We start from the raw sequence: 144,179 nt of genomic DNA on the forward strand, positions 1-144,179 counted from the left end.
CCCCAATGCTTGCATGGTAGAGTAATTATGATGCACGCGTATGTGGAGAAAGTGTTTGCGCAGCAATCGCCGACATAGTGTAACCGAGGCGGAATAAGGGAAACCAGCCGGCATTCGCCGAGGCAGATGGAAAACCGCCTTAAAAACCATCCACAGACTGGTCAGCACTAACCCGCCGGGTGGATTCGTGCCGGGGGCCGGCACGACTTCCCACCCCGAAAGCAGTGCGTTAGACCGCACGGCTAACCGGGCGGGCACTGCATTTCCCTCCTAGTAGATGCCGTCATGCCGAGGTAAAACAAACTGCTTGTAGGTGGACATTGCCGCACGAATATACGCATGTTAGCGTTGGTCCATTGTGCCTTCCAGAATGACGAAATCACCCGGCGAATGCCACAAATCATTCCCCAAACTGTAACAATCCCTCATGATTGCAGGATGCTTCACGTCATACACGCAGAAGACTGTCTCTCCGATTGAGCATAAACCGTGAATCATCTGAAAAGGCCACCTGGCGCCAATCAGTGGACGTCCAACTGCAGTATTGGAGTGCAAATTCCACGCGTCGTCGCATATAAACAGCCCTTAGCATGGGTGCATGAACCGGGCGCCTGCTGTAAACGCCGCTACGCAACAACGTTGATGAGACACTATTGGTAGCTGCTTGATTCGTACGGACAGTCAGCTGGTTAAGTTGTACGTCTACTCGCCCATACACATCTCCGCAGCCATCGTTCAACTCTGTCATCTATGGTCCAATGTGCATCCCATTTGCCTCGCCGCCTGTATTGGAAAGCGCCTTTTCGCCATGCACGATATACTTTAACCACGGTTGCAGGCGAACAGTTTACAAACTTAGATGTTTCGGAAAAACGTACACCCTCTGCCCGAAAGCCAATGAGCATGCTCTTTTGGACTTCTGATAAATCGCTCCATCTCCACACTAAAACAACTGCACCTTCCATCTGTCAATAGTTAGTGCATGGTGACACTGAAAATACACATTTGTCACAACAACGTGACTGCACCGAAAAGTTTGTCCGTTCCACGAAACCACTATCAGACAGCAATCGTTATTAGCAACGAATAGGTTTACAAAGTTATCAATATATGTTCAGTAAACTGAATATGTCGAATTCCCGGATTTGAGCAAGTGACGGAAACGATTTAACGAGTCGGTTATACGTTTGTGCCATACGACGAGGACTAAATTAATCATTAGTTTCTGAAAAGCACAATTTTCCACACACTGTGCAACGTAAGACTGTGCTTTTTTGTATACCTTAAACTCCGGGAAGGGTTCGTTTTCCTCCCTTAAGCAATAACGTGCACAGAATACTCGTCTTGGCAGTAGCTTTATTCGGAATTCCTTTCATACAATGAGGCTGATATCCCTAAACACAAGATGGGTTGGACAAGGAAAGCATGGAAGGGCGTTCCCAGGATAGCAGCGTCATTTGATGGTTACATTTATTTAACCACCACATAATAGCACGAATGAATAGAAAAACAAAAGAAACGTCTTTGCTTATACAACAAAATGGTTCAAATGGCTCTGAGCACTATGGGACTTAACTTCTTTGGTCATCAGTCCCCTAGAACTTAGAACTACTTAAACCTAACTAACCTAGGGACATCACACACATCCATGCCGAGGCAGGATTCGAACCTGCGACCGTAGCGGTCGCGCGGTTCCAAACTGTAGAGCCTAGAACCGCTCGCCCAATCCGGCCGGCTGCTTATATAACAGAAGCTGCTCAAAGAGTAATAGCAAAGATATATTTAATGTAGGAAAAGGTCACTTAAGCACTTCAAGAGATTTTCAGAAAAATAATTAAATTTTTTTAATCAAACATGACATTCACACACAAGAGGGCAAACGCAATCAGCATAAAATCTACTGAGAATTTTGTCATGTAACAAAACAGGAAAATAGATTAATGTTGCCCACACGTGAGGCAAGTGCAGACCCAGTTTAGATTCAAACCAGTAATTATGGATCAATGATTTGGAAATATTCGCGTAACGGAATAATCAAGAGAGTACCTTGTGCTGCAGCAAGTTTAGAAAAAACTTAGCTACCCAAAATTTATAACATGGGTACTACAAGAGCATTAGAAAGGGGATGTACCACTTTGAGTAAATCCTTAAATAAGGTTCCATAGATCACAACATTAAGTAATATAGCCACTACGTAAAAGTTATCAGCAGGCAGCGCGAACCGGTACGCTGAAGCAATCGTGGGCGCGCCTCAAAGACAGCCAAGGCGGTGCGTAACAGCAACAGGCCCCGCGGCCACCTGCCGCTGACAAAACGGCCGCGGAGCTAAGAAGAGTAAGAAGGGCTGTTAACTAACACCACGTAGGTTCAAATGGTTCAAATGGCTCTGAGCACTATGCGACCTAACTTCTGAGGTCATCAGTCCCCTAGAACTTAGAACTACTTAAAACTAACTAACCTAAGGGCATCACACACATCCATGCCTGAGGCAGGATTCGAACCTGCGACCGTAGCGGTCGCGCGGTTCCAGACTGTAGCGCCTAGAACCGCTCGGCCACCCGGCCAAACAAACAAGTTAAGCAAATATTAATGGGCAACTTCTCGAGAAATGGGCAGATAGGAGTCTTAATATGCCACCAAATTTCAAAAATTTATCTTTAACAAAATTTACAAAATATCACGTATGTGTAGTACCATTTCACTGAATAAAATTTCATACAAGAAACTTAATAAATGCCACAGAATAAGATCCAAACGACACATCAAGGAACCTTCCGTGAGCCAAACAGTTATGTGAGGAACATGACAAACTTACCTCTACTAGGAGGTGCTTATCAATTACATCATACAAGCAATGCTTCCCTCAGTGGTATTTAGACATGGAAATCTACAACAAAATTTTGATACACTTTTATTAAATACAGGGAATTTCTGATAAAACAAACAAAATATAAAATAGAAGATTAGATGTAAAACCCTTACACGCTTAAAATCACAATTTAACCTGCAAAATAATTGCCAAAAAATTTTACGGGGATACTACGTCACAAGAAAGCCGACGGTCATATCAATGAGGAAATCTAACGTTGTTAACCACTGAATTTAGTCTTTTGCATTGCGTATAGCCAACAGAAAGACAATACACTGAAGCTCTCGGTGGTACACAGAAATCTCCAAACTAGGCCCATTTACATTGACAGCCAAATATCCGACTGATCAGAAATATAAATAATCTGAAGCAACAGAGCCCTAGATCAGATAGTTACGCTCAAGCAAATATTTCAGTAAGCCACCAAGTTCAGGCAATATAGGTGGGCGTAGCGTAGTGTGAGAAATACTGACCATAAACGCACGATGTGGCAGATATTTGACGACCCTGGAAATATCCAATGCGTGTCCCAGCACCCAGTCCCGCACCACATGGAATATCAGAGCCGAGAAAACTCAGTGGGCACAAACAGAAGGACGCTGTACTCAGCCCAATGTCATAACTCCGACTTCACCAGCTACACCAAGTCTTGACACAAACGGGGCTAACAGCTGACTGACCAACGACGTCTGAAACTCTGCACGTCATGCCCTTTAGTCCGCTGTCACTCACTGGCTCGCTCTTACTGCCCCACCAACGCTTCTCAAGGCCTAGTTTAGGACGCGCTCTACCGAAATTAATCACCAACGAGCAACAATCGATTCGCGCTGCCAATAACAGCATCAGTGAATAATTCCCGAAATCAAGACAGACGAAATCCATTCCTAGCTCCCCGCGGCTTAAAGGCATAAAATTTTCGTTCTTTACTAATCCAAGGCTCTGGAGAAATGTATTTGTCTTCTTTGGTATTATCAGTATTCGTTACTGATTCAGTTACTTTATTAACTCTCCTATTATTATCAATTTCGAAGCGGAAAAATGTAAATGAAAAAAAGCTGCTGAATACATCTGGGAATCGAACATACATTCTCTGCTCCCCAGCCAAATAAATGCCTTGGTTGCTACGCCAGCGGCGCTTTCGTTGAATCGCCTGTACCTTTTCGGTGCTTAAGGGAAGTTTCAGTAGTTACTTTTTTCGATTTATGGGAAAGTATGCGTAAGTGGAACTCATATGTGCTGATGAAAAATGCTCGGTTTTCAATTATCTACCAATTTAGTCAATTTTGAATTGATTATTCGTCATGAAACTTAAGGGTGTTTTTTTCAGAAACGCAGGGGTACTGAGCCGAAATATCATTCTAGTTTGTACATAAGCGACTAGGGATGCACATATTTGAAAGAAAAAAACGGTATATACTGTATTAATATATATATATGAGATCGATATCGTTGAGACAAGTGTATCGATATCTTGGAATATTTATATTTTTCGCCCAAATTTCGGGAGTGAAAGACTTGTGATAATTGTTCTGCGCATAATGTACTCTACTTACCATAAACATTTTAGACATTACCATAAACATTTCAGACATCGAAATTCCATTTTTTCACTAAATACCAGTGCAGTATGTATGTGACTCGATTCAGACATTCAGGAGGAAGGGGAGTGCACATTCTGCCTCATAGCTGAGCAGTGGTGACTTCCACGATTCTCAAACAGTGCTGTCACCAAACGTGTTCATCTGCAATGGTAGAAACGACTCACGGAATTAACAAACTTTCATGAATACGCAGTACAGACAGATTCATGTTCAAAGCTGTTGCTCATAGGACATTTACTGTTAGATTGCAAATATTGGCAGTTGCTGGAATAGGCAAGAAACCTGCAGATATGCACTATAGTGCTTATGAGTGAAAAAAAGGCAGGCAATAAAAAAATGTCATTTTCGCACCCAACATTTGATATCGATTAACGGAAATATTGCTTATGAAGGTAAGTGATACGTGTATCGATATCTTATGAAAATGTATCGATATTACGACAGATCGATAATTTTTGGCTATTTTTACAAGTGACCTGCAAAATATGTCTGATGCCTCCCCCTTGTGAGTGCTAATCAGCGGTTCAGTGGACGCAGTATGGCTTCAACATCTTCTCTGATGTATTGAAAATAATTCTACTACCTTGCCTATTTTACTACACGTAGACTCTGAGAATGGAAAAAGCGCAGTATGTTGGTCACGAGGTGACTGCTGAATATCTGTGCGTTTTCATTTCCTACAGAGCACTAACTTATTGTATCAGTCATTATATCCATTCTTTGGAGGCAACTACGATAGATATTTAATCTTCAAATTCAGGAGGTCCCAGCTATAAACTGTTGAAGCTCTATGTATGTTAGTTTTTTGAAAATTACCCTCTTTTGGGTCGGTTGATGTACGGTGTGAGCGCTTAGCTATCGACGTGCAGCGTCTTTCTTGTTGTGTGTGGACCTTAGTAAATTGACATTTGTTTTGTAAATAATGGATTTCAGCGATCATTCAATGAACTGTGTATGAAGCCCGACCAACAGGCATTACTTGCATTGAGCAAACATAATAGCGCATTGAGAATGGCTAACTCCTAGCTGAAATCTAAATCTGCCAATAAAATTTAAAAAGGACGACTGACCGCGCTTTCAGCAGTCAGTAGTCAAATATGTTTGCCCTACTTCATGCATCACATAAACTACCACTTAACATTCAGAGATAGCGCCACACTGGACCAAAAGAGGATTACGAACAACTGAGCAGCTACACTAATAAAACATCTCCCGGTGAATGAAGCGACATCAGTTTTTCTAAATCACAATTTTCTGAATGAGAAATTACGATACCAGGTTACAAGGAAGAGAAAAAGCGTGAGAAACAGTCTACATCGTTACCACATACAAAGAAACAAACCAGTGATGTGCAATGCGACGTAAATGGTTAGTACACAACATTGACTGGTGTCACTCTCGGGAAAAGTATGGCAAAATTATTTCTGAACAAAGAGACATATTGTTCCTGCTGCTTTGTAGATAATATCCCGTCAAGCCATAAAACATGTAAAAGCATGACAACCTTTACAATACCATGTTTAAAAGTACTACTTTTTGCAACATATCATTCCCAGGCCATGCCTGCGTGTTAGTACTCTTCTTTAAAATGGTCACAAGAGCCCGTTCCGACTGTAGAGGGAAGAGAATTTTCGTTCGGCCTGTCGATTATGGACTCGTATTTCCCGAATTCTCCTGAACGGGTAGTGGCTGGAGGCTGCTAGGCTGATTTCAAAGCCGACCAGTTTTCCAACACTAGTTGAAGAGAACCTTCTGAAAAAACGGGAAACAAAACCTTGCAGAAGTGCTGTAAGTGAGAGCGGTAAATGGCCAATGACAATGCCTACATACTGCTCCTGATGCTGACTGGCTGGAAGACCTCAATGTTAAACAATTTCGTGGAGCGGTCTGGAGCTCGCGAAATGCTAGAGTCGGTTGGCAGCGTTCGTGGGTGTCGAAGTCATGTGACCTCTGTGGACAGATGGTGTTTTCCAAATGTATTTCAGAATTCGGGAGATTCTTCACCATAAATTCAGTTACTTCTTGCAGTATGGAAAATTGAGAGAGTTTCAAACTATGCTCCATTGCGCGGACGTGGATACTCGGTTTAAGTCATTCCGGTTTTGTAGCCGAGTGTTGCCGTTTAGCGAGTGTACAGATGCTCAGTAGGCAGGGGCCTCAGATTAAGTTTTATGAAGGCAAGCAGTTGTCCGCCTCGGTAGCTTCTGGGTCAGCACAGCAAATGGCTAACGGAGGGGCCTAGGTGCGATTCCCGACCGGATCGTAAATTTTCTCCGCTCGGGAACTGGATGTTGTGTTGTCCTAACCTTCTTACCGCAGTAATTGACAAGAAAATCGCCTGAATGACGTCACATGATAGGTCTAAGCATATGTAACTTCGTACCAGAGTACGGTTTGGTCATGATGAATGTTCTGAGATGTCGAAACACTCTGTCTCGTAAGCCAATTAAATAAAAAAGAATGCAATAGCTAGCTGGATGGTTTGGTGAAGAAGATGGACTCGGTGAGATTTAATAGGATACGATAAATTATATTTGTCACCCTTGAATTTAGGAGTAATGCGTTTGTGTGATTTATTGCCCGTGTTAGTGAATTTTTATTTTGTTATTTGAGATTATCGACAGAAATTTGTTAGGAGCCAGTTGGAGGCAGTTTATGAAATATATGCGGTGTGCACTTTGCTGCCCAATGGTAGGGTCTTTCTCAAAGTAGTCTGACTGCTACAGGGCTTGAGTTATCGGTGTTGGAGCAGTGAGAAGTTTAAGCCTGTTTCGCTGGTCGGGCCCGTCAGTAAATCGGGCCCGTCAGTAAACATTTCCGATTAAATCTGTGGAGCAGAAGTACGTCGCGTAACTTGTCTCAGGTGCCGCACATCGTCAAGACGTGTTGTAAGTAGACTGTTTATGTTTTCTTATCGGCAACGTTACGTAGCGCTCGGTATGAAAATCACTGGCTGTGCTGTGTGCAGTCTGTGGCTAGTTTGCATTGTTGTCTGCCATTGTAGTGTTGGGCAGCGGCAGCTGGATGTGAACAGCGCGTAGCGTTGCGCAGTTGGAGGTGAGCCGCCAGCAGTGGTGGATGTGGGGAGAGAGATGGCGGAGATTTGAAATTTGTAAGACTGGATGCCATATATATTATGATTATTAAGGTAAATACATTGTTTGTTCTCTATTAAAATCTTTCATTTGCTAACTATGCCTATCAGTAGTTAGTGCCTTCAGTAGTTTGAATCTTTTATTTAGCTGGCAGTAGTGGCGCTCGCTGTATTGCAGTAGTTCGAATAACGAAGATTTTTGGTGAGGTAAGTGATTTGTAAAAGGTACAGGTTAATGTTAGTCAGGGCCATTCCTTTGTAGGGATTTCTGAAAGTCAGATTGCGTTGCGCTAAAAAAATATTGTGTGTCAGTTTAAGCACAGTCATGTACAATTTTTCTAAGGGGATGTTTCGTAGTGTGACCTCTGTCAGTGGCAGCGAGGGTGATTTAGCGTGACGTCATGGAATCTCCAAGGTAGGGACCAGATGATCGTTCATGTGAATAATTAAAAGAAAATGTGTATTTCATAGGGTCTTGGCCTAAAACATAAAAACAACCAAATGTGATGTGTCCGTTGTTCTTACGACTCCTTTTTCTTACAAATGGGTAGCGTATCGAATTCAGATTTATACCAAATGCTAAGATCTACGGTCCGTTGGCGGTGATAGTAAATAATAGATAAAATGCGAAATGAAGATATTACAAAGGAGCTTGAAAATCTGGAGTATGAAAGAACTGGATGCCAATAAAAAGGAATGGAATTAACATCAGCAAAGATTGCATCCAGAGAGTGGTCAAGTAAAGATTTTTGAACCAAAAGGGAGAAGGGATCCTTGCAGACTGAGAAAAAGATGGAAATCGTAACAGGCCACAACTGACCGAGTACAATAGTGTGGAGGAAGATGTTTAGAAAATGGTATCAAGCTTACTGTGCCTGCTGCCAAGCGAACGTTTTTACGCGTATAACAAGTTCAAAAAAATGGTTCAAATGGCTCTGAGCACTATGGGACTTAACATCTGAGGTCATCAGTCCCCTAGAACTTAGAACTGCTTAAACCTAACTAACCTAAGGGCATCACACCCAGCCATGCCCGAGGCAGGATTCGAACCTGCGACCGTAGCAGTCGCGCGTATAACAAGTATCTGAAAGCGTTTACAGTACGTGCTTAGAATTTGAGCCTATTGGTCTGTAGTGAAATGCTGTAGTTAAACGTACTGTGTTAAAATTACTGAGGCGTTAATTGTCTAGGACACTTTATGGTACTCACTCTGTTGATAAAGAGTTATTTTCTCTCGTTTTAGGATTAATACAATCCCAGTTAACGTATATAACGTGTGCTCGATAGCAGGTATTTGGCTGTAAGCGTAATGCTGTGTGGCTGTGTAGGGGAGGGGAGGGGGAGCGGAACAGAAAGGACAGTGCACCCAATCGCCGACAACTAAGGAGCAGCAGATAAGGGACAGGGTACAAGTTCATAATTACCGCTTGGTCTTGTTGTTGCATGGCAACTTACTGTAAAATGTCCAGTCACAGTCTTTCACAATAATTAATGGCAATGAAGATACTCGCAATTATTTCTACTATGTTCAACAGCTTCTAATTCTCGAAAACGATAAAATATACTTCTGTTGTTGCGAACGAAAGACTGCGTTTTACTGTCAGAAGACTTAGAAAATGCTATAAATACATTAAAGAGCTTCACTAGGGTTCTCCGTGCTCATCTGAAAGATGTGGCACCCGTACCAGGTAGGACTGACAGAGGATATCGAGTAAGTCCAAAGAAGGACAACATGTTTATTATTATCACTAAATAGGGGAGAGAGATTTACGGATATGATAAGCGAGTTCGAGTGACAATAATTAAAACAAAGGCATTCCACAGAGGGCAGACATATTCACGAAAATAAGAGCCCAACTTTCTCCTCCAAAACCCGGAACATTTTGTTGACTCCCACTTGCATAGGGAACAATAACCATCATCGTAAAATACGAGAAATCAGAGCTCGCACGGAAAGATTTAGGTGTTCATTCCTCCCACTTGATATAATGCGGGGAACGTTCGAGATACAGACTGAAAGTGTTTCTATGAATCCTCTGACAAACACTTCAGTGTGATTTTCTGTGTAACTGCGTACATGTAGATGTGGACGTTGGGCTCTGATCTAACCGACACTGATTATATCGTTGTTTCTTCTTTTCATTTTATATTTTCTCTGTGACTGTTGATTGGTTTATTCACCTACCAGATTCGAAATATTAGCAGTGTTATTGTATCCACCGTGTACATGTTACATCAATTATGATGTATAAACCCTCTTCTTCTTCCTGGCCTTCTTCCATTTCTTCAAGGGGTCGGCATGTTGATACGAAATGGCAACGTCAGTGGTAGAACGTGGCCGGATGCCCTTCCTACAGTCACCTTTCCATCCCCCCCCCCCCTCCGACCCCCCTCCGTCCCGAGGACGGAATTCGTGTATCCCAAATGTCTGTGTCAAGTGTTATTCAATGTGTAACACGAAGACGATTTCGGAGTGTTTGCAAACCGTGTAACTGAGGCGGTATATGTGTACCAGCCGGGTAATCAACTAGTCTGATAAAGGAAACATACTAAATAAAAAAAAGTGGATTCTCTCGGCGGCCTAACTGTCACAATTAAAGCATTACTTTCATGTTAAAGAATGCCTGAAAATAAATATCTATAAAATAATGTACAGTCACCACATCTAAGAGAAAATAGTACAGACTGACAGTGACATCACACGACTAATGGATGAGTTTTGGTATTTCGAGAAAATGAAGAAAATCACAGGATGGACAGGAAAAGAAGATAACAGAAAGGCCGAAGTGCTTTTCTAAACGGAGCAAGTTTCCAAAATTTAGATTCCGATATATCTGTAATAGAAAATTTACAATCAGTGACTAATATAATCAGTTTTGAACTATGGCAATGAAACATGAACCTTAAGCGCAAAAACTATTAAAAAAACTGAGAGTTACACTGCGAACAACGGAGAGATGCATGTTGGTCATTACTAGGAGAGCCATAGAACCAAACGAATTGATTAGGCAAAACTGGAGTGGAATGTGCAATTCTTAATGTAATGAGAACGAAGTGATCGGGACGCAACATTTATCCAGTCCTTATATCTGAAAGACCAAAGACGCTCTTTGCTGGATTCCAAGATATAAGAGACTACCGAGACCGCCTGAGGGAATGTGTGTAGCTGATAAGAAATGTTCAGGAGCGACGCGAATGCGTAGAGCTGAAGTCCGTACTGCATGGGTAAGCTAGTGGAAACCAAAGTGACGGATTAGGAAAGGTATAAGACACGGATATAGTCTTTCGCCCCCACCGTTCAATCTATATATCTACAGATACATATACTCCGCAAGCCACAGTGTAGTGTGTGGCAGAGGGTATTATGTGTTCGATGGTTACCTTCCCCTTTTCTTGTTCCAATCACAAATGAATCACAGGATGAAGGATTGCTCATAAGCAATGACGGAAATAAAGAAAATTTCAGGAATATGATTAAAATTCGGGAAAAAGAATGTTATTTATAAGATTCGCTGATAACATTGTTATTCTCAGTGAAAGTTAAGAAGAGTTTCAGAACTTCTAAAACGGAATGATCAGTTTATTGATTACAGAATACGGATTGAGAGTAATCTATGTGAAGGCGAAAGTAACAAGAAATAGCAGAATTGAGATCAGCAGTTCACATAACATTAAAATTGGGGACCACGAAGAAGACAAATTGAAAGAATTCTAATGATCTTGTGGTGTTGCAGTTCCTCTTGTTATGTCCGAGCTTGCAACGAAATGCGAAGAGGAATTCCGCCTTACGCAAGACACCTTTTTTCCGTTTTGTTTCACCCAGACATGTTACAGCACATTTTGTGCTATCTTCAGAGGGTTCTTTTTCATTTTTTAACTGTAAAATTGTTGTTACATATTAACATTTAGCGAAACTTTTGGTACATAACGTTTACAATTGTGAATGAATAATTGTTGTAAAATATTATACAACATTTGTTCATCGCTCATAGTTGAGATATTTATTAGCGACCTGATGCACTATGTGTTGTTTCTAAAATTATGTCAAAGTTCTGTTTATAGCTAACTGGCAAAAAGAATGGATGTATGCATTAGTTTACATACCTTAAATGATACTATTGGACATTTATATTGGTATCTATTCTTCTACACAATGTACAACTTCTCATCTGCAAAAGAGCAAAGGTAATTTTCTGTTTATTATGCATTTACAAACGGAAATGAATGTATATCATGTTTTTCGTATGTAACTTATTGTTTTGATATTGTGGTGCTTTCTCATATGTTGTTGGCAAAGTGAATAGGCAGATTTCATGACCTATGGTCACTTGACATTGCACTTTCCCGATTTTTTAAACTATAGGTAGAGTTTTCGCCGCCAAATTACGTGTTATTGTGGCTGTGTGGTGTTCATTTGTTTTGTAGCACGTTTGGCTGAGTGAGGTGCGCGAGTTTGAAGTGTATTTGGCATGTGTGGTGTTTGGTTTGTTTGAGTGTGCATGTGTGTGGGTATGAGTGTGTGTGAGTGAGTGTGTGTGTTGACGACTGGAGCAGAAAGAGAGAAAGAAAGAGAGAGAGAGAGAGGGAGGGGGGGGGGAGAGGGAGAGAGAGAGAGTAAGGGAGAGAGAATTTTTTTTTCCTGAATTGTTTTGGTGTGGGTGTTATTTGTATAGTTCATGTATTATGGCGACGAGAGTTTTATTGCACAGTGATGTCTATTCATTGAGTACATTCTTTCTGATTTTTGGATGTAATAGATTTCTTCTATAGTTAATTTTTGTTATAAGCTGCTACTAATTTTAAGAATGTGTAAGACGGTTTCAATGTTTGTTGGGTGGTGATTGTGTGCTATCAGGTGGTCTGCAAATGTTGAGTGTGAGCTATTGCTTGTTAGTGCTCTGAGGTGTTCTGTGTACCTCGTTCTGAAATTCCTGCATGTTTGGCCCTCATATACAGACTGATAGCAGTTGCAAGTAAGTTGGTTTATGTCTGATTGGCTGTATTTGTCAGTGTTGGTGGTATTTCTTCCAAGTCTGCTTTATATTGTGTTGTTGGTTCTGGATGCTATGTTGAGTCCTTGTTTCTTTAGTATATTACCCACCCTGTGTGTAACTTTGTTGTTGTAAGTCATTATGTGCCATTTGTTGCTTACTGTTTGCTGATTTGTTGTGTGTTGTGTTGTGTTCGTTTGTGTGTGTGTTTCATGGTTATGTGTATTTTGTTTTTGTATTTTGTGGTTTATTTCTTCTACTCTCTTTGCTTAATATGAATTGTCCTCTGCAGTTTGTTTTATTGGGTTCAGTTGTTGTGTGTAATCGTGTTTGTTCATGAGTATTTTGTTCAGTCTGTATAGTAAATATCTAAAGTTGGGCTTCTTTGTGAGTTATGGGGTGATTGGATTGGTTATGAATAATGGTATTGGTGATTGTGGGTTTTCTGAAGATTGTGAATTAATGTTTGTTGTTTCTTTTGTGTATGGTGAGATCTAAGTTTTTCTTCTGTTTGTGTTTTAAAGTTGAACTCTACTTGTGGGTGGGTGGAGTTCATGTTGTCATTTAGTTCTTTTATGCGAGGCTGTGTTTCATGTATTAAGCAAATTATGTCATATACATATCTGTATCAATATATTATTTTGTACCGTTTTGGTATTACTATGTTGTCAAAGATTTGTTTTTCTATCTGATTGAGGAAAATGTCAGTTGGGAGGCTACTGATTGGGGATCCCATAGGTAGTACATCTTGTTGAGAGTAAAATCTGTTGTCGAATGTGAAGCAATTTTGGTCTGTGGTGAGCCTGAGGATGGCTGATATTTCTTGTCTGTTTGTTGTGGGTCTGTTTCCTTGTAGCTTAAGGTTTCTTTTTACGATGTTGATGGTTTCTTCCAGAAGTTTCGTTTGATGGTTTCTTCTTTTGGGATGTGTGTGTGCATGGAAACTGTGTCAAGTGAAATCAATGTTGCTGTGTTTGGTATGTTTTCCTTTCTTATTTTCATTAAGTCCCTTGAATTCTTTAGACTTCTGTTTTCAGTGTATTTGTATAGCGTCTGTATCAGTGTGTGTGTGTGTGTGTGTGTGTGTGTGTGTGTGTGTGTGTGTGTGTGTGTGTGGCTAAGTATTATGTTGGTGATTTGTAAAATTTATCAATGGACATATGGGAATTATGGGTTTTTGAACATTAATCAATAATCTTATGGTGGGGACCTTGGGATTTTTCTGTATCATTCTTTTAATCTGTGCTTCTGTGAAAATTGTTTCTATGTTTTTCAGGGTTTTCTATAATTAACTTTGGTATTGGCTTGTTGGATCACTTCTTAACTCTGTGATGTTGTGCTTTGGATGAATTCTAATCTATTGTCAATGTATTCCTGTTTGTTTATGACTACCATTGAATTACCATTGTCAGATTTTGTGATGATGGCAGTTTCATGTGTTAATATGTTCTGTAGTTTTCTGTATGTTTTTTCTTCAGCAGTCCTTGTGTTTTCTTTTATAGTTATTTTGTTCTCTTTGTTTATGTTTGTTATTTCCTCAGCAACTAGTTCTCTTGTTAGATTTGCATTTAATTCGGTTGTGTTTAGTTTTGCTTGTTGCTTTGTGATGTGTTCAGTTTCTGTTATGACGTGTTGAAACCTATCCTAAAACTTTTCACACTGCAGCCGGCCGTGGTGGCCGAGCGGTTCTAGGTGCTACAGTCTGGAACTACGCGACCGCTACGGTTGCAGGTTCGAATCCTGCTTCGGCATGGATGCGTGTGATGTCCTTAGGTTAGTTAAGTTTAAGTAGTTCTAAGTTCTAGGGGACTAATGACCTTAGAAGTTAAGTCCCATAGTGCTCAGAGCCATTTCAACCTTTTTTTTCACACTGGAATTAAACAATGAAAGAAATACACTCTTAAAATTTTGGCTGCTAAGGCGCAATGCCCCCCACCCCCCCAATGAACCATGGACCTTGCCGTTGATGGGGAGGCTTGCGTGATTCAGCGATACAGACGGCCGAACCGTAGGTGCAACCACAACGGAGAGGTATCTGTTGAGAGGCCAGACAAACGTGTGGTCCCTGAAGAGGGGCAGCAGCTTTTTCAGTAGTTGCAGGGGCAACAGTATTGATGATTGACTGATCTGGCCTTGTAACACTAACCAAAATGACTTTGCTGTGCTGGTACTGCGAACGGCTGAAAGCAAAGGGAGACTACAGCCCTAATTTTTCCCGAGGGCATGCAGCTTTACTGTGTGGTTAAATGATGATGGCGTCCTCTTGGGTAAAATATTCCGGAGATAAAATAGTCCCCCATTCGGATCTCCGGGCGGGGACAACTCAGGAGGACGTCGTTATCAGGAGAAAGAAAACTGGAGTTCTACGGATCGGAGCGTGGAATGTCTGATCCCTTAATCGGGCAGGTAGGTTAGAAAATTTAAAAAGGGAAATGGATAGGTTAAAGTTAGATATAGTGGGAATTAGTGAAGTTCGGTGGCAAGAGGAACAAGACTTTTGGTCAGGTGAATACAGGGTTATAAATACAAAATCAAATAGAGGTAATGCAGGAGTAGGTTTAATAGTGAATAAAAAAAACAGGAGTGCGGGTAAGCTACTACAGTGAACGCATTATTGTGGCTAAGATAGACACGAAGCCCATGCCAGCTACAGTAGTACAAGTTTATATGCCAACTAGCTCTGCACAGGATGAAGAAATTAATGTAATGTATGATGAGATAAAAGAAATTATTCAGGTAGTGAAGGGAGACGAAAATTTCATATTCATGGGTGACTGGAATTCGTGAGTAGGAAAGAGGAAGCCGTCTGGCAGAATTTTGCACAGAGCACAACTTAATCATAGCTAACACTTGATTCAAGAATCATAAAAGAAGGTTGTATACATGGAAGAATCCTGGAGATACTAGTAGGTATCAGATAGATTATATAATGGTAAGACAGAGATCTAGGAACCAGGTTTTAAATTGTAAGACATTTCCAGAGGCAGATGTGGACTCTGACCACAATCTATTGGTTATGGACTGTAGATTAAAACTGAAGAAACTGCAAAAAGGTGGTAATTTAAGGAGATGGGACCTGGATAAACTTACTAATCCAGAGGTTGTACAGAGTTTCAGGGAGAGCATAAAGGAACAATTGACGGAAATGGGGTTGGAAAAAATACAGTAGAAGAAGAATGGGTAGCTCTGAGGGATGAAGTAGTGAAGGCAGCAGAGGATCAAGTAGGTAAAAAGACGAGGGCTAGTAGAACTCCTTGGGTAACAGAAGAAATATTGAATTTAATTGATGAAAGGGGAAAATATAAAAATGCAATAAATGAAACAGGGAAAAAGGAATACAAACATCTCAAAAATGAGATCGACAGAAAGTGCAAAATGACTAAGCAGGGGTGGCTAGAGGACAATGTAAGGATGTAGCGGCTTATCTCACTAGAGGCAAGATAGATACTGCCTACAGGAAAATTAAAGAGAGCCACTTGTATGAATATCAAGAGCTCAGATGGAAACCCAGTTCTAAGCAAAGAAGGGAAAGCAGAAAGGTGGAAGGAGTATATAGAGGGTCTATACAAGGGCGATGTACTTGAGGACAATATTATGGAAATGAAAGAGAATGTAGATGAAGATGAAATGGGAGATACGATACTGCACGAAGAGTTTGACAGAGTACTGAAAGACCTGAGTCGAAACAAGGCCCCGAGAGTAGAATAAATTCCATTAGAACTACTGGCGGCCTTGGGAGAGCCAGTCCTGGCAAAACTTTACCATCTGGTGAGCAAGATGTATGAGACAGGCGAAATACCCTCAGACTTCAAGAAGACTATAATAATTCCAATCCCAAAGAAAGCAGGTGCTGACAGGTGTGATAATTACCGATCTATCAGTTTAATAAGTCACGGATGCAAAATACTAACGCGAATTCTTTACAGACGAATGAAAAAACTGGTAGAAGCCGACCTCGGTTAAGATCAGTTTGGATTCCGTAGAAATATTGGAATACGTGAGGCAATACTGACTCTACGACTTATCTTAGAAGCTAGATTAAGGAAAGGCAAACCTACGTTTCTAGCATTTGTAGACTTAGAGAGAGCTTTTGACAATGTTGACCGGAATACTCTCTTTCAAATTCTAAAGATGGCAGGGGTAACATACAGGGTGCGAAAGGCTATTTACAATTTGTACAGAAACCAGATGGCAGTTATGAGTCGAGGGGCATGAAAGGGAGGCAGTGGTTGGGAAGGGAATGAGACAGGGTTGTAGCCTCTCCCCGATGTTATTCAATCTGTATCTTGAGCAAGCAGTAAAGGAAACAAAAGAAAAATCTGGTGTAGGCATTAACATCCGTGGAGAAGAAATAAAAACTTTGAGGTTCGCCGATAACATTGTGATTGTCAGAGGCAGCAACGGCCTTGGAAGAGCTGTTGAACGGAATGGACAACGTCTTGAAAGGAGGATATAAGATGAACATCAACAAATGCAAAACGAGGATAATGGAATGTAGTCCAATAAAGTCTGCTGATGCTGAGGGAATTAGATTAGGAAATGAGACACTTAGAGTAGTAAGGGAGTTTTGCTATTTGGGGAGCAAAATAACTGATGATTATCGAAGTAGAGAAGATATAAAATGTAGACTGAAAATGGCAAGGAAAGCGTTTCTCAACTAGAGAAATTTGTTAACATGGAGTATAGATTTAAGTGTCAGGAAGTCGTTTCTGAAGGTATTTGTATGGAGTGTAGCCATGTATGGAAGTGAAACATGGACGATAAATAGTTTGGACAAGAACAGAATAGAAGCTTTCGAAATGTGGTGCTACAGAAGAATGCTGAAGATTAGCTGGGTAGATCACATAACTAATGAGGAGGTATTGAATAGAATTGGGGAGAAGAGGAGTATGTGGCACAACTTTGTTGGTGCGATATGTTCTGAGGCACCAGGGGATCACAAATTTAGCATTGGAGAGCAGTGTGGAGGGTAAAAATCGTAGAGGGAGACCAAGAAATGAATACACTAAGCAGATTCAGAAGGATGTAGGTTGCAGTAAGTACTGGGAGATGATGAACTTTGCACAGGATAGAGCAGCATGGAGAGCTGCATCAAACCAGTCTCAGGACTGAAGACCACAACAACAACAGCAACAATCGCAATGCAAGTATTAAAACTGTGTTAAAATTACTTAGTTTTACCGTACGACGACCCAGTTATGACAGAGGTTTGTACAGCCCATCCTGTCTAGTGCGCGAATCGGTGAATAAGCAGACACAGCGGGTAGAAGCCAAAGTAGTGCTGACAGCTAACCTGTTACAAATGTAATTATTACACAAGTGACTGCCAGAGGAAACAGAATCAAGGCAGTGTATGATATTTCATTACAGACTACTTTCTTTAGTAGGGACTAATGAAAAATTTATAACAATTCCTGCGACACAGTTCTTATGATAATATTTTAATAATGCACATTTTACTAACTAGTAATACAGTTCCTGTAGCAATCACAAAAACACGAAGCGACAGTTGGCTGTGTGAGCTAACATCCCAAAAATGTTCGGGCACATATGCGGTTCCTCTTCGTAGGAATGCCTTCGCTCAAAATAGTTTAGGGTTTGAAGCGCACTTGTCGCACTACACGCTCTAAATTAGACACTTGTGACCCTTTGGTTAAATTGTGTTAAATTGTGGGTCATGGTAAGTTTGTGAAATACAAAGTTAATGTAACATATAATAACAGTATTAATAATATTGGGAACTAAATCAACGACCCATAAATGATGTAAGCCACACAGCTGCGATTTGGTTAGAATAATGTTTTTTCACAAAGCAAACTAAAAGTTAGAGTTCACACCAGGCGCGCGGCTTCTTGCCACTCAGGGACTCAGTCCCGCGATACCACACAACGTGAAATTTTCTAAGTAGTTTCTCTTCCTAGCTACCTAAAGACCGACCGTCCGCTTCCGAGTCTGCACCAGCACTGTACCCTTTGGTGTCTCCAGCCGAACTATCCGTTTTCGCGTCTCTATCCGAACTGGGTGTTAAAATTACGAACAACTTCAGTTGGAAAGACCACGTAGATAATATTGTGGGGAAGGCGAGCCAAAGGTTGCGTTTCATTGGCAGGACACTTAGAAGATGCAACAAGTCTACTAAAGAGACAGCTTACACTACACTCGTTCGTCCTCTGTTAGAATATTGCTGCGCGGTGTGGGATCCTTACCAGGTGGGATTGACGGAGGACATCGAAAGGGTGCAAAAAAGGGTAGCTAGTTTTGTATTATCACGTAATAGGGGAGAGAGTGTGGCAGATATGACACGCGAGCTGGGATGGAAGTCATTAAAGCAAAGACTTTTTCGTCGCGGCGAGATCTATTTACGAAGTTTCAGTTACCAACTTTCTCTTCCGAATGCGAAAATATTTTGTTGAGCCCAACCTACATAGGTAAGAAAGATCATCAAAATAAAATAAGAGAAATCAGAGCTCGAACAGAAAGGTTTAGACGTTCGTTTTTCCCGCGCGCTGTTCGGGAGTGGAATGGTAGAGAGATAGAACGATTGTGGTTCGATGAACCCTCTGCCAAGCACTTAAATGTGAATTGCGGAGTAGACATGTAGATGTAGATGAACTGCCCCTTCGGTGTCTCGATCAGAACTGGCTCCGGCCAGTCCCCGACCCCGTTTCCCGCGCGCTAAACATCTTCACTCAACTGACTACCGCAGATCCCTTTCCAGAAACCGTCCATCTGAATGGCTACAGCTTAATCTACATTACTTTACATTTTAACATATTTAAATAATCAAAGCTTGACCACTTTCACGTTCTAAATAAAGTAATAAAGTAATAAACGTTAAATTCTTTTACATAAAACCAATACAATTTCCTTCTTAACTTCGAATGTCACGGCCATGTTTAGAACAAAAGTAACTATTATGCACTAAACTCTACAACAAATATTGTATTACCCAATGGTTCAATAAGGTGTCATGCTGTCATCGTTCAATGTGTTTTGTGTGGAAGAAATGATGAACTCATGCTTAACTGAAAATACTGATAATTTAAATTTACTATATATTTTAAACACATGAAGTTACAGAGTTCATATTTACAACGTTTGTCATTTTAATGATGCGCTTCTATATGAAATGTCGTTCTTTAAGATTGACTACAGCGTTCAGATTTTACAATTCAAAAAAATGGCTCTGAGCACTATGGGACTCAACATCTTAGGTCATAAGTCCCCTAGAACTTAGAACTACTTAAACCTAACTAACCTAAGGACATCACACACACCCATGCCCGAGGCAGGATTCGAACCTGCGACCGTAGCAGTCCCGCGGTTCCGGACTGCAGCGCCAGAACCGCTAGACCACCGCGGCCGGCTTTTACAATTCAGGTCTTTGTTACAAAACTTGTGGATTTCGCTTTAACAGTGAATCCAAAACTATTATAGATGTGATCAATATTCAAGTTTTGTTGGGATCACCATGACACTTTATGAAGGATGGTAGATGAAAATTACTGTGGTTCAAATGGCTCTGAGCACTATGGGACTTAACATCTGTGGTCATCAGTCCCCTAGAACTTAGAACTACTTAAACCTAACCAACCTATGGATATCACACACATCCATGCCCGAGGCAGGATTCGAACCTGTGACCGTAGCAGTCGCGCGGTTCCCGACTGAGCGCCTAGAACCGCTAGACCACCGCGGCCGGCAAAATTACTGTGGCTTGATTCCCTGGATTACTACAGAATTAAACAGTTTTCATAAATGTTTTCCTCTATGGCCGATCTTAGGTCCGTCATATTTAACACTGCTACGTCTCCTTGGTCACAAAAGGCTTCTACTCGGTATCGCTATGTCATAGGTTCTCCTCTGTCTCACTCGCAAGCTACAGCACTTAGGCCTCAATAGGCAATCGACGCCTGTGAGTTTTCCCGTCTCGTGGTGAATCTGCGCTCTTTGTGGCACACGGTCTTGGACGACAGGTTTCGTTTCGCAATTCCTGTAGGCTGCCTGTTTCAGCTATGTTCTTAAATGAGAGAGAAATGCTCGTTAACTCACAGATGACAGAAACAAAGATTTTCCTTAAACAAGACACACATGATAAAAGAAAAATTAATGTATACAGGCATTTCACAATAATTACTAATTTTATTTAGAAAGAATTAGTGTGGAGAAAGAATGAATCAAGGACGTTTTTCTGCATATTGTGCTCTGTATCAAGCATATTTCGTAAATTCGTAAAACGTGATCACGTCGGTACGTTGGGCCTTCAAGGTCTGTCCATTCGGAGTTTAATTTTAGTTTGATGATGCAAATTGAAAATGCACAAATGGTTGGAGTTTGATAATACTGTCCCAGGGAAAAACTTGAAATTATATTGTGATTCTTCAGTTTCTCCCGGCGTATTTGTTGCTCGAACAGTCCACGGGTATATTACCGGTTCATAGTGTCCGGCGGGCACAATATTTCGGCGATCAGACATGTCGCCTGACGAACTGAGCTCCTGAGGGCGGGCGGCCGATTTAAATCCCCTCCCTCCGCGGGCCGCTCTCTCCACCGTCCACGCCCGCGCGCCGGCTGTCGCGAAGACGTGGGCATCGGAATCTGTCGTGGCGTCCATGTGCTTGCTACGTCCGTCCTGGTCGCCAGTTCGTACCTCTTGCTGAGAGTCTTCTTAATTACATTCAATGCCGGGTCCCAAGCCTTACTGAGATTGTAGCCGCATTCTCGGTCGAGAAGATCTTCCCTGGTGCGAATTTCGATAGCCTCCCTTATAACGCTGTCCCAATATTTAGAGGTCTGAGCCAGGATCTTGGTACGCTTATAATCCATCTCGTGTTTCTCGGACAAACAGTGCTCTGCTACCGCCGACTTATTTGGATATTTCAGTCGAGTGTGCCTTTGATGTTCTCGGCAACGATCTTCGATGGTGCGTACTGTCTGTCCGATATAAGTCTTCCCACACTCACAGGGAATTCGGTATATGCCGGCCTTCCTCAAACCGAGGTCATCTTTCACACTTCCCAGTAATGCCCGTGTTTTATTGGGTGGGCAAAATACGGTTTTAATTCGGTGTTTCTTTAACGTACGGCCGATTTTCCCCGATAGTGCGCCATTGTACGGAATAAAGGCAGTGGCTACCTCTTTTTCCGTGACTTCACCCATCTCCACACGTTACGCTGCGGTGGTGGGACGGAGAGCGCGTCTAATCTGCCATTCCGAGTACCCGTTTTTTCGGAACACGGTTTTGAGGTGTTCCAATTTCTGGGGCATACTCTCTGCGTCTGAGATGCTGCGCGCCCTGTGTACTAGTGGTTTTAGTACTCCATTCCTCTGAGAAGGGTGGTGGCAGCTGTCTGCATGCAGGTACAGTTCAGTGTGCGTTTTCTTCCTGTACACACCGTGGCTCAGGTTACCATCAGCTCTTCTCTTGAACATGTCGTCCAGGAACGGTAATCTTCCTTCTGCTTCGGTCTCCATAGTGAATTTGATGTTTGGACGTATGGAGTTTAGGTGTGTAAGGAAATCCAGGAGCTTATCTCTACCATGGCGCCAGATGACGAACGTGTCATCGACATAACAGAAGAAACAAGTAGGTTTCCAATTGGATGACGCCAAGGCTTCCTCCTCGAAGTACTCCATGTACAGATTCACGACCACCGGCGAGAGTGGGCTACCCATTGCGACTGCCTCCGTTTGCTCAAAGTATTCCCCATTAAACAGAATATACGTTGAGGTCAAGACATGCCTAAAGAGACCGGTGGTCTTCTCGTCAAATTTCTGCCCAATAAGCTCGACTGAATCCCATAGAGGCACCCTGGTGAATAGTGAAACCACGTCGAAGCACACTAGGATATCAGTGTCTTTCAGCCTGAAGTTGTTGAGACGTTTCACGAAATCCACGGAATTACGGATATGGTGAGGGCATTTACCTACACCGGGGCTAAGTAATTCAGCCAGATATTTTTCCAGCAAGTAAGCAGGTGCCCTAATGTTGCTGACAATCGGGCGCATAGGTACCCCCTACTGTCCGACAATTTTTTGAAAAAATGCTCCACATTGTCGAAATATGCCTTTATCGAGGGGCGGAATATGAATTATATTTACTGTCTTATCGTCGTCCTTCTTAAGACAGAGTTGTTACGTCCAGGCCAAGGGTCCAAGAGAAACAATGAATAATTTTCTGCAACTGGTAAGAGGACGTTTCGGATGTAATATGGAAAATTATTCTCTCCCATCTTTCCAGAGCTTGCTACGTCGATTACTAAACAGTCCTTCGTTTTAATTTTTGGCCCTAATTTGCCTTGAGATTTTTGAACGCAGATATAAAGCCTGGATTATGTATTTGTACCGAGACTAACTTCTCTACCGTAACTATCAGCAACTCAGATACGGTAATAAGCTTTCCATACATCCCAGTCACTGACACAACCTGACACACCGGTTGTCGAAATGTAGTCCAGTGGTTGGATGACTGAGGAAGAGACTTTAGACGGCAGTGAAAACGAAGAACGGTTTTGTCTTTGACGGCCGGCCGGAGTGGCCGTGCGGTTCTAGGGGCTACAGTCTGGAACCGAGCGGCCGCTACGGTCGCAGGTTCGAATCCTGCCTCGTGCATGGATGTGTGTGATGTCCTTAGGTTAGTTAGGTTTCATTAGTTATAAGTTCTAGGCGACTGATGACCTCAGAAGTTAAGTCCCATAATGCTCAGAGCAATTTGTCTTTGACGATCATATTGATGTTTTTGTAGTGTCTAAATGGAGAGAGTGATATTAATGATTCCGTTGTTGAAATGCTTTTTTATTTCTTTAGCTTTGTTGCTTTCTATGTCCTTCTTGAGAGGTGTAGGCTATGTGTCGGATCGACATCTTTCCCTACTCTCAACAAGACAAATATGACGCTACTCTCTTAACACAGATCTTCAGCTACTATCGTGTAGCCGGCCGAGGTGGCCGAGTGGTTCTAGGCGCTTCATTCCGGAACCGCGCGACTGCTACGGTCGCAGGTTCGAATCCTGCCTCGGGCATGGATGTGTGTGATGTCCCTAGGTTAGTTGGCTTTAAGTAGTTCTAAGTTCTAGGGGACTGATGACCTCCGATGTTAAGTCCCATAGTGCTCAGAGCCATTTGAACCATTTGAACTACTACAGTGTAAAACCGCCTCTAGATGTAATAATAACCTCACTATGGCGAGGAAGAGAATCTGCAACTTTCTTCTTATATGTCATATCCAGCTGAAGCCACTCGTTGATGATTAGATCTCCTAAAGTTAGAAATTGGCAGGAATGCTGATCGCTGTTACATCTGGTGTTCCATATAGCGCTGGACATTTTCTACGTTGTGCGTCAAATCAGGAATGTATGTATGCAGCCCTGTAAATGCGGCTATAGACCTCTTGGAAGACAGGAGTGCTCATATTATACGAGATGTGGCTATAAAATACCGGATCTATTGGTGTAAAATACTTCAAAAACATGTATATTTAGTTATTGTCACCCTCAATATCCTCACAACGCTCCATGGAATTTTCCATTGTTGGGAACAATGCTGGAAGTCTTCCTCTGTGAGTTCCTTGATGACAGGTGCCGCTGTTTCTTTCACTATTTCAACGAGCTGAAATATTTTCCCTTAAATGCACAATTGACCTTGAAGAAGAAATACAAGTCACATAGTGAAGGATAAGGTGAATAATGTGGATGGTGTAACAGTGGGATGTTGTACTTTGCTAGAAACCTCTTAACAGAAAATGTGGTTTAAACCGGTGCGTTGTCTTGATGCGGAATCAATGACTTGTTCTTGCTCAAGGTAATAATGATAGTTAATAGTTCTGGAACCCAGTGAAGACACAATTCCATGAATATCGAAAAAAAGTAATCATAAAAAAAATGGTTGAAATGGCTCTGAGCACTATGGGACTTAACATCTGTGGTCATCAGTCCTCTAGTACTTAGAACTACTTAAACCTAACTAACCTAAGGACATCACACACATCCATGCCCGAGGCAGGATTCGAACCTGCGACCGTAGCGGTCACGCGGTTCCAGACTGAAGCGCCTAGAACCGCACGGCCACACCGGCCGACCAATCATCATCTTTTTGTATCTTGATTTGCTTATTCGAGCTGTTTTCGGTCCCTTCTAAAGCAAGGATTGGCCCTTAGTTTCCGGATCATGAGTGAAAAGAACCAAGGTCCGTCACACGTTCTCACTCTTCGAAGAAATTAGGATCATTTTCAACGGTATTTAAAGTGTCAGTACAAGAATTTTCACAAGCTTCTTTTTGTTCGATCGTGAGATTTTTCGGCAGTACTTACACACACTTTTCTCATGTTAAATTCGTTACGCAAAATTGGCCGAACCCATTCTCTGTCACTTGCTACTGCTTCAGCGCTCCGCCGCATACTGAACCCACGGACAGGTTAAATCAGATTACCTACTTTTTTGATACCTTCATTCGTTTTTGATGCTGAAAGGTGTCAGGGCATGAGTCATCTTCGCAGTTTTCCCGGCCAACCAGCAAACGCTTGAACCATTCTAAAACTCACCATATACTTCTTTTAGTAAAATATAGGTTTCAGTAGCAGTTTTTCCAGGTTTCGTATGAAAATCTAAACAATTCTTTGCTCTATTATCAGACTTTTCATTTTTTTTCAGTAAAACAAAATAACACCTCTTACACAAAGTAAGGCCAAGGGAACGCTGATTTATCTACAGGTCCAGAGATCGTGCATGCGAAGGCTTCACGCTTCTCAGCTATTGGTCGTTCATCTTTGGCGCATGCGTACTTAATCAGCGACGGCAACAGTCCAGCTGTTTTGTAGCCACACCTCGTGCTCATCATGAAGATGTACAAGAAATGGCAGCACTTGCTCAGCGAGAATGTCCAGGTAAAAATTCAGGTTCGTGTTGACGCTAGTCTTGAGTGAGTGGACGAAAGTGCTGTCTGAATTAACCCTCTGTACGTTGCGGGTTAAGCACCTCATTGGGCAGTCGGTGCATTCGACCTCTTCAGTCCTTCGATTCGAGATTTGTTGTACCACTAATGGTTCAAATGGATCTGAGCACTATGCGACCTAACTATTGAGGTCATCAGTCGCCTAGAACTTAGAACTAATTAAACCTAACTAACCTAAGGGCATCACACACATCCATGCCCGAGGCAGGATTCGAACCTGCGACCGTAGCTGTCGCTCGGCTCCAGACTGTAGCGCCTAGAACCGCACGGCCACTCCGGTCAGCGTTGTACCACACTGCACTTCTCCAGTCAGTTACTGTCTACGTTCTGTGTTGCTTCGCCCACTGAAGACTGGCAGTTTTAGGTGGCATTGTGAGCTAAGATATTTTCTCTACGTTCCTGACTGCAAATGTGTATTGCCTGCAGTTCCCTTAACAACGTTCGCTGGGAGATTGGTCGAGATGGTCTTGCGTTCATTGATGGCAGCAGTTGATGTCGGCTTTACAACTGACTGTCACTGCCAACCTGATACTCATGCCCATTCTGTGTCGGTTAGGACGTTTTCTCGAATACTATTCTTAGCCCTTGTTACATTGCTGACACTGGCACACGATCCTTTGACTACAGTTTGGACAGTTGGACAGTTCACGTTGATAGACCAACAAACCTGAAACCTACATTCACGGTGTGGTCATGGGCACGTCCAAACAGACAGCTCCTTCCTGGTATTTTGTCACATCTCGACATGCACCCATCTTACTACCGTGATTTCACACAACTGGCTGCCACATATGAGGGTGGTTTGGCACGTCTGGTAAATTTCCATGAAAGAATGTAAGATATATGTTGCATCTCCATGGTTGGTAATGTTGATTATTCCAAGGATCTTAAACAATCAACAGTTCATTGTTGACAGTCATTTGAATTGGTCAGTGTGTCGACTGGCATTGAATCTGGAGGAAGCGGAATTTCGTGGAGTTATTAAACATTGATTTGAAAGGCTGAACTCCCCACAAATCTTAACAAAACGGTCTCTACAGAATCACTGAAGACCATGCACTTCTGAATTAATAAATTAAAAAATGGTCGAACAACTACCGAAGACGAAGCGCACTATAGCCATCCGGTTGACGTCACCACAAAGAAAACCAATGCGTGAGACTGATGAGACAGTAAGCATCTCAAATGAGCGAGTGCATAACATCCTGCACGGATAATTGACTATGAAAAAGCCACGATTGCCGCGATTGCTCACAGTCAACTGAAGATACATGCTGCTCGACATTTCAAAACACTGTCATCTCTGGCAATGTGTAATCGCAATCTGCAAGACTTCTTGCGCCGATTTGTAACTGTTGATGAAACCTAGATCCATCATTACACACCAGAGTCAATACACTACTCAAAAAAATGAAACTGTCTGATGAAAGGGCACTGAAGAAGGCAAAGACCATTTTGTAAGTTCATATGGTGATGATCACTGTTTTTTGGCATACTCAAGGAACAGTCCTCATAGATTACTTGGAAAGAAGCCGAATCACAACTAGACCCTATTAAGCTTCATTGTTGGATCGGTTCAAACTTGCGTTCGCTGAAAAAAGACGAAGGTTGGCACGCAAAAAAGTGCTCTTACGCCAGGATAACGCGCTACCCCACACATAAGCGATAACAATGGCGAAAGTGCAGGAATTGGGGTTTGAATGGGTTCCTCATCCAACCTATTCACCAGGCTAAACCCCAAATGACTTCTTCGTGTACCCTCACTTGAAACTTTGGCTTGTGGTAAGAAATTTTCACCAGATGAGTAAGTGATAGGCGTAATAAATAAAAATGAATGTCGTGTGACTAGGGCCTCCCGTCGGGTAGACCGTTCGCCGGGTGCTTGCGTTTGGATTTGACGCCACTTCGGCGACTTGCTTGTCGATGGGGATGAAATGATGATGATTAGGACAACACAACACCCAGTCCCTGAGCGGAGAAAATTTTCGACCCAGCCGGGAATCGAACCCGGGGCCTTAGGATTGATATTCTGTGGCGCTGACCACTCAGCTACTGGGGGCGGACATAGACGTAGTCAACGAGTATTTTGCAGAAATTGACTAAACCTGTTTCTGCGATCGATGAAAAATCTGTAGGATGGCTGGACCAAGTCTATATCACTCAGATGGGACTATGTTGAAACGTACGGGGAGCTGTTTACTGGACAAATATTTTTTCACGCTTTTTTTACGAGACTTATCAAACCACTTTACTGTTATAATTTATGTCACCGGTGGAGAGTCACGTAACTTCTTGGTTCCAGTTCAACACCATCTACAGCGCTCGACAACGACCAGTATGCCCTGTTAAAGGGACGACTTAGATAGTTTCTGAGAAAATGATACAATGGCGCAGGCGGGCACACGGGGACGATATCGCGAGCGTTCCAGCGGCGTAGTGGGAGCGGAGCGGAGTGGGAGGTGTGTCCAGGAAGCGACCATTCAAGGGCGGCGCCGCAGCGAGGCGCGCCGATTTGCATGGCATTAGCATATCGCGCCGCCATCTGGGGAAATTACTTTATGGCGAATAATAATCGGCGAGTCGGTAAAGGGGGCCGGCATTATCGGAACAGTTTTACTGCCGTCAGTAATAAACAGGGCAATTACGGCTAACGAAGGCGGGCGCCGCGGCGCGGGAGCGACCCACCGCACGGCGCCGCACAGTGCTGGGGGGAGGGAAAGTGGGGGGAGGGAGGAGGCGAGGCGAGGCGAGGCCAGGCCGAGCCACGTGGGGGGAGCACAGCCGCAGCAGGGGCTCGGCGCGGTGCCTGCGAGTGGAGGAGCAGCTCTCTCTGGCTGTGCGAAAACTGCACCCAGGAAAGTTTGGATCCAGTATTCCAGGAAACTACCTACTCGGAGTGAGCCACCTTTACCCCGAAGACCCGTATCCCTTCTAAACTTCCTCAGTAAAATCCTGGAACACTAAATCCTCACGTCATTGCAATCCTTCCTCAACGACAGGCAAATCACCATCCCTGAGCAATTTGGCTTTCGTGTCGGTCATGGCACAGCAGCCCAGGCCACGTGGGTGATTGAGCAAATCTGCAATGCCAAGGCAGAACAACACAGAACGTGAACTGTTTTCTTGGATATCGCATGACGGCATAATACACAAACATAATGAGATCGAGTGACCACTCCATAACCAAAGTTCTTGCATTTTTCTTAGGCAGTATGAAATGTTTTGTTAGCTTAGACAACTGAAAAAGTAACATTAAACCAATGAAAGTAGGGGTACCCCAGGGTTCTGTTCTGGGCCCCATCTATATAGTATTTATACTAATGGCTAGGACTGATGATATTTTTAAACGTATCAGGAATCCGATGTACCTATATTTAAAAAAATATCATTGCCACCATCGATATATCGACAAAACTTATCGCTATATCGAAGAAAAAAGAATGGACATATTGGCCAATAAAAATATCGGGTGCACATTGTAAATATACTGACGGTTTTAGATCTGTATATTTAAATATTGATTCATTATTAGACTTTCTGGACACCAACAAGCTAACAGCCTCTTGTCCCCTTTACAGTAAGAATTAAAAGAAAAGCACTCAATTTGAAAATTTGTAAGTTAATAATAGTACTTGCGTAGATGAAAAGCTTGTATTACAATACTTTTTTGGTCCACTGTTGTGTTGCTTATTAACAGCTCTTAACATGGTACAGTCTAATGCAGTGTTTAATTCCAGTTAACCTCTCATACCTCATTTTCTTAATTTGTCATTGGCTATGGGTCTAAATAAACCTTTTTGTACGCTGATGTAGGAAAACTGCGAGGTGATGCTAAACGTTGCGGTTTTTGTTGGTAGCGCCGAGCGCCGCTTACGTCAGCTTTCCCCTCACACGCCTCCAGCTGCCGCAAAGACCAATCTCGTCATAAGGATTTTTGTTCATCATTTTCAGTAACTGTGTTTGAAAATGCCGATGTGAGGAATTAGCACACTAGTTGCGTTAAAAAATTTTTTTAAATGCAACTGGTGTGCTATTTCCTAACACGTTATTCCATTCACACCGCCACTCCCAAGTCCAATCGGACTTCTTATTTTGCGTCACCTGTACTTCCTTCACACAAAGAGAAATACTGGACGTGATGAAAGCTCAAAAGGTACGAACACTCCTTCACATAGGGAAGGTAAATTATGTTCTACTACAATTTCAAAAGAACTGTGTCAAAAATTACCAAAAATTGCGAAAAAATAAACATAAAATACAAATATCGCTGTCTGATATTGCCATTTTTATATCGACATAGCGATGTAACGGGAGAGGAAATACATACATTTATCCATATTTCCTGTGTGAGGTATCGATATATCGATATCTTAACAACAGCCATACTAATGACACTCCCAAACAAGACAACACTCATCTCGCACCTTTCGCAGATGATACTGCTATCTATTCCAGTCATCAAAATTACAATTACACCGTCATGCGCCTACAGCAGCACCTTGAGCAAATTACTCTGTGGTGCAACTTCTGGAAAATTAAAATTAATCCCGAGAAATGCAACGCTATCATATTCACTAATAGGAGGAGACCTCGTAATCGTCAGTCCTCTCTAGAAGAGCGGCACCTCCCCTGGTGTTAATCGGTAAAATATTTGGACCACTAAATTGACCACAAACTACTTTGGAACTTACACATTTCCGATGCATTCATCAGCGTTTTCCATGGCTTCATTAGTTGTACCCATCACTCAGCGGCAAAGGTCCATAACCAAAGCCAAACTGTTAATTTAGAAGATCATAGTACTTCGCACTGTCTTGTATGGTTGTGAAGTCTGGGATATGGCTTTTGATACTCACCTGGGCGGACTACAAGCGCTTCAGACCAAAGCACTTAGACTCATTACAGATGCACCCTGGTTTGTTTCGAACACACACGTACACCAAGGCAAAAACATGCCATCCATCACATCTGTCCTACAAAAACACGCACAACCACTCTACAACAAAACAGACACTTACCATTTCATCTGAAATCATTATCAAATACAGACCACAATCTTGTTAACTACAATCATAATAGGAATATTACCACTCACTAACTTCGAAAATAACACACTACACATAACAGCAATACCCTTAATAGAGTACTAAGCATAATATTCAAAAACACACCAAAAAACAAAACTCTCATTCTCAAGCCATACCTTATACAGAAAACAGTAGGTAAAGTCCACCAGATCTTGAAAACGACATGGACAAATGTCCATACATGTTAAGGCCGCAGCCAACTCCTCCTCGAGGTTCCAATAGACATGCTTTATATACCCGCAGCGAGGTGCTGTGTCGCTTCGACGCCGCCATGAAAATGACCAGCAACGTAAACATCTGCAGTCGGAAGAAGAGCACCACCGGTGACTGACATAACATTTGCAATATCCCCTCTCATGTACACATAATGCACTGATTCTATTTGTTTCAATGTTCAAATCATGCTTTCTCTGCCTTTAGGATCTCTGTCCTAATATGAAAATTTAATTTATGCATTGTCATCTCCAACGTTTTTTGTTTGCCATTATGTAAATTATTTCATTATGCATGCTATCTCCTATTACAGCACTTCTTATTTAATACACACATTTATAACGATCATTGTCCTACATTTGGCAATGATGAGAAAGGTATGCGGAATAATAAATATAAAAAAGACTGTTTACATATTTTGAAGTTACATATAGAGGATACGTCCATGTAGCGCCAGGAGGAGGAGGAGGAAGGCTATGTCTGTCTTAAGTAACCTACATACTTCCCCAATCCTGGCCTTTTACGAGGGGCATTGAATAAATGATGCAACAATTTTTTTCTGAAAGCATGTTGGTTTTATTCAAGATTGCACTACGCCATATTATTCCCCATTCTTTTGGCTACAAAACCCAATTTTTCACCATAGTCTCCGTTCAAAGCGACGGCCTTACGCCATCTTGCTGGGAGGACCTATATGCCCTCGTGGTACCATTCTAATTGTCGACGTCGCAGACAACGTGCCTCACTAACCCCGCCATCACCCATGAGCTTCTTCCTGCTAAGTGCATCCTTCATTATTCCAAACAGACGAAAGCCAGAGGGTGCAAGACGCGGGCTGTAGCCGGCCGAAGTGTCCGTGCGGTTCTAGGCGCTGCAGTCTGGAACCGCGAGACCACTACTGTCGCAGGTTCGAATCCTGCCTCGGGCATGGATGTGTGTGATGTCCTTACGTTAGTTAGGTTTAACTAGTTCTAAGTTCTAGGGGACTGATGACCTCAGAAGTTGAGTCCCATAGTGCTCAGAGCCATTTGAACCACGGCCTGTACGGTTGTTGAGGAACAGCAGTCCAAAGAAATTTTGTGAGCTCCTCTCGGGTGCTCAGATGTGCGTGAGGCCTTGGTTGTCATTGACATGGTCTTTATTATCATCTGATAGGCGGCGAGGAAACCAGCGCGCACACACTTTTGAGTAACACAAATGGTGGACGAGTGTGTCGGCACTAGCAACACAGACGGCCAGTTCTGCAGCGAAGTCTTTCATTGCGATCCATCAGTCGCCTAGAATGAGAGTGTCCGCACGTTCCAACACAGCTGTGTGCGGTCGGCCGGCACGTGGGCCATCGGACAGGTTCGCGCAACCTTGTTGCGTTGATGGCAGACCCTTGCCCAACGACTCACCTTGCTTTGGTTACCTCCCCGGACTACGTAGGCACTCTTGAAGCGCCTATGAATATCTGCGATGCTCTAGTTTTCCACCAAAGGAAATACAATCACAGCTCTGTGCTTGAAACGCACATCCGTTACAGACGCCATTTTGAAGGCGCCGCCACCAATCGGAACTTCATGATACTGTGTGGGCTGAAGCGGGAATGTTGCGTCATGTCCCATAACAAATTCCACATTTTTCCAAGCAAAATAGGCCGAGAAAAGATGTGTTGCATTACTTATCGAATACCCGTCGTAGTTACTATGTCAACGCATCTTACGTGCATTACGTGGACCATATGTTGATCCACTGATGCGGACCGTATTTAATTGCACATTTATTGTAAAGTATCCTTTGTCGAGTTGAAGAGAAACAGTTTTTAAATTTTGATTTTTAATTTGGTTCTCATACGGGAGCACTGTAGTTTTTTAAGACTTCATCGTAAGTAAAGCATTTTCACTGCGTCTGACCGGAAATAAAATAAATTATGATCACTTCATGCTACAAAAATTTTGGCATTACGATTCTTGTTTGAGCATCTCCGGTCCTCTTCAGCAGTACACCACGTGGGAGCCTCCCGCCCATCTATCTGCCGCGCCAATTACAGAGTTCGGACATGGGGATTAGTGGACTTACCCTCGATGTTTTCTGGGCGCAAATTTCACCTGTCGCATTTTATAGGACACAGTCCAATCTCCTTAAAGTGAGCACCTCTTCTCCCAAACTTCCGCTAAGACCTAGCAGTACGGGCGGTTCTTTCGCTTGTGTGATGTCCATTTCTGTTTGTTTTCCTTCTTCGGATGTTCCTTCTGGTATCGATCTGAGATTCTGATAAAAGTAGGGGTAAGCTATAGGGAGAGACGGGTCATATACAATATGTACAACAACCAAGAGGGAATAATAAGAGTGGACGATCAAGAACGAAGTGATCGTATTAAGAAGGGTGTAAGACAAGGCTGTAGCCTTTCGCCCCTACTCTTCAATCTGTACATCGAGGAAGCAATAATAGAAATAAAAGAAAAGTTCGGGAGTGGAATTAAAATACAAGGTGAAAGGATATCAATGATACGATTCGCTGATGACATTGCTATCCTGAGTGAAAGTGAAGAAGAATTAAATGATCTGCTGAACGGAATGAACAGTCTAATGAGTACACAGTATGGTTTGAGAGTAAATCGGTGAAATACGAAGGTAATGAGAAGTAGTAGAAATGAGAACAGCGAGAAACTTAACATCAGGATTGATGGTCACAAAGTCAATGAAGTTAAGGAATTCTGCTACCTAGGCAGTAAAATAACCAATGACGGAGGGAGCAAAGAGGACATCAAAAGCAGACTCGCTATGGCAAAAAAGGCATTTCTGGCCAAGAGAAGTCTACTAATATCAAATACCGGCCTTAATTTGAGGAAGAAATTTCTGAGGATGTACGTCTAGAGTACAGCATTGTATGGTAGTGAAACATGGACTGTGGGAAAACCGGAACAGAAGAGAATCGAAGCATTTGAGATGTGGTGCTATAGACGAATGTTGAAAATTAGGTGGACTGATATGGTAAGGAATGAGGAGGTTCTACGCAGAATCGGAGAGGAAAGGAATATGTGGAAAACACTGATAAGGAGAAGGGACAGGATGATAGGACATCTGCTAAGACATGAGGGAATGACTTCCATGGTACTAGAGGGAGTTGTAGAGGGTAAAAACTGTAGAGGAAGACAGAGATTGGAATACGTCAAGCAAATAATTGAGGACGCAGGTTGCAAGTGCTACGTTGAGATGAAGAGGTTAGCACAGGAAAGGAATTCGTGGCGGGCCGCATTAAACCAGTCAGTAGACTGATGACCACAAAAAAAAAAAAAATATTGATCTGAGACACAAGAAAAAATACATCAGTTTACATACTTCGAAATTTTGATGGAAGAGGATAAAATGCACCTAATAAAGGATTTAGAAGAGAAGATGAACGGAGTAGATAGTGTCTAGAAAGCCGTAAGATAATAATGGAGAAAAGTAAAACAAGGGTAACGGAATATACTCGATTTCATTTAGGTGATACCGAGGGAATTTCAATAAGAACACCTTAAAGTGAACACCTCTTCTCCCAAACTTCGGCAAAGACATAGCATTGCGGGCTGTTCTTTCACTTGTGCAATGTCCATTTCTGTTTGCTTTTCTTCTTCGGCTGTTTATTCTGGTATCGATCTGAGACACGCGGAAAAAATACATTAGTTTGCGTTCTTAGAAATTTCGATGGTAGGAGATAAAATTCGCCAAGTAAAGGACATAGAGGAGCAGTTCAACGGAGTAGATAGTGTCTTGAAAAGCTGTAAGATAAGAATGAAGGAAAGTAAAACAAGGGTAACGTAATGTAGTCGAATTAATTTATGTGATACTGAGAGAATTTCAGTACGAAATGAGACAGTAAAAATAGTAAAGGAGTTTTGCTATTTGGGCTGTAAAATAACTAATGATGGCCGTAGTAGAAAGATTATGAAATGCGGACTGACAGTAGCAAGAAAAGCGTTTCTGAAAAAGAGATATCTGTTTATATCGAACGTAAATTTAAATGTCAGGATTTTCTGAAAGTATGTGTCTGGATTGCAGCCTTGCACGGGACTGAAAGCTGGACGATAAGCGGCTCAAACAAGAAGAGAAAAGAAACGTTTGAAGCGTCGCGATACAATGCTGAAGATAGACTGAACAATTAAACAGATACTGAACATTATTAGGGCGGGAGAATTATGGAACAAACAGGTTAAAACAAGGGATCGATTGATAGGAAGCATCCTGTGGCAGGGGTTCCGTAATATACGGAAGTGTGGAACGGAAGAAGTGTTTATCGAGAACAAGGCTAGACAACAGCAAGATGATTCAGATGTATGGAGGTTGCAGCAGGTAAATAGAAATGAAGAGACTTGCAGTGGATAGATTAGCGCAGATAACCCTTCGGACTGAAGACCACAAAAATGTGATACCAAGAACTCGTTATTCTGCCTGCAGGAGTGGTCAGTTAGAGGCGTTGTGGCGCTACACCCTGGGCCGTAGGCTGGTCACGTTGATCTGTGACGTCCTACATTTCTAGTAGAAGTCATCGATCGCTCGCTTCTCCCATCCCTACTACCAAGCCCACATTCTCTGGCAACTCTCTGATCTATTGCTCTCTCTACAAAAGCGTCCCAATCACCCATGATTATTAGGTTATTATCTCTCTTCACTTAGTGAATTACCCTTTCAGTATCCTCGTATGCTTCCTCTATCTCTTCATCTTCCGCCTGTGATGTCGGCGTGTTTACCTGAGCTATTGCTGCCGTCAATATTCTGTCGTTTCTGGCGACAACAACCTTATAACTGAACTGCTCGCAGTACCTCCCCTCTGCCCTATCTTTCAATGCATAACGAATCATACTATTGTTACCTTGTTGGGGACAGCTGAAAATGTGTGCCCCGACCGGGACTCGAACGCAGGATCGCCTGCTTACGTGGCACACGCTCTATCAAAAGCAATTCTTTTTATAGTTGAAGAGTTTCTATAAACATATTTTTCCAACAACAATATGTGGGTTAACATTTTCAGTTGAAGGCTAAAGCAATTACAATTATAAACACATGCAAATAAAGTACTGGTTACCAAATACATAGTTAAAGGGCTGCCCGGCCATTGACCTTCGTCTGTGCGAATGCGCACAGATTGCCCGAACTCATACGGGAATCGTCACCTTAGTGTGCGCGAGTAATGAGTGGATGGGCAAATATCTATTAGGAACATTACGTACGTATATTGTGGACAGTTGGGAATTGGGTCTCACAGGAAGCGTGCAAGGGATAAGTCCCTGCAGTCGCGCTATTCATCTGTGTCCTCGGTGGCTCAGATGGATAGAGCGTGTGCCATGTAAGCAGGCGATCCTGCGTTCGAGTGCCGGTCAGGGCACACATTTTCAGCTATCCCCAACAAAGTATATCAACAACACCTGTCGGCAGCTGAGGGTTTCAATTATTTATCAATTAATTACCTCTTAAATCTTTTTAAAAGAAACGAACGTTATTAAAATTCTACGTCTTTATTCTTATTGTCTACGTATTTGTAACGCTCTGCCGCTAGATGGCTGCGCTTTGTTGCGTATAACATGGCGGTGTGTAACAGCATGCTGTATCGAGATTAGAATTCGAAGAGTTCATTCACACATGGAGCACCCTCTTCTGTAGCATGACATTATCAGACTACCCACGACGGCTTCGACATGTGCGACAGTCCGACGCCTTGGGTTTTCAAATGGTTCAAATGGCTCTGAGCACTATGGGACTCAACTGCTGAGGTCATTAGTCCCCTAGAACTTAGAACTAGTTAAACCTAACTAACCTAAGGACATCACAAACATCCATGCACGAGGCAGGATTCGAACCTGTGACCGTAGCGGTCTTGCGGTTCCAGACTGCAGCGCCTTTAAGCGCACGGCCACTTCAGCCGGCTTTGGGTTTTCTTAAATTCATTATTGGCTTTTGGGAATCACCTATTCTCAGACTCTAAATAACCAAAATTATATGTGACATCCATTTAAACTGAAGTAAACGATCTAAGCTAATTAACTTATTAATATACTTACTCCTTAGCGCTTCAGCCCATGTAGGGCGTTGACCTCTCTCATGATCACAATCCAGTCCTGACGATTTTCTGCTCGTTTCCTCCACCTCCTGACTCCAATCTTTCTCAAATCGTTTTCCATATCCTCCAGCCACCGTTTTCGGGATCTCCCTTTGCTCCTTTTGCCACCTGGATTTCCTGTGTAAACCTTTTTGACATTCGCTCTGCATGGCCCAGCGATATCAACCTGTTACACTTAATTTCAGTCACCAAGTCAGGATTTCTATACAATTCTTCCAATTCCTCGTTTCTCCTTATCCACCATTGCTCCGCCTCATACATGGCTCCTAAAATCTTTCTTAATATTTTCCTCTCCCGTCTTCACAAGAGCTCTTTTTCTGCTACAGTCATTGTCCATGTTTCTGAGCCATTCATTACCACCGGTCTTATGACTGTTCGTTCGATAGACAGTCACCTTCGATTCTCTGCTCAGGCTACGCGACTAAAGGATCTTGATCAGGGCCCAGTAAGCTCTATTTCCTGCAGCAATCCTAGATTTTATTTCTGCTCTTATTCTGCTATCCTTCGTAACCAGCACTGCCAGGTATTGGAACTTCTCACATCTCTCATAATTGCCTCTGTTCAACTTAATAAATTTCTCTTTAACAACAGCATTTTTCCTGGAAGCAAAGAGATACTATGTTTTCGTGTTGTTTACTCTAAGCCCCAACTGTTCTGCCTCCTTTTCCAATCTGCCAAATTCTTCTTCCATTTCTTTCAAACTTCTAGACAGTATACATACGTCATCGGCATAAGCTAAATTTTGGTGCATACAGTTAAACAATATTACGAGGTGCATTCAATTTCTAAGGCCTCCGATTTTTTTTCTCCGGAATGGAAATAAATAGAAACATGCGCATTGTTTTAAAATGAGGCCGCGTTCATTGTCAATACGTCCCAGAGATGGCAGCACCGTACGGCAGATGGAATTTTACCGCCAGCGGCGAGAATGAGAACTGTTTTAAATACTTAAAATGGCGACGTTTTCCTTACTTGAACAGCGTGCAATCATTCGTTTTCTGAATTTGCGTGGTGTGAAACCAATTGAAATTTATCGACAGTTGAAGGAGACATGTGTTGATGGAGTTATGAATGTGTCGAAAGTGCGTTCGTGGGTGCGACAGTTTAATGAAGGCAGAACATCGTGTGACAACAAACTGAAACAACCTCGGGCTCGCACAAGCCGGTCTGACGACATGATCGAGAAAGTGGAGAGAATGGTTTTGGGGGATCGCCGAATGACTGTTGAACAGATCGCCTCCAGAGTTGGCATTTCTGTGGGTTCTGTGCACACAATCCTGCGTGACGACCTGAAAATGCGAAAGTGTCATTCAGGTGGGTGCCACGAATGCTGAGGGACGACCACACGGCTGCCCGTGTGGCATGTTGCCAAGCAATGTTGACGCGCAACGACAGCATGAATGGGACTTTCTTTCCGTCGGTTGTGACAATAAATGAGACGTGGATGCCATTTTTCAGTCCAGAAACAAAGCGCCAGTCAGCTCAATGGAAGCACACAGATTCACCGCCACCAAAAATATTTCGGGTAACCGCCAGTGCTGAAAAAATGATGGTGTCCATGTTCTGGGACAGCGAGGGCGTAATCCTTACCCATTGCGTTCCAAAGGGCACTACGGTAACAGGTGCATCCTACGAAAATGTTTTGATGAACAAATTCCTCCCTGCACTGCAACAAAAACGTCCGGGAAGGGCTGCGCATGTGCTGTTTCACCAAGACAACGCACCCGCACATCGAGCTAACGTTACGCAACAGTTTCTTCGTGATAACAACTTTGAAGTGATTCCTCATGCTCCCTAGTCACCTGACCTGGCTCCTAGAGACTTTTGGCTTTTTCCAACAATGAAAGACACCCTCCGTGGCCGCAGATTCACCAGCCGTGCTGCTATTGCCTCAGCGATTTTCCAGTGGTCAAAACAGACTCCTAAAGAAGCCTTCGCCGCTGCCATGGAATCATGGCGTTAGCGTTGTGAAAAATTTGTACGTCTGCAGGGCGATTACGTCGAGAAGCAACGCCAATTTCATCGATTTCGGGTTAGTAGTTAATTAGAAAAAAATTCGGAGGCCTTAGAACTTGAATGCACCTCGTAATATACTACAATGCACAAAAAACTGTGTTTCTCTGTTATTATTTGTCCTTTATAATAAAATCGTATAGCAGTTTATACACTTTTTAGTTTTTGTTGCTAAAAGGGTTTGAATGTTTGTATGCAAGGCATTTCCAGAGATCATCAGATGCTGTAATAGTTTCGTGGTTTCTTGAAACCTGCTGTGGTAGCCTAAGAAAATAAGATTATCATCTTCCTCAGTGCCGCATTTATTTGAAGGAGACGTGACCACGCTGAGGCGGTAAAGGTTTTGCCGTGATTGAAGCGAAGTCATGCCATTGTTACTATATTTTTATGTTGCATCTGTAGTTCTGGTACCGAGGAGAGCTTGGGTGATTAGGCAACACGGCTCCATAGTGTCTCCCTTTAATTTCTTGAGACTGTTGGAGATCTCCATTCCATCGGGCCCTGATTATAATCCTTTTGTTGTGTAGAGTGTCGTCAGGTGTCATTTTATCATATTTCACTGGAACAATGCATACAGCTTCCTTGGACACAATATCTACTTTTTCAAGTCCTTTTGTTCGGCTGTGCGTCTTATTTTGGTGATAAAGCCGGCGCAGTGCACACGGCCTACCGCGCAGTGGGGCCTACTGGTTCTCCTCAGCCCAAGTAATGTAGATTTATGACTGGTTACTGCGGTGCTTCGGTTTTATACTTGACATGGCCTAACTTTGGCATGCAATAGTTTTGTGTCACTGGTTTCTAAAGAAGGCCAAATTATTTTGGCTGAAACCTGGGTAAAGATTGGTTTCTATTTGCAACTGAGGCTGAAGTGTTACATGTTCAATTATCACAGTTGCTGACAGGGCTGCACAATGTCAAAAATTCGTTGCGATTTTCTGACCCCCAGACCCACCCTGTATGTGTTCACATTTAGACATCCGGCGACATGTCGATTCATCACTGAGGACGACAGGATCCAGAAAACCTTCATCGTCATGCACAAACATTTCATTTGAAAAGTTGGCATATTGCCCGTAGTCTGTAGGAGTTAGAGCATGTAACAGCTGCAACAGATAAGGACATCGTTGTAAGCGTATCATTAAAAGTCTCCAAAAACACGTCACTGGAATTGCTAATTGACGTATTGCCTTACCCACTGATTTCTTTGGGCAATGCGTGAAAGACTCTCTCAGTCGTTCATCACGTTCTTGATTCACTATTAATGGTCCTGCACTCTTCCCTTTGCAAATACAGCCAGTGTCTTCAGACTGATGATACTATCTACAGTGTTATTAACACTTGGAGGATTACAATAGAACTTAATACGGAACGCACGTTGTAGTCTAACAACACATTTACTCTTTGCACCAAGAGCTAACAGTTCACTAATTGTCATCTTTGCTAAAAAAAAAAAAAAATGTTCAAATGTGTGTGAAATCTTACGGGACTTAACTACTAAGGTCATCAGTCCCTAAGCTTACACACTACTTAACCTAAATTATCCTAAGGACAAACACACACACCCATGCCCGAGGGAGGACTCGAACCTCCGCCGCGACCAGCCGCACAGTCCATGACTGCAGCGCCTTAGACCGCATTTTTTTTTTTTTTTTACCAGTTGAGAGAAATCCTTTATTGTTAGAAAATTCTTCAAAATTCATAACATAAAATAATTTTCAAGGAGGAAAAGCTTTCCTAAGAAAGGGCACGATCTCCACCAACTTCATTTACTTCCATTTCTGCTGAAGCTTCACTTGGAATAAGGCGAAATACCTGCTTATCCCATCCACAGGTGTAAAATGATGTGTCCCTTTGATGCCATGCGATACCACGAACAAAGTCCTTGTGACGGTCGTCAGAATAGATTTCTGTTGCTGTGTCGCTCTTAAAGTCGAATACTTTTACTTCTGTACTTTCAGCACAGGCTGCCAACAGATCATGGCAACTGGAAAACCTAAGTTTATAGACAGGTCTGCTAAATACAGTCAATGTATCCAGAGGTTGCTTCGGGTGCCGAACATCGACAGTAAAAATATCACCAGTTGTGGAACCAACAACAACAAACTCAAATTTTAGTGGCCGCCAGTCTACTGAAGTGAACCCTATATCGCTGAACAAAACTGAAGATGGTTGGGACTTCCTCGTGTCCCACAATAGTGCTGTACCATCAAGAGAAGTTGATGCCAGAAGGCATCTGTCCATACGACTAATTGTCACTGACGTCACATGATGTGCGTGAGCAGGTCTGTATGTATGTTCTGGAGGTAGTGTCTCTATATCCCATACCTTTATACTGCAATCAAAACTTCCTGAAACAACCTTCTTCTTATCGTTAAATGTTGAAAGGGAGCTAACACTATCATCATGCTCGCAAGCAGACCCGAGGCATGTATCCTCTGATTCAATCAAGGCGAGTACTTGGCTCTGTGCACTATGGGACTTAACATCTATGGTCATCAGTCCCCTAGAACTTAGAACTACTTAAACCTAACTAACCTAAGGACATCACACAACACCCAGTCATCACGAGGCAGAGAAAATCCCTGACCTCGCCGGGAATCGAACCCGGGAACCCGGGGGCGAGTACTTGAATAACACCCGAGTCTTCATCAACAACAATTTTATACTTATGCGGGAACTTCCCATCGCACACACTCGTCTCACGATCAACGCCTGTTAGACATTTATACACATCTGGCGTTAGTTCTGCATCCTCAGAATACCACAACGAGCCACACCAAAACCGCCCCGTTAATTCTGAACATCCAAGTAACGTAGATCCATCTTCAGCAATTTCGACGATATCTAAATATTTTGCAGTACCTGTAACAGGTTCTTGCTGCAAGTGGCGACAAGCTTCCGCATTCCGATTAGGCTCTACTTCGTACAGCCCTGCGTCTGTCTCTATTCCCAAAAACGCCCCTCGGCTAATCCCGCGCGGCATCAACTTTGCTATCAGCGCTTTCTAACGGAAGACGTAGGAAGCACTGCATGCACACTAATACACGAACAAAAATGTCTGAGTTGCTTCTTCATTTGATGTACCAGGAGGTTAGAGTTCAGCTACAGAGGTCCAATGAGGGCTGTAATTATCGTGTGGCAGCGAAACTTGGTAAATATGCTAATGAGTTAATGTGGAGTCGATTTTACGCTGGAAAAAAAAATTGTTACGATTTTGGCCACCAGTTGCAAATCTAGCGCTGGGAACGCGGGAAAGACATGTAGAAATATTTTAGAACAGGACGTAGGCAGGAAAGGTCAAACAAGTGAGAAATATATTATGTTTCCAGAATGAGATTCTGGAAACATCCCCCAGGCTGTGGCTAAGCCATGTCTCCGCAATATACTTTCTTTCAGGAGTGCTAGTTCTGCAAGGTTTCGCAGGAGAGCTTCTGTAAAGTTTGGAAGGTAGGAGACGAGGTACTGGCAGAAGTAAAGCTGTGAGTACTGGGCGTGAGTCGTGCTTCGGTAGCTCAGATGGTAGAGCACTTGCCCGCGAAAGGCAAAGGTCCCGAGTTCGAGTCTCGGTCGGGCACACAGTTTTAATCTGCCAGGAAGTTTCAGGTATTATGTTGATTTCATTGTTAACTGCACTCACACAATTTGTTCTGTATGGGCACTGGAGACGTCAACGACATACTGTATATGACGTGATGAACAGTTGCTCGCAGCAGTTCTGGTGGAATGTGGGCAATGTGTTTCTGTATAGTGTCTTTCAAATCAAGTAGAGCCTGAAAGTGTCGCTGGTAAGTGTGTTCTCTTAAATATCCCTAGAAAAAAGGTCACGTGGATTCATATCAGGTTATCTTGCAAATAATGCATATGTAAAACCTCTGCAGACAAGACGTTCGTGGAAGGTGGCATTAAGCAGCTCTTCCACTGAGCGAGTGACATGAGGTTCTGCCCATCTTGCATGAAAACAGTGGTTTTCGCACGGATGTGCTCTTCCAATGCAGGGAGCACAGGCTGTTCAAGGAGTCCCGATAACGTACAGACGTCACGGTATGCCGTTAAGGCCCTCTGGGTGTAATATCTTCATTGGCGGACGGACCGAAAATAAATATGCTTGTAATTCCACACAACACAGTACCACACGGCAATGGCTCTTCCTACACAACACGCGGTTCAACAGTACCTAAAATTCGACAGCTCTGCGCATTCACTATAGCTTAGGGGAAAATTTGCGTCGTCAATCCATAGAATATGGCCCGGCCACATGTCGTCGCTTTGATACGTGCGAGAAAACGAAGAACAAATTCAGAACGTTTCTGCGTATTATGAGGTTTCAATTGCAGCATCGTCTGGATCTTGTACGAACTGCAGTGTAAAGTAGACAGCAAAACTTACCACACTGTTGAACATGGGATGGACAATTCTCGCGATACTAAACAAGCACTAGCAATACCAGAGCCCACACCAACCTGACTCGTGTTTTCGAATTTCATTATCATCTTCTTTAAATCATTTAACAACGAGTCTCTCCTCAGACCTTTCAGTCAGCGGTACACTCTCAATATAGCACTGTTCACATAAAACAGTTTCATTAACGACACACGGTCTCTGTTCTTGATACCCATACTGTTCACTCACGTTATGGCTTGCCAGATGATAGCATGCTGTCATAGAGACATGTATAGCGCCAGGCTTGTACCTGGTGGCCAAAATTGGTATTAATTTTTTTTCCAGCGTAAAACGACTCCACATTAAAGCATTACTATTTCTACCAATTTTCGCTCCCATACGATAATTACAGCCCACATCGGCTGCACTTTAATTATGACCACCCTAGTTTATTTATAATTGTAAGTTGAATGTAATAAATGCAACAAAGCCTTAAAACCGCGATATTAATTTACAAACACCTGGTATTATGATGGCTTCATCCTTATAAAACTGGAAGGGCAAGAGGGTGGGGGTTGGGGGGGGGAGGAGGCGCATGGGTAAGAGGGCGGGGGTGGATGGCATTTTGCACAGCAGCTGTAAAAATATTATTCATCTATAACTAAAATGCCTTTTTCGTGGTGCAGTGTTGGTTTTTACTAACGCAGACGCTTTTTGATTTTGAGGAGACAGGAGTCTTTAACTGCTGTCGTGGAATAGTATACAGTTTAAGGTTTCACAAGTATTTATCTTATATTTAAAAGAGCTATCGTGCTGATGGTTTACGAAAAAGAAATAGCCCTCAGAGCTAATTTTACATTTCCTGGCGGCTTCCGTGGTTTGTCACCAGGTGGTCACAGGCCGCAATCGCAGCAGGACTTCACTAACGTAGATTTCCGGCACATGCACTGCGAAATCGTTTTGCAGGCCAATACAGTCATTTCCAATTGGCCTCTGCCAAAAATTCAGAACACTTCATCTAAAAATTCATAAAACCATTTGGCACTTAGAGAACAAAATAATCAGATAATCCAGCAGTATTGTACCCAGTATATAAACAGAAAGACTGCGAGTGCTATGCTTACTAACGATAAAACTGGCATCAAAGACGGAATCATTTCTTTTACATAAAACAACATTTCAATAGCGAATTAAATAAAACACATCTACGGTTTTTAAACGGCATAAGCATATAATTATGCTGTTTCCTGTTGCCTGGTCGACAAGACTGAAGACAAGTGATAACAACAACGTTAACGTCGAGGTAACTAGAGAACTAGCAAAAAAGACTTTCACAATAAACAATAAAAGACACCTCATAAGAGAGTTGTCACACACATAATACAAAAGAAAAGAACACTCTTCCCAGTGATAAAGTTGACATGGGAAACATCTAACTGTTAACATTTTTAGAAAAAGAACAGTAGACCAATATGCCTGCAGGTGATCACAAAACTACTGTCACACAAACTCCACACCTCTCCATTTCCTCTGGTCCTATCAGCATAATCCTTACGTAGCCATGTGCACCAGCCTTCTGCAATTCCCCACCCTTATACGATCACTCACCCACTATCCTAACGTAATGTAAATCTCCTTTAAAAATGTACCATATATATATATATATATATATATATATATATATATATATATATATATAGGGAGAAAATACAAAATAGCAAAGAAAGAGTTGACGCTCCTGCTCACAAACGAAATAACTGACGACAGTCAAGCAGGTAATTCTCTTTCAAAACTACAACAGCTGTCGTAATGGTCACCAGTGAAGTGTTTAAACCATACAGTGCATGCAAAATAGAATCATAAACTAGCGGAAAACGGCCTCCCTCTCACGTAAAACGAAAAACTATCTGCGATACTAAAAATCAGCTTTACAGAACAAAAAATTTGTTCTTTTATAAAATTTTCGAAACTTTTGCATATGACGACCAAATTTAATAGTTCTAATAGTAAAATTAAAAGCATCTCGTTGACAGTTAAAAACATAACTGGAAAGTCCTTCATGGACCGAGTGGTTTATTTAATAAAGATAATGACAAATTCATAAATGACATCATCCGCAACATATTTAGAAATGAATTACACACATTTAGACTAGATACAAACAGTTGTGAAAGACAAACAGCTCTGAGAGTTGTAAGACGAAAGAGGGGCAGTAGAGGGGCAATAAGTACCAGTCTGAATGGCAATGACGGGGAAGGCGCAAATCAGCGAAAAAGGCGTATAGAAAGAGTTGTGGGGAAAGTGAGGGACGGCTCTAATATTGTCTTGTAACATGCAAGTGTGCCTGAACATAAATTAAACAAATAACGGGGAACCACTAAGTGATTAGTGAAGTGAAGCGTGTGCTGTTAGAAACGACCTCCATAACATACAGTACCTCTGTAGGATTATGTATATGAAACCTGCACGGATACCGTGCCACACTCTAAGTAGATGGCTTCTCGTACGATAACGCCACAACGTAATCTTGTGGTAATACGTTCAGAGAATGTAAATGCAGCTGTAGGAACACGAATTCTTCTCATTCGATGCTGGTAAAAAGGAGAAAGCAGAAAAGTAATGAGGTAGCAGAGAACAGAACATCAACAGAATGCGATGTATGATTTTAAAAGCTGATTACCACTTTATTTATTACATTAATTAGCTGGTTTACGCATTATATTCCTAATTATATATTTTTTGTTAAATTACGATCTGTAAGGTACAGCCCTTAGATATACATTTTTATGTTATTATGGGGATTACTCAGTTAAACAAATAATAACATTATGTGGTGTATATTCAATTAAATAAATGTATTTTATGACCTGCTTGAGGCACTCGAGAGGACAGGTTTTCGAAAGCAGTAAATAAAAAGCTAAAATTCACATACCAGACATTTCTGAGGATCAGTTCTGTACACTCCACAAATGAGAACACCCTAGTTTGACACTATCGGTAAAACTGAATTAATTTTCTTTGCTGATGATTATGCTATTGCAGATAAGGCGATCGAAAGTGCACAACCGTAACAAAGTAAATGAAATTTCAATAAAATCATTGGTTGGCTTTCAGGATATCGACTAACACTTAACACAAGAGATTCAGTACTATAGAGGGCAAGATACAATTACAATGGCAGTGAAAGATGGTTATGCAATGTGTAAAATTGAATGTGGGAGGCTTTGAAATTTGTATTTCGGTAAGATCTTGAACTCTACAGTGCAAATGTCAAACGGTCTAAGTACCAGATCTCATGTTCGACAGGAGAAACAAAAAACCACGTATCTCTTTTGTGCATAACTTAATTGTGTCCAAAAAATTGAGACAGTATTTTGATTTCACAAAATTATGCTACTTACATCATCACAGCATCAATTTACAAAAAATACTGAGACAAATGCGTAAATAAATGTTTTTGTAAAAATGTACTACGCGCTATGCCAGAGAACTGACTGGATCCAAGTGCCAAGAAAAACAAAAAAAAATGTTTTGATTTCAAGTGCCATTAACATCGATGAAGATGAAAGTTGTTGCTGTTGCAGTCTTCAGCCCTGAGACTGGTTTGATGCAGCTCTCCATGCTACTCTATCCTGTGCAAGCTTCTTCATCTCCCAGTACCTACTGCAGCCTACATCCTTCTGCTTAGTGTATTCATCTCTTGGGCTCCCTCTATGATTTTTAACCTCTACGCTGCCCTCCAGTACTAAATTAGTGATCCCTCGATGCCTCAGATCATGTCCTACCAACCGATCCCTTCTTCTAGTCAAGTTGTGCCACAAAATCCACTTCTCCCCAATTCTATTCAATACCTCCTCATTAGTTATGTGATCTACCCATCTAATCTTCAGCATTCTTCTGTAGCGCCACATTTCGAAAGCTTCTATTCTCTTCTTGTCCAAACTATTTATGGTCCTCGTTTCACTTCCATACATGGCTACACTCCATACAAATACTTTCAGAAACGACTTCCTGACACTTACATCAATACTCGATGTTAACAAATTTCTCTTCTTCAGAAACGCTTTCCTTGCCATCGCCAGTCTACATTTTATATCTTCTCTACTTCGACCATCATCAGTTATTTTGCTCCACAAATAGCAAAACTCCTTTACTACTTTAAGTGTCTCATTTTCTAATCTAATTCCCTCAGTATCACCCGACTTAATTCGACTACATTCCATTATCCTCGCTTTGTTTTTGTTGATGATCATCTTATACCCTCCCTTCAAGACACTGTCCATTCCGTTCAACTGCTCTTCCAAGTCCTTTGCTGTCTCTGACAGAATTACAATGTCATCGGCGAACCTCAAAGTTTTTATTTCTTCTCCATGGATTTTAATACCTACTCCGAACTTTTCTTTTGTTTCCTTTACTGCTTGCTCAATATACAGATTGAATAGCACAGGGGAGAGGCTACAACCCTAGCCTTTCGCTCTCTGTATTTTACCCCTGCCACCTTTAGAATTTGAAAGAGAGTATTCCAGTCAACATTGTCAAAAACTTTCTCTAAGTCTACAAATGCTAGACACGTAGGTTTGCCTTTTCTTAATCTTTCTTCTAAGATAAGTCGTAGGGCCAGTATTGCCTCACGTGTTCCAACATTTCTACGGAATCCAAACTGATCTTCCCCGAGGTCGGCTTCTACCAGTTTTACCATTCGTCTGTAAAGATTTCGCGTTAGTATTGTGCAGCTGTGACTTATTAAACTGATAGTTCGGTAATTTTCACATCTGTCAACACCTGCTTTCTTTGGGATTGGAATTATTATATTCTTCTTGAAGTCTCAGGGTATTTCGCCTGTCTCATATATCTTGCTCACCAGATGGTAGAGTTTTGTCAGGACTGGTTCTCCCAAGGCTGTCAGTAGTTCTAATGGAATGATGTCTACTCCCGGGGTCTTGTTTCGACTTAGGTCATTCAGTGCTCTGTCAAACTCTTCACACTGTATCATACCTCCAATTTCGTCTTCATCTACATCCTCTTCCATTTCCATAATATTGTCCTCAAGAACATCGACCCTGTATAGACCCTCTATATGCTCCTTCCACCTTTCTACTTTCCCTTCTTTGCTTAGAACTGGGTTTCCATCTGAGCACTTGATATTCATACAAGTGGTTCTCTTTTCTCCAAAGGTCTCTTTAATTTTCCTGTAGGCAATATCTATCTTACCCCTAGTGAGATAAGCCTCTACATCCTTACATTTGTCCTCTAGCCATCCCTGCTTGGCCATTTTGCACTTCCCGCCGATGAAAGTATCAGGTTACAATAGGACATTAAAGCAATCCGTAAAAATGAATGAGCCTCTCAGAACTAAGACTTTACATTTTTTGTAATTTTTTCCTCACGTTTTTGTCTCAAAACATTTGATAATTCCGACTTACTCCTTCTTGTATCAGTTATCTCTTGGCGCCTTATCTGTCTCCACAGGCAGCAGAAGGTTATGCTGTTGTATAACTTAGACTAATTACATTTGATTTGTCAGTATGATTTCAGACGCCTGAGAGTGCGGTTATGTGTGTGTGAGTTGCGTTTGCGTAAGTTTGTGTGTGTGCGCGCGCGAGCGTGTGCATGTGTGTGTGTGTGTGTGTGTGTGTGTGTGTGTGTGTGTGTGTGCGTGCCTGTGTGTGTGTGTGTGTGTGTGTGTGTGTCTGTCGCCTATTATTGACGAAGGCCTTACTGGCCGAAAGCTTTGTTTGTGACAGTGGTTTTTTGTGCCTATCTACGACTCAGCGTCTCCGCTAAATGGTGAGTAGCAACTTTCCTTTTCATAACATTGTTACGTTTGACTGAAACATGATACAACGTAGTGTAATGTTACCGACATATCCTGTACTAACCAAGTTTTTAATGCAATTTTCAGAAGTGTAATCGGAGTCGAAACCGACTTCGTGTTATTAATACGGTGATGCTACTGATTGGCGCAATTGCTGTGGCCATAAATACATGTTGCATGATCAATAAAAAAGAAAAGAACCTGCGTCATTTACAGAATTTGATTTTCAAAGCCCGACACAGTTAAAGAAATACTGCTCTTCTACGCTAATACTGGTGTTGAGATATTTACATTTCTTTCTATGGTGACGCATCACTTTGTTATCAGTGGACAAGCAGTTGGAGATTGTGTTGATCCAAAGAAAATTTGTTCTCTTCGTTAAGATTTATTCCATCTTCTCTCCTTATTTTCTAATCATATATAAGAAATAACATTTAATCATTTACCCTAGAGGGAGGAGGAATTATAACATTAAAATTGCAAATGATAATAAGTCCGTTTGTTCCGTCAGCACCTCCTCCCCGCTAAGTTTTAGCTGAATGATCTAAAGCAAGCGTGTCGCAAAGTATTGACACCGTACGCACTAGATTTTGGAAGTAGCAACTGCCGATCGGCTATTACGATAGCAAACATGTTGCCTTAAAATAGCTGACACCTGAGCTAAACTGAAATTCCGCCTATGAAAGACGGCAGCCGCCGATAACACTCCACATTCTGGCCTCGTTGAACATCCTCCAGCGGGTCCACGGCCAATTCGTAGATTTAGCGAGTTCAGAGTGAAAGAGTCCGCGAATACTTTTTTTTGATGGATGGGCGCATTAGGATATCAGATAAGAGACACCTTGCTTTACGATTGTGATGAGAAGACAGACACTTGATTTCTGATACGGTATGGTAAAACCGTCGAGAAGAATTAGAAGAAATTATTCGCAGGATTCAAGGGTAATTACTTTCTGATCTTTCCTGCGCATGGGACCACAGTCATACAGAAATCGACAGTTAATTGTTCATTTATTTTACACAGTTATGATTTCGGCCTTGTAGCCGTTCTCAAGTGCACACTGAAATGTTAAAATATGTCTGACCTGTCTCTGACATGTCATCGTCGGAAAAACATATTTCTGGTCTTGTAGATCAGTTGTATTACAGGATACGAGTACATATCGAAGATACATAATATGGGTGGCATAACGCTCAATTAAAAACCATTAACATATCCTATGGCGTATTTAATAGCTAATATATACCTGTGACCGGCATTATTCACATGATGATGTCAGTTGACGAGTAGAAGTTAGTGATGAATATACACTCCTGGAAATTGAAATAAGAACACCGTGAATTCATTGTCCCAGGAAGGGGAAACTTTATTGACACATTCCTGGGGTCAGATACATCACATGATCACACTGACAGAACCACAGGCACATAGACACAAGCAACAGAGCATGCACAATGTCGGCACTAGTACAGTGTATATCCACCTTTCACAGCAATGCAGGCTGCTATTCTCCCATGGAGACGATCGTAGAGATGCTGGATGTAGTCCTGTGGAACGGCTTGCCATGCCATTTCCACCTGGCGCCTCAGCTGGACCAGCGTTCGTGCTGGACGTGCAGACGGCGTGAGACGACGCTTCATCCAGTCCCAAACATGCTCAATGGGGGACAGATCCGGAGATCTTGCTGGCCAGGGTAGTTGACTTACACCTTCTAGAGCACGTTGGGTGGCGCGGGATACATGCGGACGTGCATTGTCCTGTTGGAACAGCAAGTTCCCTTGCCGGTCTAGGAGTGGTAGAACGATGGGTTCAATGACGGTTTGGATGTACCGTGCACTATTCAGTGTCCCCTCGACGATCACCAGTGGTGTACGGCCAGTGTAGGAGATCGCTCCCCACACCATGATGCCGGGTGTTGGCCCTGTGTGCCTCGGTCGTATGCAGTCCTGATTGTGGCGCTCACCTGCACGGCGCCAAACACGCATACGACCATCATTGGCACCAAGGCAGAAGCGACTCTCATCGCTGAAGACGACACGTCTCCATTCGTCCCTCCATTCACGCCTGTCGCGACACCACTGGAGGCGGGCTGCACGATGTTGGGACGTGAGCGGAAGACGGCCTAACGGTGTGCGGGACCGTAGCCCAGCTTCATGGAGACGGTTGCGAATGGTCCTCGCCGATACCCCAGGAGCAACAGTGTCCCTAATTTGCTGGGAAGTGGCGGTGCGGTCCCCTACGGCACTGCGTAGGATCCTACGGTCTTGGTGTGTATCCGTGCGTCGCTGCGGTCCGGTCCCAGGTCGACGGGCACGTGCACCTTCCGCCGACCACTGGCGACAACGTCGATGTACTGTGGAGACCTCACGCCCCACGAGTTGAGCAATTCGGCGGTACGTCCACCCGGCCTCCCGCATGCCCACTATACGCCCTCGCTCAAAGTCCGTCATCTGCACATACGGTTCACGTCCACGCTGTCGCGGCATGCTACCAGTGTTAAAGACTGCGATGGAGCTCCGTATGCCACGGCAAACTGGCTGACACTGACGGCGGCGGTGCACAAATGCTGCGCAGCTAGCGCCATTCGACGGCCAACACCGCGGTTCCTGGTGTGTCCGCTGTGCCGTGCGTGTGATCATTGCTTGTACAGCCCTCTCGCAGTGTCCGGAGCAAGTATGGTGGGTCTGACACACCGGTGTCAATGTGTTCTTTTTTCCATTTCCAGGAGTGTAGGTCACAGGAATATATTATCTGTTAACTACGCCATACTGTATGTTAATGGTTTCTCATTGTGCACGGAGTCAGCTATATTATATGTCTTCCATATGTAGTCGTATCCTGTAATACGGCACATGGTCTATAAGACCGGAAATGTGCTTTTTTGACAATGACATGTCACAGACAGATCAGACATATTTTAACATTCAACATGCACCTGATAATGGCTACAAGACCGAAATCATGATGGTGTAAAATAAATGAACACTTGGCAGTCGAATGGCAGAGATTTCTTTAAAAAAATAATTACTTTCTACTGAGATACTAACATTAGTCGGGAATTCATCGCATTTGGTTTAAGTCCCAGGTTTTGTGCCTTTCTAAACATTCAAGACAGATTGTCTTTATTCAGGACAATGACACTATCGATATTCAGGTTTTACTTGTAAGTAAGGTCATCGATATACAAATGGGTTCACAGGAAGAAACACGGACGACTTGACATTTACATATGATGAGAAAAGGAACGAGCCGTGCAGGACGACTTTTCATATCTATATCAAGTAGCTTTCAAAACCACTTCAGTGCACTATCCAGTAGTTATTCTTCGTATCAAACTATTTGTCTTCCGATGATCCTTTTTGTGCTCTATTTTTAAGAATAATATTCCCGCTTTTGACCGTAGACATTTTTACTAATCACCATGGTTGCAGTTTCGTCCTTAAAACACTTTCATTATGAAAATGACGCGCATAGACACATGTAAGAAAATTTAAGCTTCCTCTCGTATAGGGAAAATGTTGTACGTTGGAAGACTTTGCAGAGTCTAGCAATCCCTGTAACAGAAGTTTAATATAGTATCTTATTAAATTTCGAAATGTTACATTTCGCGTTATGTGTGCTGCAATCTTTTTCTGAAATTATAAAAATTACTCTGAAAAAGTAAGGTATTTCTTAAAGTGGGGAACTGTACCAAGATACAAGATGGTAATGTGCCTAGGAAAAAAATATTCTATTCAAATTTGAAAGTACTCGAGTCGAGAAAATTTTGTCAGTACTGTATTTAACAGTCTATATGTTACATTATTACTCTATTATACACCATTAATCAGTTAGTGAAATCAAATTAAGAAGAAGTATTGTCGAAAACTAGTTACAGGTTTAAAACATTTTGAAATAGAAGCTATTGGCTACTAACACTAATTTTCAAGATAGGGTGAATAGTTCAGACATTAAAGAAATTCAGTTGTTTAGCAAATGTGGCGTTTTCCAAGGCAGAAGACCTTCTTTCGTTTCAAGGTACAAGATGGTGTACGACAGAAGAAGTATAGCCTAAACGTCGACACGGTATTGAAACTGTACAGCATTTTCGTAACTGAAGAATTAACAACATCCTTCAAAGACCTTTAATATATTATATAGCACTTAAATATGTAGAACTTTATAAACGCTGTCCAAAACACAGCCTCGTCCCTCACGACAATAAAAATAGTATAATGTGCCGGAAAATGTTTATGGTGGTGTCTAGTGCGCATTTCTTCATGAGATTCTGAAATCGTCCACCGACCACTACATATCATGGGTTCTTAGGTACACTAACTTCTAGGTAAAACACTCTCCTACATAAACATTTCATGTCCTAATCAACATAGTTCGTCTCAAACAACGTTACTGCAACATATACGCAACAACGGCATCTGTTGTAATTACTGTGGCATAATTTCTGTGAAACCTAAACTGTTTTCTGTAAGTAGAATTACTAGCAGCTGAGCTGCTTTGCTACTGATTGTTGCGATGTTTTTGCAACGTTTTAATTGGTTACGAATATTGCGGTTTCCATAGCTGCCTGGGATTGTCTCATTGGGTTTTTACACCAACCGGACCCACAAATGTGCAAGCAAATATAGAACTGAGTACTAAGATTTTTAACTAAAAAGCTTGAAGATGTACCTTTCATAACAGCTTTCTAGCACAGTTAAGGAGTTTTTTGAACGTGATGCATTGAACATGACAATAATCTGGTACCATTCGGACCTGAATCCTTAGAAAAGGGCTCTAAAGGGCAACAAGGTCGGTGACTCTCCACCCAGCTGTATAAACCTCTCTGTCACGGCGCTGGGAGCAGGTATTTTGTCATGATGGAGAGTCAAGCTGGTGGCATACACTTCGGCATATTTAAGCTGCGATACAGTGTATGCTTTCGTATGCCACTCTTTTCAGTGATGTCTTTCAGTGTTCTGTTATCAAACTGTTGATGTTTACTCGTATTTGCCCACAGAAAACGAATTTCTAAGCTAGGCAGATACCTCTATAAAATTGATATCATTATAAGCAGATTTGCACTCTCCCGGCTACTGTGAAGTGTTTAGCGAAGATTGTACTGTTCAGCTGTTCCATTAGCTGCCTACTCCCTTCTTTAATTAAATGTGTGACAAAGGATGATCAGTACGGTTCTGAAAGAGCACAAATAGATTCATAAATATTATGCGAGGTACATGGGAAAAGAAAAAATGTATCTCATTACTCGTCGTGGAATGTATGTATCCTACGCTTTAAAGGAAACTTTTTTCAATATGGAGGAGGAATTTATTGGCAGCTGACCCATGAAGGTATCAGAATAATTATTCAATTTGTACTAAACAAATCCACGAGGAGAAACACAAGTCTACTGTGAACCATCTGTCTCTTCTATTGGCTCATCTTGTTAAGGATGCCAAACTAACGTTAAATAATCATCGGACGCACAAGACCGTTCGCAAATGACTTCCTTAGTGAATGTACCATCCCTCATTAGGATTCATTCAATTTGTAATCTCTTGTCTGCGTCTCAATAACTTGTGTGGTCATCCACCTTAAATTTCTCCAAAAAGGCAGCAATTCATATGTGACTGCTGGTTTCTGAGATTCATCAGCGATAGTTTGTTCAAACAATGTCGGAATTTGTCCCCTTTTTACACAATGACATTAATTTTTTTGTGTTGAGCCTCAGCTGCCAGTCTTTGCCTCTGTCGTTCTTATTGTGTAACCTAGTAACTTTCTAATGGTGCGGTTTTCCCGTACGCGCCTCGAGAAAATGAGAGAAAATGCCTTCATCAACCACAAAATACAGATTTATGCACATGAGCACCAACATGACACCACACTAATATATCATCCGTTTTGCTGTTAACACATCTGGAAATTGAAGAAAATTAAAGAGTATCTTATCCCGACTATAACATTATATAGCTAATCATGAAATACAGGCGTATATGCATTGACCCCATATGACTTCATAACAATGTAAAGACTGAGATAAAAAATACCAATAAAAACATATTAACACTCTGATATGTTGTAAATTTCTGTTCATTTTTCTGTTATTCTATGTAAAAGTACTTCTTGTAAGTAAAATTATATAAAAACATTTGGCCACACTGAAACGAACTCTGTACATCTTTTGCTGTTAACAGAAGATATGGAATTTCATTTCTTCCCGTCATTCCGCGGCGTCTTTTTCTGGCTGGCTGTTGCAGAGTAAGCACTCACGAATCTATGTTCCTTATCTTTAGATAAAATATAAAATTTTTTGGAGATATTCCATGATAAAAACCGTAAGTTTGTGCGAATATATATATCTTTTCTTTTCAGATAATTTTTCGAGGATAGAACGACTGAACATATTGCGTTGTCTCTCGTTACCTATTCAATATTACGAATGAGATCGAGATGCTGATCATTTTTTTCATTCCTTACACATATTTTTTACGTAAGAATCAAGTTAGATTGGTCGAACAATGACGTCGGCAGTCGCTTTAGTGGCTTGATAGTAACAGGTGGTAGCCCGGTATTTACGTGAATATGTTATTTACATCTTTGACAGTAACCATTAATGTCAGGTACCTATGCTTTTTGCTCAATTTCTCTCGCCTGTCAGGGAATTGCATAGTAATCGGTATTTTTTATTCGCCATGACGTAGTAGGAAAAGTTTTTATAATAGTAATGTTCTAGGTGTTTCTCTTGTACTATAAATTCCAGAGGGAAACCTTTCACGACAACATTGGATTCATTATGAATGAGGTGTTAGTGATATTGGAGGAGATCTGGAATGGAAGCGTTCATGCTTTGTTCAAAGAACCATTTTGTAATTCAGCTGATAAGAAAAGCCGTACGGGTATCTGAAGTTGATTCATCCCAAATCGGAGTTCAGTGCCTCGCATTTTTCCGACAACACACTCAATAAAGGAACGCGGAAGAAGTCAATAAAAACGATATCTATCAAAGCTGTATTAATCAAACAATTAGATGTTTCCGTGACCGCTACTATGGGAGTTTATAGTACAGATTATACGTGAACAACACTACGGGAGCAGCTAATTATATACAAGAGCGAGAGATTTTCGTGTCTACTGAGATACTCTGAAATCCATTACATCAGTTCACTGACTGACTGACAGCGATGCTACTCATCTCTCATGCCAACTGGAAACCAAACAATGGAAAATCCAGGATGGAATGTGACAATATTATGAAAAGAATAGTTGCTGCTCACCATATAGTGGAGATCCTGAGTTGCAGATAGGCACAACAAAAAGCCAGTCACAAAATAAGCTTTCGGCAGACAAGGCCTATGTCAAAAATAGATGACACACAACGCGCACACACACACTCACTCTCTCTCTCTCTCTCTCTCTCTCTCTCTCTCTCACACACACACACACACACACACACACACACATGCAAACGCAACTCAGACACACATGACCACAGTCTCTGGCAGCTAAAGCCAACAGAAAATTTGTATCCTGTCGATGTTTGAAGCTGGATAACTTCCCACGTTCAGTAGCCTTAAATCCTCAATGTCGCCGAGATCAACGTTCGACAGCCGTTTTGACGTAACTTTTCAGTTATTATGATGGATGAATAATAAAACGATTACGTGTAAGCTGACTGGTTTAGTTCTCTCAGTGTTTCCATGGATAACAGAGACTGCATTTCCAAAATATATTCACTAAACGCTTTACTTTTGATAATCTGTTATTTGGAGACCTTGCATGCTGAAAGGTAACACTTGCTAATATCTTCCACTAAGAATACTGCTAATTGTGGCGAATTAAATATAATAAAAAATTATATTTGAACTATAATACTGTGTGTGTGTGTGTGTGTGTGTGTGTGTGTGTGTGTGTGTGTGTGTGTGTGTGTTTGAGTGGGTGAGAGGTAGATAGATAGGTAGAGAGAGAGAGAGTGAGGGGGGGTGGGAGAACAAAAGAAAGAACAAGAAAATTCACCTTTATTTCAGCTGACACCACAGCTGTTCAGGTTTGAACATGAACTTCAAGTACGCATGAAAAAGGCCGTTAACGCTCACAATTGCAGAGGCACTTGCACTTGTTGCATACACTGATGAAAACTAAACTAAATTCCATCCGAACAGGCCATGAAGGCCCAATGGTACCGACCGGCCGCCGTGTCATCCTCAGACCACAGGCGTCACTGGATTCGGATATGGAGTGGCATGTGATCAGCTCACTGCTCTCCCGGCCCTGTGTCAGTTTACGAGACTGGAACCGCTACTTCTCCATTAAGTGGTCCTTCAGAATGAGATTTTCACTCTGCAGCGGAGTGTGCGCTGATATGAAACTTCCTGGCAGATCAAAACTGTGTGCCGGACCGAGACTCTAACTCCGGACCTTTTCCTTGCGCGGGCTAGTACTCTGAGCTACCCAAGCACGACTCACACTCCGTCCCGTAGAGCATTTGCCAGCGAAAGGCAAAGGTCCCGAGTTCGAGTCACAGCTTTGATCTGCCAGGAAGTTTCAAGTAGCTCTTCTGTTTCCCTTACAAGGACTGAGTACAATCCGTTTGCCAACAGCGCTCGGCACACCAGATGGTCACCCACCCAGGTGCTAGCCCAGCCCGACAGCGCTTAACTTCGGTGATCTGACGGGAGCCGGATACACTGATGAGCCAATACGTTATGACCTCTGCCCACCGCGAGGCTGAATGCCTCCTGGTGCTGTTGCGGGCAGTTGAAGCAATAAGGAAAGAATGTAAGGGGAAGAGAGACGAATGAGGAGCTATTGCAGCGACGATACGGCCAGAAAATGCGGAAATCCACTGATATAACCGGGTTTGACAAAGGGGGCATTGTTATGGCCCTGGGGCTGGAAACGACAGTCTCTGAACTGAAACGGAGAGGCTGGTAGACTATTGGCGTGTTACAGTCGTGAGCACCTATGGAAAGTGCTTGAAGGATGGTGAAATAACGAGTAGACCATATGGTATTGGATTACCATGCGTCATCACGAAACGTAGAGGTCGGAGATTCCCGACTTCGTTATCCAGAACAGGCAGCGATATGTTGCAGATCAGTCGACAAAACACAACGCTGGTGCAGACACAAGTGTTTCGGAGCACACCGTTCAAAGGCCATTGTTGAGCATGGAGCTCCACATGACACGACTCTTACTTGTTCCTAATGACATCGTTAGTCTTGATTACAGTAGGCACAGCATCACTGAGTTTTCACCGTGGATCGGCAGAAATGGTCCTCCCGTCGAATGAATCGCATTTCTTGTTACACTAGGTCGATGGTTGGGTCCTTACACGCCATCATCCAGTCGAATGGCTGCACGAAATATGGACCGCACCCGTATGCCGCTGGTGGAGGCAGAATTATGTTATGGGGTACACTGAGTCGGGTGGTAATCGAAGGCACCATAACAGCATTGAATTACGATTGTTGGAACTTAAATAGAGGCAACTATTTATACACAACTGCTACAAAAGAGTTACATGTTTGCACCTGTTTCTGTCCTTCAAAGTAGTCACCAGTGTTGTGTAGAACCCGTTGGCAGCGATGTGGAAGCCGTAGTATACCGTTAGCAGAGCCTGTTCTGTTGATGGTGTGAACGAGGTGGTCTTAAGTTATGGTGATTCTCGTGTACGACTGTGATGGTGTTATCCTAACGCATTACGTTCCTCCACGGCAGACCGTCAATGCACAGTGTTACTGTTCGTTTTTGGAGCATCACCTGCAACCAGCTTTGCGAAAGAAGCGGCGACACTTGCATGTCTTGTGTCTCGAGTCTTCATCCGTGACTGAATTGTAAAAGATTTTCCATGGGGTTTGCTACATCCACGATCTGGCGAGAGCCATCAAACCATGCGAAATATTGTTAATTTTGTACGACAATTCCATTAACACATGGTATTTTCAAGGAGAAAAATTGTTCCTTGACGTATCCTAACATACCGTTGGCCATGCGGCCAACGGTAAAGCTGAACTGTTGGCGTCAAGACTACAAAAGTGAAATTGTCTTGATAAGACGGTAAATGTGACTGCGTTCCGTAGCATCCATATGCCATTCCTTCCATTTTTCTAAAGTGAAAAGAACTTGGTATTTTGTAGTGATGTACAGGGACTAATGGCAACTATGGGCATTAACTATAAAAGTGATCAGTGGAGGTTGTTCAAGGACTCCCAGAAATTAAGTCTCAAGTGTGTGCTGCTGCAGAATGGCAACGTGTTACCATCGATACTGATTGGCTATGCACCTTACATCAAAGAAAGATATGATAACATGAAACAACAGTTATTGCGATTGCACTATGGCAAGTTTAAGTGGCAGATTTCCTGTGATGTGAAAGTTGCAGACATATTACTGGGGCTGCAACACGGCTACACCAAATTCTGTTCTTCCTGTGCCTCTGGGATAGCAGCGTCAAAGCACTTCATTATAAAAAGAAAGATTGGTCTAAGCGTCAGTTAGGTGAACCAGGATCTCACAATGTTATGCACAAACCACTTCTCGAATCCAAGACCATAATTCTCCCTGGTCTTCATATAAAGCTAGGCCTAATGAAAGGCTCCGTTAAGGCCATGGACAAAACTGGGGAAGCATTTCTCTATTTCCACGTCCTTGAGAGGCGAAAATAAAAGAGGAGAGTTTCGTGGGCCGCCAGATACGTAAAAAGTAAAGAGATGAGCATTTAAACACTATCCTGAGAGGTGATGAAAAGTTAGCTTCGGATGCCACTGTTCAAGTATCAACAAACTTTCTAGGAAATAAGAGAACAGAAAACCATAGGGATCTCTTGGGAAATCTTCTGCACTGCTACAGCAGACTGGAGTGCAACATGTCCTTAAAGTTACATTTCCTAGGTTCCCACCTGAACTTCATTCTGGCAACCGTGGTGCTGTAATCGACGAGCCTGGAGAAGCCTACCACCTGCAAATTTAGGACTTGGAAATGAGATACCAGGGAAAGTGGACTGCGTCAGTGTGAGCTGATTACTGCAGGATGCTAATCAGGGAACCACCAGCAGAAAACTACAAACGCCACGCAAAGCGTTTGGGCCTTCAATGAACTTCGTCCGAGGGATAAAGCCTGCCGGCCAGTGTGACCGAGCGGTTCTAGGCACTGCAGTCTGGAACCGCGCGACCGCTACGGTCGCAGAATCGAATCCTGCCTCTGGCATGGATGTGTGTGATGTCCTTAGGTTAGTTAGGTTTAGGTGGTTCTAAGTTCTAGGGGACTGATGACCTCAGAAGTTAAGTCCCATAGTGCTCAGAGCCATTTTAACCATTTTTGATAAAGCCAAGGCAAATAAATGCATAAGATTATTTAGGCAATAATGTAAAATTATAATAACTTCAAAACGAGAGCTAATTTTACGTTTTCATTAACATTTTCGTTATCAGCACTCCCGAAAATATAAAGCTTAGCTGTTTTCATGCCAATTACAGAAATATGTAAAATTTTGTTTGCTAGTTGTATTGGTGGGCCCATCTGCATCTACATCGACTCGACACTATGTAAAATTACATTTAAGTGCTTGGCAGAGGGTTCATCGAACCGTCTTCACAATATTTGTCTATTATTCCAATTTCGTACAGCACGCTGAAAAAACGAACACCTATATATTTCCGTGTCAGCTCTGATTTCCGATATTTTATTATGATGGTCCTTTCTCCATGAGTAGGTCGGGGTCAACAACATTTTTTAGCATTCGGAGGAGAAAGTTGGTGATTGTAATTTCGTGAGAAGATTCCGCAGCCACGAAAAACGCCTTTGTTTTAATGATGTCCATCCCAAATCCTGTGTCATTTCAGCGACACTGTCTCCACTATTTCGCGATATTACAAAACGTGCTGCCCTTCTTTAAACTTTTTCGATGTACTCCGTCAATCCTATCTGGTAAGGATCCTACACCGCGCAGCAGTATTCTAAAAGAGGATGGACAAGCGTAGTGTAGGCGGTCTCCTTAGTAGATCTGTTACATTTTCTAACTGTTCTGCCAGTAAACTGCTATCTTTGGTTAGCCTTCCCCACAACATTTTCTATGTGTTATTTCCAATTTAAGTCGTTAGTAATTGTAATTCCCACGTCTTTATTTGAATTTACGGCCTTTTCACTTGAATGATTTATCGTGTAACCGACGTTTAACGGATTCCTTTAAGCAATCATGTGGATGACCTCACTTTTCATTATTTACGGTCGATTGCCAATTTTTTCACCATACAGATATCTTTTCTAAATCGTTTTGCAATTTGTTTTGATGTTCTGATGATTTTACTAGTCGATGAACGACAGCGTCATCTGCAAACAACCTAAGACGGCTGCTCAGATTGTCTACCAAATCGTTTATATAGATAAGGAATAGCAAAGGGCCTATAACACTACCTTGGAGAACGCCGGAAATCACTTCATTTGTACTCAAAGACTTTCCGTCAGTTACTACGAACTGTGATCTCCCTGACAGGAAATCACGAATCCAGTCACATAACTGAGACGATATTCCACAAGCACTCAATTTCACTTCAAGCCGTTTGTGTGGTACAGTGTCAAAATCCTTTCGAAATCTGTAAATATGGAATCAATTACAAAATCCTTTGACAATAGCACTCAACACTTCCTGTGAGGAAAGAGCTAGTTTTCTTTCACATGAACAATGTTTTCTAAATTCGTGTTGTTGCCGCGTGGGATTAGCCGAGCGGTCTAAGGCGCTGCAGTCATGGACTGTGCGGCTGATCCCGGCGGAGGTTCGAGTCCTCCCTCGGGCATGGGTGTATGTGTGTGTCCTTAGGATAATTTAGGTTATGTAGTGTGTAAGCTTAGGGACTGATGACCTTAGCAGTTAAGTCCCATAAGATTTCACACACATTTGAACATATTTTTCTAAATCCGTGTTGACTGCGTGTCAACAGACCGTTCTCTTCGAGGTAATGGGTAATGTTCGAATACAACGTATATTTCCTAGATCCTGCTGCATGTCGACGTTAATGATATGGGCCTGTAATTTAGTGGATTACTCCTACTGCCTTTCTTGAAATCGATGTGACCTGTTCAACTGTCCAGTCTTTCGGTACGGATGTTTCGTAGAGCGAACGGTTGTATATGATATGACGTTGATGAAATTGACCAAAAATGTCAGTTTTCGTTTTTTCTTATATTTTCTTAGTACAACTCGTGGACAATAAGTATCAATGTTGGATTCGCATCCAAAGTGCCTGAAAATTAATTAAAAGTGTGACGCGGCCTCCCTGCAACGCCCACGTTTTCAAGCAGCACTTCAATACTAACTCAGTGCTAACTCAGTGAACAACGATTTTATGTATTACTTTCAAACAGACGTGTGCGGGATACGTCTAGAAGGCCTTGATACATACTCTTCGGTTTTATAGATAATCGTTGGCCGATTCTGCACTTCTCAAAAAGTGTGTTTATGGCAAATCCCAAAATCCAAATGAGTCTGTAAATTCACTCATATAGATTTACAGCGCATCTCTGCAGCTGAAAAGTCAGTTGAAGGGTATAGGAAAGAAGACAGACAACAAGAAACCAGAAGAGAAGCCTTGAAGGAAAAGACGACTCAGAGCAAAAATGTGGTGTCTTCTGAAGAAGTGACATAAGGAAAAAAGTTAGGTTGAACTTTAAATGTTTTTCCAGAAAAGTTTGTATTTTAAAAGTTATGTAACTTTTCCTCAGATTCTATGAATGCTAGAATTATGAAATTTTGTACACATATTTCTGTGAACCAAGTAAACGTTTCAAGAGCAAATTTTGAAATTCTGATTGCAAGTTGAGATATGGGGCAACGTGATTGGAATTTTGCATGAATTTAAAATTGTACTTGGGAATTATAATTAAAAATTTATGAAAATTCTCCTATTTAACCTATTCCAAAAATCTCATGAGAGAAGCTTGCAAAATATAAAGAGATGAAACTTAGAAATTTTTCCAGAAATCTCTTGAATATTTTCTGAGAAAAAAAACATACATTATTTTTTGAAAATAAAACTTCAAATTTCATTTAAAAAAGTTGAATATATGTAATCAAAGGATTTTATATGTAAATGTGTTACTTTCTTTTAAAGCGTGGTACAAAATATCATTGCCATATCTCCAAAACTGTGGATTGGTGCATTTTCGAAATAGTGTATGTTTTTCATCACTTTCCCCCATAAGTATGGAGCTATTGTACTCTGAAAGGAACCTAGCTGGTATACTGCTCTGGACCAGAAGACTTGCTTTTGTTAAGTGATTTAACTTGCTTCACGACTCCGAGGAAATCTACTTCTACGTTACTCATGTTGGCAGCTATTCTTGATTCGCATTCTGGAATAGTTACTTCGTCTTCTTTGGTGAAGGAATTCCGGAAGGCTGTGTTTAGCAACTCTGCTTTGACAGCACTGTCGTCGATAGTACGAGTATTTTTCTATTGTTATCGCGAAGAAAAGAATTGATTGTGTCTTGCCACTAGGATACCTCACAGGCCGGCCGGGACGTCCGAGCGGTTCTAGGCGCTACAGTCTGGAACTGCGCCACCGCTACGGTCGCAGGTTCGAATCCTGCCTCGGGCATGGATGTGTGTGCTGTCCATAGGTTAGTTAGGTTTAAGTAGTTCTAAGTTCTAGGGGGCTGATGACGTCAGAAGTTAAGTCCTTTTGTGCTCAGAGCCATTGGAACCATTGGATACCTCACATACAACCAGAATCTCTTTGGATTTTCTGCCAGGTATCAAGGCAATATTTTCATAGCGGATGAGGGAAGATAAGTCATGACTCACAGTTTGTGATCACAGATGCGTAAGATGTCTCGTGGAGCGAGATCGTGTGACAGTGTTGTGGTGCCGGCTCGTCACGGCCACGTGCTTGCTGCTTTGGGAGAGCTGGAAGCCACGTGTCGGAACCGAGTGTCGCCCACTTCCTTCTTTCCCATTATCTTCGACAACACAAATACGACGCTGTACTGTTCACTCTTCCAGTAACCGACATCTAAACACGATACACTTCAGAAACTTGACGCAGAATTTGTTGAATCGGCTTCCTTTAGACAGACTAGCACCAGTCATACCAATTATTTTAAAAACATTCGTGATATTTGTTATGGATACCAAAGTAGTTGTTAAGTTTAATAGATCCTTAATTGGTTCCAAACCAACGTTGCCGTTAGCTTAGTATCTTCTATACCCCGTTAATTGGACATGCTATATATCTATGCATTTGAATCGCTTTGTTAGTTGTGGGTGGAGCGCAGTACTGAAAGTCTTAAGGGAATCGAAACCATACAACTAAACCGTGCATCGGTCGTTTTCTGTTGACATGTAATATATATCTATCAACCTACGTGGTTTCATATTCCACACTGTCTTCAGAGAGTTAAGTACAATGTGCTGCTATAAGGTATTAACGGTAGACAGAATTCGTAGTACTAAAACACCGAATCCTGCAAGACGCGACGAATCGTAATTGAAATGTCTCAACTGGAACTACAATTTTATCCCCAAGTGTCAGTTGCCAGGCGAAAAATCTTGTTTATTCCTAACTTTACATGTTACATTTATAATACGGTAGAAATCCCGCAATTACAGAGCAGTCTGTAATGAGAAATGTAAGGATCAAAATTTTCTAGTTGCTTCGGATTTATTGTTAGCTAGAGAGTGAAAGGAAACTTTGGAAAGTCAAATTCTCGTAGAAAAAGCTACGAACAATCATAACCCCTCCCACACACAAGCTTACGTGTAATTTTGCGCGTGAGAATTAAACTACACAAAAGAACGGATACGGATTAGACTCAGAAAATGAGAAACACATTGACGTTTGGATGCCGCTTGGGAAATATCCCCTTCGGTTGACAGAATATAAAAGTCAGCATAATAAATCTGTTAGCGCCAAGGACATGAAATCAGCCAGTGAGGTCGGGCAAAGATTAGCAAAGCATATTATTCATCTCTTTTTATTAAGTCATCAGTCTTTCTACAGATCTGATCTCTTCCAATCTTGCTCTAATCTTATGATATCTACATATCTGTAGCACCGAACACACCTGGTTATCTGTTTTACATATTCTAATCTACGTCTGCCTACAATTTTCCCCCTCTTATGTTCCTTTCAGTGCCAAGTCGAGCTGTTTGTCGCTACTTTAACGGTTGCGTCGCTAACCTGTTTCTTCTTCTGAAACTTTACAACTCCAGGGTCCGGGAAAAAGACCTTCCCTATTTAAAAAGGTAGCTACAATTTAGCAAATAAATGTACAGAGAATATATTTTATTTGTGAGCAACCAATAACACGCCATTTTACATTACGTGGTTTTAAAAACTATGTGCGGTAAATGGGGTCTTCCAGTGCAGACACATTGACGAAGCCTTTCCCGGAAGCTGCCTATAATTCTTTGTGTCATTTCTGGTGGCATGGTAATCACTTCCTGCGTGACCGCCACCTAAGTGTTTCCAGGTTTGTGGGGCAACGTTTGTACATTTGACCCATTAAACGTCGACAAAGAAAAAACTCACAAGATGACAAATGGGGTGACCTTGGGGGACCAGGTGATATCACCTCGCAAGGAGAGAAGACGTCCAAGACACAATTCTCTGAAAATTTCTAGAGAACGTCGCGACATGTGAACTGTGGCTCCGTCTTGTTGGAAGCAGACTTCTCACTCTTCGTGGTCCACTAGAAACTGGTTGAACTTTACGTCGGAGGAATATCTTTATCATGTAACAGATTCCATTTGAACTAACCGTTACCGTTACGCCATCTTATTCGAAAGAGTAAGGACTGCACACACCAAACTGTTACACGATGGCTGTGCAGTAGCAGAAATTTCGTTTGTTTATAGCACCCGACAAGTTGAGATGGGGCTCATCACAAGAAATCAAGTCAGGACCAGGGAGAATGTTCTGAAGAATTTCCTCTCACTCAAGTCTGCGAGCTTCAAACTCTCTCACACTTAATTTTTGGTTAACCATATTTTGTATGGGTGCATGTGAAGATCTCTGCATAGCATTCTTCTTGCACTCCTATTAGGCAATCCGAGAACAGCCGCATATTTAAATACCGAATATTTGGGAGGTAGCTGAACAGACGCTTTCACATGTGCCACATCTTTCGGAGTTGTCACAGACTGAGGTCTGACAGTAGATTCTACTTTCAGCGCAGAATCTGATGCTGTGAAGTTGGTTACCCAAACTCGAGTAGTTTTACTATCAGGAACAGAATCATGTAGACTAAATTCGAATCTAACGCGAAATGCTCCCTGAGTAGTAATAACAGAATGTATTACGAATACACTCCTCTACAACAAACGCACGACGCCATATAGAAAAGCCATTGTGTCTGTTGATAACGGCACGTACACCGATATCGATTGATACCCCCTCTGCATTAGTATCCCCATCATAAGTCACAAAGCGGCCTCTCCAAATACGGGAAATTTTTCTTTCGGACCCTGTATATCTATGCTACGCAGTTCACATTACGGTGTGGGGCAGATGGTACACCTGGTACCATTATTTTCTTCCCACTTTTCCTCTTCCATTGCGAATGATGTTTTGGAAGAATGACTAGCGGTAAATCTCCGTATGAATTCTCTTTTATTTTCTCGCCGTAATCTGGCTTATGTGGGAGAAATTAATATATTTTCCCACTCTTCTTCGGACGTAAACTCTCGGAATTTCAACAGCAAACTTCTCCGTGATGCACAACGTCTCTCTTGTAGCGTCTGCCTCTGGAGTTTGTTGAGCATCTGAGTTACGCACTACAGCTCACTATACGATCTCTTGCCGAAATTCACCCTTCTTCGTTGGAACTTTCATCAATTCCCAGGCAGATGAACGATACTCAAGAATCGACTGGCAAGCGTTTTGTAAGCTACTTCTTTCGTCGATGAATCACATTTCCTTAAGATTCGGCGAATGAATCTCAGTCTTATATTTGCTTTTCCTGAAATTAGTTTGATGTGTCCCACCGTAGATCACTCCGTATGGTTACACCTAGGTATTTTATAATGATTACTGTTTCCATTGTTCCGTCGGCAGCAATGTAATCGAACAGTAGCGGATCTCTTCGTCAATTTATGTGCTACACTATACTTTTGTTCACGTTCGCGGTCAACTGCCAGTCGGTGTACTTATCGCCGATCTATCGATCCTTTCTACAGATCTTCATTAATTTCGCTACAATCTTCCCGCGTTGCAATTTTTCCAGCAGGTGACGGGATCTACCTGGAATTACCTTACGGAGAATCCATTTTCCACTATGCCAGGGGTCGTCGTGAATTGACATTGTGGAGCGACACCTCAGGCTGCATACGTACCGTTCGTATTACTGATTGGTAACCTGTAAGTCAGTCTGCTATGATCCGCCAAGACACTAACTAAAGTAAGGGCCTGATGAGTTGCCAGCTGGTCCCCTACTACTGATCGTTAAAAGTTGGCACCATTCGGGACACTTCGTGTCGACTGCTCTGTTTCAGATTGCTGCCGCCATCAGCGACCGCAAAGTTATGACTATGTAATTGCGCGACGAGATTATGTTGTGTTGGCCGTATGACCGTATGATTAACTGATTAATAACAGTAATTGTAGCCTACTTGCATTTAAATGCGTTATGCAGAATGGGACACCATCACATACTGTATGTTTACTAAATATTTTCAATGTCGTTTTGCCTCTACTCACTGCATTGCATTTTCATATTCTTTGCTACAAATATGAAACACATTTGAAGATGGTCCTTTCTATAATGCGCAGTCACGATTCCAAGTTACTTCTTTGTCAAAATTTATGCCATAGTCGTTGATCTCTAGAAGTAGCGCACGTCCGTGAGTTGTCAGTACTCGCACGCAATAAATCATTCCCCCTCTCATATCCTCTAACCCTACAGTGGCTGCGCTACTACCCCTCTGCTCCTGGCAAGCCACTAACTTTGCTTAGGTAACGGAGGAATTCCCCAATGCCAATAGACATTACGCACATGTTAAACTATTTCTGTGTCTGTGAGTACTTTTGTTTGTTACTGAGCAAGGAAACTGCACTGTTTAGAAGCTCTTAACGGTAGCTAACTTTTTTGGATTCGGCTGTTAGCTGCCAGACGCGCATTGTCATAAGATGCGGTTGCCAACTGGGGTCCGCACGAGTACTGAAACGTCCCCTTAGAAAAATTTATAAATGACAGTGCTGGAACACCTCTTATGTTATTTGATTTTCGAACAGCTGAGCAAACCTCAACGTACTCAAACAGTTTTCTCTTTACTCATTCTGATCATCACTAAACTGACACACAATATTTTTAGAGCAATGCAATCTGACCTTCAATAATTCCTACAAAAGAATGGCCCTGACTAATAATAACCTTTACTTCTCATGAATCAATTACGTCACAAAAATCTTCCTTACTTGAACTGCTGTAATACAGCGAGCGCAAATACTGCCAGCTAAATAAAAGATTCTAACTACTGAAGGCACTAACTGCTGATAAGCATAGTTAGCAAATGGAAGATTTTGATAGAGAACAAACAATATATTTACCTTAATGATGTTCAAAAGTCACCATATATATATCTATCAATTCATGACATCCATCTTTACAAATTTCCTTTTTCTGGCGGACACACGTCCAGGTCGTCCGGTTATAGCAACCTCTCAAAACTCTGGCATCTCTCTCTCCACATCCACCACTGCTGGCGGCTCACCTCCAACTACAAGATGCTACGCCCTGTTCACATCCAACTGCTCAACACTACAATAGAGAACATTCCACCAATGCCAACCAGCCACAGACTGCACACAGCACAGTCAGTGATTTTCATACAGAGCGCTACGTGGCGTTGACAGCCTACAGTATTTCACTCGTATGTGGCCCACAGGCCACAGTGTGAAGGCCTCTGCATTAGATCGTTAATGCCTGAGAGGCGTTCAGTAAGTAATTCAATACATTGTTTTGGCTACAAAACCCTCTCCGTTCAATGCGAGGGCCTTACATCACCTTATCAGGAGGGCACGTATGCCCACATGTTAGCACTTCACTGCTCGACGTCGGAGCCAGCGCCCTGGTGCATCAGTAATCTCCCATCACCCACGTACTGTTTCCCGCGGAGTGCATCCTTTATTGGGCCAAACATATGAAATTCAGAAGATGAGAGACCTGTGCTGTACACCACTGAGTACCGCAGCTGGTGGACGAGTATTTCAGCACCACCAACAGAGTCGTCCGGTTGAGTCGCGAGGTGTTTGATCGTGATCCGTCGATCACCTCGAATGACAGTATCAGCAAGTTACAACATTGCAGGAGTCACAGATGTGTGCGGCGGGCCGGCACGCGGTAGGTGGGACAGGTTAGCGCGACGTTGTGACGTTGATGACAGACGCCTCGCCCAATGACTCGCCGTACTTCTGTTCACTGCTAGGTCTCGGTAGACATCCTGCAAGCGCCTATGAATATCCATGGTGCTCTCGTTTCCCAGCAAAAGAAAGTCAATGACAACTCTCTGCTTGGAAAGCACCTCCGTTACAGAGGCCATTTCGAAGGCCATTTATAGCGCCGCCACCTATCGGAACCTCATCCAACTGTTGAAGATGAAGCTGGGATCATCTATGGTGTCCCACAACAAATTCTGCATTTTTTCAACTGAAATTGGTGGAAAAAAAGTGTTACATTACTAATTGAACGCTCCTAGTTTTCTGTAAACAGTAACAGTCCTATAAAGCTTCTTTGATGCACCATTGAAATTACTCTTACATTCGTCTCATTGAGAACGAGGAGTCGAGTTCTATATGCAAGCAATTTCTGAATCAAACCACATCCTCTGTTATGCCAGCGTTGCCTGGATCTCTGTACCCACCCGCTTTTACAAGGCCCTACAAATCCTCGCACACCATGCACTCTGCCTTGCCTTCTGTATCCACCTTCCTTCCCCCACACGACTCTTGTGATCTCATCCCCTTCCCCCACCTTCTGATTTTTCTCCAACATCTCTGCATCCTTTACACAGTCCGTAGACTTGATCCCCCCCCCCCCCCTTCTATCCCCTGGTTCCCTCCTTTTCTCCACCCCCTGCCCATTGCTGTGCCTGCATCACTGTATCCCTCCCTCTCTCCACCCCCTGCCTATTGCTGTACCTGCATCACTGTATCCCTCCCTCTCTCCACCTCCACACCCTCCATCTCCTTCATCAGGGCAATTTCCAGCACCTTCCCCTGCCAGATGTTGAACTTTGCCATGACATCTACCTTCCAACTGTATCCTGGGCTTATTCCCTCCCCTGCCTATGGCCCCTCTTTTCCTCTCCTCTCCTCCTCCCAGAACGGATTTTCCTACTCCCCCCCCCCACCGAGTCTCTGCAGCTCGTCCTCAACTGTGTCCCTCCCACGTCCTTCCCTCCCCAGCCCTCTTCGACGTGCCCCCGCCTATCTCCCCCCCCCTCTTCGCCCCTACCCCCCCCTAATTCTTTCTTCCTTTCTTCCTCATCTCCATGCCCCTGGCAGATCCTGTGTTTGCTCATCATCATCAGTGTGCAACATCAATGTTGTGTTTGGTGCTGTTCCCCTGTGCGTCCAGAGCTGTGATTTTAATTGTGTGCTGGACTTGTACATAGTCTTTTACTGTCAGTGATCGTTACGTGCTACGCCGTCCATCGCTACTTTTATGCTCCAGCCATACTTCGTCTTGTGTTATTTTAACTGTCCCCGTGTGAGGCTTTTTGTGCGCAATACATTTTTTAAGGTTTTTCTCTCCATTTTACAGTCGCCCCTTTTTTGTCTGTTCTCTTCCCTTATGTTCCCCCTTTTTATACTTATGTATGCCATGTTTTCTGGATTGTAATTTTAAATGTCTTCTATTGTATAATTAATGTCTTTCGGCTGAAGAGCGGCGCATATGCTGCTGCCAGCCCGCCCCAGATGGGGAATAGAAGTACAATAAAGAAAAAAAATCAAGCCACAAATCTGCCCCAACGCTTGGTAAACTGCTGTTTGGTTTACTAAGAAATAGTGCTGAACTGTATCCAATCGTTAGACGAAATCAGTGAAAACGGTATCAACCCGGGCGCCGTTGTCTACGGTGCTCTGATCGACAGATTTCTTTCCTCACTTGTTGTTTTTAATATCTTATCATTCGGTAATTTGCCCCTCCGCTTCACTTGCACAGGAACATAATAACATATATATGAACATGTCGTATTCCATCTTTTCAGTCTATGATGTTTTCCCTGGTTAATTCACGACTGTAGAGATGCGAAGAAAGAGTTATCGTTTCCTGGAAAGGAAAGGAAATAGTCCGATTCGACGAAGCCAAACAACCCTGAGATCCTCATAGCAATGATATGTCATGTTTCATTTGAACAGCTAAACTTGATTCATTTTAATAATTACCTTTCTGAGCACTATGAGACTTAATTTCTGAGGTCATCAGTCCCATAGAACTTAGAACTACTTAAAACTAACTAACCTAACGACATCACACACATCCAAGCCCGAGGCAGGATTCGAACCTGCGAGCGTAGCAGTCGCGCGGTTCCGTACTGAAGCACCTAGAACCGCTCGGCTACCGCGGCCGGCACTCACGCCGAGATCATGCACATTGTCAGTAGGAATCACTAGTTTGCAGGTGACTTTTAGTTCTTGTAGCTGCACTGCAGTAATCACCTTCTTTAAACAAGCTTCGTGATATAGGAAGCCATCAGGAATGACGTAAGGTCATGGCTGGTAGTGACTGTGGGAACTCTGGCGCGGATTGGTAGGTCAGGGACGTCTTTCGTCCTCATCTGTTACTTTTTATGCGACAGTAACGTCAGCTACGTCCCAGTACCGTTATCCAGGATATCAAGTAAAAGTACGACAGTTGGAAGCCAGTTTGCCTCAGGAGAGAACGCAACACCTTTTCTGGACCCTTTCCAAAGGAATCAGAGCAAGCACCCATGCTATAGGGGGTGGAACGTTATGCACACTGTGTCCTAGTTCCGTTAGGACTGCTTGTGCGAAATTTCAAACTGCAATGTTGTCTCGTGGCGAGTTGAGGCGTTACGATCCTTGAAATTTCAAAAATAGTCGTGCAGAAGGTCAAAATGCTGGCATCGCTGCAGCAGGCATTCATGGCCGCGGATGTAACAGTGCGTGTCTGACACTCGTCGGAAAATGGCATTGGAGCACTGAGATCTCCAGCCGACTTCTGGTTGTCCCCCAAATTGAAGTTGGCAGTGACAGATACCGTTACGACGCAGTTGAGGACATACAAGAAAATTATGGCAATGGCTCTGAGCACTATGGGACTCAACAGCTTAGGTCATAAGTCCCCCCTAGAACTTAGAACTACTTAAACCTAACTAACCGAAGGACATCACACACACCCATGCCCGAGGCAGGATTCGAACCTGCGACCGTAGCAGTCCCGCGGTTCCGGACTGCAGCGCCAGAACCGCTAGACCACCGCGGCCGGCCAAGAAAATTATACTGCAGTACAAAATTCACGATTAAAAAAGACTACAGTGATTATTTCAAAACACTCTTCAGACGATCTCAACCGTGTTTTGATTCAGGGAGTGACTATTTTCAATAAATAGATATAAATTGTTTGTCTAAATAACTATTCCTCTGAGGAAAGAACGTATTGAGTTTATTGTGCTCACGTCAGCTATGACTTTAGGCAGAGAACAAATGAGTGCATGTGATCTTACCATGGAAGCATGATAAATAATAAGTGGCTTCGGGATGAGATATGATTGAAGAGAAACTGAGTAAATTACGATTATTACTCAAGAAAACCAAAACGACAGGTCAGCAGTGAAATGACAGGTGTCCTCCGTGGTACCAGACCTCATTAAATTTAGAACAAAATCAACCCCACATAATTTCGAATGTCCATAGTAATACTAAATAAGTGGAATAGTTACATGTTTAAATGTTCAAATGTCTGTGAATTTCTACGGGACCAAACTCCCTAGACTTACACACTACTTAAATTAACTTCTGCTAAAACCAACACACACAACCATGCCCTACGGAGGACTCGAACCTCCGGCGAGAGGAGCCGCGCAGTCAGTGACATGGCGCCTCTAACAGCGCGGCCACGCCGCTGTTCATATCCCTGTAAAAACAAAGCTACAACGCAGGCAGTCATGCTGATTTACGTCCCTCTGACGCCTGAGGAACATTTACTTCAAACATTTTGTAATTTGCATCTGGACAAACAGCTATTTAGGGTGGTCAAGATAAATGCGACAACCTGTATATAAAAGAAAGGCGAAAGGAGAGGTACATCCGACTACAAGGGTAGAAGTATTCTGAATAATCCTTACATAATCTACAGCAAAATAATAAATGAAAGATTAGACGTATCGCGGATGTAATTTTAAAGGAAGAACAAGCAGATTTCCGAATAGGAATGTCATGCATGTTCTCGCACTGAAAGCTATCACGTAAAAGAGATGGGAATTTAATCAAGGAGTAAAACGAGGGTTTAGCTTTTAACCAACAGAGTCTATAAAGATGACAAAATCAGAGAATGAAAAAGAGATTTTTTTTTGGGCGGGGGAATGTTCCGTGGAGCCAATTCGGTAGTTTCTGCTGCAAGAATGGAATCTAAAAATGAGGCAACCAATAGCGACATTACAACAATACACATTATTCAGTTCATGCCACAAACTAGATTTGAGCCGAAAACGACTTCACATCATTAAAGCCTTGAAACAAATACTAAAATAGCAACGGAATTAACACTAGACAATGCAGTGGCACGAAAAGAAAGTGAAATCCTTCGCATTTTTAATGAAATCGAACGCAACATAGAAACTGAAAATATCTTTTAAAAATTGGAAATGGCCCTTGACAACAGGAAACTAATGAATTTACAGCCATGTTTTGAAAATACCAATAAACTGCATGAGAAGATCAGGCTTGCACCTTTACTAGTTGCACAACTTAAGCTTCTTACAATTAAAGAAATCAATCGAAGAGAAATTCTCAGGCCACTCAGGCAATATTATGTTGTTAAGTATCATTTGCACAACATGAAGAAATAGAGAAAGACAAAAATCCGAAAGATTGTGTTTCAAAATGATAATCAGGAGTTTAAACTTGTTACCGATTTTGTGAGCGTTTGCTGTCGTGTTACCTGTTGGCTGTCGTTTCGGTATCTCCGGCTGCCACTTGTTTAATGCTTTTTTTGACGTTTCGAGTGGCTGGCAGTGTTAAAGATTCGCTCCTCCAAGGGAGCAGTTTCCAAAATGGTGTTTCACTCTGCAGGGGAGTGTACACTAATATGAAACTTCCTGGCAGATTCAAAAACTCTACGCTGGACCAGGTCTTTAACTTGAGACGTTTGCTTACTGTTCCACAGGAGACAAACTCCAGGTATGTTTGGTATTGTCCCCAAAAAACGTATTGTGTCAGAGTTCAATTTAACAACGTGTTACCAGATCGCCACATTTGCGAGAATAACACCTCCGTTCACACGTACGTCGCTGATTTAGATAAACTAGGAACAGTAAAACAGGATTCTGTCAAACATGGTACTACTTACACTCCATTCGAGCGAGAACACTGAAACTGAGGTCACATATCGAAATAACGAGTGCATCACATCGGCGTGGCCGATCCTACACGCACCGTTTGCAAATGAGAGTAGCTGAATGGTGGCGCAAAAAATGGAAAATCAAAATCTGCTCTTTTCTCATACAGACGATAGATGAATGGCAACTCGACAAAACCCTAAAACATAAAACGTAGAAATAACGCCGGTGACGCTTTAGATCCATTAACTGTCTCCAAAACTTTTGTCCACAAATACAAAGAGCAAAATACTTTATTGGAAACTGATCTCGATCAACAGGAACTGCAAGATGAATGCGAAATTGTTTCATGGTGATTATTGGCTTCTGTCTCGGGTTCTTTGGCCGACGATCATCTAATGATTTTACTTTACAGAGAAGCTGCAGAAATACAAAAACACGCGAACAGCTTCAACAAGAAAGAGGAAAGCCTTAAGGAAAACGGATCCTGGCTTCCCGTACTGCAGCGAACGACCGTCGCAGGTACCAAGAGGAGAACCGCACCGAAAATGACCGCGGAGAAGCCCTCGGACGTTGGCGCGCCGGGTACGTTAGTATGCGGCCGCGAGCTCGGCTCCAGTTCACCACCGGCAATGGAGGGTGAAACTTTGACAATGCCAGCCACTCGTGCTGGCGAAACGTTAGTAAAATCATTAGATGAGCGTCGGCCGAAGAACCCGAGACAGAAGCCAATAATCAGTTTGTCAACAAGTGGCCACGAACGCCTTAACAATTTTGTTTCATGGTACAAAGAATCCACATACTACAAGTTATTACTAAAAAAATCGTTTTTCTCTGATTGGTTTGATACAGCCCACCACGAATTCCTATCCTGCACCAATTTCTTCATTTCGGAATAGCACTTGATACCCTACGTCCTCAATTATTTGCTGAATGTACTCTTTCCCTACAGTTCTTAGCAACTGCAGTTCCCTATAGTGCCAAGTTGGTTATTCCCTGATGTCTTAATACGTGTCTTATTAAGCAGTCTCTTCTTCTCGTCAATGTTTTCCATATTTTCCTTTCTTCGTTGATTTTGCGGCATAACTCCTCATTCCTTATCTTATCAATCCACCTGATTTTCAGCATTCGTCTGTAGCACTACATCTCAACGCTTCGATTCTCTTCTATTCTGGCTTCCCATTGTCCATGATTCGCTAGCATGAAATGTTGTGCTCCAAACGTACGAGGTGCAACCAGAAAGTAATTTTCTCTATTTTTTTAAACAAAGGCGACATAGTTACATGAAAAACTTTATTGGCAACAGGTACAGGAATGTTTGAGCTATTTTTCGATATAGTCACCAAAAAAACTGAAACACTTGTCTTATCGTGGGATCAGCTTTTGAGTTCCTGTGTCGTAGTAGTCTGCTGCCTATGAATGGAAACAGCGTGTGACAGTCGCCTTCAGCTCTTCGTCGTTGTCAAAACGCTGGATGGAAGACAGGAATTTCTTGAGGAGCAAGAAAAAATGGAGATCGCTGGGAGTAAGGTCAGGACTATATGCTGCATGATCAAACAGTTCCCAAACGAAGTTCTGTGCACCGATCCACTTTTATGGAGCAGCAACGCGTCTGATGTAAGCATTCCGCGTCTCTTATTCTGAATAGCACGTCGGTTTCCGCATTGTTTCACAGGGACTGTCAGCGTTCACTGTTTCACCTCTGGGGAGGTAGTCAATAAGGCAATGCCTTTCCTGTCCCAGAACACCGTGCACATCACTTTATACACCGACACATTCTGTTTTAATTTCGTCTTGACCGGAGATCCACTGTGATACTAGTGCATTGACCGCTGCTTGGTTACTGGAGTCAAGCGAGAAACCCACGTCTCACAGCCCGTGACGATCCTATCGAGAAAATGGTCACTGTCATCATGATACCGCCACAGAAATGGCAGTGCTGCTCCAAAGCGTTTCGTTTCCTACTCAGGTGTCAGGTTTTTCAGCACCCACGTGGCACACAATTTCTTGAACGGCACGTGCTGAGTGACAATTTCATGCAATAAAGACCATTATATCTGCGATAAATGGCTGCTGAACTCCGTAATAATGAAGCGACGGTTCTCCAAGTTGCGTTGCCCCCTCAGCTCAACCAGGTGATCATTGATGAGGGATTGTCGCCCATAGCGCTCATCGTGGACATTATGACGACGTTCAGAAAAAAGCCTACATCTGCGATGCACTCTGTTTGCTCATGATCTTCTGCAAGTTGACCTGCACTATGTTTAGTGCATTAAGGAACCTTATCATTGACCGAACCTGGCAGACGGCCGTAAAACGAAAAAGAGATGCCATTTCGGTGCACTACTGCCCCGCTGCTGGCACCTTGCGGGACATATCCGGCCGCCGTTTGATTGTCACGCCATAAATCTGTTGCACATGTGCAATTTTCCCGGTTAAATACGTCTATTTTAAAGGTAACAAGACCAGGGAACTTCTTTTCTGGATGCCCCTCGAACATTCTCAGAGATTTCTTCCTTAAATTAAACACATGTATGATACCTGTAGAGGTTTCTTGCTCGGGAATACACTCTTTACCTGTGCTATTCTGCTTTTTATGTCCTCCTTCCTTCGTCCGTCATGTGTCATTTTGCTTCCAAGAAAGAATTGCTTAACTTCGTCTACTTCGTGACCACCTACTTTGATGTTAAGTTTCTCGCTATATATATTTCTACTACTTCTCTTTACTTTTGTCTTTTTCCGGTATTCCCTCGATCCATATAACAGGTGTTGTTTTCCTTCTACATCTTCACTAACAGTAGCAATGTCATCAACGTATTTTATCATTGATATCCTTTCACCCCAAATTTCAATATCAATCTTGAACTTTTTTATTTCCATTATTACTTCCTCGTTGAGTTGATTTATCAGTATGGGCAAAAGCCTGCTTTTCCGTCTTTCACCATTTTTAATCGAAGCACTTCATTCTTGGTCTTTCATTCTATTGTTCCCTCCTGGTTCTTGGTCATATTTGGTATTGCCCGTCTTTCTCTGTAGCTTAATCCTCTTTTTCACAGAATTTCGAACATCTTACACCATTGCACACTGTCGAACGCTTTTCTAGATCTGCAAATCCTATGAATGTGTTTTGATTTTCCTTCAATCTTGAGTCCACTATCAAACATCAGAACGACCTTTCTGGAACCTTTACATTTCTTAAAGCCAAATTGAGCGTCATCCACCAAATCCTCAATTTTCTTTTCCATTCTTCTGTACACTATTCTTGTCAGCAACTTGGCCGCATGAGATGTACAATAGTTTACGCACCTACCTGTCCTGGCTATCTTCGGAATTATTCGGATGATATTTTTCTAAAAGTCTGATGGTACGGGGCCAGTCTCATTCATTCTACACAAACTGAACAGTCGTTCAGTTGCCGTTGGTCACAATGAGTGTTGTCTATACATTCTGCTTTATTTAGTTTCGTATCTTCCAGACCTCTTTTAAATTTTGACTCTAATATTGGATCCTCTATGTATTCCTTATCGACTCCAGTGTCTTCTTCTGTCAAGTCATTAGAGTCCTACCCCTCATAAAAGCCTTCAATATACTCTTTCCAACCTTGGAGTCTTCCCACTCGTGAACCCTTTCCTCTGCGTTTGACAGTAGAATTGCCATTGCACTCTTAATGTTATCAGTGTTGCTGTTAATTTAACCGTAGGTTGTTTTGAATTTTCTAGATGCTGAGTCTGTCCTTCCGATTATCGTTTCTTTTACTATTCCTTCACATTTTTCTTGCAGCCTTTTCGCCTTGGCTGCCCTGTCATCCCTATTTATTTCGTTCCTAAGTGATTTATACTGCTCTATTCTTGTCTTCCCCTGAGCAATTTTGTACTCCTCTTTCCGCTGATCAGCTGAAGTATTTCTTCTCTTACCCGTGGTTTGTTTGGAGTTACCTTCCTTGTAGCTATGCCTAAATGCCCATCGTATATGACTGCCCTTTTCAGAAATGTCCACTCCTCTTCAACCGATTTGTCTACATTGGTAATCTTTATCACACTATCCACATCCTTGGAGAACTTCTAATGCGTTCCGTTATTCCGCAGTACTTCAGTACCCTACTTCCTTCCACGTTGATTCTTCCGGACGGTTCCCTTAAATTTCAGTTTGCTCTTCATCATTAGTAAATTCTGATCTGATTCTCTATCTACACCTGGATACGCCTTACAATCCAGTATCTGATTTCGCAATCTCTGTCTGATCATAATATAATTCAGCTGGAAACTTTCCGTGTCTCCGGGTCTTTTCCAAGTATACCTCCTCCTCGTGATTTTTGAACAGAGTGCTGGCTAATACCATATGAAATTTATTTCAGAACTCAATTAGTCCATCTCCTCTCTCATTCTTACTACTTAGCACATATTGTTAGAATTTCATCTCCCTTTACATACTGAATTATCAGTTCAGTATGCTCACAGTCTTTCTCTGTCTCTTCGTGTTCTGCTTGCGACGTCGTATTGTATACCTGCTTAATCGTCGTCGAAGTTGGTTTTCTCTGGAGTCTGATGAGAACAATACTATCACTGAACTTTACACAGTAGCTCACTCTCTGACCTACTTTCCTGTTCATAATGAATTCTGTTGCCTTTATACCATTTTCTGCTGTTGTAGATGTGACCCTATATTCGTTTGAGCAGAAACTCTTATCTGCTTTCAATTTCACTTAACCGACCGCACAATGTATAGACTGAGCCTTCGCAGGAGAAACTGAACGACCGGTAAAATATTCCTACCGTAGTTTACGGAGACATGGTGCCAATGGTGAAAAACTGTGCCGTGTATTAGTGGTATGTGATGTGTGGTGCAACAATCAATAAAAGTTACTTGCCTTGCCATAATGGCGGGTAAAGTACGTTTTGAAGCCACTTTATACAACGCACAGGGTCCAGCAAAACGGCATTGAGCGCAGTTCAGCAGCAGGTTACGATTCCATAAACTTGTCGTTACTTTCGAGTAGATTGACTTTATTTTTTATGTTTTTATCTAACAGATCGTATTTTTAGCTTTATTCTGCTCCTCCTATGTAAGCCCACAGACGTCTGCAGATATGCAGGTATTGCAAAAGTTTTTTCGACAGTTTTTAAGAAACATCCTCATAGCAGTAGACTGTACGGCATATTGGTATAAAGCCTGAAAGCATTTTAAATTCACTGCCATTTTATGTAGACGACAAACCAGCTACACAAAATACTGCTGGATCCTGTACGATTCGGACAGCGGTGCTACAGACAAACAATATTCATGGAAATTAAACACTAATAACTTCTTCTAACAAAAAAATTACCACAAAAATTAATAAAACAATGAAAAAGCTTTGTTTCACCACTGCGTATAAAATTGTAACCTATGAAAAACTTTGTCGAACAGTTAGCTGTAGAATCCTCTGCAATCAGTTGTTCAAATCAAAAGAAGCCCAGGATCTGATTAGATACAGCAATGCAGGTGAGTACAATGTAGGACATATCATAAAACTTTTTAAAGCCATTCACTTCCAATCAGGATAAAAGTCATCAAAATTCTGTGACATGATTTTTTGGAAAAACTGAAGGTGGATAATTTCAAAGAACTTGTGGATAAACTGATTCGCTCGTAACAACAGCTACAGTGCAATGTGAGCTTTGATCATGGGAGCGACGAATAAAGTGAGTGCTTTTATCAAGACGTTTGTTGAATTAAAGGTAAAAAGGCATTTGATTGTGGAGTGTTGAGTGGAACGTGAAAATTGACGATTCTCCAATACAGTATCAGAATCCGAAAAGAGACTCCCTAAATAAATTTCCTTTTTCATTTTTACTTGAAACAAACGTACGATAAAAGTAGTATCTCAAAAATGAGAGCCTATGTGTGAACTTAAGCTACACTGAGTAATTATATTCTACACACCCAAAACACACAAATTTTCAATTTTTTTCTGACTTTATTGGTTAAAAAATTTCAAGATCATTCATAAAAAACGGATACCCCCATAACATCTTCATACACATAGCAGGTGCTTATACAGGTATCATGACTCAGTTTTAATAAAAGGCTTAAACACTGCAAATATAGTTGTATGATGGACTACCTACCTTCATAGTTAGTAGCCTAATTTGTAAGGAGAATATTGATACATACGAATCTCATATCGCCACAAAAATTGTGTCCAGAGCAGCTACAGTACATACAATACTATATAACTAGTCCAAATATTGAAGTTTCCCTGTGGAACTACGTGAATGAGACAGTCCTTTACATACAGTCACATGTAGGATAGCACATGGAGCAGTTCTTGAAGTTATTAACGCAGGTAAGATAGCTGATACAGATCTATTGTAAGAGCTGGTCGTACAATACTGCGATCTGCTCATGGTGTAGTCCTTGTATAAGGACAAGCGTCGTTACCCTGTTGTTCTGGGTTTATCTCCTCACCACCAGTTCTGCAGTCATTGCGATACGCCAACTGCCGATTTTACCTGCCGATATGATGCCCCCGCCCCCTCCCCCACCACGTGCCTTATGACAATGATTTTACCTGCCGATATGATGCTCCCACGTCTCTAATGGCAAGAATCTGGCTTTTCCCAAAGTCCTAAAGATAGCGGTAGCCTGCATGTGTACTACCGGGCATGCTGTGTTGCTGTCTCCACCTGAAAAGTTCCCGTAATGTTAGTCACAACCAACAGCCATCACGGATTTCTGTGTACTAAAAACACTAAACATGAGCTGGCATAAGGATGAAGATTTAATAAATAATCTCACAGGCTCAGAAATACAGGAGTATCTGTTTTACAACATTTGGTCAAAGTGTTCATGTTGTACCAGTTTCCATTTCCGGCAGTGTATTTCACAAATAATTTATTATCATTCAAAGAGAGCACCGTATTTGGTACATGCGATTCCTGCTTTTCCTCCTACGACCTACAGAAACAGGGCTCTTGCGACGTTAGTCCTGTAAACAGCACGTACAAAGAAACTGGTTTCAGTTCTTTGGTAATATTCCCAATATTGTAAAGTTTAACTGGCTCCAATCAGCGACCTTGTCTCAAATGAGCTGGTGCCAACAACATACGCTGATACAGCATGTTGGGCCACCTTCGGGGAGAATTACAACAGCGATTTTGCGCGGTATGGATTCGGAAAATCCTTGGTAGGCTTCCGGATGTGCGAGGTGCAGATGTCTTCGCCCAGGTCATGCAATTCTCGTGGATTTCGGGCCGTCGGTTTGTGGACGCGTAGCTGGCGCTCGATGGCATTGGCAGATGTGTTCCTTCTGTTTCAAATCAGGCGAATTTGGTAATCATGACCTCAACATGAGTTCACTGTTAGTATCCTCAATTCATTGTAGCACGATTATAGTCTTGTGACACTGACAATTACGCTGTTTCCTTCGGGGAAGTCATCAAGCATGAGGCGATGCAGGTGATGCGCAATAACGTTCACATCGCCCACAGCTGTCATCGTGCCTTTGGATACTGTGACAGACCGCATGCGTATCCATGTGAATGTATCCTATAGCATAATAATGCCCCAAACGGCCTGAGTTCATGGCGCGACGCTTGTTTCGAGCAACCGATCGACTGGGTTACGGCGTATCAGGAAAGGAACATCAAACTGATGTAACAATAAAGTTGATTCGTCCGACCACATTTTCACTGATCTACGGTTCACTGAAACCGGAAGTGACGATGTCATTGGGTCAGCAAGGGAATACGTAACGACCGTCTGCTGCGGATCCCCAGGTTCAACAATGTGCGCCGACTGTAGCACCTCGTTCAAACCCACTTGATAAGCTGCCATTGTAGCAGCAGTAACCGATCTAATAAATGTGCTAGTCACTTGTTGTATTATATAGGCGTTGCCGACCGCAGCGCCGTATTCTGCCTGTTTACATATATCTGTATTTGAATATGCATGCCTATAACAGTTTCTTTGGCGCTCCACTGTAATAATAAATCAATACTTAAATACACAGCTATATACAGCTCTAAAACTGGCAGTATAGTTACAGTGTGCAGCCGGTATTTTTATAGGCCGGTACTTCGAAATGTTTTTCGTCGATGTATAGATACTTCTTTCCGATTTATATAGGGCTGATAATTATATTTTTTAAAAATATCGATATATCGGGTTCTCGATATTTTTTAAATTGTCAATGGTCCTAATGTAAACATCGAACGCATTGTAGCCTACTCGTGGTTTCCCCCCCGCCCCCTTCAACCACTTCCCACTAGTTACTGCCCGCCATCCATGTGGAGCACGTGTTGGTCTCACCGCGGACTTCTAGTACTGAGCCACACACAAATGATTTCATCAAAGTGTACGGGCCTGAAGATGGCGTTGACGCAACGTCGAAACCAGTAGCCAAATAAATATCAAATCTTAAGTACAGCTGGAGGAGTTTCATTTTTAGTAAAAATTATACCATCTGTGTCCCACCTTCATCCAGTTTAAATATGGATGAACGAAGAGTTCCCAGGCCGGCCGAAGTGGCCGAGCGGTTAAAGGCGCTACAGTCTGGAACCGCACGACCGCTACGGTCGTAGGTTCGAATCCTGCCTCGGGCATGGATGTGTGTGATGTCCTTAGGTTAGTTAGGTTTAAGTAGTTCTAAGTTCTAGGGGACTTATGACCACAGTAGTTGAGTCCCATAGTGCTCAGAGCCATTTGAACCATTTTTTTGAAGAGTTCCCATAGAGGCTCACGACAGCTGTACGCGATCGCCGACCAGCTTCGCCGTTTACGATATGCTTGTCCCCAGGCACCGGGGTCCTTAATCAGAGTAGCTTATGTTAGTGGATGTCTCCGTTAGCGGCCCGTATCGTCAGTAGAACAATTCTTCCTTTCGTCTCTGCTCTGATTACATTCCTTTTTACCACATCGCATGCCAACACTATCAGGCGGTATTCAGTTTCGCGCTGGACAGTGGTCTTAATCAGACTGGAATTCATGTGATCCTGTTTTGCGCAGCGGTCGTTGGAGAAAATAACAGCAATCGATCACTAAATCCGTCATCTTATTACAGCAGATCCATATTTCAACGATTACATACTCATCTCCAGCGCATATAATAACAGGTGATATTGGTCCAAAGAGTCACAAGTAAATAACATTTGATTAGAGGTTACAGAAGACCTGTCAGCTGACTTCTGTGATCTGTACACCAATATTGTTTAATAAGTGACTCTTTGGACTAATGTCACTTGTTATTACATGCACTAAAGATGACTATATAATCGCCGGCTGGGGTGGCCGAGCGGTTCTAGGCGCTACAGTCTGGAACTGCGCGACTTTTTATCACATAGTGTATGTTCAGGCATACGTTTCTCGCGTTGTTTGCATACTCTTTTCCAACCTCACAAGTAGGCTGAAATAACTGTTAGTGTTCGGTTACCCAGCTGAGTCACGGAAAACAGAAACTAACGTAATATATCAGCGAGTATGCGTTCAGACTGGCATGCAGTGGAACGAATACCGTAAAATTGTTGTAGAAAGTAAAAATACCAGCCTGCAGTTTATTAGAATTATTCTAAGGAAATTTAGTTTACTGACGAAGGCGGCAGCTTAGAAACATTGCGCTCGACAGCTTCTTGAATATTGCTCGTCACTGTGGATACTAGTAATGTAGGATTACCTGAAGAGGTGAAGAAGAGCCAAAGATGTGTTGAGTGTTTCGTCATGTTTTCATACACTAAGCGCTTGAGTGTCACAGAGATGCGTGTTCACATTCAGTGGCAAACGTTACCACAGAAGCGTTGTGCATCACGCAGAAGTTTACTGTTAAAATTCCAAAACCATATGTTCCAAGAAGAGTCATGCAACATACACCTCGCTCTAATATATGTTTCGCAAAATGATTATGACGGGAAAAACCAAAGAATTTTTGTCTAATAGAGAGGCTTACCGATTATTCCCGCGCACCATTCGCGAATGGCACAGGAAATGGTGGAAATGATAGAGTGATACCCTACACAAAAGGCCGTAAGGTGGCTTGTGGGAAACTGATGTAGCTGCAGACGTCCATGTACATATCAGCACGTCTGAAAGAATTTCACGGATATCACTGAATGTCATCCCCACCGATCCCTTTTTTTGTGAATTTAATTCAGTGGAAGCGAAAGTGATCCTCAGACATGAGGACTAGTGACATACGGACTCCTGAGACAATCTACATGAAACATATTAAACGTCTCTTTTATGTGATGCCCAGATGAACGACGAGTCATGTTGCAGAAATTATCTGTATTACAAAATGCCAGTTTTTGGTGACTTTGTAGCTGTATTTATCTAATAATTTTACCACTTTTTTGTATTGTAGCTTAATACGGAATTTGATCGATGGTGTTAATTCATATACGAAGAAACAAAATAAACATGAACCGCATTCGATGAGTTTCCACTCCGCAAGTACACAGAGGTACCGATCACAGTACAAATAAAATTATTTCACGGGTTTGGGGTCAAAGGAAAATGTCATTTGCCCACACAAACGAGATGGCACAGCGAACAAAATAACAATGTCTCAAAGAAACGGGTGTCATTCAAGGTAATTATTAACAAGACAGTAAGTGCAGGAAACAACATGTTGTCGCAGCGCGTCGTACCTCATGTATATAAATAAAAATGTAAATGTTCGTATTTTCAAAATCGCGTATCTTCACCTATTCCTTTGAAATTCGAATATGCACATTTTTTTACATACCTGCTAGAGTGCCATATGATATACACATGGCGCTTCCGTAGTGCATAAAAATACGGGCGTTTTTGAATGCAACGCTGAGTAAAAATTTCAGAGGAATCGGTGAGGAATATTCAGATATTTAAGACTTTGTGCAAACATACATTTTCATCTAGATAAACAAAACTGTAAATATGCATTTGTTCAGAATGTTAAATCTCCGACCGGCGAGCGGTAGCCGTGCCGTTTGAGGCCCTTCGCCACGGGTCGTGCTGCTCCCCTCGTCGGAGGTTCGAGTCCTCCCTCGGGCATGGGCGTGTGTGTTGTCCTTAGCGTAAGCTTGTTTAAGTTAGATTGAGTAGTGTATAAGCGTACCGACCGATGACCTCGGCAGTTTGGTTCCACAGGAACTTACCACAAATTTCCAAAAAATAAATATCCGAAAGTTCTTCACGATTGCTATGAAATTTCGACTTAATGTTGAATTCGAATACACGCGTTTTTTTAATACGTATTTTTAATATAATACGTAATAAGCATGTAAAGATGTAGTAAATAAAGGGAAAATTATAAAAATTATCAAAAATTTCGATAAGTTCTGGACCGACTTACTTCAGATTTTTACACAATACTGTGATGGAAATTCATAAGGTCATATGATATAATTTTATTATATATATCCACAGGGTGAATCACTAACTATTGCCACCTAGAATAGCTCCAAAAGTACGATAGTAGCTGAAAAGTTTGTGGAACAAATGTTGCATTGGACAGAGGGGGACATAATACAACGTTGGGTTTTTGTTACTAGGTGGGGTCGCGTCAGGGATATCAAGGTGAACTTTCTTTTTTAATTAGGATGCTATAGTTTGGTACTTATTTTCTGATAGCGGCTATCGAGACGAATCCAATGACGTGCAACAGTAAGATCTTTGAAGGTCAACGAAGGTCAAAAAGGTGGCAGAAGGTGTTCGAAGTGATGACCATTGGTATCAATGCAGTGCTGCAATCTTCTTATCATGGATTGAGAGCTATTCCTTATCACTTCGGCACTTATCGAAGCACATGCTCTGACAATTCTCTTTAGTATATCATGCAAATAGTAAATGTTTGCCGAATACGGCCTATCCATGTAAAGTGCCATTGGCATGTAAACACCATTCGACGGTTTCACAATACAACACTAATAGAAGTGGTACGACTAGTGTCGTCCTATTAAGCGAATGTGAATTATGTATCCCTTCGAAGAACAAGTCGATATGTTCCTCATTTACGGAGAAAGTCAACGAAATTTAGTGAGAGCTAGAGACTTAAACGCTGAAAGATATCCTCAACGTACTCACCCTACATGAGAGGACTGGAGAAAACAAGTGATGTAAGTAAGTGAAGGAAGTGAAAGGTAAGGAGATTCCAATCCAAATGGGGATACTTTGATAAGAATACGTGATAAGTGGCTGGTAATACTGTAACAAACTTTAGAAAAGTACTACCTCTTTAGGTGGGAGGTATTGTTCTAGTCGTTCATACATTTTAAGGGTACCTGTGCTGTGAATGTAGAGCTTAATTCATCTTTAGATTGGTATTTAATAATAGGTTGTAACAGGCGTGATTGGGTGATATTTGCCTTAATGTGCAACGTCCTTTTGTTAGTATTATAAATCATAAGTAGTAAGTTTGTAACACTTACTGAATAAAGTAATATTTCGTGGAAGAAAATTTCTTATTTATTATCGAATGTTTTCCGGTATTAGCAGTGGCCGTCTTCCCACCTCCAGAGATAGTAATTCAATGTCGCGAGAGAAAAACTTTTCTCAATAACGGTATGTAAAACAGAAGGGATTAGCCACATCTGCTTGACAACTAATTTTATCGTTGTCGGATGTGTCCTACATTGACGTAAGCCATGTGCCTACGTTGTATGCAGCAATTTAACGCCTATCTCTGACGTTTCGAACGATGTCATGTGAGATCATTCAGAAAAAGGGTGTGCTGCTGTTTATGAATGTCACGAAAAGAGACGAGACCCAGTAGCTAAGAGATTTTTATTTATTGTTACGTAAAGCGCGTTTAGGAAAATTTGCATGCAAGTGATTTACATACGTAATAGCTCTTAATAGCGGTTAAGAGGATCTTTCCTTGGCCGACATTCGATGACGCACAGCTACGGTTACGGCGGATGGAGGACAGAGGAGCACTCGTTTAAATCTTGCGTTTTCTTCTCGTTGCCATTTACCGGAACAGATCTTCTCTGCCGCATTACTTACTATACCTGGAACGAATACTGCACGACATGAATAAATGTATGCAGAACGAGGGAAAGTTGCTTTTCGGGACTATTGTTTATCTTCTAAGCGTTTATCGAAGATAGATACGTAAATAGCCAGTAAAATACTTGTTATTAAGATGATGTTGCCCTAAGCACTATTATTAAAATTTATTGCACGATACTGAAATTACATTGAATTATGTTCATACTGGTATTCTTGCACCGCACCTTTCTGTGTGTTCCACTAAAGCGGATGAAACTTGGCTATAATATTATATTTATTTTCTTGTATCTTTTAACCACAATAGCACATTGATATTCTCTAGAACGATCCTGATTTCTCTTCAACTATTATGTAATGCAGCTTGCGAGTTTTCCTGTGAAAATACGTCGTGTTTTTCAGTCCTAATTGTACTACTTCTCTGTAGCTTGCAGGGTCCCACATCTCTTTAGAATCGTACAACGCGGCCTATCACGCCAAGAAGGCCAACTCAACGGTTTTAAACCGATAACGAATACAGCTTCGGGTAGTAACAGAGTTATCGGTAATGTGATCGTCTTTTACGCTAGCAGATGTGTGACTAAGCAGCTGTTTAATCACTGATAGCGTTTCTTGACGTAGCAGAATTAATAAAATATCTTTATTAATAACCGATCGTTTATTGGTATTACGAGGGGCGTGAGACCTTATTGTCGCCTGTTCAAGTATCACTACTGGTTTCTTTTTTGTTTCCAACAAACCAGCGATGATGCTAGCGAACAGCTACAATTGTGTAAAATTAATTTGCGCATTTACCATCACTCAGCCCAAATTGAACGCATCTGGACGAACAGTTTTAAGCTAAATCCAAGAACGACTTAGAGTGTTCTGGCAGAAATTTTAATAATGTGAGGACAATCATTACCCTTCTCTAAAATCACCTCCGTAGAGTAATATCTCTTATTTTTTGGAGAGTTAAGGAAATCTGAGGATATGGTTCGTTAAAAATCAGCTGGAAGTTCTCCGAAAATTACTGATGTAAGTAAAACGTAATTTATTTTGATTATTATATAACCTTTTATAGCGAGAGTCAACAGATTATACACTGAAGAGACAAAGAAACTGGCACACCAGCCTATTATCGTGTATGGCTCCCGCAAGCTCACAGAAGAGCGATAACTCGATGAGGGATGAACTCGACTAGTGTCAGAAGTAGTGCTGCAGGAATTGACACCATGAATCATGTAGGGCCTTCGATAAATCCGTAAGAGTACGAGTGTAGTGGAGATCTGTTCAGAACCGCAAGTCACAAGGCATCCCAGATATGCTCAATAATTTTCATCTCTGGAGAAGTTCAAATGGCTCTGAGCACTATGGGACTTAACATCTTAGGTCATCAGTCCCCTAGAACTTAGAACTACTTAAACCTAAGGACAGCACACAACACCCAGTCATCACGAGGCAGAGAAAATCCCTGACCCCGACGGGAATCGAACTCGGACAGCGGAAGTGTTTAAACTCAGAAGAGGAGTATTCCTGGAGACACTATGTAGCAATTCTGAACGTGTGGGGCGTCGCATTGCCCTGCTGGAATTTCCCAAGTCCGTCGGAATACACAATGGACATGAATGGATGTAGGTGACCAGACGGGATGCTTACGTATGTGTCATCTGTCAGAGTCGTATCTAGATGTATGAGAGGTCCCATATAACTGCAACTGCACATGCTCCACGCCATTACAGAGCCTCCAGCGGCTTGAACAGCCACCTGCTGGCATGCAGGGTGCATGAATTCATGAGGCTGTCTCCATACGCGTACTCGTCCATCCGCTCGATGCAAAGCGTAACGAGACCCGTCAGACCAGTTAACATGTTTTCAGACATCAACAGTCCAATGTCGGTGTTGGCGGGCACAGACCAGGCGTAAAGCTTTGCGTCGTGCAGTCAGCAAGGGTACACGAGTGGGTCTTCGGCTCCGAAAGCCCATATCGATGAAATTTTGTTGAATGGTACGGACGCTGACACTTGTTGATGGCCCAACGTTCAAATCTGCAGCCATCTGCGGAAGGGTTGCACTTCTGTCACTTTGAACGATTCTCTTCAGTCGTCGTTGGTCCTGTTCTTGTAGAATCTTTTTCCGGCCGCAGCGATGTCAGAGATTTGATGTTGGACTGGATTCACGATATACTAGTGAAATGGTCGTGGGAGAAAATCCCCACTTCATCGCTACCTCGAAGATGCTGTGTGTCATCTCTCGTGAAGCAGCAGTAACCGATCTAACAACTGTGGCAGACACTTGTTGTCTTACATAGGTGTTCCGACAGCAGCGCCGTATTCTGGCTGTTTACACATCTCTGTATTTGAATACGCATTCCTACACCAGTTTCTTTTGCTCTTCAGTGTGTTTCATAAATTTTGTCAAAGAAACTTGGGCATTTTTGAGATTGTACTAAAAGGGTGCGCAGTTTAGGATAGTGGCTTTACTAATTTCGGGTAGGGTTATACCATAAGGAAAATTCAAGACTGTAGAGCTATAGGAATATTGTTTTATTACAAAAAAGTGATGTTGAGATAATATAAGTTTGATTATATTAATAGTAACCTTGCAACTACACTGAGGCTATCATCTGCAGTTTTCACAGTTGTAGTTCCCCAGCCATGTTTCTCTGTCGCAGCAGTGCCTTCTTCTTATTTTTTCTCTGTCCAATACTTCCTTCTCTTCCCAGACCTTCTGAAATCTTTACAGGGGCCCAGTTTTTGTATGGTCGAAATCAGGCGCTGTAGCAGTATTCGAGATCAGGCATCAGTGCTACTTGCCAAACGAGACTGTACCATCGAATCATGTAATGAATTATTGCTATTAAATGTGATATATCACTATTAAATAATAATAATATATCAAACTACTTTCCACGCAGCTTCTTACATAGTATGTACAAAGCATTACGTTGAAATGCAAGATATATTAAATAATGAACTACAAGCACGGTGCGCGAGTGGTGTGCTTTTTGATTAACAGGATACTAAAACGGCGGAAGCACTATCCAGAGGCCAAATATCCATCTATCCCGGATTGGGGTACTATCCTAAAATAGGACACCTTACAACATCGCAGCACTTACAACAAATGAAGTAAAATAAATAACTTAGGCTGACTTTGTATTAAAATAAATTAATAAATGACAACACAATACTCAAACTAATCTTTGCCATTTGGCTGAAATTCTTATGGTCACTTAAAATTCGTACAAATGATTTTAATTGGTGTAGAAGTCTTAAATCTCAACTTCATCTATTGCACCAGCTTTCATTGCAACTTACTGACCATTCAGTTTAATTAAAATTAGTTTTACGTGTGACTCAGCAAATATTCAGCTCTCAAGTTTCATTAAAAAAAACACAAAACTTACCGTTTTAATACATCCCCATTACAGTGGACTTTACTTCTGAAATCCTGTACTCTTCCCACTGTTCTTACTGTCTTTGCCTCGTTTGTTCTATAGGAAAAGTATTAAAGAAATAGTATTTAGCTGAAGAGACCACTTTTTGCCCTCAAAATAAAAATAATGGTTCTCTACCACTTTAGGTGCTGTCTGTCTGAACTAAGTCTTACCAATATTTTAGATAAATTACAAATACAAATGTTCAGTAGCTACTCACACAAAACGTAGGGCAGAACATGTTCTGCTGTTCGCCAGTACCCTTACGTAATTCTAAAATATGCGGTTCCTACCAATAGACACGTCCGGTCAGAAAAGCAGACACTAAACATCTCTCAATTCGTTTAATTTGGTCCCTTTCCAATAACTATTAGCATCGTTGAATGACCTTTTATTAGTATATTTCATGATTAGTAAGTATTATAATCATTCGTTTCTTCTTGGATATTCTCTGGGACGCATTTGCTCAATTGATTTCTGAGTTTCCCACCAGATGCTTCAACCAGCCTTTTAATTGCTGTTGGTGGACGCCTCGGCTTATTAAGACGTCTTCTTTTGCTTTGGATGTCGCATAATTAACAAACATGTAACACAATAAAACATAAATAGGTACAAACGTACAAAACCAATTCAACACATTACCACTTTTCATACCTGTACTATAGATGACGCGAACAAAAATATTGGGTTGGTGGGGGTGGGGGTTCCTTTGAGCACAATAATAACAGGAGCTAGCTGGTTCCAGAAGCCATCATATAGTGTACGGTTAAGGGTGTCCTGTAGTATCATTTACCACCTTTCAAATTACTCTCAAAGACGGCACGCCCACTTATCAAACCGAATTTCTCAAATTTTATATCGTGGTCGTTTTTGAGAAGTGTGCGGCAAACAATATATTGATTCGTCTTAAAAGTAGGTTCTAGGTCTTTTAATACTACTTATTTATGCAATGCACTTCACCTTTTCAGTAGCGTCAGACACTGAAGATTGTTAACATTTCTGTGACTAAGCAGATCCGTGACAAATTGTGAAACCATTATTTTGATACTTCCAACCTCCTCAGATTATCTAAGCTGATAAAGGTCCCTGATAAACAATACTCAAGAGGTAGTAGAACAAGTATTGTGTAATCCATATCGCTAGCCGGTGTGGTCGAGCGATTCTAGGAGCGTCAGTCTGGAACCGCGCGACCGCTACGGACGCAGGTTCGAATCCTGCCTCGGGCATGGATGTGTGTGATGTCCTTAGGTTAGTTAGGTTTAAGTAGTTCTAAGTTCTAGGGGACTGATGACCTCAGAAGTTAAGTCCCATACTGCTCAGTGCCCTTTGAACCATTTTGTAATCCACATCCCTCGTCGTCGAACTATGCTGCTTGAGTACTTTTTCGTTGAAGTGCAGTCCGATATACAATACACTACATCTAGATAAAAGAACTCGTTCCTCCTAACAGAGTCTCGAATGGATGTCCATAGACTTTAGGTGTTATGATTGATTCTAGCGATTGTTCAACAACGGTATGATCAAACCCTCCTATAATAGGAATTATTTTATGATCAACATCACATCGTAATAGTGGCATAGAGGAATTGGCGGTTTGTGCTCCTACATTGTCCTTCAAGAAATAACTGTAGATCTTTTTGTTAACTGTTTACACTCCAAAGAAAGTATGCAGCATATTATTCGCACACCTATCAGAAGGTACGATATGGTGGAAGAAGATAGGTACAACAAATAGTGTCTCACTAATTTTTTCGCTCTCTCTTTTTGCCAATGGCTGATAACAGTGGACATGTTTATATATTCATAGACATTGAAAAAATTACTTCCACGAAATGTCAGCGGAAAGGTTAAATTGTTACAAAAAGTAAAAGAAACGAACTTCACCTCGTGATCTTCACACGTATGGTGTGAGCTTATGCATATCTTGTTTCTCACAATATCTAGCATAACTTAACTACTCTTCTGACAAAATTTCTTCTTATTCTTCTTTTTGTATTTAGGCAGTTGCCTGTTATGTCTTCTTGGTTGAAATTATTCAGATTTTCCTACGTCTTCATAGACATCTTCTGCTCTTTGTTTAATAATTCATCATTAATTTTAGCAATGTATCGCTCTCTGTTCTTGTGACTTGGTTCTGCATATTGTTATTGTATTCCTTAATATATTCATTTAAATTTACCACTTCAAGTTCTTCTCTAATGTTAGCATTTTTTATACTGTCAGACAGTGCAGTGTGTACTGAGGTACTTTCTCTACGATTCCTTAATTCGTCTTCCTGCTGCACGAATTCATATTCAATAGCAAAAAAGTTTTTGTGATGTAAGCAGAATCGTCACAAAGTGTATCTGCTTTAAGTGACCCCACATGTTACAGCGCTGGAGTGAAGTGCTTTTGCCAACTTTTACCGTATTTTATCTACAAAGAAAGAAGCAGGATGATTGTATTTCAAATATTATGGAACAGTAAGTGACGAAAGCTATGGCCATACGTTTCTATCTTTGAAAATAACAGTCTACAGTGTGAACCTAATCTCCACCGACAAAATTTCAGAGGTTGTTCAGGAATATTTTACGAGTAAGGAAGGAAGATTAGGGTTTAACGTATCGTCGATAGCGTAGTCACTTGAGAAGGAGCATAAGCTCGGATTATGAAAGGATGGGGAAGGAAATCGGGCGTGCCCTTTTCACATGGCATCCCGTCATTTGCCTGCAGCGATTCAGAGAAATCGCAGAAAACCTAAATCTGAATGGCCGGACGTGGATTTCAACCGTCGTCCTCCCGAATGTGAATCCAGTGTGCTAATTACTGTGCCACGTCGCATTTTCTGAGTATTTCATTACAAGAGAGCCGTGTGGCCGGTAGCTCGTTACGGAGTAACAACGTAATTATTATTTATTCCGTGTGTTGCTCCAATTACATTTGTTTCTGTGCAAATACCTTCACATCAGCAAATGTCTGTAACATGTAATCACCGAAACATAAAACACAAAAGAGTACACAACAAATTCTGAGCTGTTGTTTCATAGCTATTGCTCGAAACGTCGATTACCATGATCGCGGTAGTGTGTGCAGAGACAGTTAACGTACAACACTGTCGGAAAAACAAATTCGAGACAGAACGGACCAGTACTGAATGCAAGTTTGAAGGTAAAGAGTCAAATGTGCATTACTGTTTTCAACACGAAGTACTGAGAGTGAACGGAACAATTTCGTGTTTAAACACACCGCGCATACCGTCAACATTTTCTCTGTCATGAAGGTATTTTCAGTGCGATACAGCTACAAAAATAACTGGGTGTAAGAAATGAAACAAAATGTAATTTCTCTGTAATGAGGTGCGGAGACCATAGGTCTGCTGAAACAAAATACTTTGAGAATATTCCTCAACAAAATAAGAAATTTTGTCGGCGTAGTGATAGTTAAAAGTGTGTAAAACAAGATAAGGAAAGGAAAATTGGTGCCTCCATTCTGAGTAATATGTTTCGGGCACCCCGAGCCAGACAGTATACAGCAAATTTTATTGAATTAGCCAGCAATAAATAGCAAGGAAGTCGAATACGGCTATGTCGAGGTACAGCGCGTGTTTGGAAACCGAGATGTGGAATTGAAGCCCTGTCGGATCACAGAAATTTTCAGCTACCTTTAATCTAGCCTCCACCTCTCAATGACGTGAGGAGCCCTTAGAAACGACTCATGGATCGGATTCCACGTTAAACTATAGGCCCCCTTTCTAATGTTGGATAAGTAGGGTAGGTTACGGACAAGCAACTCCCCGAAACGGCCATCAGTTGAAAAACATGTATACGCCCATTGAGCCACACAGAGCTATTACAACGTCGAGAATATTTGTAATTGTATGTAAACCGAAAGTGGAGAAGGGGGAAGAAAGGAAAGGAGAGGGATCATTGCTATCAGCTGCATTGGGAAGTTAAGCGGAATCGATGGCGACGAGTGAAAATACCGGGTGATCAAAAAGTCTATATGAATTTGAAAACTTAATAAACCACGGAATAATGTAGATAGAGAGGTAAAAATTGACACACATGCTTGGAATAACAAGGGGTTTTATTAGAACAAAAAAAAAACAAAGTTCACAAAATGTCCGACAGATGGCGCTGGACAGCAAAACGTAACTGCTACCGTGAGGGGTGAGAGGTACGCCGATATGTTACAGAATCGCATCATCCCCAGCCTGGCTGATAAAGACCTGCTGGAACGTACGATGTTTATCAGGATGGCGCTCCACCCCATATTGCCAGACGCTTAAAAGACCTCTTGCGCGTGTCGTTTGGTGATGATAGTGTGCTCAGCCGCCACTTCCGTCTTGCTTGGCCTCCCAGGTCCCCAGACCTCAGTCCGTGCGATTATTGGCTTTGGGATTACCTGAAGTCGCAAGTGTATCGTGATCGACCGACATCTGTAGGGATGCTGAAAGACAACATCCGACGCCAATGCCTCACCGTAACTCCAGACATGCTTTACAGTGCTGTTCACAACATTATTCCTCGACTACAGCTATTATTGAGGAATGATGGTGGACATATTGAGCATTTCCTGTAAAGAACATCATCTTTGCTTTGTCTTACTTTGTAATGCTAATTATTGCTGTTCTGATCAGGTGAAGCACCATCTGTCGGACATTGTTTGAACTTTTGTATTTTTTTGGTTCTAATAAAATCCGATGTCATTCCAAGCATGTGTGTCAATTTGTACCTCTCTATCTACAATATCCCGTGATTTATTCAGTTTTCAAATTTATACTGACTTTTTGATCACCCGGTATGTATCGGACCAGGATTCGAATCTGGGACCTCTTCCTTTTCTTTTTGTTTTTTCCTTAAGGAACCGCTGCAGGAGTAGGGCTATGGGTAGGGCAGGGGTGGAAACCCAAGGCCTGGCCATCCCGTCGCCATACCCACGCAACGAGTTCTAGGATCGAAGGATCAGGTAGAGGATTTAGCGGTTTTGTCTATGTTGTTTTATTTATTTTTATTTTATTTGTTAGATTTTTTATCTATGGAATTAATTTTGTTTTATCAGAAAAAGGTCCTACAACTGCCTTAGCCGAGCGTCCGAGTCGTCTTCTCGTTTGTTGGTAGGGCCCCTCCCCCCCCCCCCCCCCTATTCCGTCCGTAGTGGATCAATATGCTCTAGTATTCTTCTTCAGTTGCAGCATCTCGTACCCGGCACGCCCCAGTGAGCAGGAGTGTCCGTAAATAACGAACCTAAATAATTAGCGAAGTGGGTTCTGTACTTCGAGTGGCGGCTGAAGAATGTATGTGTCGACATCAGTAGGGACCAAAAGTCGAGTGTGCCTTTATGAGCATCACGAAATATGTGGTAAAGGGCCATATCTTTTATCCAATTAAGAGCGTTCGTCCTGGTCTGTGGAAAGTATCGGGGCGCAATATATCATCAGGGGAGATAGACTCCAGCAATCGCCGTAAGAATAATGCCAGCATGCGCTGCGTGAGTAGCCAGCAGTCGTTGGTCGTGGCTCAAGTCAGGCGGTGTGCATCCGAGTCAACGACTGAGCATGTCGGACACTAGAGGCCGTCCGTCAGGCGAATGGAATGTAGCCTCTGACGAGTAGCGAACTTCCCATTCACAACCACGTGCCACAATGAACGCACCGTCGTAGGTAGAAAGGGCGTGTGTAGTGCTCGTCACACTGTGTTCCAGCCAATTTCTGGATGTCTGTGTGCGACCGTATTGACAAAATGGCTCTCCGTACTATGGGACTTAACATCTGAGCCCATCAATCCCCTAGACTTAGAACTACTTAAACCTAACTAAGCTAAGGACAACACACACATCCATGCCCGATACAGGATCCGAACCACCGTAGCAGCAGCGCGGTTCCGGACTGAAGCGCCTAGAACTGCTCGGCCACAGCAGCCGGCCCGTATTGACAGGCTACTGCTGTTGATAAAGGCGATAATAGTCTTTTGTGCTGGGCATCCGTGTCAGCGGAAGGTCTGATCTTAAGTAGCTGTGGGCAATAAAGAACTCTCTTATGTGGGCGAGTGCCGGTGACATGTGTCCTACACAAACCGGGGAATGCAGAGAGTGTAGATCCACTTCAGATATCAAGGTGGTCGTCAGATTAACGTGGGGAGAGGTCCACATGTGACGCACAGTATTGAGATAAAGCGATCGCGCACGGTTATAGACATGAATTAAACCGATACCGCCCGTCAGCTGCGGCAGAGTCAGGGTGGCATATCGGACTTTAAAAACAGGACCGGTGCTCAGGAAACGTCCGGATGCTGCCTGAAATTTGTCGGCCATGGTAACCGTCAAGGGAAGTGCATGCGAAAAATAGTTCAGTTTGGAGATAAGATAGGTCTTGACATGACATGTTCGTAGGAGCTTAGTTAAAAGCTAACGCATGCTTCATCTGCTCTGTTAACCGTCATTACAGACAAAGTGTTTCCCTCTGCTTTCCAAATAACTAGCCTTGAAGCTAGCAGTCCTGCCTAAACGAGGAAAATAGGCGATTAAGACTTGAACTAAAGAGAGCATCGAATCCAGTCAAAGACTTACAAATACAAACGTTGCAAGAGAAGGCTGAGAAGTTAGAGGACGAAAATAGGAAACCAAGATTTGCTACAACAAATTGGAGGGTTAACCAATAAAGTCACACAACAACCACAAACACAAGCACAGACACTGACATATGCTGCCGCCTTAACAATAGAGCCCAAAACCAAAGAGGCTCGAAGAATAGAACAGGCTAAAACAAAACAGGCCACAACCCTATACATCAAATCGATAGCAAATCAAGACGCCAAAGCTGTTAGGCAGACTATCACAAAGAACATAAATTCCAGGAAAGATAATATACATATCAAGTCAATCAGAATCACCCAGAGTGAAGCTATAGTAGAAACGGAAACACCGGAGGATTTTCGAAAAATAATAGAAAAGACTAAAGACCTGCACGCCACTGTCTGTGAAGGACCACGAAAACGCGAGCCACTCGTGGCAGTATGTCACGTGCAGATACACTTACCGGCGAGGAGTTTCTATAAAGCCTTTACGAGCAGTATCTAAGCCGAATTGTTGCCTACGCAGATTACCTATTAGTTGTAATCACTTCAAACAACAGAGCCCAGTTAGAAGAGAAAGCCAGTGGAATACTACAAACAATTATACAATGGTGTCACAACGATACACTCAGGATAGCCGAAACAAAACAATATACACATTACTGAAATGATCACTCCAAAGGAATCCTTCGGTTAAAATTGGAGACACAAACATCAAGCGAGCACATATTAAGCACTGTCTTGGGACACACATAGATGAAAAATTGAATTTCCACGAACACATAAGTCTAACAACAGAGAAATCAGAAAAAATACTACACAAACTGGTGAGGCTAAATTCAAAACTGTAAAGATTACCTCTACCAGTCGTACGGACATACCACCGTGCGCTGTTCGAATCAGTACTCAGCTTCACAGCTAGCACATGGGCACATAACTGAACGTGATCACCAACAAAGCATCGATCAGACGAGGGCAGAGAAGTGTCCTACTTAGCCTCTCTGGAGCCTTCGGCACCACCTCAACCGATGCAATGTGTTGTGCTCGGAATATGCCCCATAGATATCACGATCAAATACAGAGCTGCAGGGTACTGGTTAAAGATGGTGAGACTAGATAAGGTACACACAATAACGTGTGCCGATAGAGATGCTATGTCACTTTAAAAGTTGGCGTTTGGATACACGGCACGGTGAGTGGGATGTAAGTGATAAGGGACGTAGACTGCACGACTTCCTCCCTTACTTAAGGGAGCAGTTGAGAATGAAACATATCGATCCCAGCCGCAGTATTGTACATTTCTTAACCGGACAAGGACCTTATACCACGCACTTAAGCCGTGTCAGTCTGAGGCAGACACCTATATGCACATGCGGGGAAGATGGTTCCTCAGAACACACTGCCTTTTCCTGCGGGCAATACGCGAACAATGGGCATACGCTACACTTAGACTACACAGACAGAGACATAGATATATACACAGTAATAAGAGACGAGGAACAATGGGCACAATTAAACGTATTGACAAACAGTATTTCGAAAACAACAAATGAGGAGTACATGCGGACACGACATAACAGACATGCCTGTGTGCAACGTAACAACAATCTCCAGAGGGTGGACAGCGATACCCACAGTAACAGCGTAAACTGTGCCGAGATGTGACAGTAAATAAGCATAAGGTGTTGGCGATCTAGCCAAGAAATCACCAAATGCTGTACACGGATGGGTACCTCAAGTTAAAACATACGTTTAGTAAAAACAGGATAAGCAATACTATTTCTCTATTGACAGCCATTTGTGTGTGTGTGTGTGTGTGTGTGAGACTGGCGGTCAACGGCTCGAAGAAATCATTCCGAGGTATTTATCGTCAGTCACATTCGGTGACGGTACTAACAAATCTCTCCTCTATCCTATAACCGTTTTATATCCTTCTTAAAAACAACAAAATTTTATTTATATTTCAAGCTTAAATTATTGTTATTTTGAAAAGTATTATTCTTCATAAATGTTATAGATGAAACAAAAGAAAGGAAAACTGCAGAAAGATGAACAACGAAAATTGTAGGATGTACGACCTTTTTTTAAAAAAAAAACAGGTAAAAGGTTTATAATTTGGCAATAAATAAATAAATAAATAAAAATGTCCATTCGACGTAATTTGTTGTCCTGTATCAGAGCACGTGCCTGGTTTAATAGCCGGGGGTACGTGGCCGCAGCGGTGAGGCGAACATTGCTATAGAACTGCACTCCTAACCTGTCAAAGGACACCGCCGTTAAGTGGTGGGAAAGCCCCCCCCCCCCCCCGTACATCCTTGTATTTTGTCTTCTTCACGTTGATGACGCTCCCAGCGACAGTCCCGTACTGGCGTAGCCACTGAAGCGCTATGTGCATTTCATCATCTGATCTGGCCAGGAACACCGTATCATCGGCGAGTGGACCACAACAGAGGTCACGTCCCGCATGCAGATGCCTGCTAACCGCCTCTGTAGACCATGCAAGGCTGGTTCAAGCGCTGCCGCAAATAATATACCCGGCAAGGGGCATCCTTGTCGCACGGACCGTCCAACAACAATGCGACCAGACTGGTAACAGTTCACCATCATAGGGGAACGCGCTCCGTGGATCAGACGAAGGACCACCTGTGCAGACTGTGGAGAGAGGCCCATGCATTCCAATGTTGCACCTAGGATGATGTGGTCGACTCAGTCGAATGCGTGATCAAAATCGACGGCGAGAAGGGCACCTCGTATTTTGCAGGCCGCCATCAAAGTAATTACGTCGCTGTATGTTTCTAACGCTGTATGAATGTTGCTGACACCACCTAAACATGTCTGATCGGTGTGGATGGCTTTCCCGATAGCAGTGTGGAGACGCGCGTGGAGGTGAAGATCTTGTAGTCGTTGTTGAGGAGTGTGAATGGGTGAAAGTCCTGCCATCTACAACCACCATTCGGTTTATGTACTGGGATGAAGATGCCTTCTGCGAATTCCTTGGTGACAGTGAAAACAGGGCGGATCAGTTCTTAAAACATTTGGAGCCACTTGTCACCCATAAGGTCATAAAAAGTGCAGTAGAATTCCAGGGGTTAACTGTCCGACCTTGGCGATGTGTTCGATGCTCCACGTGCTAAGGCCGATGTCAACTCGTCGGGTGTGATGGGCAACGGCAGAGTGTCATACGGTGCCACGTCCTTAGGCGCGCAAAAATCGTGCAGCATCTCGTCATAATTACGTACGTTTCGCGGATCTTCCATGTACAAGGTCACAAAGTGTCGGGCGAGCGTGTGCGCTATGTCCGTTTGCGTCACTGCGCGGCCGCCTGCCTCTGTGTTTATGGCCGTAATGAACTGACGTTTGCGATGGCGCCTCTCGCGCACAATGTGATAGACTGATGCCGTTTCGTTTGGGATGCAGTGTTGCACTCGAGCACGGATGCGGACACCTTCCAGCAGCTCTGCCCTGATGCGAAGTAGACGAGCTTTGATGCGTTTTACGGACATCTGACGTTCGGGAGACGGCAGTTGCGTCGCCAGCTCACGTAACGCAGTACAGTAAAATTCCGATGTCGTTCTTTGCCAGTTCGTTCTGTCTCGCCCGTAGGCCATCAGGGTCTTTCTGGGTGCAGCTTTGACACATCCCAGCCACCACAGCAACGTGGAAGCGTACAAGGGCTGGCGCCTGAAACAACGGTGCAACGTGTCAGTAACTGCTTGCCGACCCGTTTCCTCGCGAAGAACGTTGACGTTTTGTGTCCATGGACCTCTGCTGCGTCTGGTGAGTGGTCGGGGTAAGGTGATAGTGCAGATATACGCGAGATGATCCATGAAGGCCGTCGGCCAGAGTTCTGCATCACGCGTCGCTGTGCGGATGTCACGCGAGACGTATATCCGGTCCAGACGACTGGCAGAGTGGCCAGTAAAATGCATATATCCGCTCTGGTTCCCATGATGTAAGAGTCATGTGTCGAGGAGCGCGAGGTCACGTACCAGTCCTTATAGAGACGGGTATGGGACGTAATGCGATATCTGGTCCTTGGGCCACAGAACAGTGTTAAAATCGCCGCACACTATGTAATGGTCCACATTTCCTTGCAAAATTATGGCGACCGTCTCGGAATAGAAGACTTCCCTGTCACCGCGGTGTGAAGTACCGGAGGGAGCACAGACGTTAACGCCAAGGGCGAGACCGATGGCTCGCGCGTTCGGCAAGTATGTTACGTCCGTCGCTTCCATGTCATCACGGAGATGGATAGCCGCTCCTTCTGCGCCATCACCAGATGGTAGGCTGTAGGTGATGTAGCCATATAGGTCTAAACGCAGCTCGGGACGGACCTGCTGGAGAAGGGCAATGTCCAAGTCTGCTGCTCTGATCATGTCGTGTAACATACGGGTCTTGACAGTGGAATGGACAACATTGACATTGACTGTTCCCACACGGTATGACTGAGACATATCAAGTGGTGGAGGCAATGTACGGGTGCAAGCCCATGGTGAGCTCGCACACCACACAGCCTTCCGGCCACATGACGTGCAATACTGTGCCGTATGATCCCCTGACTGGCAGGGCCCTCTGGGCTCAATGTCAGCCATGGACTCTGGAAGAGTTGACGATGTGTGCTGTGGATCATATGCCTCCATGTCGTCCGCTCAATCACCAAGAGAGGATTGAGTGATCAGTGGTGAATGGACACTTTCACAGGAACCCACACTTTGGGAGTCGACCCGATGCGCCTCATTTTCAGGGCCACCAGGTGTAGGAGAGTGTTCGTTATCGTCAGGCGCCTTCTGGTGAATGAGGCCGCTGGATCCCGTTGCAACTGCAGACACGGCCACGGAGTCTATGTCTTCCATCAGTCTCACATCCCTGTCTCGTTTTTCAGTTGACAATCGTCTCTTCTTGTATCGCTTGGGTGATTTTTGCTTGCGAGTCAGAGACTCGACATCCACTAGAAGGCGGGGCTCGATACGGTCTCGGTCGCCGTGAATCCCTATGTCCGATCCCGACAGTCACGGCGTCTGGGTGCCCCCGACGCCGCGAAGGGCAGAGGCTGCCGGAACGTCTGTACCGCTTGGCTGGGGTGTCGTCGTCTACGATGCCGACTCTCCAGCGGAGCTTGCAGCGCCTAGAGGTGGTAGCAGGTTTTGGTCATCCGTCACATCATGTCGTGCCGCCTCCACATACGTTAGCGTGAGAGAGGTCATAGTATATCGTTGGGGAAGTTCATTGCGGGGCACCTGAACGAGGCGGCGCTGCCGACACTCAGCTCTAGCATGGCCCTTCTGGCCGCAGCCCGAGCAGGTCCTTGGCTGGCTATCATATACACTCCTGGAAATGGAAAAAAGAACACATTGACACCAGTGTGTCAGACCCACCATACTTGCTCCGGACACTGCGAGAGGGCTGTACAAGCAATGATCACACGCACGGCACAGCGGACACACCAGGAACCGCGGTGTTGGCCGTCGAATGGCGCTAGCTGCGCAGCATTTGTGCACCGCTGCCGTAAGTGTCAGCCAGTTTGGAGTGGCATACGGAGCTCCATCGCAGTCTTTAACACTGGTAGCATGCCGCGACAGCGTGGACTTGAACCGTATGTGCAGTTGACGGACTTTGAGCGAGGGCGTATAGTGGGCATGCGGGAGGCCGGGTGGACGTACCGCCGAATTGCTCAACACGTGGGGCGTGAGGTCTCCACAGTACATCGATGTTGTCGCCAGTGGTCGGCGGAAGGTGCACGTGCCCGTCGACCTGGGACCGGACCGCAGCGACGCACGGATGCACGCCAAGACCGTAGGATCCTACGCAGTGCCGTAGGGGACCGCACCGCCACTTCCCAGCAAATTAGGGACACTGTTGCTCCTGGGGTATCGGCGAGGACCATTCGCAACCGTTTCCATGGACTGGGCTACGGTCCCGCACACCGTTAGGCCGTCTTCCGCTCACGCCCCAACATCGTGCAGCCCGCCTCCAGTGGTGTCGCGACAGGCGTGAATGGAGGGACGAATGGAGACGTGTCGTCTTCAGCGATGAGAGTCGCTTCTGCCTTGGTGCCAATGATGGTCGTATGCGTGTTTGGCGCCGTGCAGGTGAGCGCCACAATCAGGACTGCATACGACCGAGGCACACAGGGCCAACACCCGGCATCATGGTGTGGGGAGCGATCTCCTACACTGGCCGTACGCCACTGGTGATCGTCGAGGGGACACTGAATAGTGCACGGTACATCCAAACCGTCATCGAACCCATCGTTCTACCATTCCTAGACCGGCAAGGGAACTTGCTGTTCCAACAGGACAATGCACGTCCGCATGTATCCCGTGCCACCCAACGTGCTCTAGAAGGTGTAAGTCAACTACCCTGGCCAGCAAGATCTCCGGATCTGTCCCCCATTGAGCATGTTTGGAACTGGATGAAGCGTCGTCTCACGCGGTCTGCACGTCCAGCACGAACGCTGGTCCAACTGAGGCGCCAGGTGGAAATGGCATGGCAATCCGTTCCACAGGACTACATCCAGCATCTCTACGATCGTCTCCATGGGAGAATAGCAGCCTGCATTGCTGCGAAAGGTGGATATACACTGTACTAGTGCCGACATTGTGCACGCTCTGTTGCCTGTGTCTATGTGCCTGTGGTTCTGTCAGTGTGATCATGTGATGTATCTGACCCCAGGAATGTGTCAATAAAGTTTCCCCTTCCTGGGACAATGAATTCACGGTGTTCTTATTTCAATTTCCAGGAGTGTATAACAACTGCGCGGCAGCCGCCAACGAAAACGTATGATGGAACGTGCTTCTTAAGTTCTATACGCACTTAGTGTACCCCATTAAGTACAGGATACGTATTCCGTTTCTCCTCTGTGTGGCTCAAAATTGTGCCATATGGCCTCAGCGCGTCAACGACAAGGTTGGCGGGAACTTCGAACGGTGGTTCAAAGATGCGCACGGTACGCACCCCCAAGTCCAGCATAGTCAGCTGCTACCACGCTCACGTTACCGTCAGCGTAGCGGAAGCGGAAGCCGTTTGTAGATCGTTGAAGGAGTCTGTCGTAGGTCGCTTCGTCCATCAGTTTGAGGTACACTGTGCGGGATACAATAGACAAATGGATGCCTATCAGTTCTTGCGTTTCTATGTGCATGACGTCTCGAAGAAAGCGTTCTATATCATGAGTCTTCGATCTCGTGTACGATGCGTCGAACTTTAGTTTGATTGTGGCTTCACGATATGATAACACCATGGTGGGTCGGTACCGGTACCGTAAGTGAATACAACAATATTGGCTCGCCTCACGGCCGATCCACACTTCCATCGAGAGCCAGCTATCTGCAGCCCCTGTCCATTTCCTCCATACTCGCTCTTCCGAGATTCCTGCAGGAGGTCGGTCGTATTTGTGCATTCGCACATGTCCGAAAGAACAGACACCACACATTTCTCTAATTTGATAGGCTTAGTTGGCAATGAGTCCCACTTCTTCAATGAGAATGGACACAAATACGTCCGCCCTCCGACCACCGCACACACGGCAAAATGACCACTTTAGGCGGCCAAAATTCTAATATGTTAAGTAATATGTGCACTTATATTTAGAAAGGCTTCTGACCTTAGGGTTAATGTGTATTCAGACTTGACAAGATTAGTATCTCTCATCATGATCATCCATCGTTCCGTCGTCGTCGTCGTAGTCATCATCATCATCAGCAGCAGCAGCAGCATCCATTGTTTCTTCGTCACCATCATCTTCAAGCATTTTCACATCTATCTACATCTACATCTACATTTATACTCCGCAAGCCACCCAACGGTGTGTGGCGGAGGGCACTTTACGTGCCACTGTCATTATCTCCCTTTCCTGTTCCAGTCGCGTATGGTTCGCGGGAAGAACGACTGTCTGAAAGCCTCTGTGCGCGCTCTAATCTCTCTAATTTTACATTCGTGATCTCCTCGGGAGGTATAAGTAGGGGGAAGCAATATATTCGATACCTCATCCAGAAACGCACCCTCTCGAAACCTGGCGAGCAAGCTACACCGCGATGCAGAGCGCCTCTCTTGCAGAGTCTGCCACTTGAGTTTGTTAAACATCTCCGTAACGCTATCACGGTTACCAAATAACCCTGTGACGAAACGCGCCGCTCTTCTTTGGATCTTCTCTATCTCCTCCGTCAACCCGATCTGGTACGGATCCCACACTGATGAGCAATACTCAAGTATAGGTCGAACGAGTGTTTTGTAAGCCACCTCCTTTGTTGATGGACTACATTTTCTAAGGACTCTCCCAATGAATCTCAACCTGGTACCCGCCTTACCAACAATTAATTTTATATGATCATTCCACTTCAAATCGTTCCGCACGCATACTCCCAGATATTTTACAGAAGTAACTGCTACCAGTGTTTGTTCCGCTATCATATAATCATACAATAAAGGATCCTTCTTTCTATGTATTCGCAATACATTACATTTGTCTATGTTAAGGGTCAGTTGCCACTCCCTGCACCAAGTGCCTATCCGCTGCAGATCTTCCTGCATTTCGCTACAATTTTCTAATGCTGCAACTTCTCTGTATACTACAGCATCATCCGCGAAAAGCCGCATGGAACTTCCGACACTATCTACTAGGTCATTTATATATATTGTGAAAAGCAATGGTCCCATAACACTCCCCTGTGGCACGCCAGAGGTTACTTTAACGTCTGTAGATGTCTCTCCATTGAGAACAACATGCTGTGTTCTGTTTGCTAAAAACTCTTCAATCCAGCCACACAGCTGGTCTGATATTCCGTAGGCTCTTACTTTGTTTATCAGACGACAGTGCGGAACTGTATCGAACGCCTTCCGGAAGTCAAGGAAAATGGCATCTACCTGGGAGCCTGTATCTAATATTTTCTGGGTTTCATGAACAAATAATGCGAGTTGGGTTCACACGATCGCTGTTTCCGGAATCCATGTTGATTCCTACATAGTAGATTCTGAGTTTCCAAAAACGACATGATACTCGAGCAAAAGACATGTTCTAAAATTCTACAACAGATCGACGTCAGAGAGATAGGTCTATAGTTTTGCGCATCTGCTCGACGACCCTTCTTGAAGACTGGGACTACCTGTGCTCTTTTCCAATCATTTGGAACCTTCTGTTCCTCTAGAGACTTGCGGTACACGGCTGTTAGAAGGGGGGCAAGTTCTTTCGCGTACTCTGTGTAGAATCGAATTGGTATCCCGTCAGGTCCAGTGGACTTTCCTCTGTTGAGTGATTCCAGTTGCTTTTCTATTCCTTGGACACTTATTTCAATGTCAGCCATTTTTTCGTTGGTGCGAGGATTTAGAGAAGGAACTGCAGTGCGGTCTTCCTCTGTGAAACAGCTTTGGAAAAAGGTGTTTAGTATTTCAGCTTTACGCTTGTCATCCTCTGTTTCAATGCCATCATCATCCCAGAGTGTCTGGACATGATGTTTCGAGCCACTTACTGATTTAACGTAAGACCAGAACTTCCTAGGATTTTCTGTCAAGTCGGTACCTAGTATTTTACTTTCGAATTCACTGAACGCTTCACGCATAGCCCTCCTTACGCTAACTTTGACATCGTTTAGCTTCTGTTTGTCTGAGAGGTTTTGGCTGCGTTTAAACTTGGAGTGAAGCTCTCTTTGCTTTCGCAGTAGTTTCCTAACTTTGTTGTTGTACCACGGTGGGTTTTTCCCGTCCCTCACAGTTTTGCTCGGCACGTACCTGTCTAAAACGCATTTAACGATTGCCTTGAACTTTTTCCATAAACACTCAACATTGTCAGTGTCTGAACAGAAATTTTCGTTTTGATCTGTTAGGTAGTCTGAAATCTGCCTTCTATTACTCTTGCTAAACAGATAAACCTTCCTCCCTTTTTTTATATTCCTATTAACTTCCATATTCAGGGATGCTGCAACGGCCTTATGATCACTGATTCCCTGTTCTGCACTTACAGAGTCGAAAAGTTCGGGTCTGTTTGTTATCAGTAGGTCCAAGATGTTATCTCCACGAGTCGGTTCTCTGTTTAATTGCTCGAGGTAATTTTCGGATAGTGCACTCAGTATAATGTCACTCGATGCTCTGTCCCTACCACCCGTCCTAAACATCTGAGTGTCCCAGTCTATATCTGGTAAATTGAAATCTCCACCTAAGACCATAACATGCTGAGAAAATTTATGTGAAATGTATTCCAAATTTTCTCTCAGTTGTTCTGCCACTAATGCTGCTGAGTCGGGGGGTCGGTAAAAGGAGCCAATTATTAACCTTGCTCGGTTGTTGAGTGTAACCTCCACCCATAATAATTCACAGGAACTATCCACTTCTACTTCACTACAGGATAAACTACTACTAACAGCGACGAACACTCCGCCACCGGTTGCATGCAATCTATCCTTTCTAAACACCGTCTGTGCCTTTGTAAAAATTTCGGCAGAATTTATCTCTGGCTTCAGCCAGCTTAACAACAGGTTCTTCTAACATTAACAGTACCTCCTTAGGAAAGGGTTTTCGTTTTCTTAATGTGCCTCCTCCTCTTGGAGGCAGTGATAGGATCTGAAGCTATCAGCATCCATTGGACAATATCCGTATTGGTATGTATTCTTGAAGTTTTCTATGCATGGAAAAGTCTTAAATCTTTATATTCTTTGTGACTAGATTCCAAGACTTCTTCTGTAAAAAGCCCCACAGGCAAAGGTACTTCCTTTATTATGTCTGGACCATGTATTAGCAGCTTGTGCACAGATGCACTCATTTTGTACAACGTGTAAATTTCGAAACAGATTTTTGCTGCTTCGAGGCAATAATTTTTAAAATTACTGTAATTAACATTAAATTCGCAAGACAAAACGCTTAGGATGTTTGCAAATCTTTGTATAATTGCGGGCTCTAGACCTGTTATAGTCGCAGATTTCGTGGACTCTGCAAAAAAATTTATTGCAGTATTCCCGTCATTGGAATTACCTCCTCCTTGCATGGGCTGGTCTACCACTAATCCCGTTTAACGATAGAATTTAGTTTTTATTTCTTCTTTTCTTCTTTTTATATTTTCTTTGGCTTCTTTACCTCTTGTAACAAGTACTCGTAACATCTAAGGTATGAGTGTAAAAAAGATATCCTAAACTTAAATGATCTAGCCGTAGAATATTGTTTTTGCAAAAGTAAGTCAAGATTGTTGAGTTCTTTGGGTGTTGCCTTGCACACATTACACGCTTGTGTTGAAGTGTCTGTGAGCACATTACACTTTTTTCCGTCCATCATTGTACATACAGCACGATGCTTAAATGTGTAAGATTTATCCACAAGGGTCACCTCAGTAGGCTGCAAACTTGATATTTGTTCCTCAATTTCTTCGTAATGGAGTTTTACTGATACCTTTGTCTCCTTTTCAATCTGCAGGCGACTGATGCGATTATATCTCGACGCATAAGGACTTGGGTTTTGCCAGAAAATCTGTTTACCATTCGTTGTGACCTCTGACATTTACAATGAAACTATACTACATAGAATTATGTTAGTATCTCCATACAGTGACTTGTTGGCAACACATTGTTTGTAAATGGAACGTCCACCACTACCGTCAAGGCCCCACTTGTGGATGACTTCAATCGCTGAGTTTGCAGTGTGACCGTGGTGTAACAGAAGTACATCCTGCTGTACATGAGCAAGTCTTTTGATTGTGTGGTCCAAAAGGCCACTCTTATTAAGGCTGCTTTGAGCAGCAGTACACAAAAGCACTTGGGTTGACTCAGCAATAATTGGTTGCACTATTCTTCGTTTTGATCGTTGAGAGCTCTCTTCAAAAGATTTTGCAGGTCCTCCTCTGGGTTTTTTGAAATGTAAATCTTCGTTCGTGGTTGTAGTGCTTAGAACTGGCAAGACCAAGTCGGTTTTTAACCATTCTGGATAGGGTTTGTTAAATCTTTCCATATTCCAATTGGATTTTTTCCACTTTTGTAGCAATTTTGAGACAAACACTTATAAAATTGACTTAATTTTATATATACTGTATTTGACTGTTTATATTCACTAAATTAATCCAATATGTGAGTCGTTAATCATTCTATACACTTAGACGGTCATTGTTTGTAAAAGTTCTCCTTTTGTAACACTAAAACCAATTTTCCTCATATTTAATTCAGAGTGACTTGGTCCACTCCGACTACCTGTAAAGAAAAGAGTCTGGTGTCACAATGCGTTGGTTTGAGTTCCTAGAATTTACAATACTAATAGTCAACAAATGCACAAGTGTAAATATTTAGGACAGAAAGCGGTACTAAGCGGAACTTGTTTTGAAAGTCTAAGTAAAAATATTTTTTATAAAATCGTCATTTACTATTAACAAGGATAAAAAAAATCTATTGTAGCGCTGTCTATTTAATGAATGCACCTGTGGCTTCCACCTCCATGGTAAATACTGGGATTTTCGCATGAGATGATAAAAAAAGTCACGTTATAATACTTTCGAGTTTCGAATGCAACTTGCCTGTCAGACCCTCTCACGCCTTTATTATCAACATAACTAAGGATATTTTACAGCAGTGCGATGGACCAGTTACCTGAGGTGAAGAATACAAGGATGTTTAGACCTAATCTGGAAGTGTGAAAATCGATTTTTGGCTGCCTAAAGTGGTCATTTTGTCGTGTGTGCGCCGGTTACGTGTAGTGTTCAAATGCAGCTTGCAGCAGTGATCCCTCTCCTTTCCATTCTTCACCTGTCCACCTTCAATTTACATATAATGTGTAACAGAACAGACACTACACATTCATACAATATTTATAATGCTCGGCAGAATGCATTTAATATTAATAGTTGTGTCACAGCTCTGCCAATAAATTCGCAACGCGTCGTATTAAAGTGGGCATGAAAAATTTTTTCAGGAATTAAAGCTCGTAATTAAAATAATTCGTCCCTTATTTCCGTCTCGCATTTACGCTTTGTCTGTTGTAGAGCTGTATTAACGTCAGAAAAGGAAACTTTATTGAACATGAGCTGTGGATACGCTGTTCCTGCCTTGAAATAACGTTATGCACAGTGTACGCCTTCTGTGTTTGAGAACAATGGATTCGTTATACGTGAGACGCGGAGAGATGTTAATTTTGAGCGGATTTAGTCACAATAACAATAGCAAGTATCTTCATGTTTCTGAGCAACGACAACAGTTAACAGTGAGCTGGATCAAAGACTTTATTGGGTTGACTGCTTGCTGCCTCATCAGAAAGGTAAGGTAAAAGACAGTCGCATCATATCAGCGCTCTTCCAGTGTCAGCGTAAGGTCGATTTCGTTCCACATCCGAGCGTCCAACATCACTGCCTTCTATGGTTTCCGCTCTTGAGGAAGAATGGGTTATCCTTCCTCCTCAGACACTCAAACATCGGGTCTAGTGTAGCAGGGGATACAACCCGTCGGCTTTGAACAATGACGTCACAAGTCGCCAGAGAGCATGTATTACAAAGATGAAAGAGCTGAGGAGAATGTTAAGAAACAAAGGATTGCGAGAGAGATAAACTTTATTTCACATATGTAACGGCCAGTAGTATTTTCACGTTAACGATATCGTGTGTTTGTATCTTAGTATTTCTCCGCAAAATAAAATGGAAAGAAATGAATGAAATTACTAGCAAAGAATACATCACGTTACATGTATGCCAGTTGTATCTCGAAAGTCTTTCGAACTGTATTGCTTAAGTGCAGTACGGGATACAAGTTCAGCGTAGTCGATTTCTTAGTTTCAACTAGCATTGCTGTCCTGTTGTTCACTTGAACTATGTATCCCCTGCTTCACTAAACCGCAAATGAAACCCGATACAAATTAAAAGCTCATTCGAAGTGTGTTGCTGAAGTACAGTCCGGATTACGAGTTTGTCGTAAGGCGATTTCTTCATTTTCACTAGCATTACTGTCCTGTTCTTCACCTGAACGATGTATCCTCCGCTTCAGTAAACCCTAAGTGGAACAAAGGATACAAATTGTAGATGTGCTGTTTATTTCGTCTCCTCTATTACTAACATAAAGTAGGATCAGTTTATTCCATCTCGTGAGATTTTTTTTAAGCCAAAAAACACTTATCAGCTACTGAAGCATCTGTATCTTGGGATCAGTTTATTCTATCTTGTGAGATTTTTTTTAAAAAGCCAAAAAACACTTATCAGCTACTGAAGCATCTGTATCTAATATCAAGCGATCGCTTTTAGATTCACATTCAATTATTTTAATGATAGCGCTTATTAGAACACAGATCTGCTTTATTATCTATGCCTCGAAGTGAAGACATTACTATCTATGACTAAGGAATGACGTCATTGTTCAGAGCCGACGGGTTGTATCCCCTGCTTCACTAGACCCCAAACATCTCATCGGAAGTGTTGTCGACCTGACAAAATTATCCAGCTGTATTATATCTAGAATTTCAGTACAATAAGGAGTAAACCGTTTTCTATAATGTGTTTGATTTGCGTATAATGCAAAATCTAATTACGAAGTTTTTACATGTTGTTACACTATCTTCTTTTCTCCGTATTTTCTGGGACTTGTTCGTACAGCATATCTTTTACCTGCTGTTTGCTGCTAATTCTGTTGCGGCAGGGACGACTGCAGACTCTCATCCCTCCGCCATAGTGATTGACAATTTGTCGGAGGGTTTCTTGGGTTCGCGAATGTTTCTGACTGCTACAAGTGCGCAGTGTAACATTCACGCTCTGAATGCATGGACACACTGCAATATGACTGAATAAAACACATGCAGGAGGGTGTAATATGTTACCAGATCATTTCTGGAACATTCGCTCTTGGAATTTTAACAATAAACCCCTGTGTAATAAGGAACACCGTTCTTGTAGCGATCACCGATGGCACCCGATGAACATCTCCGTGATGGTATCGTGCTTATTGAGCGAAGACCTGGCGAAACTTACTGTTCTTCTTCGGGTATTCTGTATCTCGTCTATTTATCTGACATATGCAACAGATCTGATTGTCAAGTATTTGTCGAACAAGGCTCTGTAAACTACCTCTTCCATGGTTGATTATTTTTACTTGGAATCTTTCCACTGAGTCTCAGTCTACCACTTGTTTTATATCGTTGATCCGATTTGGGTACGTCCGGATGGTTGCAGCTAGATAACTTAGACTTTTCTTTCCTTTTTCAGTGATTTATTTTCCAAAGTGGACAAACAGCAACATATTTTTTCGCTGTCTCATGGAGCTTTAGACGTTTTTCACCAAGTATTTTACATATATCTTGAACAACAACTACCCTGCAGCTCTTGCTTGAGATAAGTCTGAAATAACTTATCCTTAAACAACAAATATGTTTGAACGGATTTCGGTGATATATGGCGCCAAATGGAGTATTCCACAACAATACGGTTTGAAAGACATTATAACTGCGAGGTATTTAGGAACATCATCTTCACAATTATCAGCCTCGAAGTTATCATGGCGCCAAATGGAGTATTCCACAACAATACAGTTTGAAAGACATTATAATTGCGAGATATTTAGGAACATCATCTTCACAATTAGCAGCCTCGAATTTATCATCGTACACCTGAATACACTACTGAAGGAAATAGTTTTGTGACATTAGAGTGAGTTCTTGAAGTGTGGGGAGGGTGGATGGCGACGGATGAAAGGGGCGCGGTGAGGGTGAGCGGTAGCTGCGAGAATTTCCAGCACCCTTATGTACTACTGTGGACCGTGTAATCGAGTAATCTCTTCGGGAACTGGAGCACCAGAGTTGTATTTACCCGACTGCAAAGGGTATGTCTTTAAATTTCTTACACATAAAACTTTAGAGTGCATTTTGTAGCTAAGCGTTGGATCAGAGTTTTCATCACGTTCCACAAATGTTCAGTGCGACCTCCAATGGCCACACAATGAACATCTACATGACTGTCCAGCTCATCCCACAGCATGTCTGGAGTTTCCACAGTCACTGCTGCAGCTATGCAGCATCGTGATTCACGCAAATTTGTTGAAGGGAAAGGCATATAAAGGGCATATTTCATGATCTACAACAACGTTAACCAAAACCACGCACCGTGGGGTCAGGCGACCTTGAAAGCCAACAGCGTAATGTCAGATCCGTACGGCCCTTAGGGCCGAAGCATCGCTGAGACAACTCTACGTCTAGAAGTGCTCTTAAATGTTGGTGCCAGAGCGGTGGTAGTCCGTACCGTGAAGAAACCAAATTCGGCGTGTTCCCGGAATTGGGGGAAGAGCTAGAGCTCCAGCAAATCCAGGTAGTGTACGTGATTGCTGCAACCGTATTTTCTGAAAAAAAAAGAGAAAGTTCAATAAATCTTTTCTCGGGAAACGGCGAAAAACACAGGAATTCTTGGACACTTTCTTTCGTCTTCGATTTTGGTGTGTGGCTGCTGGGTTCTCCATACACTTGGAGGCTCACATTTCCACCTAAATGGAACGTAGCATCGCCATTTAACACTGGACATAAAACAAAGTAGTTATTTTCCATTTATACGGCTTGGATGAATTCACAAAGCACTCCAAGTTGTTTATCACAATCGTAGCAATTAAATCTTGTATGGTTTTAAACACAAACATTGGCTCAAAACGGACACTTCAGGAGTTGCTAATTCTCGGCCGGCACGATGGTTTGTCTTTTGTCGACTACGTGTAAAACTGTTGGAAGCGCCCTGTAGCTTGAACGAAGACACGGAAGCGGCTTGTGGATTTCACCATACGTAAACACCCATCCTCTTGAACAGCTGGGGCCATGGCCGGAAACGTTGAGCACTGTCGTACTCCCGACGAAAATCACACTGTACAGTTCTAACTGAATTGCTCCTAAAACAAAACTTACAAGTCGTTCGTTTTTCGGTACGAGTGCACACTGTTTTTAACAAACTGGTGCTGAAAAATAAACGATGCGTTTAAATTGTTTTAAATATCCATGTAGTGGCTTTTCTCTCCCGTCGAATATGTCGGCTACAGTCTGAATTCCACCTGTCGAAACAGAAAACACAAAACGCAATTCGTTGCTGTCTCATCGCCGTTCAGACTCTTCGCACTTTGGACAAAAGAACATGTGAACTAGATGAGCCAGGGAGCTCTCTGCTGGCAACTTTCAACTGGCGTCAAGTTTAAGTTTAAGTTTCGATGCCTAACTTAAAGTGTATCCCAAGTTTTACGTAGAAGGTATAAAGGCGTGAAACCGGATGAATTTTTTTGAAACACCCTTTATACCAAGCCGGCCGCGGTGGTCTCGCGGTTCTAGGCGCGCAGTCCGGAACCGCGCGACTGCTACGGTCGCAGGTTCGAATCGTGCCTCGGTCATGGATGTGTGTGATGTCCTTAGGCTAGTTAGGTTTAAGTAGTTCTAAGTTCTAGGGGACTGATGACCACAGCTGTTAAGTCCCATAGTGCTCAGAGCCTTTATACCACAGACAATAACGACCTTGTAACACCTTCTTGGGATACAACCGAGAGTGCCGCATGCTTATTATTAAAGAGCAGCTACCCACAATGTTACAGGGTAAAACACAGAGATCTAAACCTTATCTACAACTTGTACAGAAAGTACACTGCGATTATTAACGTGAAAGTAAGTGAAAGAAAAGCAGTTGAGAAGGAATGAGACAGGGTTTTAGCTTATCGTCAACGTCTGTTCATGAGCACGAAATTAAAGAATCGTAGGTGAAACACGGAATGTGAATTAAAACTGAGGGAGAATAAGTAATATTGACGTTTTCTGATGACATAATGCTATTGCCTAAGATTGCATAGGATTTATAAGAGCAGTCCAATGGAATTGCGAGTGTCCTCAAAAGAGGCCATAAAATGAAAATAAAATGTGGTTACGGAGTGTAGTCGCATCAGGCTTTGCTGAGTGAATTAGATCAGGAAGTAACACGGTTAAAGTAGTAGACAATTTCTCCTATTTGGGGCGGAAGATAACTGATGACGGCAGAAGTGGAGAGAGTATAAAAAGCGATCTGGCAATAGCTATAAAGGTATTATTGCACCTGGGAGTGGCGGTGCTTGGGTCGGTTCGTGTGTTTACCTGAGCACTTCAAGCCGATCAGAATGTGCTATGCTATTTTAACAAGCAGACAACTTGCCAGTGAGGCTATTCAGACTTCCGCAGTGTATACATCAAACGAAAAAAAAATGTATTTTTGTTTACTGTAATGTCATCGCGTACTTCTTACAGCGGCCACGGGAGGCCAGGTCCAACAATTCATATAAGGTAATTGATTTGCCTCGATGGGCAATGAATCAATCATCTTCATTGGAGATGCACAATTCCGTTCGATCGCCTGTGGGAATCTCAAGGTTGCAATCAGGGAGGACGTGGACGGTGTCAGTGGACAGGTGGAACCAGGTGGGAATGTGGGTCGGCGGCACACGTGCTGAGATAGTCCACGCACCCGCGGAAAACACTGTGTGTGGGTGGTGTAGTGGTTAACGCAGCTGCCTAGTAACCAGGAGATCCCGAGTTCCGTTTCCGGTCCGAGAAACATCTTCACTCGTCGCCGCTGATTCCGCATAAAGTCCCGATGCAACTTAAATCAATTGTTCCTTTCCTTCACTTTCCTATCTCCCCCCTCCACGTTCAATTTTCGTAATATAAACAGCTGAAAAAAGAAGGGATACGCATATAGAAGAAGTACCGAGGTACCAAGAAATCGTAAGTTTGATAATGGAGAGAAGTACGTTAGGGGGGGAGGGGATAAAAATTAAAGACGAAGAATAAGACTCGAATACACTGAAGCGCCAAAGAAACTGGTGTAGGAGTGCATATTCAAATACAGAGATACGTAACCAGGCAGAATACCGCGCTGTGATCGGCAATGCATATATAAGTCAACATGTGTCTGGCGCAATTGTTACATCGCTTAATACTGCTACAATGGCAGGTTATCAAGATTTAAGTGAGTCTGAACATGGTGTTATATTCGGTGCACGAGCGTTGGGACACGGCATGTCAGATGTACCGATAAAGTGGGGATTTCCTCGGCGACCATTTCACGAGTGTGCCGTGAATATCAGGAATCCGGTAAAACACCAAATCTCCGATATTGTTGCGGCCGGAAAAAGAATCTGCAATAACTCGACCAACGACCTTTAAAGAGAATCGTTCAACGTGACAGAAGTGCAGCAGTTCCGCAAATTGCTGCAGATATCAACGCTGGGCCATCAACAACTGTCAGCGTGTGAACCTTTCAACGAAACATCGTCGATATGGGCTTTCAGAGCCGAAGGCCCACAAGTGCACCCTTGATGACTGCACGACAGAAAGATTTACGCCTCGCCTGGGCTCGTCAACGCCGACATTGGACTGTTGTCGACTGGAAACATTTTGCCTGGTCGGACGAGCCTCGTTTCAAATTGCATCGACCGGATGGACATGTACTGGTACGGAGACACCCACACGAATCCATGGACCCTGCGTGTCAGCAGGGGACTGTTCAAGTTGATGGAGGCTCTGTAATGGTGTGGGGCATGTGAGGTTGGAGTGATATAGGGCCCTGATACCTCTAGATACGACTCTGACAGATGACACGTACATAAGAATCCTGTCTGATCACCTGAGTCTTTACATATTCACTGTGCATTCCGAAGGACTTGGGAAATTCCAGAAGGACAATGCGACAGCACCGGCTGCTGTGGCCGAGCGGTTCCAGGCGCTTCCGTCCCGAACCGCGCTGTTTCTACGGTCGCAGGTTCGAATCCTGCCTTGGGCATCGGTGTGTGTGATGTCAAATGGCTCTGAGCACTATGCGACTAGACTTCTGATGTCATCATTCGCCTAGAACTTAGAACTAATTAAACCTAACTAACCTAAGGACATCACACACATCCATGCCCGAGGGAGGATTCGAACCTGCGACCGTAGCGGATGCTCGGTTCCAGACTGTAGCGTCTAGACAGCACGGTCACTCCGGCCGGCGTGTGTGATGTCCTTAGGTTAGTTAGACTTAAGTAGTTCTAAGTCTAGGGGAGTGATGACCTCAGATGTTAAATTCCACAGTGCTTAGAGCCATTTGAACCATCTGAATGCGACACTCCACATGTCCTTAATTGCTACAGGGTAGCTCCAGAAACACTTATGTGAGTTTAAACACTTTCACTGGCCACCAAACTCTCCAGACATGAACATTATTGAGCATATCTGGAATGTCTTGCAAAGTTCTGTCTAGAAGAGGTCTCCACCACATCGTACTTTTACGGATTTATCGATAGCCCTGCAGGATTCATGGTGTCAGTTCCCTCCAGCACTACTTCAGACATTAGTCGAGTCCATGCCACGTCGTGTTGCGACACTTCTGCTTGCTCGCGGGGTCCTTACACGATATTATGTATGTGTACCAGTTTTTTGGCTGTTCAGCAGGAGCTTCAAATGCATGTAGACTGCAGAATCTATTGGAGATGAAAAGGTCTGCACAGAGTAGATTAGCGTGGAGAGCTATAACAATCAGGCATCGGACTGACGTCTGTAATCGCAATAAAGACGCGCTGAGTTGCACTTGCTTGGCAGTAAACCCTCCGCGACCTGCTGTAACCAGTGGATCGGGAACGCGGAGGATCTGCGCTGCGCGTGTTTATACGGCCCGGCCAGGGTGCGGCGCGCCGTGGGCAGCGCTCGCGGCCCACACGACGCCCGTACAGACGGGCCGGGACGAGTCGCGGCGTTCTGCGCCGCCCACAGCGACCCGGCAGAGTGTCTGGCGCTGCGGCGTCGCGACGCCCGCCCCTCCCCGCACAATGCGCCATATTTTCGTTGGCCGTGTTTAATGGCGGAGAAGCTCGGCGGGCCGTGGGAAGGGCAGCCAGTCGTGTGCCCGCCGCCTGCCGGCTGCCGCATCGCTCACACCTCGCCTTTGCCGGGCTGCCTAATTGAGACGTCAGCCACTGTCGCCACTAGCTCTGAGAAAACTCTAGTCGCAGCTGTAAGTCTCATCCTCTGCAGTGTGTGGGTATACTGATTACAATCCACACCTGTTTGTTCTACGAGGGCTGCAACTTTAAAAATGGCAACACAGGCGTAGAGCAGCAATACAGCGGAATCGAATAATGTCACTTGCATCATGCGTTTGTTACATACACCTACGTTACCTCAGAGTAAAGTGCACTTTCCGTTCTGACTTCACGCTCATGTACAGTTACAAGAAGAACAAAGCGACGTACAGTATCTGGTGTAAAGCATCTGGACAACTGCACTAAAGAGCCAAAGAAACTGTTACACTGCCTAACATCGTGTAGGGCTCCCGCGTGCATGTAGAAGTGCCGCAACACGACGTGGCGTGAACCCGACTAATGTCTGATGTAGTGCTGGAGGGAACTGACACCTTGAATCCTGCAGGGCAGTCCGTAAATCCGTAAGAGTACTAAGGGGTAAAAATCTCTTCTGAACATTACCTTGCAAAGCATCCCAGGCACTCTCAATAATGTTCATGTCTGGGGGGTCTGGTGGCCTGCGGAAGTGTTTAAACTCAGAAGAGTGTTCCTGGAGCCATTCTGTAGGAATTATGGACGTGTGGGGTGTTGCAAGTCCGTCGGACGGAATGCGCAATGGACATGAATGGATGCAGGTGATCAGGCAGGATGCTTAAGTTTGTGTCGCCTTCAAATGGTTCAGATGGCTCTAAGCACTGTGGGACTTAACGTCTGTGGTCATCAGTCCCCTAGAACTTAGAACTACTTAAACCTAACTAAGCTAAGCACATCACACACATCCATGCCCGAGGCAGGATTCGAACCCGCAACCGTAGCAGCCGCGTGGTTTCGGACTGAAGCGCCTAGCGGCTGACACGTGTCCATCAACTTGAACAGTCCCCTGCTGACATGCTCAGTCCATTAATGCTGTCTCCATATCCGTTCACGTCCATTCGCTCGATACCATTTCAAACGAGACTCGTCCGATCAGGCAACATGTTTCCGGTCATCAACAGTCTAATGTCGGTGTTGACGGAACCAGGCGAAGCATAAATGATTCTGTCGTGCAGTCATCAAGGGTACACGATTTGGCCTTCGGCTCCGAAAGTCCATATTGATGATGTTTCGGTGAATGGTTCGCACGCTGACACTTGTTGATCGCCCAGCATTGAAATCTGCAGCAATTTTCGGAAGGTTTGTACTTGTGTAACGTTGAACGATTCTCTTCAGTCGTCGTTAATCCCGTTGTTGCAGGGTCTTTTTCCGGCAGTAGCGATTTCGGAGATTTGATGTCTTACTGGCTTCTTGATATTGACGGTACACTCGTGAAATAGTCGTACGGGCTAACCCCCACACCATCGCTACCTCGGAGATGCTGTGCCCTGTCGCTCGCGGGCCGACTTTAAAGCATGCTCAGACTCTCTTAAATCTCGGTAACTTCCCATTGTAGCACCAGTAACCGATTTAACAACTGCTCCATACACTTCTTGCCTTATGCAGGCGTTGCCGACAGCAGCGCCGTGTTCTGCCAGTTTGTATATATCTGTATTTGAATACGCATGCCTATACCAGTTTCTTTGGCGCTTCATTGTATTAGTGGCCATTCATATGGGGTGTGTCCACCGCTCGCCTTACCGGCTGCTTCACATGTCCTGCGGGTACTTTCAATGCGGTGTCTGAATGTCTCTAGATGAATAGAAACCCATTGTTCCTCAAGACCTGAAACTAGAGAGGGTGGGCTAGAGATCAGTGTAGTAGCTGTCGTTGTAGGAAAGCTGGACAAGAGTAGAAATGGTTAGCAAACACTTAAATACAGTAATCAGAATCTTAACTTAACTCGTAGCTTTCTCCAAGTGAATGAAGCCTCTTTACAAATAAACCTACAGCGATAATGTGTAAGCCGGCCACGGTGGCCGAGCGGTTCTAGGCGCTTCAGTGCGGAACTGCGGGACTGCTACAGTCGCAGGTTCGAATCCTGCCTTGGACATGGATGTGTGTGATGTCCTTAGGTTTAGTTAGGTTTAAGTAGTTCTAATTTCTAGGGGACTAATGACCTCAGATGTTAAGTCCCATAGTGCTCTGCTCAGAGCCATTTTTTGATAGTGCCTAGCTACTAAAACAGTATCAGGGCGTTGAAAGGAGAGGTTCTCTCTTAACTAATGCATGGACTGTGGCGCCGTGGCGCGTCTGTTGTGACTGGGCCGCGCCTTATAGCAAGTGGACCGTGTGGCTGCCACAGACCTGCCTGTACCATGGCAGCAAACGGCGCTCGTGGTACGGAGCTGCTGCAAGTGTGGCTCAGTGAACGTGCTCCGTTGGGTCTGCTCGATCCCGCAAGACCGCTACGGCATCTGTCGGAAACTGGCGTTGCTTTTACCTGGTGTGGAGCGCCAGTGGGGTAGTATCGATCTATGATAGCACTCTACTGACACAGAGCGCTAGGGTCTCTAGAGAAGGCATTCCATTGAGTTCAGTTTGGTCTATGGGCAACCCAGTCCATTCCAGGAATGTTATCGTCCACAAACCATTACCTCGCACATTCTGCTACATAACAGGATGCATGGCCAACACTGATAGGAAGTTATCATCCTCGAACTGTTCCTCCACTGTACACATTACACACTGCTGTAAAATGTGTTCATATTCTTCGGCATTTAGAACCTTTAAGCGGTATAAGAGGACCACGCCGTCTTAATCACGAATTCCCCGCCCTCTTCCCCAATGTGTAACCCAGCCTCCCCCGCACTTCACTGCTACAAATGATAGCAAGTAACGTTCGCAAGCCCTTCCTTCGTAGTGCCACAGGGGATAGCGTAATTCATCACTCGAAATCACTCGTTTCTTCATACGCTGTCCAGTGGCGTTCCTCTTTACACCACCTCAAGCGTCGCTTGCACTGACTACAGAAATTTTTCGCTTATGAAGACCTGCCCAGCGGTTACACCCCATTATTTTTAACTACCTAAGCACAGCCATTCCAATAGCTGGACTGCTGGTAGCACTTTGGAACTCACGAGTGATTCCTTCAGCTGATTTCATGTGATTTTTTATTTCCGGCCTCCGCAATGATCGACCGTCTCTGTCCACCAGTATATGAGGTCTGCCTGATCTGGGTTTAGATGTGATTGCTCCTTGGCGTTTCTACCACAATCTCATCACCAAAAGTCGACATGGGCGGCTTCAGAAGGGCTGAAATGTCTTTTGTGGATTTGGTACTCACCTATCATCCAATAAGTACACGTACAAAGTCACGACGCTCTCATGACTGATCCATTCTACTGGTACCACTTCTTTACTGACAACACAATACTGGCTCAAATGGCTCTGAACACTATGGGACTTAACATCTGTGGTCATCAGTCCCCTAGAACTTAGAACTACTTAAACCTAACTAACCTAAGGACATCACACACATCCATGCCCGAGGCAGGATTCGAACCTGCGACCGTAGTAGTCGCGCGGTTCCGGACGTGCGCCTGAACCGCTAGACCACCGCGGCCGGCTAACACAATACTGCCCAACGCATTTTACACTGGCGGCTCTACCTCTCGTGACATCTAGTGATCAGTGCTGCATTACACAGTTTTCGAAGCAAGAACATGGGTGTCGCGCCGAAGTCAAAACTGCCGGCGGACTTACAACTGAAAATCAAGACGTGGCTACTATACGACGATGCTCGTGCCTACTTGGAACGCTACGAATGTGAAGAGGAGGCTTTCTTCGCCCTATCATTACGTCCGATCAGAGACGATCCAACTCGTACGGATCACACCTGAAATGACAATCAAACGAAGGGCGTCACTGAGAGTGACCATTAGTTAGAACCTCATCGATGTGAGAGCCTTAGTGATTGTCGTGTACGACTGCAATGGAGTTATCTTGCTGCCAATGTATTGATTTCATCTGCATCTACATCGTATTCCGCAATCCACCTAATGGTGTGTGGCAAAGGGTACTTTTTGTACCAATAACTGAGCCCTTCAACCCTGTTCCACTCGCGAATAGCGCGTGGGAAGACTGATTGTCGGTAAGACTATAGTTTCTCGAATTTTCTTCTCGTTGTCATTACGTGAGACGTACGTGGGGAGAAATAATATGTTGCCGACTCTTCCAGGAAAGTGCTCTCTCGAAATTTCAGTAGTAAATCTCTCCGTGACGCACAACGCCTCTCTTTTAACGTCTGCCAGGGGAGTTTTTTGAGCAACTCCATTGCTCTCGTGCCATCTAAACTATTCCTTGAGAAACGTACCGCTCTTCGTTGCATCTTCCCTGTCTCTTCTACCAGTCCTATCTGGTAGATGTGCCATGTAGATGAACAACACTCAAGAACCGGTCGAATAAGCGCCCTATAAGCCACTTCCCTTGTGGATGAGTTACATTTTCTTAAGAGTCTTCCTATGAAACTGTGACTGGCATCTGCTTTTCCCCAATATTTGTTTGATGTGGTCATTCCACTTAAGGTCGCTCTGGATAGTTACTGCTAGATATTTTACGGCAGATACTGTTTCCAGTGGTTGTCATCAGTAGTGTAGCTATAGAATAGTGGATTTCTTGTCCATGTATGCGCAATATGTTACATTTATTTACATTCAGCGACAATTCCAGAGCCTGCACGATTCATCAATTCTCTGGAGGTCATTCTGCAAATAGTTACTATCTTCTGTCGTTGCAACATTGTTGTAGACAACCGCATCACCTGCGAACACCCTTAGAGAGCATCCGTCGCTTTCTACTAGGTCTTTTACGTACGTATACTGTAAACAGTAACGGTCCTATCGACTTTCTTGGGATACACCGGAAATTACATTTACATCTGTCGGTTTTGTTCCGTTCAGAGCGACATGCTGAGTTCTGTTTGCAAGGAGGTCTTGAATCCAGTCGTAAATCTGTTTCGATACTCGGAAAGCTCGTATTTTTTCACTTAACGGCAATGCGGGAAGGTGCCAAATGTCTTCCTGAAGTCAAGCAACACAGCATCTACTTGAGCGCCAATTTTTACCTTGCTGTGGATCACACGGAGGAACAGAGCGAGCTGAGTTTCGCATGGTCTCTGTTTGTGGAATTCATGTTGATTTTTATAGACGAGATTATCCTTCTCCAAGAACGTCGTAATTTTTTTTGCATAAAATATGTTCCGTAACTCTACAACAAAATGAAGTCTGCGAAATTTGTCCAACGTTCTATGCATGTCCTACGGCCCTTCTTAAAAACGGGAATGACCTCCGCTTTCTTCCAGTGGCTAGGTACCCCCCGTTGCTCAATCTATCTTCGATAAATTGCTGCTAGAAGGGGAGCAAGTACTTTCGCATAAACTTTGTAGAATCTTATAGACAACTCATATGGTCCTTACCCCTTTCCGCTACTAAGCGATTGTAGCTGCTTTTCTATTCCACGATCGAGTATCTAAATATCTGCCATTTCGACGTTCTACGACGATCTAAAGGAGGGGCCGTGTTACCATCTTCCGAGGTGAAACAATTTCGGGCGACCGAATTCAGTATTTCGGCCTTCTCTCTGTTATCTTGCGTTTCGGTGCCAGTATGGTCACTGAGTGAATGAGTAGATGAATTGGAACCACTTACTGATTTTACGTACGATCAAAACCTTTTAGAGTTTTTACTCAGAGCGACTGATAAAATTTTACTTTCAGAGTCATTGATCGCTTCTGTCATTGCTCTCTTTACATTCATTTTCGCTTAGTTCAGCTTTTGTGTTTACTTCTGTTGAATTTTTGTTTACGTGACAGTTTTCTAACACGGCTATTAAACCATGGCGGGTCTTTCCCATCCTTTAAGAGCTTACTAGGAACATATTTGTCTAGGGCATACTGCACGATTGCTTACAATTTATTCCATTTGTTCTCCAAATCTTCATCCTCATCACTGAATATTTGATGCTGACTGCTCAGACACTGACATTTCTATCCTGTCACTCTTGCTAAGCAAAAATATCTTCCTACCTTTCTTACCATTTTTTGTAAAACCCGTTGTCATATATCTTATCAGTGCCTTATGATCACTGATAGCTTCCTCTACGTTAACTGATTCGATAATTACAGGTCTGTTTCTGCCAGGAAGTCTAAGACGTTACACTCACGAGTCGGTTCTCTGACTATCTGCTCAAAGTAATTTTCGGACAAGACATCCAGAACGATGTCACACGAATCCCTGTCTCTGACTTGCTGATTTCTGGAACACAACCTGCCGTCAGCTTTTATAAAGAAATAGCGACGTCTTCTGCAGTACCCATCTATCGTTCTTCAGGAAAATGTTCAGGACCAAATAGAAGAAGCTGTGGCTGATGTGTTCGATTGATATGACTGACAATTAAGGAACCATCCACCATACTCTCCGGATTGGTCCTTATGGCTTTCACCTGAATCCCATAATTCTTTGTGGGATTCGCTTCAGAACTCTTAGAAAGATTCGTCGGACACAAGACTGCGCCATTCTAACAACAGGCCTGGTGCTGCTAAAGGTAAGCTACGACTTGCACATCCGTGGCAAAGGATAATAAACAATGCTGGTAACTAATTGTAAAGTACAATAATGCGATGATACATTTGTGTCAGTTGTAAATATATAGTTGCCACTACTAACGCCGTAGCCCTCTTACAATACTTTTCGATCGGTCTTTAACCTGTATGGTTATAAATCAGCGAGAAAGTAGTTGATAATATAAAAATCCAGCCATTCTGCTTAATGCTGCAGTGTAGAGATTCTTGCTGTTACATGTGGCACGCAGAATTCAGCACATTGGTGGTTTTCTCGATGGCTTCCTCCTGTTGTGTACGATCTTTAGTGGTACAGGAACGTTACTTTTGTTCGTTCGTGGATTTTTCGTAGTGGGGTGCGAAGTTCCCAATTGCGGTCGCGCCAAAAATCCGCAGATTTAACCGAATACCTTTGTTGGCAGGCACGATTCATTTCCTCCGCTACCATACCTATCAAACCAGTCGAAATAAAGATCACCAACCTCACTTTGACCCGGAACACAGGATTGAATTCTTACTACTCCAGAGCCAATAATTAAAGCTCTGTAGCCATCCACCTTCTTTCAGATGGACTACTGGACTGGAGTAGGAACACCGCTAACTGGTTCCCAGTGACTTAACTCCAATAACCTTCGAAACCAGAAAACAGGAATACAGTTCGTGAATAGGTGAAAAAAATCACACGAAAACATATCACTCAAATTTCCATAGAAACGAATAGAGTTTATTTGCTTCAGTTGAATCGTCTTCGCTCTGCGAACACTCCTCCAGCTAGCTGATAACTCTACGCTCTGATATAACTTGCCTATCGAGCACTTGCACGCTCACTAAAAGAGATCAGTCACCTACAAAGCCAAAAGTTTCTACGCCTGTACGCGAGGACGCACTTCCCGATTCTTGTAAACTTTCTCTATTTGAAAAATAAAATAACTGAGTCCTGACTTCAGTTCTTTTTCCTGGTATTTCTCCTGTATCTGCAAGTCGTCGGTATGTAAGACGAACGGATACCCTTTCTGTTGTCACTCGCCTCCCCTGAGATGAATACTTTCTATTTTGATGATTACTGCAATGAGGTATGGATTAAAGTAAAACTGCTCTCTTTTAAGTTATTCTATTCTGCTATAAATTTTATACACTGTCCATAACACGTCCACCTTAAAAGCTAGCCCCTTAGCGTCTGTTTTATCACATTAAGAGGAGCAGTTATTCTTATCCGAAGTCTACTTTACTTGCATATTTCATCACTAAAAAATTCATTTATTGTTAGCCGCTCACATGTGTGTTATTTTGCCTTCCCTAAAGTTTATGTAGAGTTCCATTTCACCACATGGTATTGTAAGAAAGCAGCAGACCAAGTTCTAGTACAAGATTTAATACTTAGGGCATCAGCAACTGAAAAGCGTGATAATTAAGTTAGAGGGATCTGCTTCAGTTGTACTAATTATTTACTCAAACCATGATAGGTTTTAAAATCTCATCTTCGGATGTATCAAATTATTTTATTTGGTAACACATGACATACGGTCGAGCCAATTAGTGCAAGAGCTCCAATCACTGCATTTGGCGGAAACTGTCTCTGCAGGGCATCCGTACGGTAGGAAAGCCAACCACTACTGACAGTCGCAGTTGGCGTTCTTATCTAATATAATAATTTCATAAACCTTGTAACCTCCCCCTCACTTATCGACCTTAATGACAGTGAAAAATTAAACCGCGTGTACCTAATGGAAATTTGGGAAAAGCAATCGTCACCGAAGTTAATTTGTCGGTAAAGAGGGAGGAAAGGGTTACATCTAAATGAAAGGAAAAATGCAAATTAAACTGGTGGAAATTAATTTTGAAAAGGGGTAAAGTTAATAAAGAAAGTAAATTTGCGGCCGTTACGTTAACAATTAACTAGCGGTAATTAGATATTTGAGATTTGGGGGAAATTACGGTCGCCAGTCCTAAGGACAATTACTATAGTAACTGAAACAGAAAGGTTATTACACATTTAATTAGCACTAGAAGCGTGGCAACTGAAGGTTGACACGTGTAGTGTGAAAACTGAAAGTTTGTCAGAAGTAATAAATTTCGCTACACTCTGACTTAATTTAGCAAAAGAATTAATAAAACCGGAAAATCGAAAGTTAATTTAGTGGCTGAAGTTAATAGTGAGCTTTCTTTCTGAAGCACATCGAAATTCAGTAAAATACGCTTAGTCTTCGACTACCTCAACAATCATTTCAAAAGCTACTTGAATCTACGCAATTTAGAAATAAGAGATTTAGCTTTGAACTTGAATTAAATGATTCTGAACAATTAACAATAGTAAAATTTAGTACGTACCAAGCTGAGCTGCAGTCACAGGTAAGCTAAAATACAGTAACAAAACTCGCACTCATAATTTGTGCTTGTGTAATCTAAGTATTGTAGCCAGCTATGAATACTTCAACTGATCTTTTAAATTAAAGCAGTGAAATCGAATGATTTTTGAATTTCAACGACACTCGGGTTCATTCCGGAAAAGGAAAGGACCCTGCTTGGCAATGCAATTGGGTCAATGAGCAACAAAGGTTCATGCTACGTTGCTGTAATTTTGTGATTTGAACAGTTTGAAAAGCTGAGGTCTGCCATACAGTTCTAAAACTTTACGTGCTTACAGTCTTCCTTGTTGGTTGATTGAAGGTTTGAAGCCGTCGATCGAGGAGGTGGCGACAGTCACTCATTGTCGGCCGTCGCTGTTGCAGAAGCTGGATGTTGGCGCGCCTCCTTCTCGACATGGTCACCAGGCGAAACGGGCTCTTGATGTGCGCCACCTAATGCTTCCCCGTCCGCGACACCGTGTCAGAAACTATCATAGCAAGTCGAGCGCAATTACATGCTGCCCAACCCCGAAAGCGCGGCAACTCGCGGGAGCGTCACACAACACACCTGCTCCACTGCACTACCCCTGCCAGACCCCTCTGCTCAGCCCGCGCTCCACGCGGCAGAGTTAACACTACCAAAGATCCTACACACTTTGATTCTTCACACGACCTATCGATGTAATCGTTCGATAGCAGTTTTCCCTAGGCAAGACCCAGCGCAAAAATACAAATAATATTTACGAAACAAACCAATTATACATCGACATAAATGCATAAATATATATATACAAATAGTAAAACAATTACAATATACGAAGACACAGAAATGTTATATATTCAGGTAACAAAAATAAGGAAAACAAATTTATAGTACAATAGATGGAAATAGGAGGATATGCGTTTCCGGCGTTACAACCTGAAGACGGGATTTCAAAATCCTGAAGCCGGTCATGGTTTGAATAAATAATCTGTTACAACTAAAGCGGATCTCTCTAAATTAAATACCAAATTCAAGTAAATTATCCAAAGCTGAAAAGCACTTATTTTTTTTTTAATAAAGCAACAGCATTTATTTTAGAGATAACGCGCAGTACAGAGGAAACCTAATTTCAGTCTTAGCACTACATTCGAATTTTTCATTAAGAAAACGAGTTCAGATCTTTTTTCTGCAAGGTCTGTTATTTAATTGTGGAAGGTTCTGGATACTTTGAGAAAATGCCATTTTTAGGTTGCCTAAAGGAGCGTGAAATCCGCCTAGAAATCACACTCAGGCTGGTCGGTGCACTATCCACTGTCGTTAATCTACGACGTGGATTTGATCTTGGTCTAGCTCACCTTTCTGTGTCGCAAGCTAGCGTGCTGTGCGTCCACTATCCGTAAACCAGTGTATGTCTTAGAATGCAGTGAAGTGACAAAGTCATGGGATACCTCCTAATGTCGTGTCGGACCTTCTTCTGCCCGACGTAGTGCAGCATTTTGACGTGGCGTGGACTCAAGAAGTCATTGGAAGTCTCCTGCAGAAATACAGAGCCGTGCTGCCAATATAGCCGTCCATAACTGCGCAAGTGTTGCCGGTGCAGACTTTTGTGCACGAACTGACCTGACGATTATGTTCCATAACCGTACAATGTGATTCATGTCGAGTTTTCTGCAAGGCCAAACCATTCGCTCGAAATGTCCAGAGTATTCTTCAAAGCAATCGCGAACAATTCTGGCCTTGTGACACGAAGCATTGTCATTCTTAAAAAAATCCATCGTTGCTTGGGAACATGAAATGCGCGAATGTCTCCAAATGGTCTCCAAGTAGCCAAATATAACCTTTTCAAGTCAATGATCGGTTCAGGTGGACCAGAGGACCCAGTCTACTCCATGTAAACACAGCCGACACCATTGCATAGTGCCTTGTTGACATCTTGCGTCTATGGCTTCGAGGATTCTGCGCCACACTCGAACCCTACCAACAAACGGATACGTTCGTCCTACGTCCCACATTGGTTTCTGTGATTATTTCACGAGGTGTTGCTTGTCTGTTAATACTGACAACTCTATGCAAACGCAGCTGTTCTCGGTCGTTAGTACAAGGCCGTCGGCCACTGTGCTATCCGTCGTGAGAGGTAATGCCTGAAATGTGGTCTTCTCGGCACACTCTTTGACACTGCGGATCTCGGAATATTGAATTCCCTAACGATTTACGAAATTGACTGTCCCATGCGTCTAGCTCCAACTACTACTCAGCCTTCAAAGTTTGTTAATTCTCGTCGTGCTGCCATAATCACGACGGAATCCTTTTCACACGAATCGCCTGAGTACGGCACCGCCAATGCATTGGCCTTTATGCATTGTGTACGCGATACTACTGCTATGTGTATAGGTGGATGTCGCTAACCCATAATTTTCGTCACCTATGTGTACATTTTGCTGCACTGTTTCAGTGCATGAATATCGGAGCTTCTCGGAATACACGAGGTCCTTCACTTCGATACAGCTTGTTGTTCCGTCTATACTTGTCAGCTTACGACTTAGATAGGATTCGATCAAGGATTCGTATAGGTTAGAGTTGTTCAACGTTATCAGGGCGTTGCCGACCTTTTGTACCTACCTGAGCTCTAAGTGATACAGCCAGGTGTGGTGGTAAAGTAAAGCCATCGGTGTTACTTTTATAGGAGGATCCATATTGTCTAGTCTTCTTCTAGGTGTTAGGTTTACGACGAAGCTCGTGTTCTAAGTAGTAATAGTCTTTTTCATGCGTATAACCAGAAGAGTTTTGCATCACTACTTATGTTTGTAAGACTGAGATATCTTTCGCTAATTACAGTGTTAGATTATTACTTCAAGTTTCATTTAGACGGTACACGAAAAGTTAACTACGAAAATAATTAAACGATAACGAAGATCTATCCACGATATCGTACTTTAAAAATGTAGTCACCCGAAGCACCTAATATCTATTACTAATGGTTTTGTGCATAATTTCCGTAAGTTTAATAATCTAGATAACGGAGACAGTAGCCATCAATAACATATTCTCCTTCACTCTTTACTTCAGTCTGCCAACGCTGGTGTAACTTTTCAATTCCGCGACTGCAGAAATCAAGTGGTTTCGATGCGAAGAACTCGGCGAGCCATGTTCGGAGTTCATTTCCGTCCAGAAAGGAAGATCTTTACAGGTTGTTCGATGGATGACCGAAAAGGCGACAATCTGAGGCTGCTAGATCAGGTGAATAAAGTGTGTACGGAGTGACTTCCCAACGCAGCTCTTGTATAACGTTCTTTGTCATTCTAGTAAAATGCATGCGGGCGTTATCGTGGAGTATCATCACTTCACGCAGTCTTCCTAGTCATTGTTCTTGCAGTGCGTCGGCAACATGTCTCAGTTTTTTATAATAAATGTCAGCAGTAATGATAGTTACACCTCGGGGAAGCAATTCCTAGTACACCACACCGTCACTGTTCCACCTGATGCATAACATTTTCTTTTGTGGATGTGCGCAAGTCTTCGTATGGGAGTTTCTGCTTTGTTTGAGCTCAACCATTGCTTTCTTTTCCTTATATCAGGATAAAGACATTATTTCTAGCCACAAATAACGATATAGGACAGGAATGGTCGGTGCTGCTCACGAACCAGTTGATAACGAGCAAGCAGTGATGCAAATACGGCCACCCGCTGATTTTTATGAATTCGGCTTAAAGCATGCGGTACCCATACGCCCGGTTTTTGAGCCTTCCACATTGCATGAAAATGTCGCAGGATGGTGGAATGATCACAGTTCATCACATTTGCCAGATCTCGATGACACTGACGTGAATCGCCGTGGGTTAGTGCGTTTAAACGATCTTCATCAAATCCCGAAGCTCTTCCTGAACGTGGAGAATCATTAACGGCAGAAAGATTCCCCTTAAAACGAGCAAACCGTTTTCTTGACATGCTCTTTTCAATGGCGTTATACCCATAGACGACGCAAATGTTCCTGGTTTCCTCCGCTGGTGCCAGCCCTATGTTGTACTCAAACAGAAGACTATGTCGGAAACGTTCCGATTTCTACACTTGGCATTCCATTTTCTAGTGACCACATCTTCACTCACTATCTACAAATGACAAAATGACAATATGCAAGCCGATACTAAAATGTAGACTTTCACGGCCGGAAATATCATGTCCATTATAATTATCCGGGCTGTTATGCCGTGGTCGGTTGATGAATTCTGTGGTGATTCCCAACGTTTCGTCTCCGACTGCGGGAGACATCTTCAAGGGGGTCCGTAGCTTGATGGAAGGTCCAACACGTGACGTCACGCCGCGGCGCGGGGGCGCGCGGACACGGAATTTAGCGGCAGTCAGTAGCGAGCCAGTGTGTGTGTTGGACCTTCCATCGAGCTACGGACCCCCTTGAAGATGTCTCCCGCAGTCGGAGACGAAACGTTGGGAATCACCACAGAATTCATCAACCGACCACGGCATAACAGCCCGGATAATTATAATGGACATAATATGCAAGCCGGCCGGGGTGGCCGAGCGGTTCTAGGCACTTCAGTCTCAAACCGCGCTACCGCTACGGTCGCAGGTTTGAATGCTGCCTCGGGCATGGATGTGTGTGATGTCCTTAGGTTAGTTAGGTTTAAGTAGTTCTAAGTTCTAGGGGCCTGATGACCTGAGATGTTAAGTCCCATAGTTTTCAGAGCCATTTGAACCATTTGAACAATATGTAAACTGAAATAGCAACAGTGAACTACCAATAAAAAATAACAGTCGATAAATAAACCCATAGCAGGCGGAATACAGATATGCAAAACAAAAACGCTACGAACTTATGCATCAACCTAAATCATGAAGTAACACAGCGACTGACGACTGTAACGCTAGCTGCATCACCCTGTGCTCGTCCCGTTCAACGCATGGTCGCTCTTATACGACTCATCAATGACTGCGACGAGACGAGTAAATCTTCACTGAAGTGTCTTCTTCCCTCTTGTTTTCCAGAATCTTAACCTTGAGGCTTTTTCCTGCCACTCATGTTGTCTGTGTGTGGCGAACTTTACTGTTGGTTTGTTTTCTCGTTGATCCGTTAAGTGTTTCATCTTGAGGTAGCTGACATTACCAACCAGCAGATATGATAATTTTGCGGATGCTCGGAAATGCAGATTTTGCGCAAGAGCCTAAATATTCGGATTCTGTGAGACCTTCCTCATTCTGTGTGTGTGTTTGAACGTAGACCAATGAGATGGAAGAACGACACTTACGTCACATGCACGCCATCTCTCTTCAGTACAAAGTCCTGAGGCCCCATATTAGCTATTAGTTGAAGCCTTCACGTATATATTCCGATACTGAGCACCAACTAATTAAGGATCCCGGAAAAACCGTCGTTAATTGTATGATTCGTTGTAATAAAATTACGGGAAATGGCCATGTTCGTGGTTAAAGAATTATTGTACCTTGCGTATTATGAGGGTGTGCCACTTCAAGGCAGTAGCACATTGAGGATCCTTCAAAAACGATTTGTTCTTGGAACAATTTATTCTAACTAAATGTAAGTTAGTAACATATGTACGATTACAACTTTCAGGAGACAGTAATATGCATGTTGGACATGAAGGATGATTCATTCATGGTCACCGTGGCGGCCGGCCGTTGTGGCCGAGTGTTTCTAGGCGCTTCAGTCCGGAATCGCGCTCCTGCTACGGTCGCAGGTCCGAATCCTTCCTCGGGCATGGATGTGTGTGATGTCCTTAGGTTAGTTAGGTTTAAGTAGTTTTAAGTTTAGGGGACTTATGACCTCAGATGTTAAGTCCCATAGTGCTTGGAGCCATTTGAACCATTTTCAGCTTAGCGCAATGACTAGTGTCATAGAATCGTCGGTAACATTCGATGTGTTACTGGTTTGCTTCTCATTACATCCAAATTTCTTTTTAATAATCCGCGTTTTCTTGTAAGTTCTGATAATTCCTTATTAGCTGAATAAAAGTATATTCTATAATTTTCGATGTTATGTGAACGTGTCATCTTTCTGAGGAGCGACTTCGTTGGATTGGCTTGGCTGGTTGATTTTGGGGAAGGGAATCAAGCAGCGAGGTCATCGGTCCCATCGGACTAGGGAAGGTTGGACAAGGAAGTCAGTCATGCTCTTTCGAAGGAAGCATCCCGGCATTTGCCTGAAGCGATTTAGGGAAATCACGGAAAACCTAAACCAGGAAGGCAGGACGCCGGATTGAACCGTCGTCCTCCCAAATGCGAGTCCAGTGTGCTAACCACTGCGCCACCTCTTTCGGTAACCAAATGCGGGTCCAGGGTGCTAAACAATGCGCCACATCGCTCGCCTCCGATTGGATTGATCTATAAGACAACACAGCTTGCAGTAAGATGTTTTGTACTTTGTATGTTGTAAAGAGTGCTAAGGAACAGGTAGAGAGATCAAATGAGAATGATGAAATAATTTTCCTCTTATGTGAAAAAGTACTGCAAATTTGTACCACACTGTTTGTAAAGGAACTTCTATAAGCTGACGTTCTAACTGACTGGACATGGTACTGTACTTTACTTTATGCCTTTCAGCATGTTCAGGGATGTTGAAGTTTTTGTTTTTATATACTACGAGAAGAACAACGTGCCTAACATGTGGTTAAAGGAGGAAATGTGCTTTTTAATAGAGCTAACATGGAAATTTTACGCCCGTCCTTTTCGTAAACGGTGTGATATGCGAGCCAGATACAGCCGACAATGCCGCTGGAGTTCGCTCCGATCGCTTATTGCACGTTGGGGCGCACGTACCGTATGCACGAGTCGCATTGTTTCTGAGAGTCAGCAGCATGTTGAATTCGTCACGCCCAACGCTGAAGTTTGACGATTTAACGCTGGGCAGGAACGTTCTCAACGGAACTCGCAGGCGAGGACAACAGAGGGATCAGTCGTGTGTATCGCAGCCCCCACTGGGAATTTACACAGGGGTTAAGTTTTGTCATGCTAGAGTGTGCATCTACAGTGAAGCTGATATAAGTTTAAACCCCTGCGTCAGTAAATATAGGTAGTAGAAGTTTTTAATAGGCACTGGTTGTCGTATTTTGCCTCGAAATATGTCAGTTTTACTGTAAAAATTTACATTTTTCTTAATAATTTTGAAAATAAGAAACAAATTTTGAAATGTCTTTTAGGATACTGTTACACGTACCACACTAGTTTTAAGTTTATAGTTGCTTAATGACTCGATTTCTGGTCCATCTGTTACACAAACAACTTTTGTTCAAATAAACCCACACATACTTCAGCACCTCTGTGCCGTCATCGGTGGGTATTCTGTATTCAGTTTTGTAAAACGTGCACATGTTTTAAGTAATAATTACTCTGCAGAAATAGGACTTAAAAACAGATTCTGTCTATTGCTGTCATTACTATAATTTTTTTCTACACTGTTGGCACCATCCATACATTACTGTACATTACTGTATGCTGGTAGCTTGAAATCTGTAATTGATATGTGTTACTGTGTATTTGATTGTAGCAGAACGGCTACTGCAAGAGCTTCAGAACCAAATGGTGAATAATTTACAGCTACTGTTCGCAACATACCTCAAATTACGAAAAAGCTTTATTTATTCGGCTCGGAAATTACTGACTGGGTTCGCTTGAGGTTTAAGCCTTTCATTTTCTTGGTCCATCAATCTTCTTACTGGTTTGATGCACCCCCCGTGAATTTCTCTCCTGTGCCCAACTCTTCATCTGAAGAGCAGCACTTGTACACAGCGACCTCAATTATTTGTCGGATATACTCCAATCACTGTCTGCCCCCTACAGTTTTTACCCGCCAGTACTGGGTCACATCTTCCACAGACTGCCTAGCACTACAGGCAAGTCTCCCACTGTCTTTGCTCAAGGCCAGTAATCATCTTACTAGCAACGAGTAGGAAGCCCAAATATTCTTACATCTACTGCATCCTTTGGGGCAGACCCCGACAAACTCAGTGCGCGCCCTTTCTTCGTAGAGGGCTGCTCGTGAAACTGACAGCGTCCAACCAAAGAACTCGAGTGGGGAACCTGCTGATGGTCCTGGGGTTATGTGCAGTGGGGTGCAAATTAGAAGAACAGGCACAGTGTACTGGCTCCATACAGACAATGTAGGAACGGTTGAGGCTATTACTGGAGAGGCGGTCCGAGACCACCTGCAGCTGGCGATAATGGCCGAAGGGAAGTGACAGAGAATCTGAAACATGCCGACGCTGGCAAAAGTGTGCACAGAACTTTTCCACAGATAGGACAAAGACACTGTCTGGAACGTGTATGCATTTCGAGAGCTGTGATCCATTTGTTAACTAGCCATAAGCCGTACCCATCGCACTTACACGGAATAAACCCGTAGGGTCGACAGGCATGTGTGTCTGTGGCGTTGAGGGTCTCCCAGAACAGACTATGGATTGCAGTGCAGATGGTGAGAATGTGGCATCAAAAGAAGTTTTCACCCACTAAAACTGCAGCACCATGAAGGTGGCATGCAACAGACGTCAAATTGACATCAACACGCCAAAGATTAGCATTTCAATATGTAAGGTTTCTGCTCTGTTTGAAAAAGGTGTTACATATGAAAGTAAATCTGTATGTGCTATAAATTTAGAAAAATGCCCTCGTATATACAATTTTTAGAGTCATCGAACAAACTAGTAGCGCCACCTCACTGTACAACTGTTGTAGAATATTTCCTGAACAGAGAACACCTTCTTCGGGCAGCGATTTTTTTAAGTGACATCGCCAGAGAAAATGGAATTTACGTGACTCTGAATAATTGCAGTAAATATCTCACAAAGTATGAAAGTGTGTAATGCAACGAGCGCTACTAAAAGGAGACTGCTAGTATCAAACACAGGGCTTAGGTTGAGGACGAAATATCTGAAAACACACCATTGTACGTAGGTGGATCATGAACTATGGGGAACCAGATAAGAATTGTGGAATTTTAGATGTGACGCTACTTAGTATACTGGAGATTATGCGAACGTATGAAATAAAGAATGGGGAGATTGTCCACTAAATATGTGGAGAAAGGAATAATTGGTGAACACTATGAGAAAGAAATGGACGCTAGCAAATGTCTTACAACATCTTGGGGCAAATTTCATGATATCTTCAACAAACAATTGAAGACGTTGTGTTTCAATCCAACTCTGAGATGAAGACACTGGCTTAGGCTAGGAATTTTTCGCGGGCCGCATGAAACCAGTCAGAAGACTGATGAAAGAAGGAAGGAAATCAGAAATATCTGAAAAGAAAATACTGTGTCAGAGCCTTAGGTTAGACAGATATATAGAGGGCACTGTGAAACGAAAGGAAATGAGTGTGGGTCCTTTGAAAACCATTTTCTTGGCGAGCGTTGAGTGGAACAGATCCGTCGCCCTAGCTGCGATTGCAGCAGCTGGCAGTGGTATATTATCACGCATCATATTTCGTTGCAGCACAGTACCTATTCAGTTACTTCAAAGCGCAAATAAACTTCTCACAATGTTTCCAACATCATCTTCGTTACCGGTTGGCGATAGTTATACGATGTTTACCATATGAGACACACGATCTAATGAAATACAAACAAAAAACGGAACATCGCTGGTATCCTTCCTTGTGACGCCTTTCGATGGCTTTGCTCCAACATCAGGTGGCACTTCCTGTTGTTATCTCAGGTGCATTGCTCCTGCAAATTGGAAATTTGTGGTAAGTTCCTATGGAACCAAACTACTGAGGTCATCGGTCCCTAGGCTTACACACTACTTAATCTAACTTACGCTACTCACAACACATATACACCTATGCCCGAGGGAGGACACGAACCTCCGTGGGGGAGGGGGGCGGGAGGCACGCGAACCGTGGCTACCCCGCGTGGCATCGCTCCTGGGAAACCATCGATGTAGAAATATATGCAGTTGTGTGCATCTCCGTTTTATACCTTCTTCGAAAGTACTGCATCTGAGCAAAACATTCACCGTTTAGAGACTTGTTATTTTCGAACGGCGTGGCTTCGTAAAATGTACATAACAAAGATGCACAGGACTGCGTATATTTCTACGTTTTTGCTTTCCCAGGAGCGATACGCCTGTGATAGCAATGAAACTGACACTGATGTTATGCTTTCGAAACGTTTCGTTCAAAAAATGACTGGTTACGTTGCGTGTTCGTTTATATTGTTTTGAAGAGACAGTCAAGCAAACAGTTTACCAAACCTGTCTAGAGTTTTAGAGAATTATTTTTTCTTTTCTCTCCTTTTATTTTCCTCACTGGTACACGGTAAGTGTAAAGAAAGTCCTAAAGGAACAGAAAATGCTGCGTAATAAGTGAAAACCAAAGCATAGGGCTAGAGATAGGGAGAAGCTGACAAAGCATATGGCTGTCAAGAGAGCAACGCGTGAAACCATCGACGACTACTGTAGCAGAATATTATCGTAGGATCTCATACAGAACACAAAGGAACTTTATTCATGAGTAAAGGCTATTAGAGTTACAAATGATAGTGTCTAGACACTTACGGACCCAGTGACTGGAACTGAGGGCAACAAAGCAAAAGCAGAATCGATGAATGCTGTTTTCAAATGTTCATTTTCAAATGAATATCCAATTTAATACCCACACTTCTGCAAAAGTGGGTGATATAGATTTTAATATCTTTGGTGTTGAGACATAATTGAAATCGCAAAAGTCGGCCGGTGTGGCCGAGCGGTTCTAGGCGCTACAGTCTGTAACTGCGCGACCACTACGGTCGCAGGTTCGAATCCTGCCTCGGGCATGGATGTGTGTGATGTCCTTAGGTTAGCTGGGTTTAAGTATTTCTAAGTTCTAGGGACTGATGACCTCAGAAGTTAAGTCCCATAGTGCTCAGAGCCACTTGAATTTTGAAATCGCTAAAATCGAAGAAAGCTCCATGGTGCTAAAGATCTCTGTCAGATTCTATACCGAATTTGCGGCTGAGTCTGAGTTAGCTTTTAATTATAGTCTACGGTAGACCTCTCGAACAAATCGCCCTGTTCAGTAATTGGAAGAAAGCACAGGTGACATCCACCCACGTGAAGGATAGTAGAAGTGACCTTCAAAACTAACGTCAGATATGCTTGATATCCCTTTGTTGTAGAATTTTAGAACTTACCTGAGCTCTAACACATGAAGTATCTCGTCCATGGTAATCAGCATGTGTTCTGTAAACATCAGTCGTTTGAAACGCAGCTCACATTTTTATCAAATATTGATGACCTTCAACAAAATACTAACAGTAACCTCAGATTTTTCCTAGATAATACGGTTACCCATAATGAGGTACTGTCTAGAAAAAGCTGAATAAATAATCAGTAAGATCTTGATATAATTTCAATGTCGTCCAAGGATAAGAAACTCGCTATAAATGTTCAAAAATGCACTTCACAATGCAAAAAAGCGTACACGACCCAGTCACATTAACGTGACCACCGCCTACGGGCGATGTGAACATCTACATCTACATCTTCATCAACATCTACATGGGTACTCTGCAATTCACATTTACGTGCTTGGTAGAGGGTTCATTGAACCATTTTCATACTACTTCTCTACCATTCCACTGTCGAATGGCGCGTGGGAAAAAGGAACACCTAAATCTTTCCGTTCGAGCTCCGATTTCTCCTATTTTATTATGATCATCATTTGTCCCTACGTAGGTGGGTCTCAACAAAATATTTTCTCATTCGAAAGAGAAAGTTGGTGATTGAAATGTCATAAACAGATCTCGCCACAAAGGAAACCGCCTTTGTTTCAGTGACTGCCATCCCAACTCACGTATCATATCAGTGACATTCTCACCCCTATTGCGCGATAACACGAAACGAGGTGCCCCTCTTTGCACTTTTTCGATGTGTTCCATCAATCCTACCTGGTAAGGATCCCATACCGCGCAGCAGTATTCCAGCAGAGGACGGGCAAGTTTAATGTAGTCTGTCTCTTTAGTGGGTTTGTCGCATCTTCTAAGTGTTCTGCCAACAAAGTGCAGTCTTTGTTTCGCCTTCCCCACAATATTATCTATGTGGTCTTTCCAATTTAAGTTGCTCGTAATTGTAATTCCTAGGTATTTAGTCGAATTGACAGCCCTCAGATTTGTGCGATTTATCGTATACCCAAAATTTATCGGATTTCTTTTAGTACCCATGTGCATGACCTCGCACTTTTCTTTGTTTAGTGCTAATTGCCACTTTTCGCACCATACAGAAATTCTCTCTAGATCGTTTTGTAATTCGAATTGATCGTCTGATGATTTTACTAGACGGTAAATTACAGTGTCATCTGCAAACAATCTAAGGGGGCTGCTCAGATTATCACCTAGATCATTTATGTAAATCAGGAACAGCAGAGGGCCTACGACACTACCGAGCGGAACGCCATATATCGCTTCTGTTCTACTCGATGATTTACCGTCTATCACTACGAACTGTTATCTCTCTGAGAGGAAATCACGAATCCAGTCACACAACTGAGACGATACTTCATATGCACGCAATTTGATTAATAGTCGCTTGTGAAGAACGGTACCAAAAGCCTTCTGTAAATCTAGGAATATGGAATCGATCTGAGATCCCTTGTCGACAGCACTCATTACTCCATGAGAATAAATAGATAGCTGTGTTGCACAAGACCGATATTTTCTGTATCCCTGTTGGTTATGTATCAATAAGTCATTTTCTTCAAGGTGATTCATAGTGTTCGAGAACGGTATATGCTCCAAAATCCTATTGCAAACGTGCAATAACCGCTCACAGACGGTAAGTGTCAGGACTAGCAGTGGACGGTATATATAGCGTGTCGGGGGACACGGAAAACAGTGCACTCATCGTCGCAATGTGGAAACGTAGCGATTGTAAAGTGTTCTTTGGTTGCCACGGTTAAAATATCTCATGCATGGAAAAATGGCGGTATTCAAAACCGTTGTCGAGGCCATGGATGAAGAGGTGCACGACGGCTGCAAAGATGCATAAGGGCGGATAGACCTCCAGCTGCCGACAAACTGACCGCCCAGATGAACCAGGCAGCTGCCGACAGTGTCTCGTAGAACGCTGCTGCGTACGGGCCTGAGCAGCAGGTGCCTGGTGGCTGCATCTATGTTGACAGCTGTTCGTGGGTGACTAAGGCTCGAATTTGCATGCCAGTTCCGCAACCGAACATCCGCTGAGTGGCGAGAGATGGCATTTTAAGATGAATCACGTTTCACGGTCTATCGGACAGATGGCCGTTGTTGTGTACGGCGTGAAACGTCTGAAAGCCAACATCCTGCTGCAATCGGCGGAAGGGTCCAGGCTGGAGGAGGGATCGTTGTGGTGTGGGGAATGTTTTCGTGGCAATGCCTGGGCGATGGATCAACAAGACTATGCATCTATTCTTGAGAACAGTGTCTCCCCTACAAGCAGCTTGTTTTTCCCCGGCACGATGGAATCTACCAGCAGGACAATGCAACATCTCACACAGCTCGCAATGTACGTGCGCTGTTCGAAGAGCACCAAAGTCAGTTTACTGTACACGCCTGGCTATAAAACTGGCCGGATTTAAACGCAATTGAGAATTTGCGGGAGGATCTCAGTCGGGTAGTTCGCACCGTGGTTCCTCCACCAACAAAACTAACAAGATGATAACGGCACTGAAGTTGGCATCGGTCCGCATCACTGTCGGGAACTGTCAGAATCTCATTGGCACTCTTTCTGAACATCTTGCAGCGGTCCGCGCTGCTTAAGGTGGTTATTCACGCTTTTGGCAGGTGGTCACTTTAAAATGATGGACAATGTAGTATCCTACGACTACAGTCTGAGTGAGCTACAGCTGGAATCTGTCAATTCTTACAAATATCTGGCTGTAACGCGTTATAGGGATATGAAATGGAACGATCAGTCGTGGATAAAGCAGATGGAACGTTCCGGTTTATTAGTAGAACAGTAGGGAAGTAGAATCAGATGGCAAGAGAGATTACTTACAAGTCACTCGTGCGACCTATCTTAGAATATTGTTCAAGTGTGTGATACCCATACCAGACAAGACTGACAGGGAATATTTAACGTTTACAGAGAAGGGCAGCACAAACAGTTACCGGTTTAACAAGTTTGTTTGTGTACCCATCCACCGCAGCAAGCATATAAACACTTGTTTTGCAAATCAAACTGCCTTTTCCTGCAGCTGGTTACTTTATTTATTCCATACGCGTTTCGCCTTCTCCTGTTCTAAGGCATCATCTGTGGGATCTATAACGATGCAGTTTCCTCACGCAGGTCAGCAAATCGTAAGTAATTACTTTGTTTAGAAAAAATCGCGAAGTGAACTGTTTGATAATCTATAATTAACAATACTGTATCGTTATAGATCCCACTGATGATGCCTTAGAATAGGAGAAGGCGAAACGCATATGGGATAAATAAAGTAACTAGCAGCAGGAAAAGGCAGTTTGATTTGCAAAACAAGTAGTTACTGGTTTGTTTGACACAACAGAGAGTGTTACAGAGATTCTGTAGAAACAGTTCTGGCAGACACTTGAGGACAAGTTGAAACTGTCCCGATAAAGCCTACTTACAGTTTCACTGACCAGCCTTAAATGATGAGTTTAGAAATATACCACAGTCCCCTACATATCGTTCCCATAGAGATGGCGAGGACAAGAGTACGTTAACTATTGTGCACACGAAAGGAATTTAAAGCAACCATTGTTCCCGCTCTCCTTACGTGAATGGAAGGAGAAAAAGTCCTAATAACTGGTAGAGAGGGGAGCACCTTCTGCCAGGCACTAAACTGCCGTTTGCAGAGTATAGATGTAGCTGTAATACTGGGTTGTTATTGCTGTCTCGTTCCTCACTTCCTGGCTGCAGTGGATCGCGGACGCCGCCTCTCGTCGCCGTTTGCTTGCAGGCCACTTAATGGCTCCGGCTCTCGGGATGTTGTTGTCGCTTTGCGAGCACTTCTTCGTTCCTGCTTCCTGTCGCAGTCGTTCCCGTTTCCGTGAAGCGGTCGCCTCTCTAAGCGGCCTGCGGTTTTCCCCGCACCCCCTCTTGACTACATAGGGCTAAGCACCCGTAATCTGCTCTTCAGTCTCTCACCGCGGCTCCAGCAAGGGTTAAGAAGCTGGGCAGCTACCTGTGCTTCCGGCAGCAGCTGCGCCTCCATTCTCGCCATCTCCACATAAGCGACTGCATCTCCGTTACATGGCGTCCGCTATCGTCGCACACCCTTACACGTTTTGCTTCACAGAAGTAACTGAAAGAGAAGAAACTTTGGAATTAGACGCGTGAAATAGACTCGAATATCGGTGAATGTAAATACCTAAATCTACATCTATACTCCACAAGACACTTTACGAAGTGTGGTGGACAGTAATTCTGCTGCCAGTATCATTACTCTCGTGTCCTGCCTCATTCTCTCACCAGATCACCGAAATTTGTTTGACTTTTATACACAAAATTGCCTAGATGGCTTATTTTTATTGCATGCCGAAGTGGCCGTGCGGTTAAAGGCGCTGCAGTCTGGAACCGCAAGACCGCTACGGTCGCAGGTTCGAATCCTGCCTCGGGCATGGATGTTTGTGATGTCCTTAGGTTAGTTAGGTTTAACTAGTTCTAAGTTCTAGAGGACTAATGACCTCAGCAGTTGAGTCCCATAGTGCTCAGAGCCATTTGAACCATTTATTTTTATTAATCTGTATCTATAAAAGACAATGTTCTGACAGACTGACTGACTCATAATCGGCCAACCCAAACCGCTATGAATAGAAATTTGAAATTTGGAGAGCGTATTGATCTTACACTATAGCCATCCTTTCAGAAGGATTTTTTAAAATTCTGCCCCTACAAGAGTTAAATAGAGAATGGAAGATTCTTGGAAAAATGGTACCTATTAATGCAATTTTGAAGCTAGAACTACGAAAACTGGTATCAGTCGGAAAAAAATAGTTGTTTCAACATGTTTTGGAATGAAACATTTGGTGAAAGTTTTTTTGAAGCATTTTGAAAGCTACATCTGAGAAAAGTGGTATTTGAATTTTCAGTTCGATATAAAAACTTAGAGGTGCTTCAATGTTTTCGGAAATTCATCTCCTAAGGGCGTAAGATAAGGGATGAAAGATTTATGGATATATTTCATTACGAAAGAATTTTTGAAACTAAACCTCTGAAAATTTGTTTTCGCTTCTCAGTTAAAAATACACAAAATATTTTTCTGTGGTTTTTGGAAATTCTGCCTCTAAGAGGCTGAAATAGCGAATGAATAATTTTATGAAAATATTTCGTTACAGACTATTAAAAAATTTTACAGCTAAATCTACGAAAATTTATATTTTACTTCTACAGAAATACGTGTTAGCGGATGAAAGTTTCTATGAAATGATAATGAAATCATGACCCTAGGCTGTCGACAGTAGTTGATATAGATCAACGGGGACAGTTGAAAATGTGTGCCCCGACCGGGACTCAAACCCGGGATCTCCTGTTTACATGGCAGACGCTCTATCCATCTTTATTTATTTATTTTTGTTCTCATTTTGTTCGTCGCATTTGTTCGGTGCGGATGTTCTATGACACCCGTTCAAGTTCAATGTTGAGCCGTTGACTCAGTTTTCTATTACAGAGGGCAGCTAACCCTCTGACCGAACACGCTGAGCTACCGTGCCGGCGTCCATCTGAGCCATCGAGGGCACAGAAGATAGTGCGACTGCAGGGATTTATCCCTTGCACGCTCCCCGTGAGACCTACATTACCAACTTAATGTCCACATTCGTAGTCCCCCTGCCCATTACACTCATTATTCGCGGCAATCAATCTTACCGAGTCCCCTAAGAGTTCGGACAATGAGTGTGCATCCAGCACAGAAGAAGAAGAAGGTCAATGGCCGGTTAGTTTTAACTGTATGAAAATTTCTATGGCAATACCACCACGGGAACTCAAAAGGTAGGATAAACAAAGACCTCAGATTCTAGCT

General features: G+C 43.0%; 1 protein-coding gene across 1 annotated transcript; it reads right to left on the reverse strand.

The window, feature by feature from the left end:
* Positions 1-40,621: 40,621 nt before the first annotated feature.
* LOC126176480 (methylosome protein 50-like) lies at positions 40,622-118,334 on the reverse strand. Its single transcript, XM_049923633.1, has 3 exons — positions 118,023-118,334; positions 41,502-41,775; positions 40,622-41,332 (listed from the first exon to the last, which is right to left on the reverse strand). Exons 1-3 carry the CDS (start codon positions 118,332-118,334, stop codon positions 40,632-40,634), a joined length of 1,287 nt encoding a protein of 428 aa, XP_049779590.1. The 3' UTR covers positions 40,622-40,631.
* Positions 118,335-144,179: the final 25,845 nt, after the last annotated feature.

This window comes from Schistocerca cancellata, chromosome 3, assembly GCF_023864275.1.
Source record: "Schistocerca cancellata isolate TAMUIC-IGC-003103 chromosome 3, iqSchCanc2.1, whole genome shotgun sequence".
Taxonomy (NCBI): domain Eukaryota; kingdom Metazoa; phylum Arthropoda; class Insecta; order Orthoptera; family Acrididae; genus Schistocerca; species Schistocerca cancellata.

Coding starts and splice junctions, on each gene's coding strand:
- LOC126176480 (XM_049923633.1), bottom strand. CDS start 118,334: ATGCGGCAGCCGGCAGGCGGCGGGCACACGACTGGCTGCCCTTCCCAC. Junction 41,776..118,022: donor CGATCCACTGGTTACAGCAG/GTCGCGGAGGGT, acceptor CGCCACTTGCAG/CAAGAACCTGTTACAGGTAC. Junction 41,333..41,501: donor ACTCGCCCCCGGGTTCCCGG/GTTCGATTCCCG, acceptor TGATTGAATCAG/AGGATACATGCCTCGGGTCT.